This window comes from Chaetodon auriga, chromosome 18, assembly GCF_051107435.1.
Source record: "Chaetodon auriga isolate fChaAug3 chromosome 18, fChaAug3.hap1, whole genome shotgun sequence".
Classification (NCBI taxonomy): domain Eukaryota; kingdom Metazoa; phylum Chordata; class Actinopteri; order Chaetodontiformes; family Chaetodontidae; genus Chaetodon; species Chaetodon auriga.
Window position 1 is genome coordinate 5,493,968 of NC_135091.1, and position 140,807 is coordinate 5,634,774.

The 140,807-nt window shown below is 43.6% G+C and overlaps 9 protein-coding genes across 20 annotated transcripts in view; 3 read left to right on the top strand and 6 right to left on the bottom strand.

Annotated features, from left to right (window-relative positions):
• Positions 1-37,661: 37,661 nt before the first annotated feature.
• On the bottom strand, positions 37,662-51,894 carry gpr176 (G protein-coupled receptor 176). Its single transcript, XM_076755653.1, has 3 exons — positions 51,031-51,894; positions 43,182-43,434; positions 37,662-39,984 (listed from the first exon to the last, which is right to left on the bottom strand). The coding sequence occupies exons 1-3, from the start codon at positions 51,257-51,259 to the stop codon at positions 38,748-38,750; spliced, it is 1,719 nt and encodes a 572-aa protein (XP_076611768.1). The 5' UTR covers positions 51,260-51,894; the 3' UTR covers positions 37,662-38,747.
• A 1,218-nt stretch (positions 51,895-53,112) lies between these two features.
• On the bottom strand, positions 53,113-56,638 carry LOC143336394 (acyl-coenzyme A thioesterase 1-like). Its single transcript, XM_076756539.1, has 4 exons — positions 56,330-56,638; positions 55,236-55,734; positions 54,919-55,121; positions 53,113-54,478 (listed from the first exon to the last, which is right to left on the bottom strand). Exons 2-4 carry the CDS (start codon positions 55,690-55,692, stop codon positions 53,888-53,890), a joined length of 1,251 nt encoding a protein of 416 aa, XP_076612654.1. The 5' UTR covers positions 55,693-55,734; positions 56,330-56,638; the 3' UTR covers positions 53,113-53,887.
• A 920-nt stretch (positions 56,639-57,558) lies between these two features.
• On the bottom strand, positions 57,559-60,880 carry LOC143336428 (acyl-coenzyme A thioesterase 1-like). 2 transcript variants are annotated; one of them, XM_076756580.1, is made up of 4 exons: positions 60,751-60,880; positions 59,657-60,155; positions 59,340-59,542; positions 57,559-58,898 (listed from the first exon to the last, which is right to left on the bottom strand). In XM_076756580.1, the coding sequence occupies exons 2-4, from the start codon at positions 60,111-60,113 to the stop codon at positions 58,308-58,310; spliced, it is 1,251 nt and encodes a 416-aa protein (XP_076612695.1). In that variant the 5' UTR covers positions 60,114-60,155; positions 60,751-60,880; the 3' UTR covers positions 57,559-58,307. The 2 variants fall into 2 exon arrangements, with proteins under 2 accessions (XP_076612695.1, XP_076612696.1); XM_076756581.1 differs by lacking the exon at positions 60,751-60,880 and having other exon boundaries at positions 59,657-60,307.
• A 1,437-nt stretch (positions 60,881-62,317) lies between these two features.
• On the bottom strand, positions 62,318-65,217 carry acot20 (acyl-CoA thioesterase 20). Of its 2 annotated transcripts, none has more exons than XM_076755609.1 (4): positions 65,139-65,217; positions 64,125-64,591; positions 63,808-64,010; positions 62,318-63,657 (listed from the first exon to the last, which is right to left on the bottom strand). In XM_076755609.1, the coding sequence occupies exons 2-4, from the start codon at positions 64,579-64,581 to the stop codon at positions 63,067-63,069; spliced, it is 1,251 nt and encodes a 416-aa protein (XP_076611724.1). In that variant the 5' UTR covers positions 64,582-64,591; positions 65,139-65,217; the 3' UTR covers positions 62,318-63,066. The 2 variants fall into 2 exon arrangements, with proteins under 2 accessions (XP_076611724.1, XP_076611723.1); XM_076755608.1 differs by having other exon boundaries at positions 64,125-64,611; positions 65,139-65,207.
• Positions 65,218-68,253: 3,036 nt separating this feature from the next.
• Positions 68,254-99,129, top strand: susd6 (sushi domain containing 6). Its single transcript, XM_076755665.1, has 7 exons — positions 68,254-68,510; positions 74,800-74,985; positions 93,320-93,514; positions 94,048-94,242; positions 94,360-94,498; positions 95,703-96,181; positions 96,598-99,129. The coding sequence occupies exons 2-7, from the start codon at positions 74,841-74,843 to the stop codon at positions 96,621-96,623; spliced, it is 1,179 nt and encodes a 392-aa protein (XP_076611780.1). The 5' UTR covers positions 68,254-68,510; positions 74,800-74,840; the 3' UTR covers positions 96,624-99,129.
• Positions 99,130-100,522: 1,393 nt separating this feature from the next.
• Positions 100,523-107,162, top strand: srsf5b (serine and arginine rich splicing factor 5b). Of its 2 annotated transcripts, XM_076755923.1 has the most exons (8): positions 100,524-100,682; positions 100,971-101,106; positions 101,569-101,639; positions 101,736-101,849; positions 102,250-102,322; positions 103,656-103,729; positions 103,847-103,954; positions 104,429-107,162. In XM_076755923.1, exons 2-8 carry the CDS (start codon positions 100,981-100,983, stop codon positions 104,754-104,756), a joined length of 894 nt encoding a protein of 297 aa, XP_076612038.1. In that variant the 5' UTR covers positions 100,524-100,682; positions 100,971-100,980; the 3' UTR covers positions 104,757-107,162. The 2 variants fall into 2 exon arrangements, 1 of the variants encoding a protein (XP_076612038.1); XR_013078498.1 differs by lacking the exon at positions 104,429-107,162 and having other exon boundaries at positions 100,523-100,682; positions 102,672-103,729; positions 103,847-103,921.
• Positions 107,163-107,230: 68 nt separating this feature from the next.
• slc10a1 (solute carrier family 10 member 1) lies at positions 107,231-110,443 on the bottom strand. The gene is made up of 7 exons (XM_076755922.1): positions 110,237-110,443; positions 110,051-110,137; positions 109,515-109,627; positions 108,275-108,479; positions 107,892-108,070; positions 107,595-107,794; positions 107,231-107,364 (listed from the first exon to the last, which is right to left on the bottom strand). Exons 1-7 carry the CDS (start codon positions 110,441-110,443, stop codon positions 107,306-107,308), a joined length of 1,050 nt encoding a protein of 349 aa, XP_076612037.1. The 3' UTR covers positions 107,231-107,305.
• A 6,408-nt stretch (positions 110,444-116,851) lies between these two features.
• On the top strand, positions 116,852-127,530 carry max (myc associated factor X). 7 transcript variants are annotated; one of them, XM_076755930.1, is made up of 5 exons: positions 116,852-117,055; positions 117,348-117,374; positions 122,831-122,986; positions 124,695-124,833; positions 125,924-127,530. In XM_076755930.1, the coding sequence occupies exons 1-5, from the start codon at positions 117,020-117,022 to the stop codon at positions 126,109-126,111; spliced, it is 546 nt and encodes a 181-aa protein (XP_076612045.1). In that variant the 5' UTR covers positions 116,852-117,019; the 3' UTR covers positions 126,112-127,530. The 7 variants fall into 7 exon arrangements, with proteins under 7 accessions (XP_076612045.1, XP_076612046.1, XP_076612049.1 ...); XM_076755931.1 differs by having other exon boundaries at positions 124,710-124,833; XM_076755934.1 differs by having other exon boundaries at positions 122,831-122,938.
• Positions 127,531-128,377: 847 nt separating this feature from the next.
• The window catches only part of fntb (farnesyltransferase, CAAX box, subunit beta), a 16,147-nt gene continuing 3,717 nt past the window's right edge, over positions 128,378-140,807 (bottom strand). For 2 of the 3 annotated variants that reach the window (XM_076756108.1, XM_076756107.1), the window contains 10 exons: positions 139,190-139,262; positions 138,433-138,524; positions 135,945-136,091; positions 134,682-134,765; positions 133,353-133,439; positions 133,123-133,252; positions 131,400-131,532; positions 131,160-131,271; positions 130,949-131,063; positions 128,378-128,804 (listed from right to left, as the gene is read on the bottom strand). In XM_076756108.1, the coding sequence (XP_076612223.1) occupies positions 128,652-128,804; positions 130,949-131,063; positions 131,160-131,271; positions 131,400-131,532; positions 133,123-133,252; positions 133,353-133,439; positions 134,682-134,765; positions 135,945-136,091; positions 138,433-138,524; positions 139,190-139,262 (1,126 nt within the window). In that variant the 3' untranslated portion in view covers positions 128,378-128,651. The remainder of the gene's footprint in view (positions 128,805-130,948; positions 131,064-131,159; positions 131,272-131,399; positions 131,533-133,122; positions 133,253-133,352; positions 133,440-134,681; positions 134,766-135,944; positions 136,092-138,432; positions 138,525-139,189; positions 139,263-140,807) is intronic. The other variant, XR_013078504.1, reaches the window with a different exon arrangement.

The window sequence follows — 140,807 nt, forward strand, 5'->3', positions numbered from 1 at the left end:
GATTGTGTTAAGTTTAAAGTAACTACGGACAACAAACATTAGATATGACGGCATCTCACTCGGGTCAACTAGTTCGGCTTGGAGTCGGGCTGTTCCTCATGCCAACTCATGTTAGAGACCCACCTATCCACTAGAGGATAGCATGTCAGCGTGATGATTTGTCTTACCTATGCATGAATAGCGAATGTGTGTGAGGGTGCGCTGCCACTAGGGGGCGATTATATGAGAAAGGACAGATGTAGTATAAAGGGCAAGAAAGTCCATCTGGGGTTGGAGGTCAGGACAGGGTGGTGGATGAGGTGCTGGCTGACAATTTAAACAAATGCCTCACTCATTTGTCATGTGGCATTTGTAGCACCACCGCTCAATTTCCCTGAATTTTATCATTTCCTCTGACTTTAGCTGAGACGATCTTTATGTCAGACAAGGTGGAGAACCTCTATCATAAAACGCTGCATTTAGAGACACAAGCTATATTGCTTCTGCAGGTAGGTTTTGCAAAACTTAACTTGATTACAACAGAAACTTTGTGCATTAACTTAAGGTGACAGCAAAGAAGCTAAACACATTCTTAAAAAGTCACAAATCTGTAAACACCAGCCTGTCAGGAAACAGGAATCGATGCTGTTATCCAGCCACTTTCCCCAGTTTGTCAGATTGAGACAAAAATATCACATGTGTTTCAACAACATCCTTTGTGTGTCGTGTCTGAAAAAGGACCTTCAAGACCCTTTGTGGTATCCAAACCAACCTCAATGCCAAGAATTCCCATACAACACATGAAAACTCACAAATGTCAGCATATGGAGAAATCAGGCCACTAATCGTCCTTTGTCACCCGGTAACATTCCTGATGTTCACCCCTGGCAACCAGGACTTAGGGAAGCGCAGAGATTTTGTTTGACAGCCGTGTCACCGAGCTTAGTGCTTCTCAAGGCGGGGCTGACCGCCTCTCATGGGGGACCCCTATGGACTGTGTTTGGTGATGGGGGGGAGGCTGTGGCGAGCTAATATCACAACACAATGTAGTCCAGACAAGGACTGGAAAATGTTCATTCTGCAGAACATCAAAACAAGGTAACGAATTTGATTAACGACCCAGCCTTTTTTGTCCACTTTGAGCTGATGTTGACAGCTGAAAGACATATTTACGGGGTGGCGCCACAACACTAAAGCAGAATATATTATTCACTTGATCAATTCACTCTTTCAAAGTCTTGAAATTGAAAGTGAAATTGAGTCAGTCTACAAATGTGGATCAGTTAAAGGGGTTGAGGAAAATCTAATTGGTAATAACTTTTATTCTAAGTAATCTTGATCTGATGGTGCATTTTGGATTTTGCCCTAATTTACTTTATGTATTATGTCCTTTTAGATTTTGAATTAAATGTGAAATTGAATTTGAAGTTATGCAGATTTTAGCAGTAGCAGTAACTGATGCAGACTCACACAGGAACTTTACACTGGTATCAGTACAGAGAAGTAACCCTACAGCAGCTGTGAATGCTGCAAACTTGTCTGGAAAGATGGAGATGCATGCAGATGTTCAGGTTTTTGAGGATGCCACCTACAACTGAAACCAGCTGTGGTGGTGAATTTGTTTCCAAAATGAGTGGTGTACATTAAACATGTAAAAACTGACAATAAACAGAAAAAAGGCATTTGAATCTTGGCAGATTTGTCATCTTAGATCAAATGCTAATAAATACATGAATGTGGATTCCAAGAATAGCAACTCTAAAGTCATTCGAAGTGAAATTTCAACATTGCCACTTGACTAAATATGAAAAATATCTTGTCAGCATGTTTTAGTGAAAACCCGAGCAGCTGCGCTTAAAATCCCACCGTATCAACAACTCAGCAAAAACTAAGCTGCTGAGGTCTTTGATGCCATTTTTATGTAGTTGGTACTGCGATTGCCCATTTTCAGAATAATGCGGTTTTGATCCTTTGATTAGAGACAGGGCCAGTTGGAAAGGCTCTAAAATGAGCACAGAGGTTCCTGACCCAAAATAACCAAGTCTAAGTCAAGCTACGCTCTGGCCAGCAGAGGGCTGTTTCATGTTATACTGCCTTTGGCTATTCCTGTCACTTCTCCACAGGATTCAGATAAACACTTCCATACAACAATCCCAAAGACATAGTTAAGAGACCGCGATTATAGCCTAGGGAGTGTCATAAAAATATCTCCATTGGGAGGGAGGGCTGTCCTGACAGCCACAGTTTCTCTTCCTAGTTTCTATTTAGCGCGTTTCCAACAACTTTCCTCTCTCTGGCTTGTTGACCTGTAAGGTGAACCGTCTCTGCACGTGCCGAGGGTTTCCTGTCGACTAAAAGTAGGTCTACTCAGACAGCCTGGCTCCCTGACTCATAATTTTAAGAGGAAAGCAGCTATATTTCTTTGTCTAACTGAATGTGCCCCTTAAGCACACTGGCACTGCCACATGTGTTTGCATGACACTGCATGGCAAATTTATAGTTTGTGTGCACTGTGCACACAGCACGTTTCAATGTAAACATCATCCTTTATTTTGGCACAAGTACAATAAAACGTCCATTTTATATGCAACAACAGTCCCCGCAAAAATATGACCTACACTGCAGTCCTAACTTAAATCTTGACACATTAAAAGACGCTCTAAGAACACAAATCCAACATTACATGGTGTAACAGGGGACAAATTGTGAAAAGAAATACGACCGAAACCCTGACAGCAGTTGCTAGGTCCAAGTCTGCAGCTGCGACTGCCAGGTCCTGGAGGAAAAACAATGGGAAGCGGCTAAGCAGTGAATGTGGTTGGCGAGAGAGAAGCCGCCCATGTCCTTTAATGTGGCTTCTAGCTGTCTCATTGGCCGCCAGCTCTGTGCTGATTTACACCACAGCAGCAATTCACAACCCAAACAAACCCCAGACAACTAATTATGTCAGGTTGACTCTGTCAGCTTATCATGGAAGCAAAACAGAAAGAAAATGTTGACCACAAAGGCTGACATCTCTGGAGTGTAACTCCAGACGATATGATGATGGAGCCCTGGTGCTGTCTGTTGTGGCCTGGTTGTGGATTTACTGTACTACAGTGCATAAGCTCAGGGAGGTCTGTGGAGACTGAACTGTATATTTTACAAGCGAGGAAAAGGGATGCCTGCAGAAAAATTCATATCCCGACTCTAAGGGGTATGCAGTGTTTTAAATCAACATAGATGCATATTTGTGCACAGCTAACCACAACTCACAGCAGAAGCAATCACTGGTTATGAAGTCTGTGACCGTGTTGAACACAGGAGGCCCAGAGAAAACAAATCCTTCCTCCTGTCAAATTCATCTTAAGAATGAGCCTGAAAAGTTTATGTATAAAACAATAAAACAATAATTAAAATCTTAATTGTGTTTTTTATAAATAAGCCTCGTTATCTTTTAATTTGCAGTGATAACTTTGCAGGAAACGCGTTTAAAGTCCTCTTTATACATCCTCTGCTGTTTGTCTGCTGGCCCTATGCATGACACGACATAGGATGAGTTAACGTTACCAAGATTAATAAATTACAGAATGAAGTGATTCTGTTTTCTTTATTTTACGGTTAAGATGAACCCTCTAAAGTTATAAATATCACTGTAAATAACACCAAAACAAAGCTACGGTCAGGTAAAAAAAAACACCATTCACATTAAGAAGTGACACCCTATCATTACCAAAGTCTAGACATGTTGCAAATACAAGTTTGTGGCTTATACTTGCAATAATTCTGTTATTTTTTCAAACAAAATGATGCACTGACTACAAAGGAATGCTGTCTGTGGATGGAACTTATTTTAGTTCAGTCAGTTTAGTTCAGCGGTGCTGCAGTCAATACTGTGTCATGTCTGTTGAAGAACTGATAGAGGTTCAACTCAAAAGAAGAGGTCCAGCCTGGTAGAAAGCCCAGCCTGACATGCATGCAGCACATGCTGTTTAGCAGCCTGACTCCGTGAGTGCTCGTGTCTGGCTCTGTGTCCTCCCTGCATCAGTTTGGCCTTTGTTCAACCCACCTTTCGCCTGTTATACGGGCTCTTTTTACTGCATACTTTCCTATACACTCCTGGCCCTACGGTTTACAAGTTTCCCCGTCTTTATGGCACCAGTGAGGTATTTTTGGAGTGTCCAAATTTTTTTGCTTTTAAAATGCTCTAAATGAGAATAAAAAGGTATCATGCTAGATTTTGACCAGATCAGAAGGTAACTGTTTTTTCTTTCTTGAGAGAAGGCCATGCCTGTTTATCGTTATAGCCTCGAAAGACGTAAGACAATTTCATATCTACACTGGATAACGCTCACCTCAACATGCTTCTTTCCAAATGAAATCGGAAACGCAGATCCAGCACTGCAGCTTACCGATGCTCAACTACAAAGGGCACACAAGACATTTAATATGATGCAGAGCTCCTCTGCCTATCTGAAAAGGATGGGATCAGTCAGGCTTGGCTCTTAAGGGAACTTCGGGTATTTCCTTTCGTCTTTGCTCCCTTGGAGGCAAAAACAATGATATGTTCTCTCCTCTCCGAATCCAGAACAAGGATCGTTGGTCCAAGGTGGCCCGTTATCACACAAAACGAGAAAAAAAAAATTACATTCACTCATCCAAGGCAGGGATAATTATTGTTTTTCACTTTTTTTAAAGATCTAGACAGCAAAGGAAGATGATAAGACAGTTAAGTATTGTAATTACTAGTGACGCACAATTATTCATCGTTATGACAGAGAGAGAATAAACTGGCAGGGCTTTAATTCAAAGCAAGGTTTGCGTCACTGGAATAGTATTGGATGACAAGAACTGCTCTGAATTCAAACAGTGTGCCTTGTTTTTGAAAAACAATCTGATCACAAGCATAAACATATGTGCAAGAAATTCAGAGTTTCTGTCTGTGTGCAATATGTTGACGGTTCAAAAGCTTGACATATTTAATGATTCATAACTGTTTTGATGTGGCTTCTAGGGGGTCCTACTGAGCATATTCCAGCCTATTCTGACACACTGGCTTTGTTTAATCACAAATATTCTGCCCCAGTTTCCACAATGACCTATAAAATATAAACTGAAGAAGTATTTCTTGAATGTTTTCAGTGGAATTCTAAACTTTTTACAATTTGTTTGCTGAGAACAAACATCACAGAGGAAACTGTGTAACCTATCTATCTTCAAGGGAAATCCTGACACAGTGAACTTTGAAAAGGATGTGCTTTAATCATGCACATGGGCCAAAACAGAAGTTTTAACAAAACAGATCAAGGTAAAGCTGTTCAATTAAACAAAAGCAAACCAGAGAGTTGTCTGGGGAAACGTATTTAATCTTTGTTAGGACACAGGCAAACACAGGAGTACGGACCATAAACATTTCTTTCCGAAACTTGAGAACATTCCATGTTGGTTCTTCAAGTCCTAAACAACTGACACAAACAGTATCTTTCAAAGTCTTTTGTTTAGGCTGGAGACCTTTACTGTCTTCACAATCTAGAGGGCAGTAAAAAGAGATGTTTGCAATGTTTTGGATTATTTTTGGTTGACATCCATGCCATCGCTGAAAATAAACCCAGGCCTTACGTGTGTGCGTTGAACAGTCCTTTTTTTAGCAGTCTCACTGTGCTGATGGAGCTGAGACAAAAGGATGATAAGACAAAAAACTACAAAGAAAACACTGAGAATAGGCGAAATTAGAGTAATAATCCAGAATCTAATGCTATGTGAAACATGACAATGAATTAAACCATTTTTTGTTTTTAGATGAAAGGAAATTGTGGGAACAGTCTTGTAAATGGATGCAAAGGTGTATCAGGTTCAGTATGACTGTTTGTGGTTATTTTTAAATATCTGAAATCACAGGTCCATGCCAAATTTGCAAGAGGTGACATATTTCTTCTAAAAATTACAGTCACAGTCATAAATCCCCGGAGGGGCTAATTCAAGGAATCGCCTGCTGCTCATTCAAGTCTGACTTCCCTCTAAAAATACCAGCCTGCTTTGTAAACATCTGACGGTCCTGTTAAAAGTTGAGGAGTCCTGGGTTCTGAATCTGCTTTGCGCTGGGTAAGGCTGTAAATCTGAACATACAGTAAAGATGTGGACACGGTGTAAATCTTTCGCTCCTCTCTGCCCTGTGGCCGACTCCTCTGAATGGGGTTCAGTGTTCCCGTCACACCTGCTCACCTCTCCCAGCCTGAAGCCCAGGGCCATGGATGAGATGAGGCTGAGATGAGAGGAGAAGAGGGGAGGCCTCGGACAGCTTGGAAAGGGCAATGACCCTGCATACCCGAAGAAGTCACGGTAATGCCTCTGGCTCTGTACTTTGAGAACCGCTGGTTGTGGTTTTCGGTCATGTGCGAGGGCGTTGTCACGTGCTTAGGAAAGATTCATGACCGGTCGATTTCTGAGCAGCGAATGCTGGCACACTTTGTGCAGAAAGCCACTCTGCATGCAGTTTGACAAGGTTTAAATAAACACACTATATGGTCTCAAGTAGCCTTGCAGAGTGCCTCCACAAATGCACTGCCATGTGACTGGGGTGTCACTTATTCTGACTTCCAAGCGAAAGGAAAAAACTGGTGCCTCGTGTACTTACTCATTCTTAAAAACCACTAACAATCTCTCTTACTGTGCAGCTATATGTATACAGAACATGCTGTATTTGCCACAGCATGTCTAACATTAGCACGCAAAGATTTTGCAGACAATATCAAGTAAGCAAAATATAACTTCTGGAGTCCCTTTAGTCCAAGCATATAATTCTCTTGTAAATTTTGCCCTGCTGTCTCGACATTATAACCACAAAGGGTTTGATCCTTAGTCTGTTTGTGTTGAAACTTGCCTGCAAAATTATAATAATATATTGCAAATACTGAAGGTGGAAAAAAGATTTAAATGTTTTGAAATGTGCTCAGACTGGGAGAATATGGAAGTACCTTAAGAAGCACAGATGATTGGCTTAACTAATGCTAACCAGACAGTGTGAGCGGTAGGCAGAGGCCTGCTTTTCATTAGCACCAGCTTGCTAACTGGCAAGTGCAGCCAACTTAGACTTTCCAGATGTGCCTGTCCTTGTATGATCCTCAGCACTGCTTTGAGATCTCACCTCAGGGCTGCAAACCGAGACAAGGAAACACACGCAGCAAGGGAGCCTGCTTAGCCAGCCAGCCAGCCAGCCAGCCAGCCTCACAAAGAGTTGTATGTGTGCAGGAAGCTGGACAGACTGTGAGAAGGCTGCTGTACCGAGGGTATGCCACGTTAATACCACATCTCTGCAGTCAATGACTGGCAACCCTGCCTGAAAAGATGCCAGTCTCTTTTTTCACTCAGCATTTCAATGTCCCATTTTGTTGATGATGTTGTGCTTTCAAGCGTTGGGGAAAGAGTAGTCTACAATCAATAGAAAACACAGGTGTGTCCTGTCACCTGACAAACTCTGTGTTAATCACTTTTCTGAACAAACACAGAGGATTCAGTTACACTGCTCGCAAAAGCTTTTTGACCTACAGATAAGAACAAGAATTTCAGCTTTATTCCAAACAAAAGAATTAAACTCATTAAAATGTATTATCTGATTAGCTCAAATTTGGGTGGCCTGGATGCTAGAAAATGCCTCATGGCACTGAAGTCTATTAGAAGTAAATGTGCAGCTCTGAAAGCAGAGGTGATTGATTCCAGTGTGAGTCAGATCACTGCCTGTGGCTTAGCAGCTCACAAAATCAAACACTCTCAACAACAACGCTTGAGCCCAAGTACTCCCAGGCTTTTATTCTCCTGACAGTACTGTTTGGGATTTCAGGCTGACAGCAATGTGCAAAAGTTGCCAAAGGAATGCATCAACGACACAAAGACGCCAGCTGTTCTGTAATCTAGTGACACCAAAACTTCAGCAAATTATAACGGCACAATTAATGAAAATCACACATGTGTAATATATCAGTTTTGAACTTGAATGATTGAACTCAAACTGAACTTGACCTTTAGACATAATTTGTAAACTAAACATTAAAAACTGCTAAAAAAAATCCCAAATCATATCCTAACCAAATTCTACTCAAGCATCCAGACTGAGACTAGGAAACAGTGTACTGATGCATATTGTTAGAAGGCGTACTGACTCAAGAGTTCACCATGGGAGATGAGCTCTGATGGGCTCCTACCACCACACACTCACACCCAATTGTTCTTCAGCATCAGGTAAACTTGATTAGATTGTCTTTATAAGCCTAGGCATGTTAATCACCACAAACTAGACTGCTTGTCATTTAGATGACTCAACCTATCCTCTGCTGCCTTGGGTTATGAAACCTTACCGTGAGGTTAGAAGAGTCTCACGAGAGCAGATAGGATAACAGATATGTGAGAACACACAAGTCAAGCGCTCTATGACTGTAGAGCGTGCCTTTGGGCACCTCAAAGGCCAATGGAGATGTCACCTAAAGGTATTCACTGCACGTTCAGTCAAATCATATCAGCATGTTGTGTACTACACAACTTCTGTAAAGATTATGATGAACAATTCCAGACAGACAAGGTAATGAGAGAAGAAGACAAGGAGCACGATTTAAGATGCAAGCAGACCTCTCCAGAGTTCAAGTGGACACGACCGTCTCGAAGCGATGTCAGCCTACTTTTTGACTCGCATCCGAGTGTGACTGCTGTGTTCACATATGCCCAAACAAACCAAACCCGGGGGTGAACAGCTCCAGCTTTCAAAACAACTGCTCTAAACAAGCTAAGCTAACTGAATGAGTAACTAATGGATCTGCCAGGGAGAGAACACTGGCTCAACAACAAAGTCCAAAGCATCAAGATCACACTAATATTCATGCCATACAGCCATTTCTTGCAAGGACAAACACGCCTTTTATTGTCTACACTGTCCCATATTTAAGATCTTGGCCTAAGCTGAATTATATCGTCATGCTTCCTCTTCACTGCTGAGGCAGGCCAGGACAAAATGAAATTATTAGCGGGCAGAGGAAGAAAGCACAGAAGTTGCTCTGCACATTGGGCCAATCAGAGGGGATAAAGTGATGACATCACTTCCACACAAGCGATTAAAGTATTTGTGTTTATGGTAAAAACTTGAAGCCGGGTCTTTCAGGAGAGTATAAATCACAGGAAAGAAAGCGAGTATAGCTGCAGTTTTTCACCACAAAGTTTGGAATGCACGTGACAGATTAATCAACAGAAGATGACGGGTTCTTTGATTAAAAAAAAGGCAGAATTACAAACCTTTATGCATAACAACATAAGAAGAGAAGTTAAGTACAACTAAAAACAGTAAGAAACACCCAATTACAAAGCTTAAAATTCAGTTTTGAGGGCCATTAACGACTGGCATTAAATGAAGGTTACACTTTTTAGAAAACGTATGATACAATCTGCAGTTTAAATCAATTTGTTTTGGATTCTGGGTTAATCTTGGATAAATTCAGAAACTATGGCGGGGTGTTTTGTTCCCGAAGGCACAGACCAAGTGTTCTGAATTCACGACAGCTCTAATTTGATTTGATTTGCGCCTCTGACTGGCTTCTTCTCCATAATAACACTGGCCGACACTCACGGTTAGCGTAGTACTTGGAGCCATCTGTCATACCAAACTGACAGAGAAAACATGATTTCTCAGAAAGGAAGCTGGGATCATTTCAGTGACCATAAGACTCTGTAACACTCTGTTTTTATATTGAGAATATAATTTAAAGAAAAACTAGGATGAAACCCAGTTTTGAGTTGGCAAAAATACTAAATAACCCAACAGAATCTATTACTTCACATCTCTATTGTTTTTTTTTTTGTTTTTTTATTAGATGTGGATTTAGTTTCATGAAAGCATGTAATTCTAGCTTTGAATAACAGGCTAATCTACTTTATGCTCTAACTGCCCTCAGATGATCATACAGAACCACAGCAATTCTTTGGCACATAAACTAAGCAGATTTGACCTCATGTGACTTCAGGTCTCCCCTCAGTTCACTTTGTCACACTAAGCTTTCTGAACATGAGGAACCTCTGGCTATCAAATGTCAGCATCTGTTTCTGTACACCCGTAAACTGGGTTGCACTTACGAGTTGTTTTGTATCATGATCTCACGCCTGAGAAACAATGCAAACTGTTTGGTAGAAAGAGAGATGCTACCGAACGTATCTGGCATCGTCTGAGGTTGAACTGCATTGTTCACGCCTAGCGAAATGGACTGAAAGAACGAAGTACTGTAAGTGTGCTAGAATTTAAATGAACTTCTCCAACGCAATGTTTCCATGTTGAGAGCAACTGAGGAACACAATATAATTCCACGCGGGCAGTTTACTTGATCCTCACTCTAATTGTCAATAGCACATCAATTGGAAAGAGTGAGATCATAAAAAGAAAGACAGATTAACACATCAGATTTCTTATTTGACCTCAGTCCAGCCATGGCACTTCATAAAGAGACTGTTTCCTTTCCCACAAAGTTTCTGAGCTGCACCAGACACGGATGTTGCTGTCATGCACTCCCCACTTCTATTTAAGACTACACAAACCAACCGGCCATTATCAGATGATGTCTCCATGAAATCATATGCTGCTCGGATTTCTGATGAGCCTCATACCTCTTATTATTACACAGCACACAACCATGTGGGTCATAATTTCAAACCCAAATGGTTCAAAAAGGCTCTCAGTGATCCGCAATGGTCCCTGGTGTCACGGCTGCCAGTGACACACACAAACTGTGTTCATAAAAGACCACACAAACACAAACAGCAAGGGATCCTTTGAAATCTGCAGGGGAATGCCAAATTCATAGTGAAAGCAGATGGAAACTGATATCATATTGAAAACAATTACAGCATCACCTCATAAAGAGTGAGGTCAAAAACAGTACATTCACATTTACAATATAAAATAGTCAGAGTTTTTGGTAATTTTCTCAGTTTTTCCAAACCACAGTGAGACAAACATGATGCGTTTTTATGTCTTTGCATGCAGTTTAAATGCAAGATGAATTGTGAGATTAGTGCCACCCACTGAAAAACTATTTTTTCACTACTGTTGTTGATTTGTGTTCACTTTATTAACTAAATGACAGTTTTCCACCACCAGAGTGATGACCGAGCTGTCCACATAACTGCTTTCGCACAATGACAGCTAAGTGTAGATGAATAAGGATACAGCAGAGGAGTCGAAGAAACCCAAAGAGACACTTAGGACTTTTCTACCCAATAGCTCATGAAGAGTATGTTACAATGTATACTGTATACAGCATTATACAAGCAACTGGTTGAACCCGTGATCAGTACCAGGGACTCAGCTCTCACTTCACCAGGCTCTGCTGGATTTTGGAACTACATCCTGGTTCTTATTGGTTTGGTACAAAAATTACTTTCTTCCTTCCCTGCAGGATTTTTCAGCCCAAAAAGACTATAAGGCTTAATTTTCAAGCCCAAAAAACACAAGGCTTTCCTGTTGGATCTTTTGTGTCCTTTTCTTTATTGTGAAAGTATTTGACTCCAATACAGGCAACTGTACTGCTGCTCAAGGGTGGAGAGGGACTGGAGGTCAGACTGAAACAAATGATTGTTTTCACCGTTGATTAACTTTGCTTATTTTGTCTGACCCACAGTTCAAAACCCAAATATATCGAATTCCTGGAGATATAAACAGAGAAAGTCAACAAATCCCTTCATTTGAGAAGCTGGAAACAGAGACAGTTTGGATTTTCTACTAACCAAAAGATTTAAATGATAGATCCATTATCAAAATTAGAGCTGAAACAATTTGTCAATTAATTAATTAGTCTGTCAGCCAAAAATTAATCAGCAGCTAGCAAGCAAAAAAGGCCAAACATTCACAGGTTCAAGCTTCCCAAATGTGAGTTGATGCTTCTCTGTCATATATGGAAGTAAATTGGATATTAGTGATGTTTTGACTGATGCTAGTACAAAAACATACAATTTGTGTTCATAACTTTGGTCTCTGGGAAGTGAGAATGGACATTATTCACTGTTTCCAGACATTTTGTACACAATTGGAGAATATAATCAGCATCCTAAACAATAATGAAAATTAGTTTGCAGTACTAATCAAAATAGTTTTACTCATATCCCATGTTGTGCTACAGAATTGTGACGTTATGTTCATGCTGTCACAATTGTGCCCACCAACAGAGGTTGACACAAGTTATTATAGGTTAAGTTAACTTCTTCAAAAACAAACTGGATGTGAATGTTTCTGAAATGCATATGGGCATGTAAATTGTCAGTTGGTTCTAAACACAGCTGAGCCAAATGAGGGCTCTGCTGCTTATTATTAAACATTAGAACCAACACTTTGATGGTGTGCTGAGTTACTGTGAGGAGTGGTGAATAACAGGGCTTGCTGTCTATATGGGTCACCGTGGGGTTTGAATGTGGCTGAGAGAATGTGAGTGAATGAGTGGAAGTGGAGGGTTGCCTGTCGTTCCGTCAGCCAAACCACAGCTGGCCAGATTACAAGAGTCTGGATTAGAGGCCAGGGGTTGGGGTAGGGATGTGGATCCCATTGATGTACGAACCCAAACACACACGGAGGCCACACATTATTAAAGCATCAATGTCAGCAACAGAACACGCACAAGCTCCAAACTACGAAGGCGGTCACATTGTGTTAAGCTTCGAATCAAGCAGTTCATTTTAAGCAGCACTTTATTCTTTCAATTGTGTTTTGTGTGGCCACTTTGTTGAGACATCATCCACGCAAGTGACTTGTGATTTTGAGCAGGTGTGTTTCCTCATTTCCTCTTCATAAGAGGCCTCACAAACCACAAGGCCAGAAAATTAGGGAATATAGCCATAGCCTGACATCTTAATCACTGTGTAAAAAACAGCACATTTTTATCTTTGCAGTTGGCACAAGATTGTTTTCAGACAGATAATAGCTTCTCGTAAAACATAACCATTGTAAATGGGAGACTGAAAACAATCTGCAGAGCACACTGTGCCCGGGGCCACGGCTGGCAGGGCATGAAAGCTGCATTACACCAAACAAGATGAGCTTCACAATCTCTTTTGCATCTTGCTAAATCACTTACCCAAAACAAAAACAGTTATCCATGAGGAGCCACAAACCAAACCAGGACAGAATCACAACAGTGTCGCTGGTGCATGTTTAACATCAACGCCACACATCCTATGTCTTGTTCTAGTTCCTCTGAACTTAAAGAAAATGGACAAATCATTTCCACACAAAACAAATATTTTGCACAGAACATATGCTGTAAAGAAATTCAAAGGCAGATTTCTGGCATCCAACTCACATGGAACAGATTTATGTGCGTCAATGCCTCGGACACACTGAGTTCAGTGTTTCCCACAGGATTTTAGGAGACTGTGGTGGGAGGGTCTCTGACCCTCGGGGTTGGGTGTGTGTGTACGTTTTCAAGCCTGATGTATCTCTTTAGGGCATTTTGAGACCACTGAATGTAATATAAATTGCTGTATATGAACATAACAGGTTGGTATCATCCTTAAGAACATACAAAGGCATATCAGGAATATTTCAAATTTAATCTTGAAAAAAAAACCATGACACAAAGTCATTAATTCATTCACTCACTCATTCAATCAATTGTTCATTTGTTCATTCACTCACTCGTTCATTCATTTAAAGCATACAAAACTTAACATCAATCATGTGAACAATCTTCACTGTCAAACAAAACGATGAACAAAGAACACTTGCTGTCCATAACCTTGGCACATGTATGCTGCACCAATAGTCAGCTAAGACTCAGGCAGCTTGACACTGAGTGTCACACTATTGTGACACTACTGACACACTCTGCACCATGGTCAGCGCCGTGGATTTTACCAATAATTTGCTCAAACCTGGGTCAGACGCCCGCACTTCAATCAGATGTCACTTTCTGTCAGATGCACACACACGCACAGCGAGAGAGAGAGAGAGAGAGAGAGAGAGAGAGATCGCCAGACAGTGCAAGAGAGGTGGCATGTCCTCTTAATCTTCAGAAACGCTCTGATTCAGACTGTTTTCTCCCCGTTTTTTTTTTGTTGTTTTTTTTTTTTTTACACTTATATCTTTACAAATACAGCAGTAAGAGACCGACTTTCCCTTTTTGTTTTTTCGGCATCAGCCTTGCGATGGGCCCCCTCATAACCGTGGGCCCGGGGCAGCCGCACCCTCTGCCCCCCCACAGCTTTTAAGCCATAACCTCACCCCTCTTCACCGATAAGGCTGTGGCAGAGTCACTGACTCAGTGCTGTCGGATCCCTCTTTTCTTTTTCTTTTCTTTTTCTTTCTCGCCGACGAGAGATATTAAATAATTAATTTCATGTTAATTTTTATAAACGGGTAGAGAGAGAGCACAAACGTCAGAGGGATGAGAGAGAGAAATAGCGCGAGCGGGAGAGGGAGAAATAGCGGACAAGTAGCTAGCTACCGGGAAATCAGCACGAGGGATAGCGGAAAGTTAGACTCTGTTTGGTATGTTAGAAGTTGACTGGTGCAATGAGATCAGCAACATGGCCGACACTGCTCCGTTATCGAACTTGATACCTGCCCAAAAGGGAAGTTACACTTACCTCACACAATCTTGAAATGCCGTCCCGGCCTGCTGTCATGTATGGATCATAGACTGCATGGATGCGGATCGCGCCAAATGCAGCAGACAGTAGGACCGTCTATGAACGCGACCTGTTGGCGCGTGCGTGTGTGTTCACGCGCGCGCTCTCGCTCGCGGGCTATAGAGCAGAGTAGGCTACAGCTGTGTAATCGGCTGACTGACGGATCTGGTTATTATTATTATTTTTTAGGTGGGGAGGAGGGTGGAAAGCGGGGGGGTGGGGGGGGTGGGGACGAGACTGTGGCGGGCCCAAACGAGACTGTGGAGGGCCGCCACAGTCTCCTTAATTGGTGGGAAACACTGGAGTTAATATTTGGCATCTTGGCTCTGACCTTGTTACCCCCCTGTAAGCAAACACCATGCTGGGATGTGACAATAATACAACAGTAAGCAATAAGAAAAGTGCTATTTTATCATCTCCCACCAAAGGGCCTCCAACTAGCAGAGATTGATAAATATCAGACCAACGATCCACATGAGATACAGCAGCAGGTTATAAGCTCCAAGCAGTTTAGATGTAATCATGATAGGAAGAAAAGTAAAGCTGGAAGTCACATAAACTCATTTCTATGAATGTGAGAAATTCTCTAATGCTAGGTAAACAAAGTGTGGTGAGGAAATGTGAAACAAATGCCATGCTGAGCTTTCCTTGAAGTCAGTATCACAGGGAAGTCATAACCAATGGGTTGTGTGCTAGACAAGTTATGTTTACATCCTCAAAGCTAACATATCAAGAGATAAGTGAGGAGATAGCAAAACCTCCAAGACAACAGCAACAACCAAGAGGGTCAGACACAAACACAAATAATGCATGAGTGGATATAAGCAGCAAAAGTAGCAGCCAGAAGTACAATAAGCAAGTAGTGAGTCATCCACAACCAGCAACAGCATCAGCCAACAAGCAAACATTAACAGCAGTTAGCTAACGGCTAACTTTAGCAAGTTTGCTAGCATCATCTTAAACACAGCTCACAGCAACAATCGCACAAACAGCAAATACTTACCTTGTTGAAGAGCAGCAGTCATCCCTGTGTCTCAGCATCAAGGAGGCTATGTCCAGGAGAAAGAGTCCACAGCTGCACAGGAAAGCTCTTCAGCATTAGCTAAAATGCACCTTTTCAGCCTGACAATTGCTATCACCAACTGTTGAAAAGTGGTTCGTTCTTTAAGCCACGCCCCTTCGGTTATAGCAGCTGTAGCTAGCTAGCTAATTAGCTACTTAGCTAATTCAGAGGAAAATAAGTTAGCTACTTAGCTAGTTAGCCCTGTGGCTTGGTTAATAACTTGGCTTCAACTGCTCCATTTTAAACTGACATATCTGTGCAATGGTTTTGAGTGTGAACATACATGTTATTATGATGCTAAAAGACTGAGAATAAAAAGGCCAAGGCTAGCTGGCACCAGCATAACTTACGGCACTGACAGTTAATATTCATGTTGACTCATCAATGTGTGTGGCAGATGCAATGCTACCTTGGGTATTGCGTTTTACTAGTTAGGAGCAGGGTGGGAGTACGGAGATTAACCTTACCCAAATCCAGTCCAGAGCAGGATATAGCCTATACCCATAGCATTGCCCTAGACTCTGAAATAGTACAATGCAGTACTGAGTGAATCCTCCAGTCATAACCTGTGACCCCACAGAATAATGTTGTGGCATTGGCAGTAATGATGTTACTGCTATATGTCTCAAGCGAGTTAGCAGGCATGCTTTGGTTTGCAATATATGGAAGAGCAATAAACACACTTTCTGGGTTAGACTTTGTGTTAGTGCAGCAGCAAACTGGAGTTATCCACCTGAACGAGCTCGCCAGCCTGCTCCATAACTGTCCTATAAAGAATGAAAACTGAAATATGAAATTTTTTGTTGTCCAAGAAATCCCAATTTGAGCGTTTTAATAGAAACAGAATGTAGTATTTGGAAAACAACCATACTATGACGCAGTATTTGGCTGCCAGATTCTTCTGATCTCCTGGAGCACCTGACTCACGCACACTTCAGATCTGTGACCCTGACACCGGGGTGACCTGGACTTAGCCTTGGCTTAAAAAGAGCTTTTATTACACGTCAGCAAGCCACCATCTTATTTTTTTCCCCTAGTCCACGCAGGACTTTTAGTAGCAGGGTTCAGTGACAGGCAAGTGATTCTGAGCAGATGCTGTCTTCACTTAGCTCCTCCAAGAATCTGACACAGAAAATTAATTCATTTTCGCCGGCTGGCTGGATTCTAACTGGCCTTTCAACAGCAATTCAATTTGCACTTGACCAGGAATGCAATCATAGATCCACCAGACTGGGATATTGCATTTTTGTTTTGTTTTTTGCTTCAGAGTGAAAAATATGAATTACAATATATTAAGACAAAGGTTTCCAGTTATTATATTGGAGAGACAGGTGAAGCTTTTAGGACATACGTGTGTTTTTGTCTCTTTGAACTGGCTTACTATTCCATCAGCGGCTTTGTCCATGAATAATATTTTCCACAAAGTTTATATCAGACTGATGTTATTACCTGGACATAAGTGCTGTGTTGGCTGGTAAAAATCAAACCCTGGAATGATCAACTACTTCTCAGTTGACTCCAGATGATGGTGTTTCTTGTTGCCGATTGTGTTGATCTTGTTGTTGTCCAGAGCAGAAAAAACTCCATGCGGGGAAAGCTCATAAAGATAACTGAATCAAGACCAAAGCAGTTTTCAACTGTAGAAAATATCCCTTTGAAATTTCCAAAGTTTTTCTGGGGATGTATGCTGTAGTTGGGGTTCATGTTGGACAGACATGTACAATGACAAATAGACACCAGAAACAGAATTAATGTCAAGACTGTGAACTTTCCACAAAACTGTTTAATGCCATTCATGCAAGAGGAGCTCATATTGAAGAAATGTCAAGGTAATCCAATAACTTCGTACTGTTCTACATTTGTTGTGTTTCCATGAACATTTAAATTTCGGACCCATCATTATGGTCGGCTGGAGTCAGAACCGTTAATTGGATGCTGCCAAGCCGTGGCCTCCCCACACAACCCATACACTCAGCGGGTAACTGTGACTTCATAACCACATGTATGAATGCAGTCGGCAAAAAAGAAAACATCAACAAGGTTTCTACAGTACATAAATGCTTAATTGTTTATATGGAATTCCCGAAAGCTAGAGCGTGGTCATGATGCAGTTTATAAGTTAAAACGTGATCGCAGATGTGACTCAACCGCTGGTGTACGTTTACGACACGTGATGCCTGAGGTTACATAGAGCATTTAAGATCAAACACCCATCACATCAGCCCAATTTATGACACTGAACTGCAATATAGAAGAAGTCTTTCTCAAGCTCAGCATCATGGGGGCTGTAAAAGTGTTACTCCATGTGTACCTTGCAGTGGCCTATGTGAATCATGATCCTGAAAAAATGTAAAGCTGGCACAAATTGGGCTTTTCCTGGCATTCTGACATACATACTGTTTGTTCTCTCTGAGCTGCTATGTTTATTTTATTTTATTTTTGGCTAAATTTGACCAGTGTATGTACCTATCATAAACACTAGCATGGTGTGCAGCAGTTTCAGTATAATTAGGCCTGACTCTTACATTAATATGGACTGAATGGCTGCATCCTTCTGTGTATTAAGGTACGCCATCTTTAACTTTCTCACTTTTCGGGGCCTCCTTCATGAGGCGTTGCTCAGGTCTGGTCCTTGAGTTGTCTGAGGTGGTCCTGATTTTATCATGTCCATTAGTGGTTGATGCCGCCATGATAACTACACAAACTGAAGACCACAGCTAATAACTGCCAGTGCTTTGTAGCTCTACCCGTCATTATTCTCCTCTTTTACGTTCCTCTATTACTTTTTTCATCGCCAGAGAAGTTCCCATCTGGGCACAGCCAAGCTTTCCAAAATAGAAGCGTAAATGTAGCCGCGCACCACCCAAAACCAGCAGTCAGCCAGTCGTCTCAGTGTCTTTCCACATATTTTACAGATTGTGCCCCCTGGCTTGATGTGGCCCTTAACAAGAGGGTGGTGGCACAGCACACCAAGACCTTTCCTGACACTGTGCGTGTGTTTAACCATCAGAGGACAGGGCATGATACTTGTCAGTGGAGAGACTGGAGAAACATGGGCATCACCAGTGACACAGTGATGCATAAAAAAAGTCCACAACTGGTCCTAGTTTTCATTTTTGAAACAGTAACGATGTTCCAAAGGGAGCAGGAGCAACGTCACATCCCTGGAGCAGCGCAAAGACCTTGACTCAAGCAACGTGATTTGATTACGAACAAGTGGTGGCTCTGGAGTAGCAAATGTGGTTTCGCTGGTTTGCAGCATCATAACGTAGATGTGCCCTCTGCCTCAGACAGGTCTCTCTCTTTCTCAGGTTGCATATGATGACCATGAATCCCCCTCATTAACCTCCGTTCCAAGCTCCCCAAAGTAAGAAGCTTATTGAGAAAGACATCTGAAAGATTGATAATGGCATAAGACTGTTCTTCTGGACTGCTTCAAGAAATCCTGATATTATATTGCATGTCATAGTTCTTATTGTGCTGGAATGCAGAGACTGCTCCCTACATGCAGCCTCCCATTCAGGCTACATCAGGTGTGATAAAAGGCTTGGACAACTCTGTCCTTCCTCAGATGTCAGAGGTCACTGATTAAGTCTGCCAGGAGACGACTGCTCATCAGTACATCTCACAGTCTGCAGGGTGCATGTCGCTAATCAACAGCTGATGAATGCTCGCCTGGGGTCACTCTGCAAGCTGCCTAATAATGCCTGTCTGCTGGCTAGTAACCCTCGGAGATGAAAGGGCTCGCGTGGATGATGCTCCCAGTCTGGCTGCTGAGGTCAGACTCCCAAAAAGGTCCTTGGTCAGTAGTCTGGACCTCAAGGGGAGACTGTCTCAGTCAGCTGGTGATGTCCCGGAAAATGTCTTTTAGTAGGAGATACAATAAGAAATACCAATAAAAATGTGCTCATAAAAAACATTGCTGCTGAGTTCACTTGCTCTCATGGTGGAATGTGCAGCATCCCTGACCTGGCAATCACCTCATAGACAAATGAAAAACAAATGGCTATGCTAGCTAATTAGCTTTGAGAGTGAATTATGTTATTAAATTCCCTGATAATAAAATAGGAGGAAATTGAGTACCAGCATTTATATCTACAAACTGGCAGAAATGAACAACATGTGAAAGTGATGTTTCATCAGGCAGCCCAGAAATAATGAATTTGTAAAGACTGTGACCAATAAAGCTTGAAGTATACAGTATTTGGCATGCAGGGTTAACCCTTTCATTTCTGAATTATGATCACCTCAGTCAGGACAAGTGTAACAAAATATTGTTTTAGTTACAAAACTACAAAAAAGAAAAAGTTAGTGCAGATGAAGTAGAACAACAAAGTCGCAGCTGCATCAAATTCAGACTTAGCAAATATTCACAAAAATCAATAAAACTGATGAGGTAAAGCATTAAATATATTGTCTTTGTACTGTTTTCAGTTGAGTAGTCAAAAATGATCCCATTTTGTTTTATTTGTTTTACGCAGCTTCACATTTTTTATTGGAATCGGGTTATAGATTAAATCCAGTGTGAAAAAGGTGTAATACTGTGGAAAAAAAAAAAAAAAAGCTGACATGGATTTATCAGACAGCAGACAGCTACACCTTCAAACAAAACGTTTCTTTTTCATTTTCTACAGATCATCATCACAGACAGCTCCCACTTATGACCAGCACCACTTCCCTCCCATCGATGTGTTTTTGCAGTGCGAGCAGAAATGACAGCATTCCCATTAAACATCACAGCATGTACCTGTGGAGAAGCTCTCGGCAGGCTTGAAAAACAGTCGTGGCCCTGCACACGCTCCTGCAGAGCGGAGAGGCCACAGGCTGCGCCGTGTTGTTACTGCAGCTGCAGCCAGACGCTTCCTGGACGTCCTGCACGTGCCCTGGAAAAACACATCAGTCCCCGCTTCCAACGTGAAATCCACTGCCCTTTACCAATCCACAGAAGAATGTGAGTGACGCATTAAAATCACAAAATTAACAGACATTCCTGAAAATGAATGGAAAAGCAATAAAATATGGACATGAGAAAGTACAATCTGTAAGATGTTTTCAATTTGGACGGTTGGTCACATGATGGAAAAATAGCATTCAGCTTTGTGCCTTCACTTTGTATTGAAATGGAACACCTGGGCAACAAAGTAACATCATGGTACCATAAATTACACAGTGTATCACAGTGAACATGTTTGCACAAGTGTACAAAGTACCAGTGTACCCACTTACACCAGAGCAATTAACTGAATTATGTAAATGACCCTAATTATCTTAAGTCAGTTTATTCAAGAATCTGCCCCAAAAAATATGATGCTCTCTACATTTTAACACCCCAGCTCTAAACGGAGTGGTTGCAGGCCTAATGCTGATGTATAGATGTGTGTATTTGCCTACCTGCCTGTCACCTCTGCATCAGCCATATTGGATGTTAAGTAGATGAGAGATGATAGATGAGCCCTCCCTCCACCTTTCCTCAGACACAGCTGCAGCGCTGTAACCAGACGAGTGGCTCTAGAAGAAGATGATTCAACATCACACAGCAGGTCGTCAGCGCGCACACACTGATCAGACACACGGACAACCTGGCAGGTGAGTTAATCATGAAGGATCGGTAGCTGTTGTTTAAAGAAGATGGAGTTTAACTGGCATGTGGATGGTTTTTTTTAATCACCAGGTGTGGCTCAGGTCCAGGTTCATCACATCCAGTCACAACAATAATTCTACTCTGATGGTGGAGTTACTGTATAAATACATGCATACGGTATCTCTTTATAATAAACCAACAGAGAATTATCACCTTTCACTGCGGCTCTGTGGAGCATCTCCACATCTTTTGGCTCATTGTTTTGGTTTAAAAGCTCACAACTTTATGGTTTTGGTTCACTCTCACCACTTTCCTCAGCGTTTCCAGACACACCGGGAAGCTGTTTACAGGGATAGAACTCTCATAAATGCACATAGACTACCTGCTCAGCACCAAACAGCAGACAGAGAAAGTCGGCAACAAGCTGGTGAACATATTGGAGCATTTAACCATTAGAGACCACATATTGGGCTTATATTTGTCAGCTGGCCAGAAACACGAGTGTGAATGAATGCTACTGTTGCTCCATGTCTGCTGGATGTGTACATAGGCAACAGTTTGCCAACACAGTTCCCGCAACAACTTTAAAAGGTGATAATGTGCCACTGTTGTGGTTCAGCTTGTTCCGCTGCCCCTAAGTGGCCAAAAAAATCCAATAAAACTCCTTTAATCTGCTCTTGAAGATTAACAGCTGGTCAACAAAAAGAGATTTACTAGCTTTAAACTAAAGTGTTAATCATCAAGAAATAACAATGAGAGATGTATTATTCAAGGTTAATCATCATATCGTGGCATGGCAGGCGAGGTGTATGTGTATTTGCCAGCAACCCAAACTAATAGCATCAATCCAAGACCTGATTCTGTGTAGAGCTGGCTCAAGCATCTGGCCCTACACAGGCACACCGGGTAGATTTGTCTTTTGTCAGAAGTGCAGGGGCCGCCCAGTCGCAGCACCATGTCCCTGACCCCTGTTGGTGACGTGGTTGCAACCTAACGTGCCCCCATCCCCTGTTTTTGAAGGCTGTCCAAAAAAAACTCCTTGACCTTGAAGATACATCTTGAAACAGTTTCTGCACTGCAAGGCATTTCTCCTGAAACATAATCTCACAGAAAGCCTGGTGCATATGGAGGGCACTGCGAGGTGCCGTGTGGCACAGTGGCACAAATGAGTCTTTGTGTTGCCTTGTGGGTCTTACATCATTTCCAGACTCCAGGTCCAGGACTGCCTGCTGGACGGTTTGGTGGGAGATCCCCGTGGTACACTTGACCCTACACTGAACCCATCTGATTTGTACCTTTCTCACAGAAGCTGCTGTTAACTCCATCACAACCTTATATTGTTCCCATGGAAGGTTTTCCAGGTTCTGTCAGGCCTCTCGCCTAAAGTCTCACCTCCCTGTCTTGTGTCGGCCTCTGAGCCTCGCTGCTTTGGATCAGGGGCTGCAGGGAGCTGAGCCTGGCTAGCTGGCAGGTCAATGGCCTCAGTGTTGCTGCTCGACAGCAGGGCTGCTTCTGCTGCTTCCCCATCTCACCCTGCCTGCCTGAGCTCAGCTTTTCCAGTCGTAACTCATTCCTGTTAATTAGGACAAAGGCTCTTGCCGGTCCGCGAGGGAACCACTTTCACATGGGAAGCCCTCCGTCTGTTTCCACCCCCCTGTGCCCAGGCCCAAGTTAGCGGTGTTATGAGACAAGGCTCTGACTGAGAAAAACACACAGACGAGAATAATCCTCCAGCTCTTCTCTGAGGTCACCTTCGCTTGGCAAAAAAAAGTTCCCCTCACGTGAGCTCGGCTAAGCCAAATGCATAAACATAAACAATTGATGGAAACACTTATGAGCTGCTCATCCGTCATCCCATAGACATTTTTACATGATCTGCCTCAGCAGAGAAAAAGTACCATGTGAATTATTTTCCTAAACCACACAAACTTCAAAACAAGTTTCTATTGATCAAAAGCAAAAGTGTAACAACTCGCTGACATGCCGGCTGTGACATTAATGACTCATGAATTCCATATCTATACATCTAACAACTGCTGCCTGCTGCAGCTGCGCAGGCAAAGCAGTAAAGTACCAGGCAGTAACGCCAAAACAATGGGCTGAAAAACTGTAAAATGTTTGGCAGTGCAGAGATAGTCTGCAGAGTCTACAATGACAGTCAGCGTTCACATTGCAAAGTCAAAAAAACGAGATGACAGACATCACAGACTGCACTAATTCTCATGTGGATTGTCTCATTTTCCTCCAAACAACTTATAATAATGTTAAAATAACGTTGTTTTAAAGTCTAATGCAGTACTTCAACCTTCAAAATACCTGTATCAAATACACTTTATCTTGGCATACTAAAAGGAAGATAACTCACTAACATCAGCCGGTTACACTTTAATCTGATGTGCAGCTTTGACCAACCACCGATGTTAATGCCAACATCAACAAGTCTATAACCCTGTAGCCACCCCTCCCCCTTTTTTTTAACATGCCACAGAATGTGACTTTTCCAGCTGATAAAATTGCACCTCTGTAGCAACAACCCTCAGCCCAGAGAATGAGACTCTGAGAGCCATTGTGCATGTTTTTATATGAGACACAGTAAAGTATGTGGCAGAGTGAGGTGACTGGATGGAAATAACAAGAGGAACACACAGCCTGAGCCACTGCGGGGAAAAGAGAATGCTGGTAAACCAGAAAACCTCCCTTAAAATTACAAGAGGCCAAAGGAACAAGAGACGAAGATTGGAGGCCAGAACGGGAGAAACAGAAAAAGAAAGAGAAAGTAAGAAAACGAAAACACAAGGAGGAGGCAGTGGTCGAGGAGGGAGGTCATAAAAACTGGAATACACACTCTGAACAGCCAAACAAAGGGCTGTTCGCTTAAGAGAGCGTCAGTAAATGATTTTTAACGGGACACCCCTCTGAGCTGCCTGTTGTTAAAATGTATATTGCCCTGCAGGCTCCATAAGGTTTGAATACGGTTTGCAATATTATATCATAGTGATGTGAAAACAGCACAGGCTTTCCCCAGCTTGTCTGGTCAGAAACATCTTGCTATAATGGCTGGTATTTTTATGGTAATGATGATTTTATTACTTAACAATAAACACATGCACACACATACATACATGCATCTTAAAGGATAAAAGAAAAGGACATTTAAACTGGGTTTAAGGGTCCTCTAAAAACACATTTTTGTGCCTCTGCCACTGAACCAAAAGCTTGTCAGAAGTCTTATGTTGTGCTTGTTTTGTGGGACTCCCTTCCTAAAAACAAGTCCATTTGGCACCCAGGAGGTGTTTCTGGCACTGTGGTGAGACCCTGTTCCATGCTAGTGTCGACATTGCTCCGTGCCCCAGAATAACAAATTTTCTTAAACCAGATTTCTCTCCAAAGCAAAGCACCAGTAAATCTTTCATCAGGCTCATGCAACAAACCTATAAATCAGCATCATGCGGCCTCTGAGCCAGTGCAGGAACAGTGTCAAACAATCTGCATTCATATCTGACCTTTTTCTGCTCCTTCAGTGACATTTCTTCTCATCACCTTTGGCCTCCAGGCTTTGTCATAATGGCCTCTGTGCCTGAAACACATCGCTGGTGCATAAAGATGGCAGCACAGTTAAAAAGCTGAAATGCATGTGTCAGTCCACATATAAACCCACTCCCCGCAGTATGTAAATCAAGTGTTTTAACCTGTTTTATCCAGCAGATGGAGGTAGAAGTCTAACCAAACTGAAGTCCCAGATTAGGGCTAATTATGACTTAACTCTGACTGCTTTGAGTATAGAATTAGAGATCATTCAGAGCTGGGTTATTTAGGGATTCTTATCTCATCCAGTCATAGAAATCTAGAACTTTGACTCTGAAAAGGCCTGAAATATCAAGAGGAATTTCAAAGTATTCTTGCCAAACACAACAAAGCCCTCAAATCCTAATTAAACTTTGATGATTAATTCCTTTCAGCGGCACAATTTTCAACAACATTTTTGAACCAGAGCCCATCCAAAAACCTGAGAAATTTACCCAGAAAGACCTCGTGAAGCTCATCCAGTCTCACTGGGACCCACTGGACTGGTTGTTTTGGGCAGAGATGGGCCTTAACTGCACTCTGAAAGTCCTGCTTTAAGTGTGTTAAACAACATGACCTGGGAATGCATGAGCTTTTTGAATAGTATTTCATCAATAATGTAATAATCCAGATCTGGTTTTGTCACCACAAACAGCAGCGGTCTGCTGCTTGGCAGTCATCTCATCCAGCATCCATCTGTGGTTTGAAGAAACACGCGATGCCAACATCGACTGGGCTGCACGTGAATGTAGAAATGTGCATTGGTCTTAAAATTGAACAAATGAAATGACATTACATCAGCTGGGGATCATAGTACAAATCTGTTGCAAATTAAGGAAATATTATTCAGTAGTGGCTTTAGCACTGGAATACATCTAATTTAGTTCAGCATAAAATTCCTACTCATAAATTGCTGTTATTAATGAAACCAGGACTGCCATAATCAACATACTGAGAAACATGAGAAGCGTATTCATTTGTATTTTGTCTTATTTCCAGTTTCTATGTGCTCCATGTGATTTCTTAAAAGTAATTTAATATTAAAAAACAAATAAAAAGAATATTAACCGTTGGATTTACATGTCTCGTGTCGTGACAGGCTAAGAATGGCCCAAGCTGCTGCGTGACATTGTTTTTATGGTGTTGAGTGTGAAGTGCAACCATTTAAATCACTGTTTTACGTCGCCCTGTCTCAGACTGTCAGGTGGAGCAGCTTCCATCCACCGTTCAGCCCCAACATTAAAAACACTGACAGGCAGAGTGAATAACATAACTGGGAAATCCCGACATTCATATATTTTAGGGCGTGGCCGCCTGGTGATTGACAAGTCGTGGTCATGGTGTGTCCTCCAGCTCTCAGTCAGATCCAGTCAAGAAAGAGGTGCGGCGATGCTTAGAGAGCATCATTAGATACAGAATCACAGCAGGGTTTGGCAACCTGACAGTGCAACTGAAAAGCAGGTTTGCCAGCACGCAGAGCACAGCGGTGTCGGTAACATGGATGAAAGAATACGAGCCCATCCAGAGCCTTTATGAGAGGGCTGTCACGAAAGAAGCAACAAAAATCATTGTAGAGTCTCAACATCTCCTCTGCCAACAGGAAGAGGACTTTGTGTGCCAGAGTGCAAATAAACCACTTGAAACTATCTTTTGTTTCAGCCTCCATCAGGTCAAATGCCAATTATTAGTGCAACAGAGCAACGTGCAATAAATACACAAGCGCTTTAGCAATTTAATCCTTTTTCAGAAGCAGTGTCAAATTTACAGTCAAATGCCTCTTTTATGCTTTCAGATGTTTTAATGTGCAGCAATGGACTGCAGCACTCTGCCCAAGACCAGCTTCCCTTCAGGTACAGTCAAGTTTACTCTACTCTAGATCTACTCTAATGTGTGTCCTTTCCAGCTCCAGTTCGAAAAAACCAAGATGGCGACGGCTATAGTTTCAAAATCAAGGCTTAAAAACAGTAGTCCACAAACCAACGGGTGACGTCACGGTGACTTTCTACTTGTCTCCTGCCCCCAGCGGGATAATGCACTCCCCCACACCACAGGACTGCTTAGGAACAGCTCAAGAAACATGACAAAGAGCCTGCAGAGTTGACCTCCAAACTCTCCAGATCTCAATCTGATTGAGGATCCGCAGGGTGTGCCAGAACAAGCCTGATGGACAGAGGCCCCATCCCCAAATCAAAGCATCTGCTGCCAACATCCCAGTGCCAGACACCACAGGACATCCCCAGAGGTTCAGCGTCCATGCCTCAACGGGTCAGAGCTGTTTTGGCTGCACAAGGGGGGCCGACAATATTAGGCAGATGGTTTTAATGTTGTGGCTGATCGTTGTAGGTCAAAACAATAACAGATTAAAACTGGGGTCAGTGTCAGTCCCTTTCCTTTCCTCATGTCAAAGGCCATGTAAATCCACCGACTGTGCCCTTGACTATGTAGCTGTCAGTTGACCTCCATGGTGATATCGATCTAAGGAACTCTGTTAGGTATGTCAGCCACAGAGGACGTGCACAAGGTTCAGTTTCACAGTGGACTCTGAATCGCACATGAGTAAAATATGATTAATAAGATTCAGAGTCATTGCTTTTATATCTTCCACCTGAAGATTCTCGGGCTGCTAGTCCTGAAGTTACACTTGTTCTGGGTCTAATTTTAGTTTTTTTAAAAGTTCACACTTAACAACCCACCGTGGGGTTGTTTTGGTCCAGTAAAAATCACACTTCTATGTGTTCTCCTTCGCCGGTTGAGTAGGACACTTGATGAAAAGACTGCATTGTTAAGACGAGAACACTGAGACTCAGTGAAAAGGAAAGGGATAAAGGAAGAAGGAACGAGGCCACTTACTTACACTTATTTGTTTCCTTGCCAAGAGCTATGAGAAGATTGATGCTAAGAAACGGTCCAGCACAAAATCACCTGTGAAGCTAAAGCTCGTGCACATGCAAACACATAAAAGAAAGTATATTTCTGGCCTTGTGCTTCAGTTTTTGCACAGATGAAACAAAAAAATATAACGTGTTAATGAGTAAAATACAACACAAGAATGGGAAAAATAATGGCACACATTGCTCACATTCCTACATTAAACAACACGTAGCACCCATCTGTCAGACTGCTGCCATTGCAAAGGCTGCAGGCTCTCTGATTCCTATCAAAGCCTTTATATCTTCCTCTGATGTTGAAGATTCTGGGGTTGCGAGCCCTGAAGTCACACTTGGTCCGTCTCGAATTTCAGTTTTTTCACACCCTGACCTGTTTTAGAGTTCACTTGGCCACTTCTGCACGAGCTGATCCTTCAACCTGTTCATCTTCAAACAGCTCATACTGTCACATTACCAAGCCTCATGTGATACTGCAAATATTTCATTCTCGGTTGACTTGCTGAAGAACACACACATCATGTTTAACACACATCCGTCACACGCCTGTTAGGCTGTGTTTGTCGGACTGTTAGAAGAGATGGATGGGCCTCTGTCAGCATGTCAGCCCACCTCCCTGTACTGCTGCTGCTGCGGTGCACATTCCTCATGTGAATCTGCTTTAAATCCTCCCCAACGCTGAAGCTTTGATGGTCGCTGTCATAAGAACATGAAAAACATGAAAACGTGTCAGTCTCGTGAGTGAAAGCTCTTCTGTAATGTGTGTTTAATTGTCAGGAATGGAGAAAGCGCCTGGAGGATGGGACAGCCTGTTATCATGACAAGTCATCCCAGCCAGACGTCTCTCACTCCAGCATGAACTGGGAGCGTTACTGGTTTTCTCTGACCCAGTTTACATTCCTCAACACTTTGCAGTTTTGTAAATAAAAGGAAGCTTTAAGTAAATCAGATGTCAGTTCATTTAGAGTCTTTTGAGGATGAATATGTGAATGTGCTGCACGCTTTCATCTGTGTGCAGAGAGTATGCAGGACATGTCCATGCCTCTGGGCGCTGCTGTCAATAAAAGGAAAACGTCTGAGCGTTCAAAGTGCTTCCTAAAGGACACTACTGCCCCCTACTGGCAGGAGAGCCAGTGTTTTCATTTGTTTCTGCCCTCAGCTGTGCGTGCAGCTGCCTTTCCACGGTTATTTCCCTGACAGAGAGTGAGCTCAGTGCATTGTATTATTGCACCATGCATCTTTCAACATGCATGTCCTATTTCACTGTTGTTCTGAATTTCCCTGCGGGGATAATAAAGTCGACTCTGCACCTTGTAACAGGGACTTGTTTAAACAAAGGTCAGGTAAATTAAATAAAAAACTAACCAGCCATGTCACCTAATGGTTCTGCTCAAGCAGACAAATTCAGAAAATGAAATGTCACGCTGCGTCAGGGCCATGTGTGTTAAATGTCTGAGGAGCAGGCTCTCAGCTGAATTAGGAATTATGGTCATGTTCGGGACAAAATGTCAGCTGTCTGGTTTGGCACATAATGAGAAAGTAGAAATGTGAAGCCTTTTAAATCACCTTCATATGAAACTGTATGAAATATGGACTGTGATAAGCGGTGATGTAACCGAAAAGCAATTTATAGGCTTGCTTTGAACTCTTTGCGATACTTCTTAAAGCTGCCAGTGTCTCTGAATTAAAGCATGAATAGCATGAGTAAGCAGCCTTCTCAGTTAAGAGAGCAGCACTTGAGATCAACAGAGGGAACTGTATAATCAGAAGAGTCATAAAACAAACATTCGAAATGGAGGGCTGTGTCCACCCTACTGCTTGGCATTGAATTTGGTATTCAGATTAGATCCAGAGTGAATAAATCTTAATGTTTTAGTGTGAATGAGTAACAGATTTTGGAATTTGGAGATGACAATCTAAAATTAACCCACAAAAACCTGATATTTGGCCAGTTGAGGGGAGCAGAAACAAGCTGTGAACACGACACAGACAACATCATCTAATAAAGCTCAGATGATGATGGCAGATACAAACCATGATCAATAATAGCTGCTAAATGTCCACTGTGTTCACCAGCTAGTGCTTACCTTGTCCGTCTGTTGTTTGGTGCTGAGCAGGTGGTGCAGAGCGGGTTTATAAGAGCTTATTCTTCTTCTTCTGTTCTTTATTAACCTGTATTTGCACTGATTTTTGGATTCATAGCGTGGATGTACGAAGACTTTGCAACCATCCAGAACATCTCTGTTCATCAGATTGTTCCAATTTAAAAGAACTGCGGGCTGACGTTGATTGACAGGTGGTGTCTAGAAACTGTATTTCGGATATTATTGATTTAGAGGGGTCAGCACCACCTGACCTAAGTCCGCCGACACGACTGATTATTGATTCTGTTCACCCTCTAATTTATGAATTCATGACCTGAAGCAGACTTGCTGTCAGGCAGTGAGACCTTCAGACCTCCCGCTGACTTGTTGGACGTGTTGCGCTGTCGTCACTCCCTAAATAAACATCTGACACAAACCCTGCGTGAGTCTCAGAGAGCAGGAGATGCCCCCGGGCGAACGCCAGACTCCCAGAGAAATGATGCTGCGTCGCTTAAACATCTCTGACAGGCCGGGAAAAGCTTAGGTTAGGTCTTAAATGGCGTTCTCTGCCTGCCTCTGAAATACCGGCGACAAAGAGACATTTTTAACTGTGATTACCTGAACGACAGGATATCTGAGTGAGATCAGCAGGTCCCTCACAGAATTAAATTTGATTGGTTGAGATATAAAGAGCAGACTGTGAGAGACTAAAACTTGTGCTGTGGAACTTGAAAAAATAAGAACCTTTCGTGTATTTTTCCTGTGCACTCTTACAGTACAGATTATACAGATTATATAATGGGTTGGTCAATTCCCACTTTCACCATCATCACCCTTTTCCTGAGAAATGGGGAGAGGTTGCCATGGGGATATTTGCTGGTTGCCATTCACCAGTGCAGATAATTGTCCCTCTTCACTGTCTTTCTCTCTCTCTCTCGTGTCCTCCTCCCCACACTCATTCACCACTTTACTGACAGTCGAGGGTGTTCTTCAAAATAGACAAAAAGGTTCGCAGTTCGTTTAGTTTCAACAGCATTCACGACTCTAAAACTAAAGAAAAGTGTTTGCTGTGCTTTTTGTGATGTTTGTGGGGTGTTTTTACCTGATACTGAAGTTTAGAGAGAAACTCAGCTGTTGAGTGTGGTGTCAGGACGTCAAACCCACAAGACAAATACTGTGCAGAATATTCATGATGTCATAAAGATCCTGTGAATATAGTTTGGTTTTTTAATCAAAATTACTTTTTGGCTGCAAACTCTGAAGTCTCAGACATCAGAATTTTCCAGATGCATATTAACGTGCCTGCAGGTGCACTGTATGATTTTTCAAAACAGGCCGTGCTTGAATATCCATTACCGGCATCAACAAACTGTAACCTTGACAAACACTAAAGGTGAGGACTGCAGATGTTCACTGTGATGGATTCGCCATTTAAAGCAGATTTTAAGGCCCTGCACCAGGACTGCATTGAATGGTAAATGGACTGCATCTGTATGGAACCTTTATACTGAGCACAAAGGGTTTTACAATAGCTCACACACACACACACATGCGCATACACACGCACACACTTACTGCTGGCAGAGATCTGCTCATTAATTTATGGATGACACTGTCAGCAGGATGGGAAGTTCAGGAAAACCTTCTATTATTTTAACATGAAAAATATGCAAACAATTGTCAAAAGCAGCGCACAGCCAAAGAAGTTTACAACAAAAATCTATAGTTTTCTATATAAAACTAATATATAATATTATCCATTTATATGGTGGAGTGAGACCAAACTGTCCATGCAACAGGCATGGTGTCTACAACCACACTGTAGGCCAAAGTAGCCTATTATTGCCCAGAGTTATCCCCCATAGTCCGTCCAGTGTGCTGCTGACGGCTGCAGGGAATGACCAGCCTGGGAGCTGAGTGGTTTGACGGTGAGTCCACAGAGGAGACAGGATGGAGGTGGAGGACAATCCAAATTTGTAGAGCAGGTGAACAATGAATTGCAGACGCAGGGGCTGCCGTCGACGAACACTCAGGACAGACTGGGCCTCTTCCACTGGTGAGTAAATTTGCATGCACACATTGATATTCTGCAGGCTGGATGGGAGGCTTTGGCAGGCCGGATGTGGTCCACGGGCCACCATTTGACAATCACTCCTATAGAGCAATGTTGATCATAACGTCAGCACTGCACTTAAGTTGCGTTCATGTTGCCTGGCCGTTCATACACTCAGCACCACAAGCTCCATTATCCTCGCACAGCATGTACAGAACAGTATATTTGCTTTCAGTAGCTGTAATTTATACAGTCAGGTGGGAACAGGGTCTTTGTGGGGAGGAGACGGGAGTGTAGATGGATCTGCAGTACCAGCATCAGCTCTGCGAGGGCCTCGAGGGGAGCGCGATGACAGGCTTTTGTCTCCATGAAAATGCATACCTGATTAAAGAGGAGAGGCAGAGGTGGGGGCTGCCAGCTGAGCTCTGAGGCCATGCGCTCACTGACAGAAAGAAATGTGAATGTAAGAGTTAAACCACAGTCTGAGATCAGAGCTCTTCAGGAAAGTTTATTTTCAAAATGTCAAAGGAAGGCGAAAATTCAGTTTCTTTTTTTGGAAAGACTCAGGTGTGAATGTCACACTCTCACAGATGCGGATGAGTCAGGGTCAAGACGACCGGACACACACACAGCGATCACACCTGTATTCACACACACACACACACACACACACAGGACCAACTCTTAAGTCTTCAGTGCTGAATGTTACCATGCGAGCCAGCTTTATTTTTCTTCCTGGTGACTTCATCATGAGTTATTTTCTTAACTCATTTCATTCCTCCATTTAGTTCGTTTCATCAAATGACCGTTTTAGTCATCGTTCACAGCACTGTCCTCTTGGTCTTAGTAACAGAGCTGAGTGACGTGCTGCGGATGAGTTTCAGGCCAAGGAAACTGTTTGACTCACTCAGACTCAGAAATACAAAAACTCTGCAGAAGCACACGCCTGTGACTAACTACATTTTCTTTTCCGGGCTGTCAGACAATGTGAGCTGAACTGAGAAGAAAAGTTGGGTCTCTCTGCCCTCCGGCACTCAAACGTCTTCCTTCCACCTGTCAGATTGGGCTGCATTTATTTATTAAGGCGACAACAACAGCTGTGAAATCGGACAGAACGTCTCGCACCTGTAGGCATATATTCTTATTGTTTTGGCTCACTCTGAGACATGTGAGGGATTAACTAAAAGAAGTAGATTTTATTTAACCTAGATTAATTTAGTTTAACAAGTTAAACTGGCAGGAAGGCAAGCTGCCAGGTTAACTAAGATAAAACCAAATAAAGACAAAGTAACACAGTATGGAGCCAGGCATGAGGGAAACAAACAAAACTGAGGCAACTCACCCAATCCACAGTCTCACAGTAATCCAAGTAATTCAAACCAGTAAAATATTTAGTACAAAACAATATAATAATCCATGGAAGGCTGCTTTATCATTTCAAATTAGCCAGCAGACATGCTGCTAATCTCACATGTTTCTTGTTATTGCTCCAGTAAGCATGTACACATATGTTGGTGTCAAGATGGCTGCTGCACTCTGACCCTTCAGCTGACACCTCACTTCACCAATTAGGAGCTTCTTCATCATGGTCACACCAAACAGCAGCCCAGGAGACTCTCCACTGATGCCTGTTAAAAACTAACAGGTCTGTTGATAGCAAACTCATCCTCCTGCAGCCACGTGGCTGGCACTGACCTGCAGTTATAAAGATTCACCTATGCTCTGGCCAGCCGGGACAGGAGGACAGAAGACTGCACTCTGCAATTTCAAAAGCCTTTTCTCAAACAAGAGACCAGATTTATTTTGATTTACTCTTCAGAAAGTCTGTCAACAGTGCCACAATATTTCTACAGACATCTCTGTAGTAGCCAGCCAAAGCCAAAAACATATAACAAAGAAAGCAAGAAATGAACCTTGTACTCATAAAATGGGACATGGTAGAATGGAGCACCCACCAACCATATGACAGCAGGAGGAAGAGTGCATCTGGATAGAGAAATAGCATAACAGGGAAAAGGGAAAATATGTATTTTTGATTTTGAGGCAAACTTTAATTTTCCATAACTTTAATTATGGAGCTAAACCAGGAGGTGACTAGCCTAGCTTAGCATAAATCTCATGATCATATAGCATTGAAGAGTAGACTGATAAGTTACACGACAAGCTGAATTGAGGCATAAGAGATCTGACAAAACGATTTCTGAAGAAGCTCAGCCATGTCAAGGAGAAACTGCGAGGAATAAAATAACATTTTTGTTATTTTCCTTTCCTCTGGGATCCTCTTGAAAGGAATTTAAAGAACCTCGCCACCATCCGCCACAGCCAGCCACTGACTCATCCTGCATGAACACCGTCTTTCTACACCGCGTCCTTAGCCTCATGCTTGTGCTGACCTCAGACCTGTGTTTGAAGTCGGCGCTGTGTCTGCTATACAACCTGCTCTAAAGTATCTGGGTTACCTGTTGCCTGGCAACCATGCTAATTAAATCAGCCTTTCCTCGCAGTTATTACGAGTGATGGCAACCACAAAAAAATCAACTTGTTAGAAACTCTTCCATGCTGCATCTATCTGTGAGTCCGGTAAGTGGACTTGTTGTTAATGAATGTGTCCATGGTGCCAACAATGGCTCCGACGGCAGTTTGGTGATTGAGTTCCTCTAATCAAAGTAAGCTTTGACTCCTGCATCATAACAGGAGCCATGAATGAACCAATCACATGTGATGCTCCACTATTGTTTTCTACAATTCACTGTTAGCTTACGGCCTTCATCAGCAACAATTCACATTCATTTTAATGAACGTGAGCGAGGCTGCATGACATACCCGAAAGGTGTGGGGTTCACAATACCACCTTCTTAAGACTTCATCTTTAGCATGGGTGCAAACAGGAAGGCAATTATTATTCAAATGTTCTCATCACACTGAGTCTCTGCCTCCCAGTTACCATGTAAATCTCTCTGTTGTGTTTGCAGGCTTCTCTGTCAGCCAAGCCCAGTGGCTGATTGGTAGTTAAAGGGTCTGGTCACAGTCCTTCCTGTGAACATTTGTCTACTGGAACAACCAAAATACAATCCCCATAAATACTGTGTACAGTCAGGCCTGTGGGTTATCCACATGTAGGAGGACCTGCAAGGACAAGTGACCTCTGGTGACCTTGAAAGTAAGACTGAAGACAGCAGCAGTGTGACGTTGTTGTAGCCCATCAGTCTTTGACACAGGAGGCTGTGGTGTCCCGTCCAATGCCTGCTGTCTGTCCCTCACCTTAACCAAACCTGAGAGGGTGTTTATATGGATAAATTTAAATGTAATTATTCAGTTCACCAACAAAAATCCATTCACTTCCATTGTTTTGGAGCGGATGCAGTCATTCAGTACAGGTGCCTGTGTTTTATCAATGGTGTTTGTTTGTGTTGGATTTTATTTTACCCTTTGTTTTATGCTTGTATAATTACTGTATGGGTTGGACAATATCTGTCTGTGATGTGGCGATAAAGTATTGACTATTGAATCTTGAATGTGGTTTCCCAGTTGGTGATCTGACTCACATATTAATATTAAAAAGCATTTACTGTGTTGTTACTGATTAAACTGTTCTGTTCTGGGCAGGAACAATTGATTTCTCTGCTCCTGAAGTTAATGGATTTTGGTTTTAAATTGAATTTGTTGCTGTAAACTGATTAACATGAGGAGGCCCTGAATAAAAAATAACGTCTCCTCTAATTCGAATGAGACACCAACAAGAAGCATAAACAATTACAGTGAAAAGTAATTAAAGGGAACATAAAATACATTTACTGTCAAAAATGTAAGTGCTATTATCGAGGTTCTTTAAAGCCTTTTTGTTTGAAATTCCATCTCTTACCTCTTGTGAGCTAACTGCTTCTGCTCCTTAATAACATCACTGAACCGATTGTGTCTGCTGACTTTTACTGCACCAGTAACACAAAAGCATTTTCCATAGTGGACTCACCATGAAGATCATAACCGAGGAGGAAAAACCCCAACAATGACGATCCCGGTGACGACATGAGTAATGCCTCTGACGACAATGCCCGCTTAGGTTACAATAAACCAAAGCTGATAACAAACACAGACTTTGTTCCATTGCCTCTGCGACTCAAAAGCTCCTCATGTGCTCCTTCTTACACAGACTGCAAAGAAGATTAGACTCTGCTTCTACATACTTGTACAGTCTGAATTGCAGCTGCTATAATATGCTATAATTCAAAATTATGCAACCGTGACTGCGCCGCTGAATGAATCAGATGTTGTTCAATAAATAAAAAGCTAATAAAAGGTTTGAGATGACCTGGATTTGGGGTTTTATTGTTAACAGGCTGCTGGATGTCCAGACCCAGTGGTTGTGCTGCTGACAGAATACATTAGAGCTTTTGCGTGGGCAGTAAGCCTCTGATCTCTTATTAACATGTCTAGACGTTTACCACCCCATCAGTCGCAAGAGCAAAATCCTTGAAAACTGTTGCTTTCCCTGAAAAGTCACTGGAGGAAAATATATCCACTGGAGCTTTACTGCCCATGTGCTGTGGTAATGTAAGGAGTCTTTTATAGTTATGATGCATTATGTAGTAAAGGTTAAGTGGCACTTACTTAGTAGCTGTTCTGGAGCTTTCAGTCCTACCACACCATCTTTGTTGTAATGGTCATGGAATTGTACGCAGTTGCTCATATTTCCACCTTCCACTTTAATGGCTTCTCGTACATGTTGGCTTAAAAGCTTAAGTTAAAAGTTGATTCTTGACCTTGAAACTAGATGCTGATGAAGATCAAATGACCAAAAGCTCCAGAGCGGCTACTGAATGGTCATCACGGTGCTCAGCCAATAATCAAAATTTGAAGATCTATGTACGATTCAATGACAACTGGGCCAACGCCACCTGCTGATGAAGATCACATGATACGATTGAAAGCTCCAGAACAGCTGCTACGCTGACCTTAGGGTGAGATCTGCTTCCACATTTAAGGAAACTCAGTTATGGTTTTGTTCACCATTAGCATCTAATGATAACTCAATAAATTACAGCCTGTGTTAAAGAATTTCTCTAAACATTTAATATTCATAACTGAATATGAATGAATATTAAACAAAGTTAAAGTTTTGATTGACAGTGCTGGCAACAAATAACCAATCGTCATCACATTTTGCTGCTAAATTTTGATTGGTGCACAGAAACACATGACCCATCTTCTGTGTAAACCAATACCCAAAGATTTTTAAACTCACCTCTCTTCAGTTTGTATATTAACGAACTGTATCTCGGTTGTCAAGCTCTTAAAGGCTGCAGGAGTAACAGACTTGTTTGAATAAGCCTTCAGTCAAATCAGGTGGAAGATATGAGCCAAGGCCAGAATAGTCTTAAACGCTCACAGCAGAGAAAGTAATGATCTTCCTGTTTCGAGTGACGCTTTGAATTACCAACAGCGTTTTGGGCTCAGTATTCATTCAGTGCTCTTTATCTACGTAGAACAGCAGCTACTGTATTCTGCAATAACTGTCCGAATACACTCATTACCAAATCAGATGAGTAACAATAAACATATTACTCATATCTTTCCCACTTTAAGTAGTAGCACTGAATGCTGTTTCCAGTCAGGCGTGACTCAGTGTTGCCTGATAACAGCAGGGGTAGGATGCAGCATAGATTCAGGTTCTTTGTGGACATAGCAGGGGACTGTGGGTTGCCCCCGAAGGGAGTTACGGCTTGACAAATATTTGAAGTGCAGCCCAGCTCTGTTTACCTCAGCCAAAGCCTGAGGATGAGGCTGCTACAACTGAATTATGCATCAGAAAGACGACAGAGCCGACAGTCAGAGTCAGAAAAATTTAAAATTGAAAACATTTCACAGAACTTCTGATGATATAAAAATACTTTTGCTCTCATTTGCTTTATTTTACAGTCATTTAAATGAGCAATTGATTTTCAGGAAACCTGGGAGAAATCAATAAGATTGATCTAAGAGGACTACAAGATCACCAGTCTGGATGATTGCTTTTCTTTCTTACTTTTATCAAAACATCCTGGTAATATTCTTGTTTCTTTCCTTTCTGTTTCATGCACTTTGTGTTCCAGAAAACAAGTCTTAACACTCAGTAAAACTCTGAAGATTTCACACTTTTATAACATACAACACGTACTTGCACACTGTACATCTGCATTTTCCATCTTATCAAATCCACTTTTAACATTTAAAGTACAATTGACAAAAACACCTACCACATTAGAGGAAATGGGAATATTCCAAAGGTGAGGGGAAAAAAGGCCAGCAAAGGGTAAATCCCAAATATTGAAGTAAATCTTGTCAAACATGGTTACAAAAAACAGTCCCAGAAAGGGTTTAGTGAAAGGACTGACACTGAGACGTGTTCATTTACAGAGTGCAATCACAGCATAACCATCTTACAAAATGTTTTGTTAGGAGGTTTAATGTCCTCCCTTGATTATTTGCTATGGAAATATATTACTCCATATCAGTGCATCTCTCAAGATAATTGGATTTGTACAGGGTGTTCATTTACCGACTGATGCCGGCTCTAATCAGAAAAGGGAGATTCAAAATGTTATCTGCCTTCTCAATCATGGAGCCATTGCAGGAGTCCTTAATTATGGAACTGGATGTGTCCAAGTTGTAGTGCAGTTGGAATAAGCAGACATATTTCTCACAGCATTGTAAATATTTCATAACAAATTGATTTTAGGCCAGTGAGGAAGCTGCAGTGCCTCATGTGTTTGGCGTTTGTGCAGTAAAGTGGGAAACCTGAATACTGGAGCTACTACTTCATCTGAGAAGAAAAGCTTGACACATCAGTATCCTGCCAAAGCCTGGTCAACCCAAGAGACCTGCCCTGCACATGAGTTGTGTCCAGTGTTGCACATCGGTGGCCAGCAGGAATCCTTCATGGGTCCACAGTGGGGATGGTGCTGACTTTGTTGTTCCGGCTGATTCTCCGTTCAGGCCGCGGCCTGGGCAGCTTGGTCTGGATCAGCTCCTCAGGTGTGTTACCCAGCGGAGGCAGCAGCCTCTTCTTGCTGTTTCTGGTCTCTGGTAACCACTGAGGCGGCAGCTCGAAGGGTCCAAAACCAAACTGTGTGGAGTCTTCAGCTTCTGTAGGTGTAGCTGGTGCCACCTGAGACGAAGAGGCATAAGCACATGTGTGGACCGGAGAGGCCCGGGGCGCTACGATTGCAGGAGGGCCGTCCTTGGTGATGACCAGCCCTCCCCCAGTCACCTGCAGAGGGTCCTTTTTGGTGATCACTTCTGCTCTGAGGCTCCCCAGTCTTGACCCACCCTTGTGGTCCTCTTTGGGTCCAGAGCAGCCTCCCGATCCTTGAGAAGGGATCTCATTCTCTACATCCTCTTCTTCCTCTTCTTCCTCAGAGGGCCTGAAGATCTGCTGCTGGCCGATGTTAAACATCTCCAGAAGTTGGCTCCCAGACCGGCCGGCTGTCTCCAGTCCCACCGGCTCCCCGATCACTCCCTCTGCTCCTAAAGAGGCCAAACCCCCGGTGCTGACCACGTTACGGCGGCTGTAACGTCTGTGAATCCTGGCCAGCAGGTCCAGCCAGCTATGACGAGCTGAGCGGTTAACAGTTAGAAACAAAAGCGGATTGGTGAGCAGGGACACCTTGGGTAGCCAGAGGGCTGTCAGATACAGTGAGATGGGCAGCTCTTTAGCGTCCGCCAAAATGGTGCGATAAACCACCAAGGCCCCATAGGGGGCGCTGCAGGCTGAGAAAGCCAGCACCACAGCCAGCAGGGTGGCGTGTAGCTCAGCCTCTCTCTGGGACACATACGGGATGGAGATGCTGTTCTGGGGAGTTCGCAGCGCCGCTATTATCACCTTCTTCTTCTGGCTGGCACTGAGCGCTCTGCGGATCAGCAGCATGAAGAGGAAGACCAGAGCGAGAGGGAGGATCACCGTGGTGATGTTGTAGATCAGCACGTACACCATGTGGCCCAGGGAGCGGGCGTGGTCATCTGAGCAGGACGAGGTGACGTACACATCCGTCACGTTGGTCACAGCGAACACGGGGAGGCTCGCCACCGCCGCATGGACCCAGATATAGATGACAAGATCTCGGGATCTTGCATCTGAGATCTTCCTCTCTAACGGGTACAGCACAGAGTAGTATCTAGACACAAAAAGACAAATCATTTCTGCATGGACGTTTGCATTTTTCACAATAAGAAAATAACATTAATGATGTCTGAATTCCATTTATTCAGTTTCAGGGCCCTGCTATTGTTCACGCTGGCACACTGTCATGGCTTAATGGGACACTTGACTAAAACAGAGGAATTGTTAATGTTATTAGCAACTGTGCTTTACTTTTTATGACAAGTCAGAGTGTCTGCTCTTAGAGGGGCCTACTGGCTGGAAATAAAAAGTGAATGCGCCTAAAATAGCCACATCAGTAACAGAAGCTTTAGTATCTTTTTCTGAAAATACATTTCCACTATTTTCAGTAGGCGTATAGCTAATCAAGTGTGTTAAGTAAAACTGAAAGTATCACCCTCTCACAAGGGTAGACCTCCAAGTGGTTCTTCTGGAGAGACGGTACAAACCCGCATATTCATACATTCATTGTATAAGATGAAATACTGACAAAATGGAAATAGGTGTAGCTGTTTTTCAGGTTTCTTCTGCAGACACCAAATTCATCCTGCAGCCACTTAACACATTTATGGTGTTACTGTATTGCAGGGGATTAATTGGAGCTCGTCTGTGTGGTGTTCTTCTATAAAGACTGAAAATGTAATAATTTTTTAATTTTTAATTTTAATTTTAATTTTAATTTTTTATTTATTTTCACATTTTTGCAAATAGAAACTAATTTGAATGTGCCTACAAGAACCCAACTAATAATCAGTCAATTAAAAAAAATAATCTGCAACATAAAATCCTGTAAATCCCTGGGATGGAGGGATTTTCTTTCCATCTATCTGCAGTGTTTTGCCTTGTTGTTATACATACCTTATGCAGAACTTGACATTGTGTGGGTGTTTTTTAATGCACACAAACAAACACATAACTATATCTCCTTGTATCTGTATAGCAGATAATAGTATGTAGATTGTCTCGCTTCATATTCTGTTTCTTATTAATAAGCAAAACAAATTCTGTGAAGGCCTTGCTTATTTCCCTGGATTGTCTTTTCATCACCACAAGCAAGTGTATGAGTGTGTGTGTGCATGAGTCTGTCGCTGCTGCAGCCTGTACATTCACAACCTCGACTGCCCTCCTTGAGAATAAATAATTCATTGCTTTGATAGCATTCTGACTGTATTAGTTGCTATGGAGGCAATATAATCTTTGTAGCAGTGAAACTAAGGCTGAGATGAGGCTGCAAGAATGCAGGATCTGAATGCAATCATCATGGAAAAAATAAATTAAACACACACTTCAATTTGTTATACTGAACTCAGTGTGGCTATGCTGAAGTCCTTCATGGTAGCAATCATATGAGAAGCTTCCAATATTAGTTTCTTTGCACTGACATCATATCTAGTGTCTGATGCATTTTCATACATGCCAACTTTATGAATAAAACATTCAGAATGAGGCTTCTGTGCTCCAGACTTGTGCAGCAGGCAAACAGCAGGAATTTTATATGTGCTTCTGCTATTTTTTATGCTAAAGAATTGGAGCTAACGTTGTGTAGTGTTCTCACTGGTATTTGCTGCCAGAGCTGGCGGATTGTGGCATGTGTTAAGAACATTTTTGGAAATGCCACATATAAATTTAGGCTACATTTAGGCTAAACAGTAATTTTTGGTTGGCTTAAAGCAGGTTGCTTTATTTCTAAATACTGAAAATGAACATATATCTACCTTTAGTTAACCTCCTCTGTTGGAGCATAGACTGCTGACAAGGAGTGGTTTTAATAAATTTATTGTTACATTAGTAACTGAGCTAGCTTGACAATTAGCAAGCTTGCTAAATATACAGTAAAAGTGCTAGCATGTTTGGGATGGCTACCTTGCTAGCAGTTAGCTTGTGGCTACAGTCATAAGCTAGTTAGTCCGACCAGTAGTCAAGTTTCTAAAGCCAAATATTTGCAAATACTATACAGTAATGTAATGTAAGTGGCGATTCAGATTCCTTTTACCAAAAATAAACTTTTCCTTTTAAAAAATTTTTATTAAGATCTTTTGTATTTTGTAGATTAGTAGCAGAAGCAGCAACAGACATGGCAGTAAGTAAGCTAGTAGCAGGCAGGGGGTTAGCAACAATTAAGGACGTCATGTTCATCAGCAATGTTTTAATCACATAAGAAGGAGTTTTTATTGTGTGATTTTCAATTTTCTAGTCTGATCTTTTTTTAACTAAATATTAGTTTGAGATGAGAAACACATATTAAACTCAATTAGGGTTTAGTATCTGAAATTAGTTATTGGCAGTGTACAACAGGCTTGAAACATTTAGACAATTTCCCAGGGAGATACAATTTGCAGAAAATGAGTTTTTTAAGTACTGGTTGGCAGCTAAAAATTATTAATGTGTTTCTAAATGTCTGGTTAGCTCTGGTATTAAGGACAATAGAAGTAGCTACAGTAGGCTACTGGTAGGCTTACTATTTTTATTACTAGTAGTAAACAAAAATACTGTTTAAAAAGGTTGAAATTGAGAAAGCCACAAATAAAATAAAAAATGTTTCGTAGAGCTAAACCTTGTTTCCAGGTCACTAAGGGCATGATTAGTATTATGTTTAAAAAGCGTGTGTGTGTGTGTGTGTGTGTGTGTGTGTGTGTGTGAGATCGTCTGTGGGCAACAGCCTCCATCTCAGGCTGCTTTTTGCTGCAGCTTTCAGCCCCACAGGGAGGCTGCTCAGCACGGCGTGCACATGCTCCATCGACCCCCAACCCCTCTCGTCCACGCCACAGGGTGCAGATGGTGATTGAAAAAGACTTTCTCCCCTCCAAGAAACAATCTTCCAGAGTTTAGCCCCAGTTGTTGCTCCACTTGTGCACCATGAATGCTTGTACTCACAAGTCACCATTTTCAGCGAATTTCTCCCGCTGACTCAGCCAAGCAGCGTATTGATGAACTGATCAGAGAATTGATTTAGACCCTCCACCTCTCTGAAGTGGTACTTTCAAATCCTGTGAAGTGAGTGGGAGGTGCCCACTAGCCTCTTGCAAACACATATTTCAAAGTCACTGGTTTTTATTGCAGAAAAACAAAATATCACTCTCCACCTACTCAGGGACAAAGTGCTCTTTTGGTTTTTACCTGTTTTGAAGGAGGTGTTTTTTAATTATCTATGACTAAAAATGTATTATCTCTTTCTACTTTAACTGTGTGTATCAGCATGTTTTCTACACTGACCTGTCAAGTGCGATGGCACTGAAACTAAGCACAGTGACCGAGCAGAAGAGCTTATGGAGGAACTTGAGGGCCTTGCAGAGCAGCAGAGTGTGAAGCCACCAGCAGCAGCGAGGGCTGACTCCGAGCGCAACGTCGAAGGGAACGCAGACCAGGCCGACGCAGATACCCGAGCACGCCAGGTTCTTGATGAATCGGTTAGTCACAGATTTAAAGACGTTTGTGCAACAGGTGCACCACAACACCGTGGCATTTCCTGTGGGGGGAGGAAAGAGGTGCAGAGCTTTAGAATAAGATCAAATACATGTCATTATTTTTGCACCCTGAAGTCACTGGTGTCACCTTTCCAACCAAAGGTAGTTAAAGGAAGAAATCCTCCAATGTTGTTGGAAACCACTCCAAACACTGGTGTTAATCCATCCTTTAACAACTGAAATATTTACTAAGGTTGAGTCTCTGGATCATTCTGTATCCTCTTCACATGCTTGTTAAGCCCCCCCCCCCCCGCACTCCACTTTCCTCCCAGTCCAGATAGACAATAGTTAGGTAGCCTAGAGACTCTAAATTGCACATTGGTATGAAAGAAGGACGGCTGTCTGTCTAATCTATGTGAGTTAGCACAGACGGACGGATGATTTATCCACTTGGCTTTCAGGCTTCCATTAAGCACAGAGACTGTGATTGAATAAATTATGGAATAAAGGATTGCATGGAGGAAGAGGTTAAGCTTTAACCACATCATATATCTAATAATGTATTGCTTCCAATGCTTTTGGGAGGTACAACTTCTGAAGGAGCACTGAAAGGAGGGGTGTATTTGTTTGGCTGTTTAGTTCAAATATCAACAATCTTCAGAACTGTAGACCCCATGAAATGCTGACCCCACCTTTAAATAGCGCATACAAATGTTTTATCATTTTGATTTTTATCCATAAACTACTGCAGGTGGAAATCCTAAAGAGCTCTTTGCAGGGTGAAGAAATCAACTGAACCTTAACTGAGTGAGACAGCACACAATCAGGTGCAAGCGGGGAAACTGTGGCATTTTGAAGATCCCTCCATAATTTGGAGCAATGAGACAGCGATGATTGTTAATTAGGTTTAAAAAGGTGAAGTTTATTCTCCCTGTGGTGCACCGACTGATGTCAGGTCACACTGGGACATGTGTGACAGCAGCCTCTCCAAATGCAATTACCCCCAGAGTGCTAGCGGTGCTCTCATCACCAGACACAGAGAGAGATCTTCTTAAGGTTGTTTGTGCCTGATGTCTGTAAATGTTAAAAAACAGTCCAAAGTCAATCTGAGAAAAACACTCATCATCAATGTACTGAACTATAAAAGCAAGATTAGATAGAAAATTCAATTATCGTGGATTGGGTTGTTGAAGTTTGGCCTGTGAGCTTTTAGACAGAGCTGGAAGAAGCTGCTTTTAGGGGAACATGGTGTGCTTTACCGCTTGTTTCCAACTGTGCAGGATTTTGAGAACACTGTGTTACAGAGCAGCACATGGGAGGAGTATTTCGGGGAAACCCTTCTGTAGCATTAATCAATGATCGGCCTCTGCACTCTGTGAAGCTGACTCACATGGGATAATGAAACTTAGCTGTTTAGAATGCAGCATTACATGGAACACAAAAGGATGTTTACAGCAGAGATGGATTCAGACTCCTACATGTACAGAATCGACTATACTGACACTGTAACTTTCGTTTATTGTGGCTAATGAAGACAAGGGAAAAGAATAGGAACAATGAGAGGAGATGAGAAAAAGGCCTCCGCCTCCTCCAAACCAAATGACATGACACGTCCTTTGTTGCTGCCTTGAAAAAAAAATCCATTAGTGTTTTCTGATCTGGCGCCCCTATTGTCAGCACAACATCATTTGCCAGTGCTCTCACAAACGATTTGCATATGACTGTTACAGACAGAAAGCACTTGGCAAGAGGAAGGCGGTGATCATCACTAAAAGGTACCGACGTTGGCTGTTAATCGAAAACGGGACGCGAACGGCGATCAAATGTGTCAAACACACTTTGCATCTACCTTGATATTCTTCCAACAAGTTTCTGGTGTTATCACAATGTCATGCCAGTTCAATCTTTGCTTCTGTCCTTGTCAGGAAAATGCAAACATTAGTCATTTCAGACCTACAGACAGACAAGAGCGTCACTATCAGACCAACCTCAGATTATGTTCACTGCCAATGTGTTGAAAATTCCTGCTTTCGAGAATATCTGTATGGCTACAGTATGGTTAAAGTTTGAGAAATGTATGGTTAAGGTCTGGTGAGAGGAACTTAAAGACTTAATTAAGGTTGGGAAAGATAATGGATACGGTTAATAAACGAGACTTCGAGTCTACAGCCATGCTCGTAAACAGAGAGAAACAATTGAATTTTCCCAAAGAGGATTAATAATGTAATTCTTCTTATGGTTAATGTAATGTAAAGTTGAGAATGCTAACATGTTGATGCTAAGCAAGCACAGTGTTCACTGTCCTCATTAGCATGATAACATTTGCTAATTTGAACAAAACAAAAAGCACAGCTGCGGCTGATGGGAACGTCATTAATTCTGCAGGTATTTGTCACAAACCAAATTATTGGGCAAAATAAACTTTTGACCTGAAGATGGCGCTAGAGCTAACGTCAAGGGATCACCAAAGTTATTACAATTCATTCTCTGGGGGACATGAATGAGTGCTCTAAATTTCATAGCCACCATTCAATCAATCATGTGCTATTATGTTGTATTGTGATGAAACGTCCAAAACGTACGTACAAAACACAATTTCAGACATGGGAAGTTTATCCTGTATTCAATCCCTGATCATTCTCAGTGTTTGCAAATCACCGGAGGTAATATTAGTGCATGGAGGGCTCTTGACAGGAGCTATGAGAGTCTCACTTTAGCACAGCTGCAATGGTGCGATGTCACACTCTCCCTGTGCGTGCAATACCAGTGATGCATGTGGGATCACAGGTCCAACACAATATTTAAGATTAGAAAAACATGTTCTGTTACGCTAATTTTCAAGAATTTACCACATAAACAAAAAGAGGGAGTGTTCATCTCTTTCAGATGCTAATTAAGAAGTAACATTATGCATTTAGCACTTAGTGCGTAAGAGTGTGAGAGGTTATTTCGAGCATCTATGAGAATAAAAGTTTTTGAGCAGTCTTTATCACTAAAGTGTTATGAAGGTCTTTCATAACTGCATCTAACTATTGAAATATGTCCTCATAAGTGTCTTCACGCAGACAACATTGGGGCTTTCTTTCACGTCGGAGTTTCTTGCACTGTCTGAAAAATCACTTTGTCCTTTTGTGCCTGAAATACTCACCTGGCACTTCAGGGACACCTTGGCAACCACACTCACAGCAGCCAATGGGGAGAAAGAGCAAACACTAAACATGATTGCTTTTTCCACTTAACAAATGGCAGCCCACCTACAGGTAGCAACATGAAACACCCCAATACAACAGAGAGGCTACCTCTGTCTGCCTCACGTCACGCATGAAAGTAAGTTGTGCCATCTGTGGATTGGTGTTAATGAGCTGCTGTTATCAGTGAGGGCTTTCAGAAATAAGACTCATCCAGGAGTCTAAACATAGCAGCATGTGCTGTTAAAATTCAAAGTGTGAAACATTATTAGCACGCTTAACACCTTCTTACTTGTATCCCCGTGGTGTTATAATTACTTCAGTTTCAATGAAAGACTTTATGAATGGTAAGCAACAGAGAGCCAGATATGCACATGGACCACATACTGCAGTAATATTAGCCGGTGCCACACACATTGTGGCGAGTTAATTAGGTTTACAGTCAAACTCTGATCTGGAAAAACTGCTAATTGTCTCTGCTTATTAATTGGAATGTTCTACACTGAAAAGGATAGTTCAACATTTTGAGAAGTACATTTATTTGCTTTCTTGCTGAGCATTAGATGAGAAGATCGACATGACCTCCATGTCTGTGCACAGAGGAGGCTGTTAGCTTAGCTTAGCATAAAGACTGGGCAAGGGGGAACAGCTAGCCTAGCTTTCACCAGAGTTCAAAAGTCCTCCTGTCAACACCTCTGAAGCTCAATAACTAACCACCAACTCAAAGGTAAAAATAACTCTTCACGGTTTAAGGGGGAGTTGAGTGCTCTTTAAACAGTTTCTTGACAAATGGCTAATATAGGTCTCTGTCCAGGCACAATGCTATCACATCTGGCGACCTCAAAGTCATGACAAGACGTCAGAAAGTCTCCAAAAGCATTTTTGCTGCAGCGCAAACAAACAAGTTCCAACAGGTTAATTAGTGAGTTTTAGGGGTGCCAGTATGTGTAATTTTGAACTTTGAAGCACTGCTTGCAGTCATTATGCTAAGCTAAGCTAATCACCTGCTGGCTGCCGCTTTATATTTACTGTACAGATATGAGACTGGTATCAAACTTCTTATCTAATTCTCACATAGAAAGTAAATAAGTATATATATTTTGTAAATGATGTTTCACTCTTCATCCTGGAGGCTCATGGGTAAAGCTTGTTGGAAATTTAAATTGATAAATTATTAGGAGTTTTACTGTAATTATTGAAATTACACAGTTAGCAACAAGCTCTAACACCTGAGCAACGAAACAGGTTGTTTATCAGTGAGTTCCAAAACAACCCATATGAGCATTAATGTGTTTGTTATGGAATTACTGTCTCAAGCAGAAGAAACCAAACATACACGACTTAACCTTTTAAACACAGATGTGCAGCTTTGTTCAAAACCACAAAACTTTAAGATTCCAAAAGTTTTAAAGATACCAAATATGTGAGGCTGAATTTTGGGGAAATGTGCTGAATATAAAACCTCAGCCTTCAATTTGAATATGTGAATAAACCTCATATTACTTCAATGATCTGGAACAAGCCAGCACAGAATACACTGCATGATACTCTCAGACTGTGTGGAATAAGCTCCTTTTTGTGTAAAAGGTTATAAAACTTCATGAGGATAACACAAAGTGCACGCACTACCAACACTGCCAACCATCCGCATCATCGCTACAACTTGAATGAGCGCTGCTTGTCGTCAGAGTGAGACCTTTTATGGGAGTGTGTGGTTTAAATAACATGAGGTCACGTTTTCTTCTCACCTCTTCACACCTCTGTGCGTCACGGAAGATGAAGCCTTTATTTATAGCCGTGTTTTTCGTGTCCACGTGTCGTGGTTTTGTATGTTAGCCTGTTCATGCATCCTGGTTGTTTGTTTGTTCGTGTTCTGAGTCTGCTGTAATTTCAGACCCTGCCGCTCCCACCTGCCAGTCCTTCCACCAATACAATCGCCTCACCTGTTTCCCATTCCCTGATTAGCTGCCTCTGATATATACTGGCCCATCTCCACTATGCCTGGATTTTGCCTTAGCACGACCCTTTGCTCCTTTGATTTTTGTGTCATTGTACCTTTTTTCCAGCCTCCTGTCTTTTGTGTTTTTTGAACTGTGACGCCGTGCATCATGTATCTGATTTGTGAGCATGCATCATACATTACCTGATCTGCAGAGATGCTAACATAAGTGACCCCTGGCTGCATTCACCAAAGCTCTGTCTGAGATTTGGACAGCGCAAATACTTTGGCTATGGATTGCTGGCATGTTTCACTCATTCATACAGATTTCCTTTTGGAGATGAAAAGAAATTAAATCACACCCTCATCACGGTAACAAACGTGCCAACATGATGGAAACAAGAAGGGGCTCAGCTTGACATTTTTAGAAAATCTACACCTCAAAGATGAGCCATCGCCACTTTTATTATTCATTGTTTATTCTCTGGGTTATTTATAGTAATCGTGAGGGTTAACTGTTGATGACTTTGATTTTGATTTTTGTTTAAATGACTGCAGTCTCCAATCACCCTTGCAATGAGTGCTGGAATGGTGAATGTTCGTGAAACTGATTCAGATGTGTATTGAATGATGCTACTCTTGCTTTTCATAACCAGTGGTCTCACACTCTCACACACTTGGAAATATAAGGGCACCTTTTTCAGTTTACTCTCCTGAGAAGATTATTCATCAGCAAAGGGCAGCTCTTATTTTTATTTCCAATTTTTCTGTTTATATTTTGCAGATATTTGCAGATCCAGTGAGACTGTGTCTTGTTTGACACTAACACTAGGAGACGCCAAAATCAGACATTTTGAAATATAACATTTGCAACAAAACACTGAATTAACAGTTACAGTTTCTGCTGCAGCTTCAGTTCTAAAGCTGCTGCTTTCTTTACATCCCGTTGCATTCAAATACTGTGGGGAAATCTGCCTATTTCAAGCAAAATGTGCTGGACCCTGCCACACTGCACTGCACAGCAGGTGGTGGTCTGGAGTCAGAGCAATAGTCATTCATTTCTTGCCTGTTTTGGTTGCCAGTTTCACCATATTTCATCATTTTGAACTATTGGAGGAAGCTGCACAAAGTCCACCGTCTAATTAGGTCCATACTTTTCCAAACAGTAATCATGGCTGAGCGTGTTTTTTGCAGCGAGGAGACAGATGTTGGACGTTTCAGCCACATTTGTGACAAATAACACATTCATTTTAGGCAGGAGGATCGTGCTTCTGGCTGCCAATAAGATGGAGGGGATGTCAAAGCCAGGACTGTGTGAGACTAATGTGCTGGTGCGGTCCATCAATTCACACGGCTCCTTCCTCACTTCCATCGTCATCGGCAGCCTGTGTGTCTGCTGGCACAAGCATAGAGCCAGTACAGATTCAGCTTGAGAGAAGCTCAAAATGTGTGCGGTAAATCATTGCTACTATTATTTTCCAATTTCATGGTGAAACACGTAGCCGACACCTGTCAGGTTTGCCTCCAATGCCCGTACCAAAATGCAAATCCACTTTAATGAGAGAAGGCAAGCAAATACACATTCTAAGTTTTACTTAGATCTATATTTGCTTCTTGTATGTTATTGTTTTTGTGTTTGATTAACATATGAATCAAATAATCAATTAATCAAGTTAGCATCAAACTAACAAATGAGTGCCAAACACAGACACAGGACCAAACAGGTCTCCAGTTAATCATGCCCATGGACAGCAGCAGTGCTACAGGGACAGAGCTGCTGGTGCACGTCTCGACTTCCCCGTAATCTCAAAATAACAGAAGGAAGTGGGGTTCATTGTAATGAAAATATGGAGCATGTGCACAGTGAGTCTGAGCAGGTGCAGGCTGAATAAAGGGATTATTACCACCTGTCATGGGTAAAATCGTGCAACGCAGCATCCTTTAGGAAAAATACGTACATCCCATAGTGTCATGTGCAGTGAAGTCAAAATTTGGGGATGCTGACATGAGAGAGTTTGGAGAGGGGGGCTGTTGGGTGGTGTTACAATGTTTGCAATGTAACAAGGAGATGGAAACATTAATATGGTAACATGGCTAAAAGGGCACTGGCCTGTGGTTTGAATGCACAGCATGTGTTTCAGATGTTAGACCTTCAGGCTATTAAGGTGAGCAAAATTCTGTACAATTCAATTCCAGGTCTGTTTGACAGTAGCCATCTTTTCAGGTAGAGAAGACACAATACTGCTGCCTCCTGTTCACCCCAAGTCTTTAAAGCTCTGATGGTTAGGCTACTTTTATTAATTTCCTCTGATATTTTAATGATTTTGGCATGGAGGGCGTCCCTGTAGGAGACTCCCCCTGACCCAGATTCAGGAGTCAAACTGAGGCTCGTGAAAACATGATGCTGAAGTGAATGTTTTAATCCAGAAATTCAGTTTTATGATCCTGTTTTGCCTCATCTGATGGATTCTTTCGGCCTTTCTGTCAAGTATGCATAATTAGTAAAGCCAATCGATATTCAGATGACTTACCGAGTAGCGAACTTATGAGGATGAGAACCTGAACGGTGGTGGTGAAGTCCCGGTAGGCTTGCTCTCGGATGAGGCGCTGCTGCTCATCCAGCCCGGTCCCCTCGGCAGGTGGGCTGCTGTCCCACCGGGTCGGCGGGCTCGAAGCGTTCAGTAGATCCAGCCTGAGGTGGGCTGCTGTGAAATTGGCTGCACCGTCCCCGACCGTCGCAACCCGGCTCCCGCTATCCATGTCGGTTCACCCCGCGATCCTGACGGTTTTCTCTCTCTTTTAAGAAGGCTGGCGGGATGTGAGCAGCCAGTGCTGAAGAGGCATTTCTTACCACCGCTGGGCTACTAGTGGGGATGATGATGATGATGATAATGGTGGCTTGCAAGAAAAATTCTACAAAATGCTATGCAGAGATGTCAATGAAGATGTAAGACGGGCACAGGTAAGCAATGCGCGCAGCTGCCAGCGATGAGGTGATGATCTGCCGGTAAATATGTTGCATTAGGAAAAAACATGGTGCAATAATCATACATCAGAGCACAGAGAAATAACCAGCCGAGGATGCATGTCCCATCATTCCCCAATGCGGATGCATGGAAAGAAATCCGTGCGCAGGGAGCCTGACTGGATGCTGCTCTTTGACACCCGGTGCACCTAAAACCACGTCGGGTTGCCAAGTGTCCATTCCGGGAACGAAGCTTGCAGCAGCGGGAACACACCAGCATCACCTCTCGCCGTCCATTAAAGCAGATTGAGTCTGTCAGGCTGTTACTCCCGCTGCCAGTCGCACTGTCAGACGCTGTTTATTGGTAGACTGAGTGGTGTGGGGAGCCCGCGACTGAATATCTCACAGCGTGAGGTGCAAGACTGGAGAGGAGAGCCCCTCCTCTTCTCATGGCACCAAGAAACTCCACTGAATCTTATGAATGACAAAGAAGAGGGAGGAAGAGGAGTGTGAGCAAATGATGCACTGATCAGTGATAAGACGGGCACACCTCCCACAGAGGTCATCACCCAAACACACAGAAGTCTGCTTCTTCTCAGAAAAAAAATCTGTTCAACAATTTAGACAATTTTTACAATGAGGAGCGCTGCCAATCTGTGTTAACCCCAGAAGGTTGTTCTCAGCCACAGACAGGTAACCTACCATCGCTGCACATGAGGTTTCCCCTCAACAACAACCCTGCTGTTGTCTCGCTCAGTCTGTTCTCTCACAGGAGCTTGTGACATTCCTCTCTGGTTTGCTGAAAATGGCAAAATGGCAGAGGACACAGAGAGCCTAAAACAAAACAGCATCGTATAAATGATCCTGTTTTAATCCATCACAGTGGGTCCATAGTGGTCTGCTTGGAGCCATTGTTGAGAAACAGCTCAGGGTCAACATGTGAAGGTGTGAGAATGAAGGAATGACTTATTCCAAAGATGGATTTCTTTAACATGAGCAAGTCAACAGAAGCACTGTGAAAGAAACCTCTCTGGAACAGGACTATAATCATCATGTTTTAGAATAATGACTATTATAGTGCAAAATAAGAACATAAATTTAAAAAAAAAACAAACAAACAAACACACATTTTACTGAGCCTAAGACTTAACTTCCTGCATCGTGTGATGCACAACTGTGTTGATAAAGTTGGATGTGGTGGGAGGGGTCGTCTTTGTCTCCTTCTCCAGAATCAAACTCCTTTTTTGATGCAGGCTACATTGTTAATAAAACCCCAGAGAAAACACTTGCATCATCAAAGTAAATTCAGTTCCCTTCGAAACAGGCAACAGCACCTCCAAGGTTTTGAACTTTAATATGGGGCCAAAATGGTAACAGTGGGATTAACCCTATTAAAATGGATGTTTTAATTTCACAATCTTTCATCATGAAAGCTCTCTTTCCCGCCTGCTTCACATTATACTGTATCTGACAAAAAATATCTCATGTTTACTGTGTGTTGGAAACATCAGAGATAAATGCAGGAAGGCTGAGCTGCCACTCGATGCCAACATTTGCACAAACTGAATTCTGGGAGACAAATGAACCAGTGTTATGAAACACAGTTTGGTGTAAGAGGAGGCTCGATAATGACGGGCTGAAACATGCTGATGCAATCATTCTTCACTTTTATTAATGAGGATATTTTTAATATCAATCAATACAAATCAGGATGAGACAACTGCATACAGGATCCTATAGAAAACGGTCATATTAATGTTCACTGTAATCACCCGACACTCATTTAGTTTTTCAAGATCTGTTTGTACAGTAAAATATTTTTTTAACAGTAACAACATAATAACACCACTCTAAGTCAAGAAAACCCAAATTTAATTATTAGCCCTTTTCCAAGCTCAAACAAAACAATAAAAGTGTTATCAGCGACAGTGAGGATTCAGAATGACAGTACTGCATTTGACACTGAGGCGCACGATGAGCTTCATTTACACATGATTAGTTATCGTCACATTACGTTACGCAGGTCGTTGTCACAGCAGATATTTGTCATTGTAGTAATTAATAACAGTAATGATGGCTGCATTCCCTTTCAGTTCCAGGCGCCTGGTATAGTGCATGCTCCCTCGAATGAATTAGAAGTACTAACTTCACTTTGTGATCAAGAATATCTGCTGCCAAAGAGAATCTTATCTGAATACATGTGATCCATGGCACACTGAAGCTTATTCAGTTGGAAACAAGGCGAGCCGAGTTTGTTTCAGGTTTAGAAACGTCATTAAACCAAAGCTTCAACACCGGAATGCTTATACAGTGTCGTTTAATACCCCCTTTACAACTTCATTCATTAGAACCTAAAGGCAAAGCTAAGCATAGCTACGGACGGACATTCTGGGAGCTTGATGCACTTGATTCAGCATTGCTTGCTAAGAAGTGCTCTTGTTGCCCAAGTGGCTCTTGAAGAACTCCTGGACTTTTTCCCACAGGTCCAGCTGAGCCTCAGAGTGGGCTTTTGGCTCTCCACCAAACAAGACCTCCCTCTGTACTGCTGCATGATATGCGGACAGACAGAGCGGCGTGTGAGGGACATCCAAAAGGTGTCCAGCTTTAGGGTATGTTACCACCTTAAAAGACTCTTTGCCGTGATTTCTCAGAATTTCAGCAGCCCGCTTGGCAGAAAGTGCACTGTTCCAGTTGTGGTCATCTTCAGAAACGGCAAACAGGAACTGGCAACTTGCACGTTCAATTGGAAACAATGACGCCCTGTTCTCTTCCAAGATGGGGTCTGTTGTGGCATCGTGTATGTCCATAAGGCCGGAGTCTGAGATTTTAATATTCTTATAGACAGGAGTAAGTGAAGGTATAACAATGTCCTTGTAGCGTATGGGAAGAAAAGAATTTGCAACACAAGCATTAATGCAGACGGTCGCTGAGATGCCAGAGAGGAAAGAGGACATTGCCAAAGCCATACAGCCACTGTGTGAGATTGACATGATGCCAATCCCAGGACCTTGAACCTGCACAGAGAATTACTGTGTTAATGATCTTGTTTGGTATAGCTAAGCTTAAATAAACTGGGGTAATCCATCAATAGTTTCACTTTAAAACATGTCAGAAAATGCTCAAAATGTCCATTAAAAATTCCGAAAGCCCAACGAGTCATCTTCAGTTTCCCTGCCTTAGACAAACACTCTGACGCCTGAAGACATTGAATTTATTACCATAAATTTTCAGAAGCAGGAAGCAGGAACTTGAGAATATTTGGCTGCAGATCAATTATCTGTCCATTGACTAATGGATTAATTAACTGATCATTTCAGCTCTAGAAGTACCTTAAAGAAAAAAGTAGAAAGTAGACGGCAGATAGCAACATTAACACAGTAGATATAAATATGGGCTTTTATCTCCGACACACTGTCAACATCACATGTGGGGATAAAATAGATTCACTACTAACCTCTGGCTGTGTCCTGAGATATGTCACAGCCTCTTCAAAGTACTCCAAATCAAAGCTTTCTGGTTTTTTTGGTAAACCCTTGTAGCCTAAATAGGCCAGTGCCAGAACAACAAAGCCATTACTTGCCAGGAGGCTGGCTCTGGGCTCAGTAAGACCTCCACCAAGTGTGTACATATCCACTATTCCTGGGAATGGGCCCTTTCCTGGTGACAGAAAGAGAATAAAAAGGGAGAGTTGAATAGTTGAATAGAATACCGACATCTCTCAGACTTCTATGGATCTTCCTCAGTGCTCATTGCTCACAGTACACAACTAACCTGGTGGTACAAAGAGGACTCCTCGAATTCTTCCCTCTTCCACAGGTATTCTCTTCATCCCCTCTACCATGAACCCTCTCTCGTTGGTTTCAGAGGCTAACAGCTTGCCGGTCTCTCCACTCAGTGCTTCTATCTCCACCAGGGTTGGGCTGAGCACATTCTTCTTCAGGAGTTTACTGTGCGGGATCTCTGGTGCCAGGGACCAAAACAAACCCATAGGCTCCACTCCGGTGTAACTTCCTCCCAGAGAGGGCGCACAGCAGACGTCCACCTGGCCATTTTCATCCGCTTTGTACTGGGCCGAAGCCTTGAAAATCGTCCCTCTGTCATCCACCAGTCTGGACCTCAGTTCAACTGGTTTGTGAGGAGCAAGTCCCTCTACTTTTATCTGCACCTGATTATTGAAGAGACAACGAGCGCTGGGGAGAATTCTCAGGCGGATCTGTGAGGAGGCCATGTCCTTTCCCTTTACCGTGATACAGCTATGCTGTCAGTACGACTGTCAGAGAAATCAAGAATTACATGAATGTCAAGTGTTACTGAGAAGCTTTGCTGCAAGGATGTGCACCAATAACCAGTGATCTTTAGAGTGACGCATGCACCTGAGCTCATGCATGCATAATTTACCTGCACAACATTTGCACTCACCTATTTATAATTGGGGCAGAGACATTTACGAAAGTACTGAAATTCATAGAACTTAGAACAGTAGAATGCCTCAAATGCCACAAACCTTGTTTTCTATTTTTACAATTTGTTTTACACGTGCGCCATGAGGAGTGCCCGGAGCCTGGGCACAAAATATTCACAGTCAAGTCATGAACATGATGCATTCTGCAAAAAATATAGGAAGGCACTGAGAGTTATCCTGCACAGACATGCTGGGGCATTTCTTACCACTGCTGGGCTACTTGTGGAGATGATGATGATGATAATGATGGCATGCAAGAGAAATTCTACAAAATGCTATGCAGAGATGTCAATGAAGATGTAAGACGGGCACAGGTAGGCAATGCGTGCAGCTGCCAGCGATGAGGTGATGATCTGCCGGTAAATATGTTGCATTAGGAAAAAACATGGTGTAATAATCATACATCAGAGCACAGAGAAATAACCAGCCGAGGGTGCATGTCCCATCATTCCCCATGGCGGATGCATGGAAAGAAATCCGTGCGCAGGGAGCCTGACTGGATGCTGCTCTTTGATACCCGGTGCACCTAAAACCACACCGGGTTGCCAAGTGTCCATTCCGGGAACGAAGCTTGCAGCAGCGGGAACACACCAGCATCACCTCTCGCCGTCCATTAAAGCAGATTGAGTGTGTCAGGCTGTTACTCCCGCTGCCAGTCGCACTGTCAGACGCTGTTTATTGGTAGACTGAGTGGTGTGGGGAGCCCGCGACTGAATATCTCACAGCGTGAGGTGCAAGACTGGAGAGGAGAGCCCCTCCTCTTCTCATGGCACCAAGAAACTCCACTGAATCTTATGAATGACAAAGAAGAGGGAGGAAGAGGAGTGTGAGCAAATGATGCACTGATCAGTGATAAGACAGGCACACCTCCCACAGAGGTCATCACCCAAACACACAGAAGTCTGCTTCTTCTCAGAAAAAATCCTGTTAAACAATTTAGACAATTTTTACAATGAGGAGCACTGCCAATCTGTGTTAACCCCAGAAGGTTGTTCTCAGCCACAGACAGGTAACCTACCATCGCTGCACATGAGGTTTCCCCTCAACAACAACCCTGCTGTTGTCTCACTCAGTCTGTTCTCTCACAGGAGCTTGTGACATTCCTCTCTGGTTTGCTGAAAATGGCAAAATGGCAGAGGACACAGAGAGCCTAAAACAAAACAGCATCATATAAATGATCCTGTTTTAATCCATCACAGTGGGTCCATAGTGGTCTGCTTGGAGCCATTGTTGAGAAACAGCTCAGGGTCCACACGTGAAGGTGTGAGAATGAAAGAATGACTTATTCCAAAGATGGATTTCTTTAACATGAGCAAGTCAACAGAAGCACTTTTGAACTTTAATATGGGACCAAAACTGCAACAGTGGGATTAACTGTGTTAAAATGGATGTTTTAGTTTCACAATCTTTCATCATGAAAGCTCTCTTTCCTGTCTGCTTCACATTATACTGTATCTGACAAAAAATATCTCACGTTTACTGTGTGTAGGAAACATCAGAGATAAATGCAGGAAGGCTGAGCTGCCACTAGATGCCAACATTTGCACAAACTGAATTCTGGGAGACAAATGAACCAGTGTTATGAAACACAGTTTGGTGTAAGAGGAGGCTCGATAATGACGGGCTGAAACATGCTGATGCAATCATTCTTCACTTTTATTAATAAGGATATTTTTAATACCATCAGTACAAATCAGGATGAGACAAATGTATAAAGGATCACATAGAAAATGGTCATATTAATGTTCACTGTAATCACCCGACACTCATTTAGTTTTTAAAGATATGTTTGTACAGTGAAGTATTTTTTTAACAGTAACAAAACCCAAATTTAATTATTAGCCCTTTTCCAAGCTCAAACAAAACAATAAAAGTGTTATCAGCGACAGTGAGGATTCAGAATGACAGTACTGCATTTGACACTGAGGCGCACGATGAGCTTCATTTACACGATTAGTTATCGTCACATTATGTTACGCAGGTTGTTGTTACAGCAGATATTTATCATTGTAGTAATTAATAACAGTAATGATGGCTGCATTCCATTTCAGTTTCAGGCGCCTGGTATAGTGCATGCTCCCTTGAATGAACTAGAAGTATTAACTCCACTTTGTGATCAAGAATATCTGCTGCCAAAGAGAATCTTATCTGAATACATGTGACCCATGGCACACTGAAGCTTATTCAGTTGGAAACAAGGCGAGCCGAGTTTGTTTCAGGTTTAGAAACATCATTAAACCAAAGCTTCAACACAGGAATGCTTATACAGTGTCGTTTAATACCCCCTTTACAACTTCATTCATTAGAACCTAAAGGCAAAGCTAAGCATAGCTACGGACGGACATTCTGGGAGCTTGATGCACTTGATTCAGCTTTGCTTGCTAAGAAGTGCTCTTGTTGCCCAAGTGGCTCTTGAAGAACTCCTGGACTTTTTCCCACAGGTCCAGCTGAGCCTCAGAGTGGGCTTTTGGCTCTCCACCAAACAATACCTCACTCCCTACTGCTGCATGATATGCGGACAGACAGAACGGCGTGTGAGGGACATCCAAAAGGTGTCCAGCTTTAGGGTATGTTACCACCTTAAAAGTCTCTTTGCTGTGATTTCTCAGAATTTCAGCAGCCCGCTTGGCAGAAAGTGCACTGTTCCAGTTGTGGTCATCTTCAGAAACGGCAAACAGGAACTGGCAACTTGCACGTTCAATTGGAACCAATGACGCCCTGTTCTCTTCCAAGATGGGGTCTGTTGTGGCATCGCATATGTCTATAAGCCCGGAGTCTGAGTTTTTTATATTCTTATAGACAGGAGTAAGTGGTGGTATAACAATGTCCTTGTAGCGTATGGGAAGAAAAGAATTTGCAACATAAGCATTAATGCAGACGGTCGCTGAGATGCCAGAGAGGAAAGAGGACATTGCCAAAGCCATACAGCCACTGTGTGAGATTGACATGATGCCAATCCCAGGACCTTGAACCTGTACAGAGAATTACCGTGTTAATGATCTTGTTTGGTATAGCTAAGCTTAAATAAATTGGGGTAATCCATCAATAGTTTCACTTTAAAACATGTGAGAAAATGCTCAAAATGTCCATTAAAAATTCCTAAAAGCCCAACGAGTCATCTTCAGTTTCCCTGCCTTAGACAAACACTCTGACGCCTGAAGACATTGAATTTTTTACCATAAATTATCAGAAGCAGGAAGCAGGAACTTGAGAATATTTGGCTGCAGATCAATTATCTGTCCATTGACTAATGGATTAATTAACTGATCATTTCAGCTCTAGAAGTACCTTAAAGAAAAAAGTAGAAAGTAGACGGCAGATAGCAACATTAACACAGTAGATATAAATATGGGCTTTTATCTCCGACACACTGTCAACATCACATGTGGGGATAAAATAGATTCACTACTAACCTCTGGCTGTGTCCTGAGATATGTCACAGCCTCTTCAAAGTACTCCAAATCAAAGCTTTCTGGTTTTTTTGGTAAAACCTTGTAGCCTAAATAGGCCAGTGCCAGAACAACAAAGCCATTACTTGCCAGGAGGCTGGCTCTGGGCTCAGTAAGACCTCCACCAAGTGTGTACATATCCACTATTCCTGGGAATGGACCCTTTCCTGGTGACAGAAAGAGAATAAAAAGGGAGAGTTGAATAGTTGAATAGAATACCGACATCTCTCAGACTTCTATGGATCTTCCTCAGCGCTCATTGCTCACAGTACACAACTAACCTGGTGGTACAAAGAGGACTCCTCGAATTCTTCCCTCTTCCACAGGTATTCTCTTCATCCCCTCTACCATGAACCCTCTCTCGTTGGTTTCAGAGGCTAACAGCTTGCCGGTCTCTCCACTCAGTGCTTCTATCTCCACCAGGGTTGGGCTGAGCACATTCTTCTTCAGGAATTTACTGTGTGGGGTCTCTGGTGCCAGGGACCAAAACAAACCCATAGGCTCCACTCCGGTGTAACTTCCTCCCAGAGAGGGCGCACAGCAGACGTCCACCTGGCCATTTTCATCCGCTTTGTACTGGGCCGAAGCCTTGAAAATCGTCCCTCTGTCATCCACCAGTCTGGACCTCAGTTCAACTGGTTTGTGAGGAGCAAGTCCCTCTACTTTTATCTGCACCTGATTATTGAAGAGACAACGAGCGCTGGGGAGAATTTTCAGGCGGATCTGTGAGGAGGCCATGTCCTTTCCCTTTACCGTGATACAGCTATGCTGTCAGTACGACTGTCAGAGAAATCAAGAATTACATGAATGTCAAGTGTTACTGAGAAGCTTTGCTGCAAGGATGTGCACCAATAACCAGTGATCTTTAGAGTGACGCATGCACCTGAGCTCATGCATGCATAATTTACCTGCACAACATTTGCACTCACCTATTTTTAATTGGGGCAGAGACATTTACGAAAGTACTGAAATTCATAGAACTTAGAACAGTAGATTGCCTCAAATGCCACAAACCTTGTTTTCTATTTTTACAATTTGTTTTACACGTGCGCCATGAGGAGTGCCCGGAGCCTGGGCACAAAATATTCACAGTCAAGTCATGAACATGATGCATTCTGCAAAAAATATAGGAAGGCACTGAGAGTTATCCTGCACAGACATGCTGGGGCATTTCTTACCACTGCTGGGCTACTTGTGGAGATGATGATGATGATAATGATGGCATGCAAGAGAAATTCTACAAAATGCTATGCAGAGATGTCAATGAAGATGTAAGACGGGCACAGGTAGGCAATGCGTGCAGCTGCCAGCGATGAGGTGATGATCTGCCGGTAAATATGTTGCATTAGGAAAAAACATGGTGTAATAATCATACATCAGAGCACAGAGAAATAACCAGCCGAGGATGCATGTCCCATCATTCCCCATTGCGGATGCATGGAAAGAAATCCGTGCGCAGGGAGCCTGACTGGATGCTGCTCTTTGACACCCGGTGCACCTAAAACCACGTCGGGTTGCCAAGTGTCCATTCCGGGAACGAAGCTTGCAGCAGCGGGAACACACCAGCATCACCTCTCGCCGTCCATTAAAGCAGATTGAGTGTGTCAGGCTGTTACTCCCGCTGCCAGTCGCACTGTCAGACGCTGTTTATTGGTAGACTGAGTGGTGTGGGGAGCCCGCGACTGAATATCTCACAGCGTGAGGTGCAAGACTGGAGAGGAGAGCCCCTCCTCTTCTCATGGCACCAAGAAACTCCACTGAATCTTATGAATGACAAAGAAGAGGGAGGAAGAGGAGTGTGAGCAAATGATACACTGATCAGTGATAAGACAGGCACACCTCCCACAGAGGTCATCACCCAAACACACAGAAATCTGCTTCTTCTCAGAAAAAATCCTGTTAAACAATTTAGACAATTTTTACAATGAGGAGCGCTGCCAATCTGTGTTAACCCCAGAAGGTTGTTCTCAGCCACAGACAGGTAACCTACCATCGCTGCACATGAGGTTTCCCCTCAACAACAACCCTGCTGTTGTCTCGCTCAGTCTGTTCTCTCACAGGAGCTTGTGACATTCCTCTCTGGTTTGCTGAAAATGGCAAAATGGCAGAGGACACAGAGAGCCTAAAACAAAACAGCATCGTATAAATGATCCTGTTTTAATCCATCACAGTGGGTCCATAGTGGTCTGCTTGGAGCCATTGTTGAGAAACAGCTCAGGGTCCACACGTGAAGGTGTGAGAATGAAAGAATGACTTATTCCAAAGATGGATTTCTTTAACATGAGCAAGTCAACAGAAGCACTGTGAAAGAAACCTCTCTGGAACAGGACTATAATCATCATGTTTTAGAATAATGACTATTATAGTGCAAAATAAGAACATAAATTTTAAAAAAAAACAAACAAACAAACACACATTTTACTGAGCCTAAGACTTAACTTCCTGCATCGTGTGATGCACAACTGTGTTGATAAAGTTGGATGTGGTGGGAGGGGTCGTCTTTGTCTCCTTCTCCAGAATCAAACTCCTTTTTTGATGCAGGCTACATTGTTAATAAAACCCCAGAGAAAACACTTGCATCATCAAAGTAAATTCAGTTCCCTTCGAAACAGGCAACAGCACCTCCAAGGTTTTGAACTTTAATATGGGGCCAAAATGGTAACAGTGGGATTAACCCTATTAAAATGGATGTTTTAATTTCACAATCTTTCATCATGAAAGCTCTCTTTCCCGCCTGCTTCACATTATACTGTATCTGACAAAAAATATCTCACGTTTACTGTGTGTTGGAAACATCAGAGATAAATGCAGGAAGGCTGAGCTGCCACTAGATGCCAACATTTGCACAAACTGAATTCTGGGAGATGAATGAACCAGTGTTATGAAACACAGTTTGGTGTAAGAGGAGGCTCGATAATGACGGGCTGAAACATGCTGATGCAATCATTCTTCACTTTTATTAATAATGATATTTTTAATACCATCAGTACAAATCAGGATGAGAAAAATGTATAAAGGATCACATAGAAAACGGTCATATTAATGTTCACTGTAATCACCCGACACTCATTTAGTTTTTAAAGATCTGTTTGTACAGTAAAGTATTTTTTTAACAGTAACAAAACCCAAATTTAATTATTAGCCCTTTTCCAAGCTCAAACAAAACAATAAAAGTGTTATCAGCAACAGTGAGAATTCAGAATGACAGTACTGCATTTGACACTGAGGCGCACGATGAGCTTCATTTACGCGATTAGTTATCGTCACATTACGTTACGCAGGTTGTTGTTACAGCAGATATTTATCATTGTAGTAATTAATAACAGTAATGATGGCTGCATTCCATTTAGTGGCCTCAGTTCCAGATGTCTGGTATAGTGCATGCTCCCTTGAATGAATTAGAAGTATTAACTCCACTTTGTGATCAAGAATATCTGCTGCCAAAGACAATCTTATCTGAATACATGTGACCCATGGCACACTGAAGCTTATTCACAGTTGGAAACAAGGCGAGCCGAGTTTGTTTCAGGTTTAGAAACATCATTAAACCAAAGCTTCAACACCGGAATGCTTATACAGTGTCCTTTAATACCCCCTTTACAACTTCATTCATTAGAACCTAAAGGCAAAGCTAAGCATAGCTACGGACGGACATTCTGGGAGCTTGATGCACTTGATTCAGCTTTGCTTGCTAAGAAGTGCTCTTGTTGCCCAAGTGGCTCTTGAAGAACTCCTGGACTTTTTCCCACAGGTCCAGCTGAGCCTCAGAGTGGGCTTTTGGCTCTCCACCAAACAATACCTCACTCCCTACTGCTGCATGAAACGTGGACGGACAGAACGGCATGTGAGGGACTTCCAAAAAGTGTCCAGCTTTAGGGTATGTTACCACCTTAAAAGTCTCTTTGCCGTGATTTCTCAGAATTTCAGCAGCCCGCTTGGCAGAAAGTGCACTGTTCCAGTTGTGGTCATCTTCAGAAACGGCAAACAGGAACTGGCAACTTGCACGTTCAATTGGAAACAATGACGCCCTGTTCTCTTCCAAGATGGGGTCTGGTGTGGCATCGCATATGTCTATAAGCCCGGAGTCTGAGAATTTAATATTCTCAAGGACAGGGGTAAGTGGAGGTATAACAATGTCCTTGTAGCGCATGGGAAGCACAGTATTTGCAAGAAAAGCATTAATGCAGACGGTCGCTGAGATGCCAGAGAGGAAAGAGGACATTGCCAAAGCCATACAGCCACTGTGTGAGATTGATATGATGCCAATCCCAGGACCTTGAACCTGCACAGAGAATTACTGTGTTAATGATCTTGTTTGGTATAGCTAAGCTTAAATAAACTGGGGTAATCCATTAATAGTTTCACTTTAAAACATGTATCTCCGATACATTGTCAACATCACATGTGGGGATAAAATAGATTCACTACTAACCTCTGGCTGTGTCCTGAGATATGTCACAGCCTCTTCAAAGTACTCTAAATCCAAGCTTTCTGGTTTTTTTGGTAAACCCTTGTAGCCTAAATAGGCCAGTGCCAGAACAACAAAGCCATTACTTGCCAGGAGGCTGGCTCTGGGCTCAGTAAGACCTCCACCAAATGTGTACATATCCACTATTCCTGGAAATGGGCCCTTTCCTGGTGAAAAGAAGAGAATAAAAAGGGAGAGTTGAATAGTTGAGTAGAACACCGACATCCCTCAAACTTCTATGGATCTTCCTCAGCGCTCATTGCTCACAGTACACAACTAACCTGGTGGTACAAAGAGGACTCCTCGAATTCTTCCCTCTTCCACAGGTATTCTCTTCATCCCCTCTACCATGAACCCTCTCTCGTTGGTTTCAGAGGCTAACAGCTTGCCGGACTCTCCACTCAGTGCTTCTATCTCCACCAGGGTTGGGCTGAGCACATTCTTCTTCAGGAGTTTACTGTGCGGGGTCTCTGGTGCCAGGGACCAAAACAAACCCATAGGCTCCACTCCGGTGTAACTTCCTCCCAGAGAGGGCGCACGGCAGACGTCCACCTGGCCACTTTCATCCGCTTTGTACTGGGCCGAAGCCTTGAAAATCGTCCCTCTGTCATCCACCAGTCTGGACCTCAGTTCAACTGGTTTGTGAGGAGCAAGTCCCTCTACTTTTACCTGCACCCGATTATTGAAGAGACAACGAGCGCTGGGGAGAATTCTCAGGCGGATCTGTGAGGAGGCCATGTCCTTTCGACTGTCAGAGAAATACAAGAACTACATGGATGTCAATTACTGATACTGATCAACATTTTATAGACCACAAACTACTTGACTCACTGAGAAAATAACTACAACGAAAATGGTCTTTTGCAGCCCTACAATCGATGAACGTTTGGCACGCATGACCTGACATTGACAACGTGCCCGAGAGTAACTAACGGAAAGTGAGGGTGACGGAGAAGAGTGCATTCAAGGACACTCCATGTCTGACTGGGTGAAAGGTCATGTTGGGTTAACACAGCTCACAACTCTGCAAAAGCAACAACATGAGCAGCTAGCGAGCAAAACATGAAAGCTAACTTTACACCGTTGATGAGGTCCTCATTTGGATGTGAAGTTAGGTTAATTAACTAGCTAGTTAGCTAAAAGTAACGTTAGCATGGCAAATTTAAGCTTGATTGTCGCTTTTTCTTTTTCTTAGCGGCTTTGTTACGAACAAACTGTACACTAATTTGGGTCAACCTATAAATGTCCGACAATATATTATCTCCCATCAGCCAGAAAGGAGCAGGAAGACATACCTATACACGCCTGGATCTTTTATTTACAATGGAAAGTAAACACAGCCATGAAAGCAGCACATACAAGTCGGAAGCAATTGGACGCAACCACTTTGCCACTGAAGAGGGGGATCAGTTTTAAATCAGCCGCTTTTGGTGTTTGTTTGCTTGTTAGTTTGTTTGTCTTGTGAGTGTACCCCCATCATATAACAGCGCATTAATTTCAATTATGTGTATTAGAATTGCAATCCGAAGCTAAATTTCTGGTAGTTTGACAAGAACAGCACAGCATCAAACCCCTGTGTGTGGAATGAGCTGGTCCACATTTTAGCAGTTGGCCCGTGAAATCAGGTAGTGAGTAAGATAAAATAAACAAACATTGTATTTATTTATTTTTTTTAATGAACATGTTATTTAAATTTTTTAATAAATGAAAAATATTATTTGGTAACAAATACGATCCACTTAGGAGCCTGCACGTGTATGTAGGAAGGTGAAGCAGCCGCTAGATGTCAGCCTTGGCACACAGTGTTAAAATGTGTGAACGCTTGAAAGGTTGGCACGTCTTTTCTGCACAAGGGTAACATTTAATTTACACAGTATATTGTATTTGGGGTATGCCCTAGAGTTATCATCATGAGCACAGTAAGACAAGAAGAGCACATGACAGGAAACTCATTTACACCACATGTTCACCCAATGGAAGAGATAATCTGATAAGATGTTGGACCACCTTGCTGCACATGGCCTGTTTGAATTAATGAGGACAATGGTCGAAGACTGGCCTCAGATGCCTCTTTATCCCCAGGAAAGACCTGCATGTGTCCTGTCAGAGGTTCTTTACAGGACTCAATGACATGTCAAGGTGTTTAGCAGGAGTTTTATCCTCTTAATTAGTGGTTAGCCAGTGCCAGGACTTCCAAACCGTAGACGAAGTGGGAAATTAAGACAATATTGGGGCGGTAACAGAGATTAGGCAGGGAGCCACCCATGTAGAACTGAGAAACTTGTAATCATCTGACAGAGTTTGTGCCAATGAAATTAACTAAAGGCAATCTGCTTTTGGACGTTAAGGCACTGTGGCACCTTCCAACCTGCTCGATTTTACATTTACAGGAGCGCCTCTTAGTCACGGGCTATGAATTTCCCAGCTCAAATTTCCTTCCTGCTTACAACCATTGCATGAAAGGATTTATATGACTGGAGAGGACCTTTGCACCATTTGCTAAGTGCAATAACATCATTACGAGTACACAGACATATTACTTAGGCCAACATTTGAAGGATAGTACATGAAATACATAAAAGTAGAAGGACAACATAGGTAAAGCTGTAAATTAAATATACTGTACATGTCAAGAATAGCTTCATTAAACTCCATGAGCCATACAAATTCTTGTCAATAAAATATTACACCATAAAAAAGCTTGCTTCTGCTTGCTAAATATTAAGAGGAGCGTAGTTTCTTCCAGGCAGCATAAGCTCCATAAAATGTTCTAGACACTGTGTCTACAGTGAAAATGACTAAGAGGGTAAAGGACAGGTTACTGTACACTCAAGCCAGTTTATATCATCCTAGTTAGCATTTCTCTATCATAAATCCTGTTTGGATGTCATAGCTTCCCTATATAACCCATTCATTTTCTATAGAACAACTACTCGTCATGTGTGGATGACATGATTGATTAAATGTTTTCTGATCTCTGGCTTTAGGAGAGAGGGTATGGGCTAGGGATTTCAGAAATATGTGACTGCCTCTTTTGATATTTCTCTGCAATGACGCATTATGTTTTGCAAGGTCAAAGTACAGCATGAACTACGGTTCAGTACGATGAGAGATCTCACTTTTTCTCCCCTCTGAGTGAATGAAAGTAACATTTCCACCCACTTGTTCTCTTCTATCTTCCATCTGCAGGCACTTTGTGTAAATGCAGCGGAGAACTGTATATTACGTAATGAAATGTACCTATTCTGTATAAGCACATTTAGATCATGTGTCTATTCATTTATCACCTTTTGGTTTCAACAACTATTCATCTAAGTGTATATCTAATGCATATGCACACTGAGATGATGCCCTCTCCAGCGGCAACAGCTACAAATGAAAACCACATCAGAGGATGCAGTGAAACATCCTAGAGGCAACAAGCAAGACTTTGTGTGAACTGTCAGAGATTAAAGAGATATTGAAATCACAGTAAGAACCTTTCAGGTGCAGCTATAGGTGCTGGCAGATAAGCATTTTAGTTCGGTTTGGTTGACAACATTCTATTAAATTCATAAAATGCAGCATATCAGACTTTGTCAGGAATACAACAAAAAGTCTTGAATTTATTTCCCTCTTTGTCCCTGGTGTTTACACAGTCCATCAACCCCTATCAAGATGGAGACAGGCATCCGATGTCTGACATTAAAACACTTATTAAGAGGGACTAGAGAGCTAGAAAATTTGACTTACATGAGCAAACCCAGGAGCAAACAAATCCCTTTTCTTCAGGAAGCAGACAAAAAGCACATCATACAACATGAACTATTTTGTATTTTTGATTTTGAATTTCAGTGGTAAAACAGGTAAACAGGAATACATGACCTTTTTTTTTTATTCAAAGGTCTTTTTCACCATAATCTAAGTTAAATTATGCTCACCAATATTAAATGATGATGGAGTATGGTGACAAAATGAGAAAATCAAGAAAAATAAGTAGCTGTTTTTTGTCACTGTACAAGAGGTAATTTGATAAAGATAGTAATATTCTCTGCAAATTTGTTTTCTTTATATAAACAGTTGATTGTCTCAGAACGATCATCGACTGGAGGTCGTTTATCCTCTTCTTTCAATTTCAGTATTACATCTTGGCATCCCAGTCATTCAGCAGCTAAAATTCAGCAGATAATCACACAATATAACTATACATGTCTGGAAAATCCGCTATTACGGCGCATACACCATAATCCATGCAATTTTTAGTATCTGGGTTATTTATTGTTCTGAATTTTGGTGTATTTTTTCTTTTTCTTTTATTTTTTTCTTGTTTTCTGTACATTCTTTTGTCTCCCCCCGCTAAATTCTGTGCTTTTATTTTGAAGTCCAGCCTTGTGGTTGGCTTGACAGATTAGGATCCGCCCTTTTAACGGGGTAGCCATGGAGACCGCGCGAGAGCGAGGCAGCTGCTAGAGTTCTCACAGCGACTGTTTCCGCACACCTAGAATAAAGAGCTGGCGAGCCGAGGACGGGGAACAACACGGCAGTGCTGACGGAAGTAGACGACGAAGACATTAGATTTTTGTATTACCGTGCCACATTCTGCTTTGGGTGTAGCCATTTTAACGACCGTTAATGCCTCGAATGTGAAGCAGTGAGAGGAGGGCTCGCCGCTGGTAACCTTTACGTTGGTGAGTCTGTTTTTTTTTTTTTTTTTTTTTCGCAAGCTAAGCACACATAGGCCACTACGAGGTCTCCTGCTGTCTTTCTGTCTGCGTCCACCTCTATTTGTTGGCTTCCTAATTAAAAACAGGAAACAAGTGGCCCAAGCTAGAGCAATATTTAGAGCAACATTAAGAATAATGTCAGTTTTGTGTTTGTCAACTAACCTAGCGAAGTGTGTTAATTAGGCTAGTCATGATCAGCCACAAACGTTGATAACCGTTAACGTTGAGGTAACTAACCTAAATTATGACAGGTCTGCCGCATTCAGTTGGCTGGAAGTCTTTACCAGCTAACATCCCTTGCTTGACAAAGTGCTTAGAGATACAATAAGGTAGAAAACCGGCTCTAGAAGCTAGCTCGTTAACACTTAAAATCTGAATTACAGTTTGGTCATGGGAACAAATAATAAGTACAACGCAGCTGCTCTCACGGCTGAAAAACGTTGTCGCATAACGTCTGAATCACATACGGCGTATAAACATCAGACTAGCTGAAACAAAGCTCGAGCAATCGTATGTGTTTCTGTGTTAGAATGGGTTTGCTTTGGTTTTGTCTTTGTTTTTGTCCAACTGTGTGTGTGTGTGTGTGTGTGTGTGTGTGTGTGTGTGTGTGTGTCGTCCTGGCAGCCCACCACACTCTTTGTTTAAATGGCTCGCAGTACAGTTGTTGCACGTGTCGAAGCGTGTGACTCTGCTTTAGAGCTGCTACGAAGCCAGTTGTCCACGTTTCATGGAGTTGCAGGGGTGTATCAGTGTGGAGGGTCTCTCTCTGTGCTGAGAACAGCCCAACACTGTAATTTCCTACTGCCCTCGCTTCTGTTCCAGTAAAAGTTTTGAGTCGTTTCCTGTTAGCTGCGTAGGATAAGACATGACACTTCACGTAGCAAAGGGCAGGCAAGTCCAAATGTGAGCTGTTGCTTATCATCATAATGGAGAACAAAGATCAAAACATTGTGAGAGACCCTTAAAGTCAGGGAGAGGCAGGTATCGAGGCGTCTCATATAGGACTGACTAATGTTTTGATCGTATCTTGGTGCACCACATGTTGTTGGTGTGGAATATATAATGTATTCTGTGAGACAATATAGTTTTATTATTTCAGATTTTGCCACACAATCGTTCTGTGATCCCTGCTTGATGGGAACATTGGATTTTATGGATTTTAGAACTGCCTTGATGTGTCAGAGTTTACATTATTGTGTCAGGGTATTAACTGTATTATCACACAAAGGCACATTTACCATGTTGTAGGATTTTATCTATACTGCACCACACTGTGCCTGCTTCGGTTATTTCCTGACGTTTTATGCTGTTAAATTCTATATTTCTGTTCTACTTTATTTTTATCGTTCGCCAAACCCAGTAAATATTTAGACGCAGCTTGTTTTTGCTGCACACCATGAGTCCTTTTTTTATGGCTTGATTCAATCCAAAATATGTTTTCCTTTGCGGAACTGATTAAATTTTCTAAGTGTCACAATCACTCATTTGGCTCCCATTGTTTAGATTGGCGTGTTTTGTTTTGACACATTGTACACACCCCGGCTTTCACAGAGGAGCTAGCAGATATACAATGCGCAGCCTTAATGGTTCTCAATTTAAAACCCATTGTGTTGCTGCAGTGAGATTTTTATAACTCTCGGTCCAGCATTCAGAGGCTTTTTCTGTTTGACAACATAGTTTAGAGAAAACATCTTGTGAGTAAAGATAAGAACACTGCATTTGGCTTCAGTCCCATTCTCAGATTTCCCTACCTTTCACCACTGTCAACATAACATGACAGTGTTTCTCTCGTTTTTAGTGTGCTTCTCTCTCCTTGTGTTTTTACTTTCCACTCTGTTTCTTTCTCTTCTCCATCTTTCTGTCTGTTTCTGCCCCCCTTCCTTGCGGCAGTACAGAGGGATGCTCGGGTGCTGTGGGGCTTAACACTACATAATACTTCATAACAAAGGGTCCTTTCTGTGCTGCCATGCAGAGCCCCATCTCTGGGCTCCCTCCGCAGGCTCAGACGGGCTCTACCATCAGCAGTAGCATTGGGGCCTATCGGGTGGAAATCTCCTCCCGGCTGTTTCTTTGGCATACTGAGTGCTCTCTGTTCCCGGACCACATGCCTGTGCTGCTGCTCTCCTTGGCTCCCTTTGCATTCCAGGAGCCCCGGGCAGCTGAAAAACTGCAGTAGCAGCCTGCTGGCTGGCTGGTTGTCTCACTGGTGTCTGAAGTGGAGACTTGCATAGTTTTTTTCCCAAGGTAGTGGACTAACCAGACCAAGTATTTATGGTGTAAAAACCTCTACTGTCTTATTGCAGTGGGTTGAAGCATGACCTACACAACTGGAAAATAGCATTGCTATTTTTAGAAATGTCATTTAGGGCTGCAACTAACAATTATTTTCATTAGTGATTATATTTGTTGAGCCAACAGTTAAAACCCCAAATGTATTGAATTAATATAAAACAGGCAAAAACAACTGGCTGCAATTAGTAAATTTAGCATTGTTGCTTGATAAATGACTTTAACCATTATATTGATAACCAAAATAGGCCGCAACGCAACCCTGGATAAGCAGCATAAGATAGATGGATTATCAATCAATCACTTCATCTCTAGTTTTATTTGAGTGATACTGTTGATATTCACTTTCAGAAAAGAGACAGTGGCTCTGTAAAAATGATATATTGATATATATATATGCCACAAGTGCATGAAGAGGCAAGACGAGTCATCCAACGAAACTGGTGTTACTAGTTCTACTTTACAGATGAAGGACTGGAGTATGTTGTACAATACCCCAAATCTGCAGCTCACTGTCAGACAGTCAGATTAACAGGACAGTGTGAAATGACATTCTTAAGAAGGAAATACCACCACAACCAGAGCAAAGCTGCTCTGAAGATGTCCACTTTGAGAAGCTGTGTTGAAATCAAACATCATGCCAGGTCAAATCAGAACGATGATGTGCTGTTGTAATTTACAAATTTATGAAGAGCAACACATCTTTGTTATGCCTGAATTTACCCCCATTGGTGTACACTTATATTGAATAATTAGTACATTTGTTTTTCTTATTTAATATTTTGGTAGCTAACCTTCTAATTATTAATTTGTCCCAGCCACACAGAGCTTTATTTTGTATGAAACAAGGAACATGTCACTTTTTCTCTTGTGTGGTTCAAGGCAGTGTTTGCCCTTCTTGCAACATCTGTGCACACGGGCTGCTGTGCTTCATGCCATAACATGTTCTTTATCAAATCTGTGAAGTCAGTCTAGATGACCTTACCTTTAAGCCCTTTTTATATTCCTTTAATAGCCTCTTTGTTGGGTGCTTCAGGTCTGATAAGCATGATATTCTGTCATCTGTCCTGTTTCAGTGACACTAATATAACTGAGAGTAGTTGTAATGCAATAATGGCTTGAATGTCAATCATTTAAAATGACTTTGAAATGGTACTGATAGCTGTTTAAACTTGCACTGTTTGACTGTACACACACCAATGTCATTACAGGCCCTAAACTGTGATTTGGATACGCTAATGTTACCTGGCTGCATGCAGCTGCTGGCAGGAAGTGTTTGTTTATGTGGTTTTGAACAGAATTTGTTCCAGGAACCAAGGAAACTGAATCTAAATCTGTTGAAGTTTAAAATAGCTGCACAGTTTTTAATGTGATGTGTCCAGCTTTGCATTTTCAGTGCTGCCAAACAGGAAACATGCACACTGTTAGTTACAAAGTTGACGCCCAAACTTATAGTATTTCTTTTCTTTTATTTTCAAACTGCCTGCTGTGTGAGTAATCAATGAAATGCATGAACGGAGGGCATTAAAAGATCTGCAAAAAAAGCCTCCGAGCTAGCTTGTTCGAGCTGATTAGAATGCTGTATTTTGTGGGATACCTTAGCACAACGTTAATGACTTTCTCCTTTCACAGATGCTCTTGTGCGAAAGCAATTAAGCTAATTCTGCTTAAGTTTTCACTTTACAAACATACCGGCCGGTCAATACTCTGCCCTCCGCTCTCTCCGGAGGTCAGTCCTGCATTTTAAGTGCCGTCCCAAGTGGTTATTTACATCCCAACAAGCGCCTTTGAGCAAAACACGTGTTTGTTTTCCTGCCTTTGACTTTTATTTGCTGATATTTCTAAGACATTCATCTGGCACGAACATCATCTGAGTTAACATTGGGCCTCTCTATAACCCAGGCGTTAGCAGCAGTGTGTAGCAAATGAGAAAACGTCTATGAATCAAACGGCTGGCACAGGTCCCCTGCATGTGTTTTTGACTGTCTGCCCTTTGGCTCAATGCAGTGCCCAAACTGTTCTGCCAAAACCAACTTGCGTCACTCTCTCCCACTGACCTGCACTGCATGCAGGTATGCCTCTCCATCCTACACTTGTGGACACTGGAAAGGTGGCAAGCAGTAGGGGGCTCTGCTCTTGTGTGTGTTGGAAAATTTCGGTCATTTTTTCTTGATTGTTGGTAATTTAAAATGTAGCTTCCTTATTAATTTGCATACTATGTTTGGGTGGCTGCTTACATCTTTGGCTTTGTGACTTTGTGACTTTAAACAACAATTGGCTTTCAAAATAGTTGCTGTTTCCATTGATCGACTAATTATTTCAGCTTTCTGCAGTATATACACTGTCACGCAACCATATAGTGTATGCGCATGTGTGTCTACAGCTACTTCCCTCATTACAGCAGTTCCGGGTCGTCGGTGGCACTGCCAGTGGCCACGTAGCGGATCTGCAATCAAATTCACAGCGCTCTAAGTGCAGCCATGCCATTACTGTAGCCATTAGCTCAGCAGCCTTGTGTAACTGTAATGGGCCCTCTGCCCTCTCTTGAGGATATCTGCCTGCCAGCATGCTAGTTCCTTACAAAATGCAACTACTGCTACTTCTTCCCAGTCTCTGTGTAGCAATGTGACCGAGACAATGTGCACCTGCATCTCATTTATATAATGACAGTGTGCGTCTTGTCCTGTACCCCCAATCAACCAACAAATGCTTTTAGGAAGTTAGTCTTGTTGGTATCATGGAGAGGTATTTGTGAGGAGAGGATGAGGGTGTTATTGTCTGTGTGCATATGGATGTATTTTTCCTCGCTCTGATGCTGTTTAAAGGTGTCTCACAGTAACTCTTTATCTCCTCTCTGCTTTTCTCTGCTGTCGTCCAGCTGTTCTGGGAACACAGCGTTTGATTCCTGGTGCAAGGAACAAAACATAAGCATCTTAGGTTTATGGTTTGCATGTCATACAGTGTGTTGGCCATATTAGCAGCTAGAGAATATAGCAGATATTTCGGAAAGTAGCATGTGATGGAGTTTACATAATGTATCTATCAAACTCTGTCCCTTGTAACAATCTGCAGCATATGGCAGAGTAGCATCACAGCTGAGCACACGGCGGTATGACATCTGTTTATCATTCAGCTGTGAAGTACTCTACCCGCTTTATCATAACTCTTTTGTCGCTACATTTGAGGAAGCCCTGCTACAAAAGTTTTTGTTTGCATGCATTCATAAAAGCATGAACAAACTAATATTGAACAAACATCAAATACACACGTTTGGCTCATAGGCAGTGCTGCCCAGACACCAGGGAGCAGTCGGAGTCTTAAACCTGTTGAAATTTTCCTTATTTTAATAAGAAGCTGCAGTAAAATGCAGCTCCTCGGGGAAACTCCTCTCCTGGCTATCGGGACTTTTGCAAAAGTCGCAGTTATAATCGCTGTTTTGTTTAGCGCTGACTCTCTCGCACGCTTTTAGCCTCTCCTGCCCTAATGCTGCTACCTCATCAGCAGCAGGGATCCGTTTCCCTGTTACATCATCTACAGCAGAGTGTAATGGCTGGTTTATTTAGTTAGATCTTGTGGCAGAGCCAAATGTGGGGATCGAGGGGAAATCAGAGGAAGCCTCCTGCTACTGCTGCTGCTGCCACTGGAAATTGTCTGTCTGTCTGGGGGGCAGTTTAAGTAGCAGGATGCTGTTTAAGGAACTAAGCCACGAGAACACATAGTCATTCATGCCGTTGTTGTTATCAGTAAACCAATGGTTGCTTGATGACGTGCAAAGACGGCCCTTTCTCTGTCACTCTGTCATTCTCTCTGCTCTGTTTTTACGGTCTTTAAAGCTCTGTCACTTTATTCCCTCTTGTCTCTCTGTGTTGCTTTTGGTTACATAATCCTCGCTGAATGTTGATAGTAATCCACGTCCTCCCTCCCCCTCCCTCTCTATCCCTTCCTCCCTATGTGGCCTGGACAGGTTAAGCCGTAGAGGACTCTCGCTGGTCGCCGGAGGAAAAGATGTGCGATGGAATGGTAGCGTTTCAGACGAGAGCCCTGTCCTCCTCTTCCTCCTCTTCCTTCGCCTCCTCCTCTCTAGCCCACAGGCTGGCTGCCTCCGCGCTTCTCCTCCTCTTCACCCTGCTCCCTCATGGTCACGCATCAGGTAAGACGCAGACACACAAACCCACACGCATTTTTTCCCTCTCCGTCTCCGCTCCCACATGAGACACCTCGACTAAACCGCCATTTTCGCCCGTGTCTTGTGAATTGATTGAGGTTATTTTCCCCTTGTCTTGCAGGTCAGTTAGATTAAATTGGCTTCCTTTACCCTTGGCTTGATCAGGTTGCTCTGCCTCCGAGCGGCGGCTGAGAGCTCAATCCCACACACTCTGTGAATCCATTCACTGCCCTAATGAGTCACAACAGTTTTCCTCTGCTATTGAGTGAAACAGAGAGATGATGTTGTCTGCGGTCACATTGCTGTCATAAGGTTTTAATCAGCCATGACATTTACCGTCCTCTGAGAGCTTTTAGCACGGCTAGCCAGCTCTGGTTATTACTCCACAACAACCTTCAGATCAGGTTTTGTATTTCAGCCTTAGAGATCTTACATCATTATCTTTGAATGTGAAGTATCAGGTTTGCAAATGGAGCTGATTTTTGTGCAGTGGCGGCATTCACACTTGGAAGTCAAAGTAAACATAGGTAACGCTTGTATTTATCAAGCACCACAGGACCCATCGAGCCTCTGTCCTTTGTTTCTTCAAAAGGAATACAATGTTGACGGCATGTACTCGCTGAACCCCTTCACTTGTGCCAGCTTTCCTTTCACTTTAGACCTCCAATGTTCCAGTCCCCTCCCCCCCAAAACAAACACACACCACCTACAGACATGCACTAACCTCACACACACACACACACACACACACACACACACACACACACACACACTCCCCTCACATAGCCAGCTTGTGAAATGTGCCAGATGTCCTTGCCACAGAGAGGAGGCAGACTGTGTATGTGTGAATTAGTGAATGTGTGTGAGGGGTGGTTTCAGGCCCTGGGATGTTTTTAAAGCATTAATTAATTTCATTTCTTAAATGTCTTCAATAAATTAACGTGTGTGTACGTGTGTGTGTGTGTGTGAGAATCAGCAACAGAACGAATTGAGAGAGCAAGAGAGAGATGGACGGATGGGCAGGGGGAGGGCACTGCTGATCCCAAGTATATCCTCTCTCTCTCTTTCTCTCTCTCCCTCTCTCTCTCTTATGTAATACACATGATTCATGTTGAGCCCAGAGGGGCTGGTATCACGCTCACGTTCTGCGTTCAACACACTCACACACATGCACTGCCTACCGATGCCAAGGAAATGTGTCCTCAGATCCCCGGCCCATGTGCTCTGCTTATTGTGTTTGAGTGTACAATGTGTGTAAACCTGTATTTCCTTGTGCTCCACATACGGTGATTATTCATGGTTGTTATGCAGTACATAAACTTCATAAAATACAGTACAAGGTTGTACCCAAAAATTCTGCCAGTCTATGAAAATACCGACCCTGTGTGGACTGTGTTCGTGACAGTTGGTGCATTACGTGGGAACAAATGTCCTCCCAAGAATTTTTTTTCCAGTACCCATGATGCACCTGTGCCTTTAAGACTGCCAGTCAACTGATGGAAAAGGACAGATAGTTCTCTAGACTCCACCACTAGGACTATTTTCAACTGGCTTGTTTTAAGAGACGTTCATGAACTGCGTGGTCTAAGTCTTTCAAGAACTTCAGTCTCATGAGCTGCTTGAAGGAATCTGCGTGGACCTCACACCCAAACAGACTGACTCTTTATTTTTTTTACATAGCTCCTTTTGTTTTCGCATTGCCACTGGCAGTATTTTATGTCGTAATTAGCCCAGCTTTCAAGTGTGTCATGGAAAATTGTAGAGGGTGCTTTGAGTGAACTGGTTATTTGGAGGTGTTGTCATAGCTCTGTATTAATAGCATAATTACTGCCTTGTAGTACACAAGGCGCTATTTATGCTGACTCATGGTTCAAGAGTTATGGCTCTTCAAAATGGTGGATAAAACTTGATATTTGCTTTCTTGCATTAAATGAATATAAGCTAAAATATATATTAATACACCAGGGAATGGCTTATGCTCATGTTTCAATGCAAGCTGTATTGAAATCGCTTCCCTAACATGTTAACGATGAATGAGTACAGTATTTTTGGGGGTGTGGTGGCATTTTTCAGTTCAGGCAGAGTAGTATGAAGTATTAAATACTCCAGACTTAAATACATACGGACTTGAAAATTTAATCATGCATCACCACTAACTTATGTCAAGGAAGGAAAGAAGAAATGTCCTTGATAAGAGAAGTAACAGAAAAACCTGCAGCCCTTTTCTAATAGTTTTTTTCTGTTGATTTTTCTTCATGATGAAACTTTAATGCTTATTGATGAGAAATGGGTTCACGCCATTGCAGTAGAAAACAAGATAACAACCAAGAGAAGTGAATATAAATCAGAACAACACAAGCGGAGTGAATGACATAACAGCAATTACAGTACTTAAAAAACCAAGACATGAATTGCAGCATGAAAAGTATGAATTAAGCCTATAATTAGATGTATTAACATAAAGGTGGGACTCCTTCTAAAGCGTTAGAGTCCTCATGTTATTAGTTCTTCTGTTCACTGGCCTCCCTCTCTCTCCAGCTCACCATACATAATTCACATAGGTAATCCCTTGACGTGTTCCAGGGATGGAGATTGCTCTGGAAATTTTCATGAATATGAAATTTCATCACTGCTGACAGGCTTATTCCAGGCTCATACAAATAGCAGTGTGCAGTATGAATGGAAATTGATACTAAAAAAATATACTGTACAGAATTTGCATACTAGAGCCCAAGGTCTAAATGCTAGAGACCAGCATACAGTGCAGAGCAGCAGCAAATTTCTATTTTTGGTTGATGGGGGTTTGTGTTGCTTTTGGTCTTTTTGTGGGTATTACTCTTTCTGGAAATTTGGCCTTCAAGTGATGGGAAATAAGATGGAGAGACAGGACGATAGACAGCAATGGTTGAGGAAGTCTTTGCTCCCACCTTTGCTTACTTTAACAAAGAAAGGAAAAGCTTTAAGCTTCCTCTTTGGTTGCTTCATGTTCTCTGTTCAGAGGTCAGGACAACAATTTCTTGTATCTGTTAATACGCTCTGTTAGGAAGTAGTCACAAAGCCTTTTGGGGCCGAGGTATTTTTAGAACCAATCGCAGTCCAAGTCATGTCTTTTTTATCTGTCGTTCAGCTGTTCGTTGTAAACAAGATTACCAGCGGGGTATCTGCTGAGCTAATGTAAATGGCTCTATCAAATTTGTGTTTGTGATTATTGTGTGTGATTACATTCGTGTTTATGATTCAGGACATTCTTCCAAAAGTAGCAACATGCTAAGCAAAACATCCTCTGCATTCAAGCAGGGTGCCAGTAAACAAGCTCAGCAACAAAGCAGCACCTTGAGTTCTGTGTATGCACAAGATAAATGGCATCAGTCTGCAGGATTTTCAGGGCACAGTGCAAATATCGCTTGTTTCATGTCTTTTCTGAGTCTATTTGACATCCCACTAATGTTGGCTGCATAGAGCTCAGTTCCTAATATGGTGTCAGTTCCTTACAGTGAGCCTTTGTGGTTTGTTTCAGAGGAAGTGGACCTAGACAGTGAGTCAGAACTGAGAGAGCAAAGATGGGGACTCGGGCACCAAAGGGTCTATTCACATGATTGCATGCCTTGTTTTCTGTGCTAACGGTGTTACATCCCAGTGAGGCAAAAAGGCTCGGACCGTCCTTGTGGGTCCACTTACATAGATAAACGATTCCCCTCTAAAAACCCATTGTCTTCTGAAGTTGAGTTAAAGCTGTACAGGAAAGTGGCAGCGAGGACCAGAAGTCTCCCACAAACAAGCCTGCTGTGTGCTCTGTGTGGTGGTGACTTTTATGTATGTTCATGTGTGAGAACTGGAAATGGTTTTCCCCCGGCCTGGAAGAAAAGTGGAGTCACAGGGTAAAGAAACGAGCGAGGTGAAAGGAGAGGAGAGCAAGAGAAGGAGCAGGGAGGTGCCTTTCTAATTTCCTCTGAGATTTGTGTTTGTTTTGACAATCGATTGTTCTCCATTGTCGGCTTGGATTGAATGCTTTTCTCTCCACCTGATGAAGGCCTGTTGCATAGACTCATCCCTTTGTTTTGGCAGGCCTCGCATCAGTGTGTGGGACCTACCCGAGGATATGAGGAAGTTTTCTCGACAGTCAAGTTGCTCAAGGAAAGGCTTGACAACTCCCTTTTTCTCTTTAATAACAGAGTAGACTCCAGTGGCTAGCATAGCGTCATTGCTCTGACCACAGAGGAAAATATCTGAATGAGCCATGCCCTACTTCTGGCGTCTTCAAACAGCTGTAGTCTTTGAAACTTGTTGCTTTCTCTAGCCAGACAAAATTTTGAGTGTGTGTCTGTACAAAAAAACCCACAGTGCGAGAGCCTGTCTGCGCACTGTTGGTTTCCCCTCACAGAACGTTTGCTCGACAGGCCGGGTTTACAAACAGTGCAGCCCGAGGGGAGGGGGGGAACAAAGGGTCCCGTGCAATTAACTCTTCAGAATAGTCCCCTGTAGTCCTGTTAGCAAGGCGGTTTGCAGGCAGGCAGGAGTAAAGCAATACGTTGGCTACTGGCTCCTTTCTGAAATGTGAGAACAAAGGGGGCTTTTAGGAGGGGGGGGGGGGGGTGTTGGAAGCCACAGGCCAAACCATAGCAGGCGGCTGCTCCACTAGATCACCAGTCTGCAATTAGGACTGCTAACTCAGTGTGTGTGTGTGTGTGTGTGTGTGTGTGTGTGTGTGTGTGTGTGTGTGTGTGTGTGTGTGTGGGGCTGAGTATATTGAGCACAGCACAGCCCCCTTTCTATGATGTCTCAGTTCTTCTTTCTCTCCTTCTCTTTAAGGCTCCAGCCATTAGCCAGGTGAGACCAGAGCCCATTAGAGGCAGTCTGGTCGAATCCATCAGCCTTTCTCTTTCATTACCTGTGTGTTTATCACTTGAGCCATCACTCTCTGCTCTCACCCTGTGTCATTTAACAGCTCTCCCACCCAATCAAGCCCTAAAGGGAAACTTTAAACGCCTCACCAGACACACACACACACATAGAAAAAAAACCTCCATGGAAACAGAAACTGCAGTGTGGACAGGCGATGCAAGACCATTTCATTCACTTTAAACAGTTGACCAGACAGTTCCATTACTTAGGGAAGGTCCCAGATGGCCAGGATTATTGTTAGCCACACAGCACTGCCACTTCCCCTGCGAACACTAAGCTCATCATAGGATGTGATTTTCGTTTTTTTTTTTTTTTTTTTTTTGTTTCGTCATAGTTTTGGGTGTTTTTCCACTGATACAAAAATTTTTCAGCTGAGGTTTGACAGACTGCTACCTTGTCATTTCTCCACTGGTGACAGGTGCTGTATGGGGAAGGTTGATGAACGTTGAATCAAGGGAGTGGTGGCACTGGCAGCACCAAGCACATCAACGGTCAAATCTGATAACTTTATGGAGGTGCACGTATGACCAAGCTCCTGCTGGTTATTTTTCATGCTAGTGCAGTGGATGCAATGTGAAAACCCACGCAGTTACTATTAAAATCACCATGCTACTTTGCGTTGTTCAAAGCTTTGTTTTTGGGCCTCTCTCCAGAACTTGAGGATTATTTTGAAGCTACATTAGGGCTGGGGAGAGGAGAGGCAGTTTGTAAATTGTTTTCCAGTGAAATGTGTGTGGTTGTCTGAAGCAGCAGGCAGTCATAATGATTTCCAAAGGGCCTCATCCGAGGGACCAGCCTGCTGAGTAGAGGACATCTCTGACTAATGAGCTGCTAAATATATCCCCCAGTCTCTCCTGTCTTCTGTTGCTTCTGCTTCTGTTCGTTCTTTCAGTCTTTTATTCATTCTTTTTCTTTAGTTCTTTTCTTTGCTTTCACTCTGTGTTTTTGACCATCATTGTACTTCTGTGTGTGCGTACTGGTGTGTTTTGTACTTTTGGATTTGCTTTGTCAAGCTGTCTCCTCAAAATCTTGCCCAAGTACATATTCATGATAATCTCTTTTTTTTGACTTTTTAATCTCTGTTCTGTCTCTTGTTTTCTTCATCTGTCTTGTCTTTTTTTCCCTCCTCTTTCACCTCCTCTTTGATGTGTGTTTTTCAGGCCTGCCGAAACAGTGTGGGCTGATTTTCATTATACCGTTAGTCAACAGCAGCATCCTGTTCGAGCAAGTTCATCATCTTACACATAAGGCGCTGAGCATCCTACACACATGCTGAATTTGCCAATGGTTGAGACATCGACGGCACGCCAGACTGTGAGCAACCATGTTAGAGCTCATGACGTGGGTGCAGCATGAATGGTTTGCCACACAACAGTGCGGAAGGGGAGAAGATGATATCTCGATGAGAAATTTAAGGCTTGAGGTAGAAAAGCGGGGAGATAGCAGCTGTTCACTAACCTTGGTAAACAATAATGCTGCACATCCTGTAGCTGCTTCACACTAAAGCTTTCTAGCGGTTTCTAGGCTCAAGCAGCAGCAGTGGTAAATGTTTGACTTGCATTAACACTATCTTAACACAGCAATTACAACACCAAGCCACAGAAATTCTTAGGTTAGACGGCAGCTACTAAATTACTGGCAGCTGAATATAACAACTTTTTCTGCGGTTTCTATTTAGCAACACGCATGACCGTCAGTTTAGCACAACAGCTCGGCTAGCTCGGAGAGCGGAGACTGTCATGTTTGAACCGAAATATCTGCGGTCAGCGTGGTTATCACCTGCTGGGAGTCCACACTGGAGTACAGAGCGGAAATGCATACAGTCATGCCTCAACGTGCCACAGCTGTAGCGAGACAGTGGAAATGGGGCAGTGCTGTACTGCATCAGGCACAAGCCCTTAATCTGTTGATTCAGCTTTTAGCTTTAGTCCAAGTTTAGCTTTGTCAGAAGCGCTCTGCTAGTTTACTCGCTAAATAAATTATCCAAAGTGCACAGAGGCTACTCAAACACAGCCAGTCTTAGGCAGAAAAATAAAGCAAACCACTAGGTATGGCAGACTCGCTGCTACTGAGCTGAGGGGAAGGGCTGGGCTATGCATGTGCTATCCTGCCACATTTGCGTGTTGCTTGTTGTCATGGGTGGATGTGGTGTACAGCTGTTTCTCCTTAACTGACTGCATTTCAGCAAAAACAGCTCTATCATTGCTGTCTTTATTTTTCAGCCATTTCTGCTTTAGTGGATGTTTAATTGAGATTGTAAATAATGGAAGGAGAGGGGGATGACACTCCGCAATTCGTGATTCTTTGCTGAGCTCAGAGCTCCGAGTTAAGTAAGGGCAGAGAGTTTGATTCAGAACAGCACCAGAGGAGCTGTTTGGGATTAAATACCTTTCTTAAAGACACTTCAGTTTTGTGCAAAATTGCTGACTCAAAGCCCTGACTCTGGGTCCTCACGTATAGCACGACCTCCCAAGGTCCTACACCACCCTTTTGACACAGCTAGAAGTCAGTTTTTACTGTGACTACATGGTTCATGCCTTGGTCTCGTTTTTTGCCAGAAGGTTGTGCTAATTGTCATTCAGTATTTCCCGTCTACTTCTCATTATTTCCTGTTTTTTGTTTTGTTCTGTCTAGTCTCATCTCTCAAACTAACCAGTCCATTAGATGGAGTGTTGAGATGTGTAGTGGCCAGTTGGCTTAGCTCCACTCTAATGCCCTCTGTCCTTATTACATCATCTGTAAACAGCTCTCTGCAACAAACAACAGCCAAATGGTGAAGGCCTTTGTATCGGCTGCACTGGAATCCATTTGGATAATTGCATCAGGATTTATGAGAAGCATGCATGTGTCTGTATGTCTTATCTATATGTTTTTGTATAGGTCACTTCATGTATGAATTATTCTTTGAATTTATGTTCAGTTGAAAAATAATGACAAATGAACCATCACAAGCTATCAGAGTCCAAAGACATCGCTGCCTTAGTCTGGCCAACAGCCAGAAAGCTCAAATAATCAGTTTATAATGAGAAATGTGAGCAACTCTTAGCGTTTGAGAAGCTGCAACCTGTAAATATTTGGTGCTTTTAATTGATAAATGGCTGAAACAATTATCAAAACTAATTTTCTCTGATAGGCTAATCCTATCAGCACTATAAATGACAGCCTTTTTAGACATGTTATCTTTAACAGGTGGTGTTTGTATGTGTAGGCCGAAGTCATCGTCATTAGCTGTAGATTTCTATTTGACTTGACTCATAAATGTAGTTATTTATGATTTACTTGGCACATTCGAAAATAACATGAGACGTGTGACTTTGCTGTGACGTATTTGGTGACTAAAGGCTTGACAACTTCTAAGTTTCAACATTTATGTCAGTTTTTTCTAGGATGTTGGCTGTTGTTTGTTGTGTGTTTACTTCCACTCTCTCAGTTGCTCACTCAGGTACATGTTACATGAGGAGTGTGGGTGACGTACCTGTGTTCTTTACGCTGGCGTCAGGCCCATTCAGGCTTTGGATGAGTTTCTATCTGTGTTTTTGCGTCCTCAAACTGTTTGCTGTGTTGGAGGTCTAGCCAGCAACATAAACAATACTTTGCATCTCCCTCATGATGATAAACAGTAGTTTCTTGGTAACTCTCTCACTGGACTCCCTACTGACAAAATATCAGTCATATAGTATTTTTGTCATGAGTCAGGTTTACCTACCAGAATGTGTACACTTTATTATATTGTCACGTCTCAGTTTGATTTCAGTGTTTTCCAGCAGTGATTATTGTCTAGAAGAAAATGCTCATACTTAAAAATATAAGTTGACTAGGATGGAAACTTTCTCCAACTTGTCCTGACATGGTTTGCTTGGCTTTTTCTTGAGGCTAATGGATCGTTGCCTGGGAGTTCATTGTTTTTTTCGTGGGAATGTTTTGTTATTGCTGCCAAATACAGGTAGGCTGCTAATCCCAGTTTTTCTACTTTTTACAATAGAACTGGCATAGAGGTACCAGTGAGTGGGGATATGCAGTTTTTGGCCCTGATTCAGATCCAAGCCCTTATTCTAATATTTTGCATTGAACAGACACTGAACAGTTCATAGTTGGCTAATGAGTGCTGATGTATGCATTTAAATTGCTGGCTGCTGTACTTGTTGGCTCAACTGTTCATATGCTCACAATGGCATTCAGTAGGAACAGCAGTTGCTATATCCAGAGCATACAAAGATTCAGAAATGCAGCAGGCCTGAATGTGTATAGCCGATACGATCTATCAAAAGAAATGCCTGGATTGTCCCCAGGGTAACCTCAGTAGCAAGATTAACTGATAGTTACAACAAATGTATGCAGACTTGTGGTATCTGCACTTGCTTTTACAGCCTTAGATCGGCTTCCGCATCTGATTGAGGTGCTTGGTGAACATAGTATATTAGCATGTATGAACCCACTGTTGTGAAAAACATGGGACACGCTGACAATGAACGGCATACCACGAGCATGTGTTAAGAGGTTGTACACTTGGTGCCATTTGATCACCTTCTTGGGGGCTTGCTAGAGCAGTTGCTTCAGTTCGGTCTGCAGACTGAGCTTTGTCTTACTGCAGTTAGAAAAAAACCCATAGTATATCAGCTCTCAACAGACTTAAACTGCCCTCACCTCAGGAGTACTTCAACGTATCAGCGTGCCAGCTCTGGTAAGCAGGGTTGGGATTATCTCTGTGACTTTCACCTTCAACAAATGTCCCAGCCTCAGCACTCATACCTCTGCTGGCTAGCAAGCACAGGCTGCTGAAATATGATCAGCCCACAGTTGCATTGACAGTTTTTTGGGGGTAGGCTGTGTGTGTGTGTGTCTGAACACATGCACGTGTGTGTGGGAGGGGTTCCACACACTCTTTTGTTTTCCTCTGAAAGCTGAGAAGAAGGAATGTCTGCCTCCCAGCTGTCCTCAGCAGTGAGGGCGATAGAAGAGGGAAGGGGGAGCTCACTGTTCGCATTCGCTAACATCCTCCCATCTGTTACTCGAGGGCAGAGTGTGCGTGCATGTGTGTGTGTGCTTGTGTCTTGGGGTTGGAAAGAGGGTCACACAATGGTACTCCCCCTTGCCCTCACCCTCTTTGGCCTCTCATGCATATTTAACCCTTCAAATGCAAAGTTGTCTGTTGTCCTTTTCAGAGGCACGCTGCTTAAATCTGTCACTGTGCCCCATCCCTCAGTGAGCGGGGACAATGCGGTGTAATGGCAGCACACGTGGCTTGCTAAATGCATTGCAACAGCAGGGGAGGAATGGGTGGGGAGATGGAGGATGCGCCTGTCTGTTAAGAGACTTCCTTCACCCTGGGTGTATGCAGCATGTGTGTTTGTTTCTGTGCTTTGCAGCTGCAGGAAGTGATGTGACGAGTGGACCGCTAAGTTCTCTAGAAACGCCGTTCTGGAAGCCCATGACTCGTGTTTTCTGCCGAGTTTCCTGTTGACTGTAGAAATGACACTGTTGGCTTTGGCGTGAGTGTAATATAGAGACACTGGTTGGCTCTTTTAGGAGTGTGTGGTGATGGAATGAGTGCCCACCTCTCTGCCTGACCGTCAGATTCATACCCTGAACCATTCACACACACATTCACAACACAGATAGGATGTCAGTGAGCAGCACAAACCTGCTGTTTACAAAGGTGCCTTGGGACACTTGCAGCCTACACTTGCATAGTGAGTAAACTGTACGCCTGTATCTGTGTGTAGTCAGGCTTTTGTATAAATGAGCCGGCACCTCCCTCATACTGCTTCCCTGTTCTTCATCCTCCTCCTCCTCCGCCCCCCTTTCTCCTCAGTTAGGTCCCTCCACCTTCCCCCAGAGGCCGTGGAAATGGAAAAATGTCTCTTTTTTTGGGAAAAAAATGGGTTTCATGCTTTAAGATTTCAGCTTTGCTCTGCATTCTTTCTGCCCCACAGTAATTCAAGTTCACCTTTATAAGCTTTTTTCACATTTTCTTTCCCTTAAACTTTCCCCTTGTTCAACACAATGTGCTTCAGTTCTCTTTGAGTGAAGGCCCGGTTGTTATGAGGGGACAAAGTATGAAAGCAGAAATAGGTTGGAGTGTGTGTGTGCGTGTGTGTGTGTGCCTGTGTATGTGTGTGTGAGACGACTTCTCACTCACTCACTGCAGAACATGACACTGCTAGTATCGCTCACCCAGACATTAAGCTTTCCGTGTTGCGGTCCCGTGTCACCCACCCAGGTCAGAGTACAGTTTCGTGTCATTTCATACTGTGTGAAGCGTCTCCCTCTGAAAGCTCATCTGTGATGTTTGTGTATGTGTGAAAGAATGAAAGGGGGCACAGGAAGCTTAGTCTTTACACATTTAGACACACCGTAGAACATTTTGAAGTGACACGGTGACTAGCTGAATTTTTTTTAGTGACCAGTTGATGTTTGAAAACTTGACTGTCATTGTACAAGTTATGAGTTGACAAATGCAGTTTAGCTTATAAGTGCAAAAAACAGTCAAGTGCAGTGAAACATATATATGTGTAGAGTTAAATATAAATTAACAGTAAGGGGTAGATATGAATATATAGTATGATACATGCACTCAGCATAACAGCCCTGCAGTAAATTCAGTCTTTAATGAAGTTTCAGTTTGTGTTGAAACTGTTTTAGAGATTCAACCATACGATTGAATGACAGGTGTTTCTATTATTTTGTCCAACCGATTGATGCCACTTATGAAATAGTGAAAAATGGCCGTTCCATGTTTCCAGAGCCCATGGTGATGTATTTAAATGCGTTGTTTTGTCCATCTAGCAGTACTTAACTCAAATGTATTGAGTTTAATATCATGAAAGCCTAAGAAAGAGAAAAAAAACCTGGGGCTGGAACCACTTAATTTTTGCCATGTCTGTTCAAAAAATGTCCTAATGAATATTAAAACTTGACTTATTATTTCAGTAATTCTGCACCTGGAGTTAACAAGATGAGCGTCCTGGGACCTTTGTTACATGTTATTCCTCTCTGTCTCCATCTCCCCATTTTTAAAGCTATAAAATGCCCCCAAAAATTTTTGACCAACTACAGTCCATGAATGGCAGAAATGATTTGGGAGCCCGCCTATTCTTTTCAGCATTTCCCCACAGTGGGCTCTGCTGCACTGTACTGCACTCTAATAACAACAGCTTGCCTAAAAATCCCTTGGATTAGCGAGAGAGACGGGGAACGTGGCAAAAAACAAAAACACCCTCAGCCCAATAATGACAGCAACATCATCAAAAACAACAAAAACAGGCCAACAAAGGAACAAAAACATATACCAGGCCAAAGAGAGCATCATCATCCTCTGTGTCTTTAGCTTAATCCAGCCCACAACCCCCCCTTAATATACATTCATACACACACAGATTCCCCTGCTTTTGGACACACTTGAACATGTGCGCACACACACACACACACGCACACACACACTGGGAAACACACCCTCTTTTATGGCCTATTGTTCTATAGAGCGACCAAACAGCTGGTTGCAGAAGTCATCAGTATCTGATCTGCTTTAGAGCGCTCCCAGCTTGTAATAGAGGATAATTAGAATTTTAATTTGCCTGTGCAAAGGGGGCTAAAACCCTTGTCTTCCCCCCACTCGTGTTTTCCGCAATCCACCTACCAGCTCTTAGCGGGTGAGTGCCATCAGTAACAGATGGTGAAAGGGAGATATTCACAGCCAGGCAGGCACTTCAGAGCATGGCAGGGGATTTTAACGCCCCCCATGGCCTGAGTCTCCTCCGGCACTGCCTTAAGGCGCTGGATGTTGGGATTAGCAATCCGCCTCATGGGCACTCTGTCCTGGCCCAGTCCCCCCACTGCATGAAGTGGGGACCTTTTCAGCAATTAAGCTCTTTGATCAGCTTACGGTTGTGTGCCCAGAAGATTTGGAATAGTTTAACCTTTTTGTATGTGCATTTTATTTAACTCAACACGGCGAATGTCAAAGCTTAAGCACTGTTAGTCTTCAGTGGATATCGAAAGCAAACAGGATCTGAGACACACCTTTAAACGCAAACGTACGGGACATTTCTAACATTTTGTAATTCATGTCAGTATGTTTTTGTTACACGCTCCTTCCAGTAGCTTTCGCAAGGCGCTCGTGACACTGTGTTAGTCATTATTGTTTTCGACATTTCTCAAAAGCCTGTTCTCTTGAGCAAACTCTTAACATCAGACCAGTGGGAGAACAGCTTGTGTTTAACTGTGACTCATTCCCTTCCTCATAAGCACAAAACATGGCGTGCTGAAATCCACTCTGGCGTCGCTCAGTGCTTTAATCAGTTTTTTTTTTTTTTCCATGTGTGTGTTTTCAAAGCCAATATTCAATCTAGGCCGCGAGAGCGACGGAAAAGGGAGAGACAGCAAGGTTATATATCTTAACCACTCTACCATCCCTGGATACTGAACCAGCATTCATTCTTTGCTTTAACAGAGTCTCAGTTTGTGCTAGCCCAACCCACAGTGTGGTATGTACTGTAGCTGCCTCCTCTTCCCATTGTTGCTGCACAGAGCCTCTCCCTCACACACAGAGCCATTGGTCGACCTGCCACGACATGTCTCTTTTTGGCTTGTAATTGCTCAGGGCCACAGCGCTCCACGATGCCGACGTTTTTCTGCGCTTCCTTCCCTTCCGTCTCCACCCCCCCCCCCCATTTCTGCCCATTTATCTGATGATGAGCACCTTTTCCCGTCAGTGTTTTCTTTCTTTCTTTTGACTATTTTTTCCGTTCCTCCCTCCTTCCTAACCTCACCTTTCTCTTTCGTGGTAATTTGCAAATGCAGCACCAAGTTTTTGATGTTGAATACATTTCTGTGTCTCTAAGGTAGGCTCTGACTTCTTTTGACAAGTGTAATCCCAAGGGAGAGTGAGTTTTAAGTCAAAATTCTTCACTGCTCCAAGTTTAACAACCACTTTTTTTGACATTTCTTTATCTTTCCATATTTTGTCTTCATTTCTTTTTTAAGCTGACATGGGTATGAGTTGATCTATTCTCAGGGGATGTAGTGTGATAGGAAAATGTCTGTGTGCATTTATGCATACCTGGTCTATATTTGGGGTCCGTGTAGGTACTTGCTGCCAATATGCAGTATAAAGTGTAGGGCTGCAACTAAAGATTATTTTCATTATCAGTTAGTCTGCCAATTAGTTTCTTGATGTAGATTGTTTTGTCCATAAAATAATAAAAACAAAAAGCCCATTATAACCTCCCAGAGCCCGAGGTGATATATTCAGATGACTTGTTTTGTCCAGACAACTCAAATACGTTCAGTTTACATGTGCATGCGGCAAAGAAAAATGAGCAAATTCTCATATTTGAGAAGCTGGAATCCTAAAAAAAAAAAAAAGCCATCTTTGTGGACAAAATGAAAAACAATAAAAATAATTACCAATTACTTTCCTGTTGATCTATAAATACTGAATAATTGTTTCAGCTCTAATACAATGAAACATGACATCAGGATTGGCACAGTAACAGTAACCCAGAGGTGCTCTGATACATATTGGTGTCCTGTCTGTCAGCTAATGTCATCTTTTAAAAGTAATTTCAGTATCAGTCCTGTTAGTGTTGTTGTTTCAGTTAAAACAGTCTAATTAGCAGCACTGTGATGCCGGTGCCTTTTGTTCTTCAGCATACCGTCATAATGTACCTGGCTGAGTGTGTTCCATGGCAGGTAAAGGCTTGTAGCACATCTTTTAAATGCCATCTAACCACACAGCCAATATATGTACTTGTGCAAGTGCAGTAGATGCCAAATGACATTTGGGAAAACTCAGATGATGGAGCCGGCTGCTTTGTACAGGCAGGCAGCACAAGGCTTTCCTGGCACCAGAGGGAGAGTGTGGTTTGCTGCGCTTCTGAAAGGGCCGCGAGTTTCAAAATGGACATTTTCCTGGCTTTATGGTTCGTTTACAGTGACCTGACTTCACTGACTGCTGTGACCTGATCTTTCAAGAATTAACCCTCAATTGTATCAAGTGGATTTGCTTAAAGCTACCAGAAAAACTAGCTTGTCTCATTCTGTATTTAAATCTTGCAGCTGATGAGGACCATGGCTTTCTTTGACTTTAAGCCAGATTATGTTTATGTTCCTCCTGCTAGAGCTCTGGCCTCATCAGTGTTTCCCTCCTCATTATTTTCACCGAGCTGTTTAAATGCAGTTTGCGCTCTGATTTGATCACTGAAGACCTTTGTGTGGAAGAAGCCTTTTCTGGTATTGGAAAGACCCCGTGTTTAAACTACAAGGCAGATGTTTGGTATTTAAAAATACTACTGTATGCCTTTTTATATGAAAATGAAGCCTTTATATCCGAGACAATCCTCCTGATACGAAAGCAGTTCAAAATAAAAAGATGATGAATGACGTTAACACTCATCTGCCCTCTGCAGTGGTATTGACTGCCTTGCAGCACACCACAAAAGATCATAACAGTGACTGTTGGCTACAGGCTATTGTCTAAACTGCCCCCCGTAGCCTTTGTGTCCCCTGCTGCCTCCCAGCCTGGGGTCATCAATTCATCACCTTTAGCACCTCCATTAGCACCATCTCCTCCTTGGAGAGCCTTTAGTCGCCCTGAAGCAGCTCAGTGAACAACTGCTCAGGTCACGGTGTCAAATGGCATCCAGAAATATGTGTGTGTGCAGATAGTGTTTCTGCATGTGAGAGAAAGAGCTCTGGTGTGTTTGGGTGCGAAAGATTAATGCTTCTTTGGCACACAAACCATATGTTTGTCGTATCATATTACCCAAACCTTCAGCTTGTGTTTGAGACGTTAAGCTGAGACGGTTTGTTGTGGTTCAGTCCTGCGTAATCAACGTCAGTACTTTGTTCTGCATGTGTGAAATATGGCTCTCCACATAGCAATGCTCAACCACTGAATCATACAAACCACAATTCTGCACTTTACAGGCTTTTTGCATTAGGATTTTAATCAAAATAATTGCTGTAATTTTGTGATTTAAGTAGTAGTTTTAAGCAGAAATAGCAAACAGTCTCTGGTTTCAGCTTTTCAAATGTGAATAGTTTCTGCTTTTCTTCTGTGATAGTTAACTGGTAGATCAAACGATAAATTGAGTGATTAAGAACATAATCGGCAGATTGAGTAGCACTGAAAATAAGAATAACTGTAGTTGATGCCGTAAAACAAAGTCTTGTCATGGAGAAGGATGGAGTTTGAGTAGACCTGAACCAACCTTGAGCATCTTCAGTGGTTGAATCACAACGGTGGTTTTATAGTGTACCTGCATTACCAGCAGTGTTGGCACTTCTTGAGCACACACACTAAATCTGTCCCCAGCTGAATTCAATAACACACCCTTTGGTATCACACGACTTAGTCCTGGGAGTGTCTTTGTTTATGGGTGTTGACTTTGTGTGTGTGTGTGTGTGTGTGTGTGTGTGTGTGTGTGCGTGCGCGCATGTTGCTGAGTAGGCGCTCGCACATTTGAGTGTTTGCATTTAATCTTGTGCTGCCAGCTTAGAGCGACGTTTCTCCCCGGAGATTAGAGGATGTTAGAGGCACTGCTGTGGAAATAGTCTCTTTTTCAATCTCTACACACACAGAGGCAAGACAAAGTGGCTGTTTGCAATGTCGGTGTGTTTGTTTATGTCAAGCAAGTGATAAGGCCCTGCAATAGACCATGGCTAATATGTTTTATAAATACTCAGACCAAGGATTAAATAATGAGTCATATGGTCATTAGTGTTAGTGGTGTTATTAATGTCCTTTATTGTGGGGAGCTTTTTAAATTTGCTTATGTCTTGCTGCTGAGAGAAATCACTGTGCATTGTGTGATTCCACTTAATAAATCAAATGGTTAAGATGTACAGATGAAAGACTGAAATGCTTTCACTTGTTATGACAGACGTGATTTATGTATAATGGCCCAGATGGGTTTTAGGTATTCAGAGTTAGCACTGAACACATTTCCAATGAAGCCAAACCCATATTCTTGCGAAACCACGGCACGGATAAGCCAGATCAGTGGTAATAAAATTGCTATGTCGTTATCTGTGGTTTCCATCTCTTCCATCTTCTGCTCTTCTTGAAGATCAATAAAACCGAAAGTAAAGTCAACCTCCTGCTGTTATGTCTCAGTTTACACAGGTGTTGCAATGTTGTGTCAGACCGACTGGATTTAGATGCTCTGCTCTCTCCAGATTGCAGCTCCTTATGTGTGTGTATATTAACATGAGCGTGTGTGTGTGTGTGTGTGTGTGTGTGTGTGTGTGTAGACAGTGTTTGGAGCTCTGGGAGTGCATCACAAATTCAGATAATTTACTCTCGTACTGCGATGAAGCACACTGAAGCACAAGGAGCTGGTGTGACACTGCAACATCATAGATGGAGCATGGGAAGATGGATCAGAGCACAATTAACTTCAGGTCTCCTGCCTCATCGCGTCCTTATTGGCTGGCTTAGAGCTTGAAGTGTGTCATTAGAGCCAAGTAAATGAGCCTCGCTCATGATCCTGTCTCACCGCCAGACAGATGGACAAAATGCTGGCATGGGACGGAGACAGTTTAATGAGCAGCAGATAATCGAGCGAAATTAGATCTATATGAAGCTCCTTGTGACATTTTAATTCACTGCAGGCGCTTCAGGTATTCTCTATACTGCACAGCACGGCTGTCTCCTCCTAACTTGTCGTGTTGATGCAGTGCCTCTCCCTTGCCTGTGTAAAATGCAGCCTAGTTTCAAGTAACAATACCTCTGAGCTTTAATTATCAGCTCAACCTGTCAACTTGACAGAGTTTCCCTGTGAAAAGTTGTTTGACCCAGTGGCAGCTGCCTGCAGAGGAGACCAGCCGACAGTTTATGTCAGCTTAATGATAGAACAGCGCAATATTCCAGCAGCACCGCATTACTGTAATAGAGTCACTAGAAAACTATTATCAGTGTTCTCTATTAGACTGTGATGGAGCCAGTTATAATGGGCACCATTAGTGATAAACTCATGGAAATGCTATGTTTATTTGACAGAATATTGGTACATTATTCTTCAATGAATCAGGTCACATGTGAGACAAATTGTCCTTGTTTCCCCAGCAGGCCTGTAATACTTGGTAATCCCTTCACAAATTGAAAATTAAGATGCTACATATTGTATCCTGTCTACAGGCAGTTCTAACCCTACTGAGTTTACTGACATCCCTTGTAATTACCTTGTTGCCTTACACTATTAAAACATGGTTCAGGATTCCAATGTGGCTGCTGGCCTGAAGCTGGTTGCTCCTTATGTAAGCAGTAAATGATCATAGATCCAGCCTCGAGCCAGAGGAAGAGGCTTCATTTCTTCATATCTTGTCCTGCTCGGAAAGCGAAACATGAAGGGCTTCTATCATCTACGCCTTCGAGCAGCAAATGATTCTTACTGTCTTCGCTTGTTTCTGTCTTCAGGTTGTGCGCGGCCACCCGGCGTGCAGCACGGAGACCTGCTGAACCAGACCGAAGCTAACCGGGGCTCTTTCCCTCCGGGCACCCTGCTGACTTATGGCTGCGAGCCTGGCTACACGGCAGATGGACCCACCAGCATCATTTGTACCAGCTCTGGAGCCTGGTCCCATCAGCCTCCACGCTGCATCAGGAGCAATGGTGAGCGAGACCCCAAAACATCACGTACATGAGACGGCGCACTAAAGAACATAATGTTTGACTGCATGAAAACTTGTTTTACTTCTTTCGGTAATAAAACTTGAAGTAGTCTTGGCTCAGATGCAGGCCTAATGTGGCTGTCTGAGTAGAAATTTTTCTGGACTGGAATGATTCATTTTCATTGCTTTTTTTTTTTTAAAGAAAAAAAACATCAAGGTCAAGTTCATGGGATGATTGACTTCATGACTTCTCACTTCCTGAAAAGCCAGTTTATAAACTACTGCATATGAGCATGTGTACTTCACATGCAGGACTGCATCAAAACTGAAATATGGTATCAGTTCAATACCACACAGCATCATAACACCAATAGCGAGATTGTCCTTGAGAACCAGCAGGGAGCACTGGGAAATTTCACATTTAAACCGCAGGAATCAAACCTGACCACAGGTAGAAATAATGCCGAACACACTTTCAGTTCACAACAAAAAGCCACAATTTTTACAATCAGTGTTTGCTCTGCCTCCTCGCAGTGTGCTCGCCCCCCACTGAGCCAGAGAACGGGGGCTACCGCTGTCATCCATCTCCCTGCCACCGCCTCACCCAGAAGACCGTCATCGAGTATTTCTGCGACGAGGGCTACGCTCTGAAGGGCGACTACAAGTTCCTCACCTGCCAGAACGGCGAGTGGGACGGTCCCATGCAGATTAGCTGCCGACTCACACAAGGTCTGTCACCTCAGCTAACTTTCACCTCGGCGTGTTCTGTCACAGCCTCACGCAGGAAATGGAAATCAAAATCTGAACCGCATTTTCACTTCCTCTCCGTCTTTTTGTGTCACTCAGACAAAGAGCCAAATTCTCCTCTGGGTATACCAGCTCTGTCTATTGTGGCGTCCACGGCTAGTTCTGTGGCACTCATCCTGCTTTTAGTGGTGCTGTTTGTTCTCGTACAGCCCAAACTCAAGTCCTTCCATCACAGCAGGTAAGATCCACACACACACACACACACACACACACGCACACGCACACACACACACACACTGTCAAATTAATTGCTGTTCCTTGGGTATAATAACTGTTCAGTGCAGACACGATTGGACTCTCTCACGCCAACAGTTATTAGTGCTGCTGTCTGTGAAAACTAAAGAGATTCTAGTTTCTGAGATCCCAGATCTTATTTTTGTTTTTGTGGCTTAACAGTTTCTTTATAATATATCACAAATGAATTATTTTAGGTGCCTTACATATCATAGAACTGCACAGCATGTTTTGACCTCAATTGATTTGAAGTGTAAAGCTTTGAGTTGCAGTTTTGTGCATGAAATTCAAGCTGTGAAGTGACTGATCTACAGAAAGAGCATTTTTAAAGAGTAAGAGTTTTCTATGAGTTGCTCTGTTCCTTTGACATCTTGTGTTTCTTGCCTTAATGGCATCCATTGATGAAATTAATAAAATAGGTCAATAAAATACTCTTTGAGACCACATGTCCCCTTAGTTTTGCGTCAGTCTCCGTGTCGCTCTGTGTACGTTTTGTTTTCTTCTTGGCTTTGCTGAAGAGGAGGAACGTGTTGAAGAGGGTTTTTTAATCAGCCTTTCACTTCTTACTCAAGCTGCGGTTGAAACGTTTGAAAGCTTTAGTTGTGTTTGCTTTGGAAAAACACTGCCCTTTTATGTTTGGTGCTGTAAAACCACCTCCCAGTATGTCACAACGTAACAAAGCAGATTGTTCTATCAATTCTTCCTGTGGACGTACCTGTTTTTCAGCTTCGCCTGAAACTAATTACATAAACAAGTTGTCCACGTAAGATGCACAAGACCTGGCAACTAGTTTTCCTAGTTTGCATTTCTTAAATGCTTCAGAAATGAAAGTGAAAGTCTGAAAAGGAGTTCATTTTATCACAGGCACCAGCTCCTCTGCTGTGGCTCTGTGATAAAAAGGCCAGAATGATTTGATCTAATGCTCATTGGCACTCTTGTTGATTGTGTAGTGGCCTGAGGGCTTAGTGCAGCCTGCTATAAAGGGATTGTACAGTCAATGCTAATCACCTCTTCTCAGAGGTTCTGCTGCAGCACGCAACACACATGACTGCATCGTGCCCATCAACCTGCACTCGGTGTCCTCGTCCACCTCGTGCACGCTTGTCTTTCTGTCCGCCTCACTCTGTCTTCGCCTCTCTTCCCGTCAGGAGGGAGCAGGGGGTCTCAGGCCAGCCCAGCTCCATCATGGTGGAGGGCGTCCAGGTGACGCTGCCCTCCTACGAAGAGGCCGTATACGGAAGCAGCGGACCCTGCAGCGCTTCCGGCCCTCCTCCTTCCCCACCACCTCCTCCGGCTCCTCCAGAGTCTCGAGTCCCGATCGTGCTCTCTGAGGGCCTTCCTCAGGGAGCCACGGGAGGCCAAGGCCCCGGCAGAACCCGCCACCACAGAGACTTAGACTTCTGTCTCCCATCCACGTCCTCCTCATCATCCTTCTCCTCCCGCCGTCATGCAGAGACGGTGCTGGTTCATCAGGCCCCCTCTTCCTCCTCCTCCTCTTCTTCTTCATCATGGGCTAGAGAGCACCCTGGGGGTGCATGCGCAGGCCCCCTACCGCTCCGCAGAGACTCTGAGAGTAGCGACCAGCACAGTCTGCTTTCTGTTACCTCTGCGGACGACTTTTCTGACGGTAAGAAGAGACGTCCATGTTATTCCACACATTTACGTTATAACAAGGACTTGACCAACATGTGGGTTGCCGAACGCCCGTCAAGAGTAGTTTAATCCATCAACATAATCAATACTTTTTAATAGAAATGTCACCACATTTCCAATATTACTGTATTTATTGTATAGAGCGCAAGACATTAAGTAAAGATCCAAAGCAGGTTTAATTAAAACTTTGCACTGTCTGCGTTAGATTAAGTTCATGAAAAATGAAATTTGAGAATAGGCCAAAACAATGACTTGCCATGACTTAAACACAGGAAATCCAGTATCATTGAAGTGTTTTTTGTGATGTAATGCTGACTGACGTATGGAGGGTAGACTGCAGACTCTGGAGCCACTGCTCTATTCTGATATATTTGTTCTGCTCCCCTGCAGATATTCCCCTGTTGAAGGAAGCATGAAGCCTGCCAGCCTGCTATCAGCATCAGCAGCAGAGCCCCTATTTCCCTATCTCTCACTGCTGACCAGGACTGACTGTGGCTGTCAACCTACTTCACCCGACTCCCCTCAGCAGCCGGCAGAGAAAAGACTAGAACTACGCCCATTCCCCATGCAACCTCTTCTGCCATTGCTACCCATGCAGAGCAAAGCCAACAACCAATACTCACTGCATCATAAGCGATGATGGAGCACCACTGGACCCAGCCACTGGATCAAGCTGAAGACAAGCCGGACAAACAGAGTGGTGCCAGCTCAACATAAATCCTGTAGATCCAATGTATATGAGTAAAACATACATACTGAGTCAAGGTTGTGTACTATAGGCTATGTATTACTATACACTTGCCTCCTCCCAGGTGTAGTTCTCTATATTAACGTGGCTCACAGAGGCTTCATCGGAGAAGGCTATAGCAATCGAGACACGTCGACTCTGTCTGGGATTACTTCAGATTAAAAAAAGAAAAAAGAGAAAAAAAAAACTTGTGATGTTTGCTCCTGACGCTGCGGCGCTCAGAATCAGAATCGTCTTCCCGCTGTACTTGAAAAGTTGTGAGTGGCGGCTGGGTTCTTGCAGCCCGCTTTGTGAATGTTGCATGTTGTTTTTAGTTATTGCTGTCACAGCACGGTGGCCCACTCTGAATGAAGCATGAAGCCTCCTCTGTCTGTCTGTCTGTCTGTCTGTCTCTCTCGCTCTCGCTCTCGCTCTCTCTCTCTCTCTCTCTCTCTCTCTCTCTCTCTCTCTCTCTCTCTCTCGCTCTCTCTCTCTCTCTCTCTCTGGCTGTCTGTGTTTCCGGGTGGCGTCTAGCATGTGGATTAGTGGGACTGAGAACCACTTCACAAGAGCTAAAAGCAGGGTGCAGCGTTTAACGAAGCACCATATCACAACTATGAAAAGACCCTTCTCGCTCCTCTCTTTTCTGTTGCCAGCTGCACTGGGTATCTGGAAGGTGCTTCTTCTGTTGCATGAGTGGGCTTGATTGGTGTTTTGGTCCCAGGACTGTGCTGCACAGCTTACCTGTATGAGGAGAGGGAGCCGTAATGTCACATTCTGTCTGAAAGCTGAGGAGAGGGCCGTCTTTCAAGGCGGTGATCGGGCACATGACTGAACTTTAAGCTTGTTTAATTTTCCTCCCGCTGTATTTATTGTTTGGTTTGCGGCTCGGGTTGCTTTGAGTTGCTGAATCTGAGTGCATGTATGTTTGCGTGTGTGCATGTTTGCGTGTCAGCTACGGAGGAGATGACATGTCCTCGTATGGTAGAACTCAACACAGCCATTGTCTGGTTTGCCTCTCTTCAGATCAGAGACTGGCTGCACAGTGTCCCTGACCAGCGTCACTTCAGGCAACGAGTCCACCGCACAATGTGTGTATTATCCATCTACTCTCAAGCTAGAATATTTATCATTTTCTGCTGAATGGCTGGAAAACACAAGTCTCCTTAGAGGAACCGGCTCCCGCCCACCCTCACACTGTACCGAAGTCTCTCCACTTTTGTGCATTACTGACACAACTGCAACGGGTTGCAGTGAAATGCTAAAGTTTTGTTATATAGCACCCCACCCCCGCCACACACACACACACACACACACACACACACACACACGCTCCCTCCTAATGCCAAGTGCAAATTTAAGAGAGAATCGTGTTATTCTGTTGGAAATCATCCTGTGTTTTCATTGCCACTTGAAAAGCTTTGGTGGTTGAGCTGGTCACCCTGGAAACAGCATGACTCTGAAGGATCCTGAGAATTACTTTTCAAGCTTAACTGCTCAGAAAAAACCCCCCCAGAGCAGCCCGTCTGGATTTCTGTTCTCAGTTTTATTTGGCATTTGTGGCTGTGTGTCAGTGTCAGCGGCTACATTATTAATGCAAACAGGATGTTGCCTTAGACTTGTATATTTTCTTTCTTTTTCTTTTTCTTTTTTTTTTTTCGGACGTGTAATCTTAAGCCTCCGCGTTGGTTGCTTCACAGTACTGCAACGTGTTCTGTTTTCCCAATGGCCTTACTCTGTTCTTTTCTATTCTATGCATAAAACTGTCTTTGTGTATTTATCAACGAGTTTACTTCTGTTGCGGACACGACTAAACGAATGTCCATCCTTCTCTGTCCTCCCCTAGCTTTTCCAGCTACTGTGATGATGATGACGATGAACCTATAAGCACCTATATTTCACTATTCCTTTTGCTTCTCTTTTGCTACAAGGCATTAAGATATTATGGGATTGAAAAGAAAGAAGTGAAATTAACTTTGCGTTCAGAAGCACTGTTGTACGGTGTGGCTTCCCTGAAAATAACTGGTTAAAAAAAGTACACATCTTGAATCTTAGTTTCAATGCTTTCAGCTTTGGTTTTTCCTCTGTACATGGCAGTGGGTGTGAAGATAGTAATTTAATATTTGTATAAAGTTTAATTTAATTTTACAGTGTGTATATAACTTTCTAATTAAAGCTTTCTTTTGAATGTGGAAGGCGATGTGTCATTATTTAATTATCTGTGTTGCTGTGTCATTCCTGACTGACGTAACATCAAATGTGAAGACTACTTCTGATCCGTGGTGATGTGTATCTGCTTGTATTAGTCAGAACAATATGATTCCATTTTCCTTTGGATTGGATTGTGGAAGATCTTAACCTCGTATGCACATGGAAAGTCCTGCTAATGTTCAAAATCAGCTTGAACGGCTGCACGAGCCCACTTCCTGTCGCTCTGTAGCCAGTAATCTATTTAGCATTTTGAGAGCTATTTCTAGAGTACCTAAAGTATATGGCAGTACATTTGTCACATTACAGTTCCTCGTAATACTCTTTGAACATCACTTTAAAACCTCTTGTGTAGGGTGGTGCGCCATCTGCTCCGTCGATTTACGCTCAAGTCAATCATTTGCTGATCTGAGGTTTTATGTGCTCCAGGTCAGAGGTTGTTGTAATTTATTGTTCTTTTTTTTTTTTTTTTTTTACAGCTCATTCATAGCTACTTCCTGAATTATGCTGCTGTGTTTGATTAGACTGCAGAATAACCTGCATGAGGAGCTGAGCTCTATTTGAAGCCATCATATCTTTTAAATTACATCTCCAAACCAATTTTCTGTGCTTGAAATCGTCAAGTATTGCGTCTTTCTGCCTCAACTCGTGGTTCATTATCATGTTCTTTGTCATGCTGTTCTACTATTTTTGCTGCTGAGTCCTATTAAGTCACAGCTCCTGTACAGTATGTGATCTTATTCCTCCCCGTTGTACAGTATTATTGTGTCTGTGTGACACCTAGTGGCCAGAATCAGTAACTGCACCAATAACCACACAAAATACACGCATACACTGTTCGGAAACCCAACATGTATATCTAGTTTTTAGGTTTTTAAAACACCTTTTTCTAATTTGAAATGCATTCTCTTTCATTTTGGCTTATTATGAACGCAAAATATAACCCCACAAACATTTGATATGGAAATATCAAAACATAAATTGAGAATAAGTTTAATCTTCTATGACAAATGGGCCCAAAATAATATTTTCCTGATATCACAGTTGATTACTGAAAAGGGTCACTTGCTTACACATGCTGAATTCTTAAATTCATTTGGTCTCCTAATTCCTGTACAAGAGTACAGCACAGTATTTGATGCAATACCTGCATGTTTTGTAAGATTGTTGCAGGGCATGAATGGGTCAGTCAGTGTTTAAGATAGATGTCTTGTTAAAAAAAGCAACTGTGACAACACATAATAGAAGCAAATAAAAAACAAGAATAAATAAGAGTCACTGCAGGTTTTCAGAAAGGTCGACGTTCATTGCACTGTAGGAGTTCACTAACTCCACCAGGGGGCAGTAATGCAGTCAGGATACAAGCTGCCGTTAGATTTCGAAGAAGAAGAAAAGGAGGCGGAAGAGGCGGCTCCATCCGCGCCGTTAGTGGTTTTTTCATACCTCCTCCCCAAACAGCAGAGGCTCCATTTTGTTTGATTTAGGAGTTTGCGGTCACTGTTGACGGCCCGCAACGAAATACCGCGAGGACCAGTTGAAAGTACGTGTACAGCTGTTAACATGCATCACAATGCCGACATGTAGTTGTCGTTTTGTTAAAGTAAACGTTATCTGTCGTGTCGTTAGCTTAGTTTAGCTCGCAGCCGCTTGGTAACATTGGGTAGCTAGTTAGCTAGGCCCCACGGTTGACTAGCTAGCTACAAAAAGAGGGCATTTGTGAACTCGATAGTGCCGGTCATTAATTATTACTCACAGGCTGTGTTAGCTAAATACTGTAGAATAACCCAGATGCATTAAGTCCTGTTTTCGTTTAACGTTACGTTCACAGCATCGTGAACATGAGCGGGTGTCGTATCTTCATCGGTCGTCTGAGCCCATCAGCCAGAGAGAAGGATGTGGAGAGGTTCTTCAAAGGATACGGCCGCATCCGAGATATTGACCTCAAGAAAGGCTTTGGCTTTGTGGTGAGTCACGTACATGGAAACCGGTTTTCCTATTCGAATCTCAAATATAAGACACCCCAATCTCTAATTTATCTTATCGTAAGTCCACAGTAGATGTTAAGTCATTTTTGATATGCGGTCTCTTTGTTCCGTATCCGGTTCGTTGACAGTGCCACAGAGCCAAACGACAAGTGTAATATCTGTGGACCTTTTTCATCTCTTCATTGTTCAACATGTGACTTTAATGTAAAAACAGAAAGTGCTTGGGCATCTTAACGAAGGGGACGTGAACATAGCAGACATGGCTCCACTGTCCGTGGGACGGTACATATAAAATGGCAAAATTAAAAAAAATAAAATTACATAACATAATTATACTGAAGGTATGCAGTGAATCAGATTTCTTTAAACAAATCATTTTGTAGGAAAGGCACAAACATGCAGGAGCGTAGTCATAAATGTTGTTTGTTCGGTTTATTGTAGGAGTTTGACGACCCCAGAGATGCTGAAGATGCTGTTTATGAGCTTGATGGCAAAGAGTTGTGCAATGAAAGGTAGGAATTTCTATTGTGATAAATCAAAAACTTGGATCAACCAAGTTTGTATGTTGGCTATTTTCATGGTGTTTAAATCCTTTCCGGTAATTTCAGGGTGACCATCGAGCACGCCCGTGTGCGTCTGCGAGGTGGCCGCGGCAGAGGAGCCGGCGGCGGTGGGGGACGTTTCTCTGATCGTTATGGCCGAGGCTCCCAGAGCAGTCGGAGGTGAGGTTTTCACATCACCCACAGTTCACCTGCTTTATGGTGGCAGAGACGCTTTAGTTCGTGTCATTCAAATGAGGAGGGAGTGAGGAACAGCTCTGCAAGTATGTCGTGTAACCGGCCCAGCTGTTCGGTGAAAGGCCAGTAATGTTTGTAATAGCTACTGTGAGCGTTTGTTTCTTTCTTTCCTCTCTTTATTAGGACGTCATAAATTACCTGCACACTGAAAATGTTCAACGGCTTGCTTAAAATGCAACACGAGCCCTGTGCTCGCTGAATTTTAAAGATCCGTGACATGAATTAGCCTTGCCATTGACAAGTAATGAGAGCTCTTAGGCTCTGTGCCAAAGGCTGTATTGTTCAGTTGATTGAGTCTTCTTTATGTTTTCCCTTTTGTTTTCAGTCGAAACCCTCCTCCGATGCGCACTGAGAACCGTCTGATTGTGGAGAACTTGTCCTCTCGCGTCAGCTGGCAGGTTAGCATTGTCACGTTTGTTACGCACAGCCAGCCTAAGCTAACAGCTGCAGCTACACACATGTTATCACCTCCAACAGTCGGCCTCCAACAATATACATATACCATTGTAGAATTTGCCATGCTGCTAAAAACATAGAAACTCTGAAATAAAATCAGCTGCTAATATATGAACAGTCAGAATGTTTTGTTGTGATGAGGCCCAAATTGTTCTTTAAGAAGCACAGCTCTAATTAATCTGCATCTCATGCAGTTAAGTAATGAATCGTAGAGCAGTAACAGCAACAAGACACTTAATTTGTTCCTTTTTTTTCAAATTTTAACCAATTCTTCACCCCTTTATTTGCCAGCCTGACTGTTGTGTCATATGGAAGAGCTCGCTTATGGTGGAGTTAACCCCTTCTGGGTCCTTCTGTCTGGGTTGAGCCTGTGGTGTCAGCCAGTCTGTCCTACTCCTAGTTGACGCCTGCTGGTCATGTGAGCGCTCGCTCCACACTAGAGGCGCTGGCGGCCCCTTCGCTCGCAACACCCCCTGTCGAAGGCAGGGGGCGCCTGGTGTGAGGCTGAGAGCGAGAGAGAGGAAACAGAGAGTTGGCAGAGAGAAAGGAGAGGAAAGAGCGAGACTCGATGGTGATGGTGGTGGCGTATTGATCGATGGTTCGTTAATTTGAGGGGCTTCGATCGATCGATATCCCCCCTCCCTTCCCCCCTGTGGTGTTCCCGCACATCGCGAGCGAGAGAGAGTGTGAATTCCTCCCAGGTGCCCATGGATATAATCTGCTGTTATCCCGAGGTTATGGTGGGCTCGGAGAGCCTGCGGCCCACCCCAAAGGGTTTCGCTCTCAGGTAGTAGTTTCCTCTCTTCCACCCTGTTCACTCTCTTTACTGAGGCAGGGTGCCGAGACAGGGGCGGTCCCGGCCCGGAGCCCTGTGCCCTCCTTGCCAGGGAAAATGGGGCTCTTAGTGCCAAACGCTGCCCAAGCGGCGCCACTGCAGTTCAGTTCATGCAGATGGTGTTCATGCCTCTTTAGTTTTAATGAGCAGTGGGTCCAAGAACCTCGATGCTGGTGCAAACACTTGGCCTTAAAGCATTCAAAATTTATTGATCAGTAAACACACTACGTTGTTTTTTTAGGTTTTGTATTTGTTGTGACACACACTGGCTGATTAAACAGCGACTGAGGTTCTTGGACTCCTCCTCCTTATCTGCAGTAGCCTGTGTAGTCCTCACAGAATCTAACCATTCTCTCTTTTTGGGTAAATCAGTCCTATTTTATGTCTCAGGCTGTGTGTCCTCAGCCTCTCCGTAAGTTGACTGATGTTTACATGTGTAGGACCTGAAAGATTTCATGAGACAAGCTGGAGAGGTGACATTTGCAGATGCGCATCGCCCCAAGGTCAACGAAGGGTAAGAGCACAGCTTCTGTTTTCATTGGTGTGAGTCATGTGTGTAGTACGATCCAATTTCTGACAAAAACAGCATATTTAAAACGGTAACTAATATTGGCTCATGTCGTTTTTGCAGGGTTGTTGAGTTTGCTTCTTACAGTGATCTGAAAAACGCCCTGGAGAAACTGTCTGGAAAGGAAATGAATGGCAGGAAAATCAAGCTCATTGAGGCAGCCAAGAAGAGGTGAGCTGTCTGCTTTCAGTTACATCAATACACAGAAAAAAGTCAGCTGGTTCCCTTTCACCCGCGAGTGGCTCTGCACAGATGATGACCTTGATAATTTGGATGAGAGATGTATGATGAAGATGACAAGAAATAAAAAAAATCACCATATTTAGTTCGAAAATGGGCTGAACTGCTTCAGATATGTCACTCCAACATAACTCTATTTTTATTTTATTACTGTGCCACTAAGACACTTCTCAGACGAGCACTTCACTGTCCTTTAACTCCTTGACTGGGACTGTTTGACTTATTTATTTTACAGTTAGGAGGCTCAGTGTCAACCCTGCTTGCTTACTTACTTACTTAATGTACTCTCTGAGCGATACGATAATTGCTGTCACAGCAGCACACGACACATTGAAACACATGATACATCCTATGAAAACAGCTGAGCCTCATGCTGACGTCACTCTTCCCCTCTTTCTGTTTCAGGTCAAGAAGTCGTTCCCGGTCTGAGAGCTCCTCTCGCTCACGGTCCCGTTCTCGTGGTCGCTCTCCATCCCGCTCCCCCAGACGCTCCCGCAGCCCCGCAAAGGCCCACAACCGCTCTCGCTCGCGCTCCCGCTCCGGCTCCCCCGCCGGCGGCACCTCCTCCCCGACCCCCAAATCAAAGGAGCCCACAAAACGGTCCTCCAAGGCGAGCAAGTCCGCCACTCCTCCCTCCCCTCTGCCGGCTCAGCGAGCCTCCGTCTCTCGTTCCCGCTCTCGCTCTCGGTCACGGTCCCGCTCTCGGTCTCCATCCACTGACAGCCAGCGCTAAAGGCTGCGTTAGAGCTTAACCAGTCGTCAGTAGGAACAGCTCGTTTCAGCAGTAGAATCAGCTTGGATGAGTTGGCACACTGGAGCTCCCATGATCCCTTCTGAAAGCCGAGACGAGACTTCTCCTCAAGTAAAGTTTGGTTTTTCCTGTCTGGATTGTTGTCATCGCCGTTCCCAAGTTTTTCCATATTTAAAACACGATAAGTTTGTCAAACACAAACGACGACGCCGAGTCAAATATTTTACTGTCGTAACGGGCATTTTTAAACTGAGTCACTGATTGTTGTTTGTGTTCCACCTCATTACCCATCCAGCTTCGACCCATATGTATGTTTACACACGGTGACTCCTCACCTCCGGATTCACTCATGCAACTAGACGGTGGGTCCTGCACTGGTCCAGCACCAGGGTATGAAATTAGCATCTGCCAAATGTGAGTAAATTGTTGGCAATGCAGGTAAAATCATCAGGCTTTAGACAGAAAACACCACAGACAGACACGTGTAGTAAGGTTAGCGTGTGTTTAGGTCGAGCTACGTGTTTGTAAGTCGTTCACAGCTGTCGTATAAAAACATGGGAAAGAGGATTTGCTTTGCTCTCTTTATCATCACACGCCTAGTCCATCATTACATTCCTCGGCCGTCAGTCATGTGATCCACTGCCTCGATACGGATTGGGTTGTTGCACAAAGTGTTTGTTAGAGGGAGAGACCACCGCCCATGACTAGATTACATCACAACACAGACCCTCAGATATGCACGTCAGCCTGGTTACTTGCAGGTTTTAAGCTGGAGGTCGGGATTGATCCGGTATCGACCCTCAAAGCAGCCCGAGTCAAATGATAAGCACACACACATACGGCCTCAAAGTTTTGCTGTTGTTGTGGGGACATTTCCACCACGATGTCTTCACTTCCTCACATGGTGGCAGAAGGTGAAGACTCGTGCTGATTCTTGCAGCCAACAACGGAGAAACTGGTGAGTTTGCTCTAAATCTTACCTCCATTATTTTTAATATGCTAACGGTTTTATCACGGCGGTGCCAGTATTGCAAACTCTGTGTTGTGGCAGAACATGACAGCACCCACCCCTCCCTCCTCACTGATGAAGAGAAACATGGCGTAGAGGGTCTGTTTCCATCTCATGGATCATTAGCTCTCTGCCAAACCTTCATTGCCAGATCTATTTTATAATGGAGAGCTTTAACCAGATTGCACATCCTGCTGTACAAACTGGCTCACTGGTGTCTGTTACTTGGATTCTGTCGGTATAAGGACAAGGAATACAATGATGGACTAATACATGTGATGATAAAAAGAAAAAAATGAAGCAAATCCTCTTTCCCATCACGAATGCACGTGTACACAGCCTGTATCCAGTACGAAAACACCAGTTTTACCGTAAGTTTCCGCTTTTTGAGGAGGTGCCGCTCCACAGGAAAACAGTCAAAACGATGTAAATGTTATTCCTTCATGAGAGAAAAGATCCCTGAACCCTGTCCAGCATCTTTGTCTCTTCTCACAAAACCACCAAAATGCCCTGATCCCGTCTCACTGTTGTTAAACTCGCTGACGTCTTCGCTTTGCAAAACTTCAAAGAGGGAATCTCTTTTTTTCAGCAGCGCTCGGGTGCTTTTGATAAGTCATGTGACCGCTTTCGTCCCCTTCTTTTGCGATACTTTAGCTCGTCGGTGGGAGAATTTTCAAAACACTTTTTCCATTTGTGTCCTTACAGCTCACGTTTGCCCTTCGACCTCCTCTGTTTTCTGACCCCAGCAGCCACCACAGCTGCTCTGTGTGATATCTGTGAGGTAGAACGCTCGCATGTGCTTCTGTTTGATCCAACTTCACACTCCTCTTATTACTGAAAATGTTTTCCTTCGTTCTTCAACACAAACCCACCGTCATAACTGGCATTGGCAGCTTCAGCATCAACGACACTGTACACTTGTGCACATTGTTCCAGCGGTTAAACAGCTGTACAGTAAATTACGTGTCAGTTCACGGACCTTTTCTTGCAGTTGACTGTTACCTTATTTTGTTGGGAGATGTGAAACTACTCTGAGGGTAAAGTCAGCGTTCAAATTTCAGCACTTCAGATGGTGTTACCTACAGAATGCAGTTTATTCTAGTATTGTAAGTTTCTTTTTTCTTTGTGGATGTGTAGGGTTTTTGTGTACAGCATTTGCAGACTTTTTTTTTTGTTTGTTTGTTTTAGCGTGTGAAGTAATTCCAAGAGTACTTGCTGGTACTGTGACTGTGGTTCAAATGAACACAACAAGAGTTTGGAAAATTCAACGTTTTTGTACATAAGGATTTTATTTTCAGTGGAAAAAATATGATGGATGTTTGTATGGTGTAGGAAGAAAACGGACTTAAACAATAAAACGGTTTTAAATAAGTCGTGAATTTCGTGTTCACCAGTTTCTTTATAATGAAACGCTTGCAAAAAAAAAAAAAAAAACGGCGTTGTGCTGCATGATCTTTCCATCTCTGGTAGTTTCACACATGCTTTTTAGCAGTCTGGTCAGTTGGCGTTGGGGGTGCATCCATCACGTCTCGTCTGGGGCCTCGTCCATCTTCTCCTCAGGGTTTCCTGGCCGGTACGTCTCTGCAGGCCACACAGAAGAGTGATTTACAGAATAAACTTTTATGAAACAGCTTTCAGTCAATGCAACAGAATCAGGATCATAACTGAAACAACAAATTCCATCCTTCCTCAATTTCCAATGATTTCAAACAGGTGTCTACAGGTGATTTTCTGTTAATCAGCCGATCATCTCTGCAGCACTCATAAGATGAACTGCACGTAGTCCATGTAGAACCCGGTTCCAGTCTCACCTCTCGCTTTGAGCGCAAACCTCCTGTAACACCTGAACGCCACGATGAGCACCAGCACCTCAATCAACTGGATCATCAGGTAGATGATGGGGAACAGGAAGAGCGGGCCGGTCGTCTCTGGAGGGAAGGCTATCTTCACAATGGTGGTGCACAGCTGGATGTTCTGGCATCCCGCTTCTATCGCAACAGTCCTCCGCTGCCTGAGTCAAGGATGCATGAAGGACAGCTCGTGACTGTTTGTCCCCTACCTGCGCACCAGAGCTCCAGTTTAACCCAACGGCCCTGCGCCGGACTTACGATTGGTTGTATTTGAAGAGAGCAGAGATGATGTATCCGAAAGCGTAGCCTACGAAGGGCATGAGGGCAGCGATGGCCATCAGGGATGGAGACAGCACTTGCAAGATGGTGCCTCCACTTCCAGCGATGAAAAGGATGACGATCAACGTAACACCGACCACCGTTATAGTGAGGCCTACCTGAGAACAGCAGCAAACAGCCTTTTATTTCATTGCTCTCTTATTATTTGTGAATCTGGCGATATTCCATATACTTTATCTAAAGCTTCTCATCTTAAGTGCCGTGTTCCTTTATAACATCACAAAGACAGTATGTGATGTTTGAGCTCATCAGCTTCATTGATCTTTGTTAGACTCAAGCTCACTCTCACTTTGTGAACTCACATTTTTGATGGTCTTGGCCCACTGCGGCGACCGGTGGTTGATGAGGATGCCGGCCGTGCAGGGAATGAGGAGCAGGAAGAGCGATGCAACGATGTTGAGGTAGGGCACGTGTTCCTGCAGGTTAGGGTAGGCCTGACAGTAGATGAAGAGCAGCAGAGGCATCATGCCCAGCGCCAGCAGCGTGGAGCAGCAAGTCATCACGATGCTGAGGGGAAGCAAAAACACACCTTTCCAGCTAGTAAACAAGTGCTGCTGCGCTAGAAATTACTCCTGAACAGAATACTGTTACTTCAGTCAGCAGTTGCAGGATGTGCTCCTGTCCCAACGTGTCTGCAACGTGTTGCTGCATCAACTTCAGGATAAGCAGATATTTACAAAAATCAATGAAATTCATGAGGTAAAACGTTAAATATATTGTCTTTGTGCTGTTTTCAATAAAGTGTCTGTCAAAATCTTGCACACACAAAGAGGACTGTCCCATTTGTGAGGTGTAATGGACACTGTAGCCTGCAGGGGGCGCAGGTGGGACTTGTGATTTGCAGGGTGACGCTCCAGCAAATAGTACTGCGAGTGAGAAATCATTGGGAATGTGCTGAGAAATAATCTATAGTAGTATTTGGATTGTGGAGCCAAACGTCCAGAGACAGCACGAGTTTGCAGTCGCCATTTTCCAGAACTTTCAGCTTTGTTCTGAAGATTTCACACAAAAAAATAAATGACCACAACACGAGGCCCGAAGCCGCTCCGTCAGTTTGACCTGGTGACGGGGTGAGTGATAACTGATGAATTTATTCTTCTTTTAATCTGCTGACTGTGCTCAAACAAACCTGCAGCATGAACAATATTTTATAATATTGGTTTTTCAAATATTGTGCTGTAAGCTAAGCAGCTCTAAGCACTTTTACTGAAGTACTACCAAAAGTAAATACTCATTATGCAGATTGACATATTTCAGAATAATGTACATTGAATTATTTAATTATAACATGTTCATTACTTCAATGCTGACGGCAGTGAAAGTGGCTTAACGACTTTATATGTAGTTCATCTGCTGGGCAGCTCTGGGATTTCTCCTCAGAGATCAGTAATTTATCTCAATTGCTACGAGTACAAATAAGTACGAACAAGTACAAATACCTCAGAATTGTACTTAGATACGGTACTTATGTAAATGTAGTAAATAGCTGCTTTCCACTGCTGGTTTCAGTGCAGTTTCAGCAGGTTGTGTGTGGGTGTGCACCTGAGGTTAATGTCTCCCTGCAGAGGCAGGATTAGGACATTGGACAGGCATCCTCCAGGACAGCAGCCGCAGATCAGAACCACCACAGCCGTGATATCAGACAGCTGGAACGCCTGCAGCAGGAAACAATGATGTGTTCACACAGAGTGCTGCCAGTTACCTGATAACAGAGTCTGACGGTGATACCAGCACTGATCTGATGTTGGCTGTGAAGATGGAATATATGGAAATGAATGACAGGGAGGGTCTGGTGTGGAGTATAAAAACACCACGTAAACAACATTATGGACATACCTCAGGACTCATCCATGAAATAATTTAGCCAGATTTTGATCTGCAAAGAGCTTCTCACGCTGTCTGTGAGCGTTACTGTTTGCTCTGGTCATGTTTTCAAACGTCTTTCTTTGTCCGACCAGCAGTCGAACATCCAAAGATATCCAATGAATGAATGAAATGCTGAGACATAGGCTGGCTATGTGTTTTCTTTTTTAAAATGTTAATTATCTTACATACAGGAACTTCACAGCAGTACCAACCTTAGTAAAGCAAAAGGCTGTAAAGGGCATGACACCGTACTGGGCCAGACATGCTACCGTCATCCCCTTCGGGTCCATTATGTGATGCTGCAAAGAAGTAAGAAGAGCAGATGGTACAGGGATCTTAATGTGCTCGTTTTCACAAACATAGTAGATAATAATGTGCTTTAAACAGGTGAATATCACCTTGATCTTGGACACGTCCATGCTGCATCCCAGAGCAACCATGGTGATGGTTAAGACGACGATCAGAAGTATGTCACTGGCCTTGTCCATCGTTGGTGACATCACAGCCGGGTAAGCGGAGGTGCTGTTTGCTGCCGTCTTGTTGAACAAGAAGCTTTCATTGTGCCACGAATCTGGATCGGAGAACAGATCCGCTGTGGCGTTCATGGCGCCTTCCATGCTGGAGCAGCTGGTACTGAGTCGTAATGCTGAAACACAAAAAGGCACAAACGTGGACAGAAATACGATGATGCAACTCTGCAAGTTAGGACGGAGTCACATGCAGCGCTGGGATGCAACGAAGGGTTTGTGTTAGGGTGAGATGATGAAGAGATGAAGGAAAACCTGAGGCGTAAGGACGGTGATTGCAAGCGTCTGTGTGATTTGGCCTTCATGGTGGACGTCACCAAGAACCTCTCAGAGCTGAACCTCGAGCTCCAGCAGCTTCTCAGCTCTCCGCTTTCAAATGTGAAATCATTCAAAGTGGAAAGAGGAAACACTGCATTTTCCTTCTCTGTGAGAACGAAAGCCCGTCGTGACATCTGAATATGCTGGTGAGTGTGAAAACTCCTTCAGGCTTTTGGTTCAGAATATGAAAATTAAACAAAAGCAACTGAAAATATTTGCTGTACTTTTGCTGCAAAACAACGACCTGCTGCTGCGAGCAGGGCCACCCGCTCAGCGGTGTTCAAGCACCGGCTCTCCACCCAGTATCCATCGAATCATCCAAACACTCTGACTCCAGAGATTGTTCTGTTTGTTCTGCTGCTCAGCTCTCTTCCTGATACCTGCATGTCCACCTGCTCCAGAGTCTCCCTGTTGTTCATCGGCCGTGAGTACGCAGCCCCGGATTCTCCACCCGCCTGCCTGCTCTGCTTCATTAAAGCTATTGCTCTTCACTCTCTCTCAGTCTCAGCATCTGAGTGCAACCTTTTGGGTCCTAAACACTGATAAAACACGACATAAAGTGATAAACAGTGCTTAACTAATTTATTAGACCACCTGTCATAAAGCTGGACTTTGACTTGGCCAGTCCATCAGTTTGAAGTGTGCTTGGGGTCTTTGTCTTGTTGGTATATGAACCCTCACCCAGATTCAGTCCAGAAGGGATTCCATGATGCACTAAGATGTTGTGGTAGACGGTCTTGTTCATGATACCGTTGATTTTCACTAATTTGCCCACGCCGTTTCCACAAATTGAACCCCTTATCATAATGGAATCTCCTCCGTGTTTCACTGTGGGTGCAGTGCATCTGCCATCAAAACGTTCTCCAGCCTTTCTGTGGACATAAACACGACGATGCTGACCAAAGAGTTCAAACTTCTTCTTCCAGTCAACGACAGTGTTTGTGCTCCCTGGCAAATCTGAGGCGTTTCTGGATGTTTGCAGGCCTCAATACTGGCTTCTTAGCAGCTATTCTTCCCTTTAAGCCTTGTTCTGCCAGTCGTCTGCTTATGGTCACACTCTTTCTCAGACTCTGATCTAGAAGCATTCATCTCTGGCTGAAGATCAGCAGTGGTCTTCCTTCTGTCTCTAGTACTTAAAGTCTTGAGGTGTCTGACATCTGCTTCAGTGAACTGTCCTTTCCTGCCTCTTCCTTGCTGCATTTTGTAAGCACCAGTATCGGCAATTGACTCCAAAGCATACTTGACCACACTGTGAGAACACTTCATGTCTTTCCCTGTTTGTCTCAGAGACAAGTTCATGGATAACAATAATAATTATATTTTAGCATTAAAAATATCATTTCGGTTAAAGAGCTTCTACATATTGGTGTATTAACCATTACAGAAACATTAAAACTGATTTTGGTAATTACCAATGCTGTTCATTTAGGGCTGACACTGTATTTGTGCGTATTTCTGCAGCAGCTCACTTAAATCTGGCTCATCTGTTAAAGACTAGGGAAAAGAAAACGCAGCATTTTGCCTTTTTCAGACCTCACTCTGCTTTGCACTCCGATGCCAAGTGAACCTGCATCTCCAGAGCTGACGAACGCATCCTCCTCACTGGCGTGCTCACATGCTGTGTGCAAACAAATCTCCCTCAACAGAATCTCTCACATCTGCTCTGTACACCTGAAAGGAAACACGCGTATTGTTGACTGCTCTGAAGGTGAGAATTGCACACCTATTCTTGGAGATCTGTTTTTTGTGATATAGGAGAAACCCCACGAGTGGATTCCACAGAAGAAACAACAACAAAACACTTATCCCTGCTTGAAGTGTAAAAATGAGTTTGCAGCTATATTTCGCATGTTCTGTTACCTGCTGTGTCAAAGCTTCCTCCACTCCTCTCTCCTCTTCTCTCTCAAACACAATCTCCTCCTTGTGTACTGTCACTCTGTTTTTGTCAGTCACAAATGGCACATGAGGCCCATCGGTTGTGCAGAGGTGCCACCTAGTGCTCGTTGACTTCTGCATGAGCGCAGGAGAAATCCTCAGATCTGATTCAGCTGAAGGGACAAACCAGACCAGAGCGCATCCTTTGTGCTGCTGCTGACTCCTCGCTCCTCTTACCTTAAATGAGGAACAAGTACTTCAGTTTGGAATCCTTTCACTTGTTTTCTTCTTGTTTCACTATTTGTTTCTGAGAATCCATAATATCCGTTAAATATTAGAACATCAGAATAAGACAAATGTCAAACAAGGCAACAGCAGAATCTTAAGAGCTGCTGGCAGCTGTAAGTTCTCAATCTTCATTAAGTTTCACATAAGGAAAAGCTTAAATGCTAGTTTTTTGGCTGCTATTTACACACATATCCTCTGCTTTTATGAAAGAAATACTGCACACAAAGCAGCCATTTGCTGCCAAAAACGGCGTCCGATGTTGGAGGGGGACAGCATTAAAAACACAAATGGACGATTTGCTTGTTGTAAATCTGCCGTGTTGCTTTACTGCTTTGTGAACTTGTGATGTTATCATGACGCTTGTTGGTGACAGCGTTCTGGCGAGCGAGCAGACGAGCTTTTGCCAGGAACAAACTCTGCACATGATCACAAATTGCGTACAGTTCACAGATTGTTACCCTCACGCCAAGATTCCTGAGAGCTTTCACTTGCAATTCTGCTGCCGCTGAGGAGGCTGCAAAACCCCTCTGCAGGAGAAACTCCTGGTGCATGTATGTAGCTCTGGAGAAGCTCCTCCTTAATGCATTATACATAGTTATGGGACATAGCTAAGACAGAGGTAAATCCATTAACCAGAAATACTTTAACGTGTATGAAAAGATTGTGGAGTAGCTCAGCTAATCTAAAAGGAGGAAAATAATCTCAAAAATAGGGTTATAAATAAAAATGAGGCTGATCTTTAGTATATTTATTTCCACAATAACCAATAGACTATCAGTTAAAACAGGCCAAACTCTGCAGAAAACTCTAAAAAAAACTCTGAAAAGACATGGATACATAGTGGAAACTAAACCTGGTAAGAAAACAGATCTTCTCAAACAGGAAACAAGCACATATCGCCTTGATTTAAGATATTTCATCTTGGGTAAACTTTGTTTCTTGTAGTGCGGTACGCCAAGGTCGTGTATGTCCTGCAAAGAGAAAGAAAGCTGAGGACTGACATGGCTGGAAGATTGGAAAAAGAGTGTGCCTCCATGCAACAAGATGGACAGGATGTAGGAGGCAGGAGGAGCGTTGTGAGGGAGGAGGACCAGTGATCGACATCATCTGAACAAAGACACCACCACTTACAGTTAATCTCTAAATGGACTTTATGGTAGAAATCCCAAACTGACTATTTCTGACTAATCACAATTAGTCAGGAAGTTAAACGTGGAAATGAGTCAATAAACGTTGGGTTTGTCATCCTCCACTGCAACAATGGAGTGAAGATTAGTTGGAGTAAACTAGTCCGGCGGTGTTGCACCAACACGCCATCAGTAGCGCTCTTGAAGCGTGTATCACCAGGAAAAAGCTTGACACATCAAAGCACCACAGAATTACAGCTTTTTATGATCCAGTCGCTTTAATTCTGGGCTTATCCGAATCTCACGCGGCGCACAAAATGACATCAGATTCATGTATTTATCACAAACCCTAACTCACTCATCCACGGCCATTTCCTCAAAGATCATTCAAACGTCAAGAAGAACAACTGTAGAACACACACGAGTAAATATTTGAAATCATGTACAGCAACCAAGCACTTAATTCAAGACCTCAAACGTCAGATATTAACTACTCGTACGTTACATCAGTGTGAATTCTTCTGCTGGTGGAAGACTTCATGTGTTTTCAAATGTTAATGCTGCACATTTAGTGCGTTTGAAAGGACATTATGTTCATTCTGGCTGCTTTATGTGGAGAGAAACCACTCAACCCTTAATCTGATGGTATCTGACAGTGCACCCCTCCCCTCCCTTTCATAAGTCATGCACTGACAACAATGGCAAGAACAAAAAAAAAAAAATCTCTTATGGTGACTGCATACTGGGAGCCTTCCAGTGTAGCCTGCAATATGCTGGAAGGGGACAAAAGGAGGACATTTTAATGGTTTAACAGGCCGGTCCTGTAAGGGCATAGGGGGAGGGGAGGGAGGCTCTGCCTGCACTGATGAGCCTCTCTGGCTATAATTGCAGCCCAGTGCTTCACATACCTGGATTTTTACTACTTTTCCCTCCTCCAACCGCAGCCATTGCTAATCAATTTCCGAGCTCCCCGCAGTCTGAATATTATGGCTGAAATGGTGCTAAAACACTTCATAACTCAGCCCAGGCCTGGGGGGAATTGCATCAGGGGTGTGGCGAAAAGGCAGAAGAGAAAACTCTGCCTCATTATCATATTTTTTCTGTAACGTTACACATCCCTAGAGGTAATTTAAATGCGATTGTGGTGCACAAATATAGCCGGATGCTTTCTTGCTGTCATGCATGAAGACGACGGCTTCACTGCAGCAGATGCATTATTAAAGCCTGGCCTTATTCTGTTGTCAGCCTTTACATAGGCTATACTGTTACGCGCCATATTCCTGGGTGACCCTGTTTGGCTCTGGCGCTGCGGGACATGCAGTGTAATTCTTTAAAATGGTAGATGGGCGTAAAATCGACAAAATATAGATGTAAGACAGAAAGGGGGATGATGCCGCCTCGCTAGAAGGTGGAGTAAAAGACGGTAGGATCAAGGTCAATGCAGGTCTAAAGTCCTGTGTCTGCAGGGAAGGCGATGGAGGGCAGGGTGTCGCCTGCAGCTGCTGTGGCCTCTTGACCTGCTGAATGAATGGATGAGGCTTCTCCCAGCTTGTTTTTTTACACATCCACTGACCCACTGTGGCAGCGCAATATAATCCACAGTGTAAGCTCCTTATCTACAGCACAATTTTGAGAAAAAGGAAGCACCAGAGCAGATTATTCGCAATTTGTCCTGAGACCAGCCCCCACGCGACATAACACATTTTTTTCCCACCATTACATGTGTATAGATAATCTTTAAGGTATGTGTTGTGGAGAATGGAGTGTGAATTCTGCACCATAATGGCTGGATGTGAGACAACCAGCAATAAATCTGTGATAATTTTCTGAATTAATTGTTCTGTCAATGAAACATTATATATAGTAAAACATTTACATAAAAATATCCAAGAGTGTTTGTTTTGTTCAGCCAACAGTCCAAAACCCAAAGATATTCAGTTTACTATCATAGAAGATGAAGAAAACCACAAAATGTTCACATTGTAGTAGCTGGAAGTAATGATTTTTTTTTTTTGCCATTTAGCTTGATAAATTCCTTAAACAATTAATCAATAAATTAAATTATTTGCAAATTAGTTTTCTTTTCCTGAACTCAATTAATTAACTAAGATAAGATAAGATAGGACTTTATTGATCATACACCAGGGAAATTTAGTCGTTACAGCAAGCAGGTCACAAAAAGCAAGCACAGTGGCATAAAAGGTCAAAAAATAAAAAATATAAAAGTTTACAAGATACAGAAAACCGTTCCATCTTAACAAATATTATTACAGAAGTAGAGTTATGTGGATTTAGACCGTGACTGAAGAAGAAAAATTTGAACGAAGAAGGAAAGAAAGAGGAAAATGACTTTTCAGTAAACAAGGCTGCATTTTAACTGATTAAAAGAAGGAATCAGCTGATTAGTGCATATTTGTACACTGTTGTAACCGGACCTGTATGTGTGTGTGTGTGTGTGTGTGTGTGTGTGTGTGTGTGTGTGTGTGTGTGTTTGTTTGTGTTACTTGAGTGTGTTCTCAAAATCCACGTGTCTCAGCCATGGCCCCGTTGAGCACCTCTGACATACAAACATGATTCCAACTACACTTCCCATAATGCCTCTGAAGAGAAAGGCAGTATAACGTCGCGAGCAAGCTAAACGACTGCTGGTGATTGTAGTTTACGAGAGGATATTGCTTCCTAATTTGCTCATATTAACCGAATAACTGATGTTTCCACAGCTCACCGTTTGCCAGATATTAACTTTAAAATGCGTCTACGTTAAAAACCTTCCAACAATCTCAGTGTTTTTGATCGATACACGGGAAAAACTGCCTGAGGAACTACAGTTCCCACAGGACCCGGATGTTGCGCATGCGTACTGCGCCGCGGCAGCTGTGTGCGAGTGTGCTGGAGTCACGTGGAGACGGTAGAGTCCACCTCAGTCCTGTCCAAACAGAACGTGAGCGTTTAGCAGTCTGTCTGTCGGAGCGCCGCTTGGTGCTAAACTGATTCATGTTGTTTTTTTAGCCACACGTCCCTTTAAACTAGACTATTTTATCGAAGAATGAGTGATAACGATGATATCGAAGTCGATAGTGACGTGAGTATTGCCACTTTTCGCTTTTTAAGGATGTTATTCTGCTAGCTGGCGATTTAGCTGAACTAGCGGCTCAGCTAGCGTTAGCTGCCAATAAGCTGGCTAGTTTTGCTTTTCTGTCTGATAAGTATTTCTTGTCGGGATTCTTGTTAATTGATATGCGACACTAGCCTTTCTTGCCTCAGAGCTTTGCTAATCTGCTAAATTATTTTACTTTCTAGTGACCTCAGCGGAACAGTAAGATTTGCTGAACAGTTATGGCTACAATTGTACTTTTTGTTCTGTTTCTTTGCAGGAAGACTCACCGAGATATCACTCTGTGGTGCGTAATGCTGGGGGGATTTGTCCAATGTCGAAAAATTGTGTCACTGTTGTTGCAAAAGTTGATTTATTCATCACATTCTGCTTCTGTGTTTGGTATTTAATCGATTTGGTAAGGTTAAACTGTGGAGGTTATTTCAAAGGGAATGTAAAAGTGCTGCTTTGTGCTTTGTGGAAAAACTGCAGTTCTGTTTTAAACTCATATATTTGTACACGGTAGCCCCGCGTCGTTTTCTGCAGCTTTGAGCTGGAGTGCGTTTCTAATAGTGCCGCGATTGTTCCACCTCGGCATCCGCGTTAGCAGTGCACTGCAGGGTATCCCCCATCCTGTGCGTACGCGGCCATAGGGAGACGGTGACACGACGTCTATATTTAGACCAGAGCTTTATCCCGCTACAATGGCTTTTTTTTGTTGCATGTTTGTTATTTTTCCCGGTGAATATAAAAGCTTTCTGTGCTCAGTGACAGCCAGCCAGCCCGTCCGAGCCGTTTCCCCCCGGCGGTTCACTCCACACCGCGGGGATTCCGCTCGTGATCGGGTTCGGAAATCATACATCTAGGTCATATCGGGAGCGAGAGACGGTTTTACGTTTGCACCGCGTTCGTGTCGATGCGGAGGGCACACGGTGCGGAGGCTGCTGCGTGTGTGCAGGAGCGGCAGCCGCGCCTGCATCGATGACAAGCCTTCGTGTCAGGAAGGGGTGCTGCGGGATGTTTTCCTGTGTTGCAGCCGGTGATTAGAGCCATCTTCTCTCTACAGGCCACTGAAGGGCTGGCAGCCTAAATGAATGACGTATAGCTGCATCGCACACCGGCGAGAAAAACACCCTGCACGACTTGGTCGATGCACGGGGGCTGCACAACACGACGACTTAACCTCCAGCCAGAATTGAACCAGAATTTGAACGCATAAAGCCATTAAGGAGACATTAGTGTTCAATTTTACAGCATGCATTAAGATAAGCTGGTGCCCTCCAACAGACCTCAGTTTCTCTTGATTACGGTTACTTGCCTCAGTGCAGTCAGTCATGAGCTCAATTGCAGAGCCTCATGAGAACCTCAAACCTGATTTCAGTTCACTTAGTATTATCTGATTTGATTACCCAAGCTGTAAGCATAAATATGTATGTCCTGATAGCCGTTTGTGTCCCTCAGAGTCAAGACGGTCGCCTCCATCTGTGCATATCTTGCTCTGAGTGAACGAGAGCGTAGACTTAAAGTCTGCACGTACGACCAGGGACGATTTGAGGACATATCTAATTGCATCAACAGCTGCCAGCTTAAACCTTGACTTGCTGCCGCTTGTGAGGACATCGTCAATTATGTAACTTATAGCTGAAATTGCAGCTCTTGCAATTTCGAAAAAATGCACTTTTTCAAATTGCTATTTTAATCCCGAAGTGATGCATTATGCAGCTCGTACAGGCAGAGAAATACAATCTTAAATCTTTAACTAATGGTGGGCGACTGTGCAGAATGGAAACAGGCTTCCCGACCTCGATAGAGAGCCTGTTGTCTGCAGATACGTCTTAGTCGTGCGATAAGAGACTGGCTGTCTAGTCACAAGCTGAGCACCAAAGACTTGACGTGTAGTGTGCATTATGTCATAGAGCAAATGGTTGATTGACAGCATGCAATTGCAGAAAAGCAAAAAAAAAGTCTCAGGTTTAGATTCTCAAATGTGATGTTTGGCTGTTCAGTAAACAAGACGTTCTTCAGTATTTGCTGACTTTGCATGGACCGCTCTCTGGAGGCTCTGGTGTATCCACTGTTATTAGTGCATGAAGGTTGTCCACGTCGTCCACCAGCCCGACAGACGTGTAGGCTTTCACGCAGAGAATGTGAGACGGCCATCGGCGGCCGACAAGCGGCAGCTACCAGCTCTTCCACTCGGCACCTGGAGCAGTTATGTAATGTGTCATGGTCAGGTATGAATAGAATGGAGGGAGCCGCTCAGCTGGTGCGTCCTCTCAGGCAGCCGGCGAAAGGTATCGGTTTTACGATGAACTGATAAAGGCTGCACGTAGGTAATTGGACTCCTGTTTTCCGTGGTGCCTGATGTGCTTAACAACTCAGATAGCGTTCACAAAGTCGCCATTAATGCACGAGAACGTATCTGAGTAGGGTTAGCTGTACTTGTAAACACAGTTTGATATCAGTGACCCCGAACAGTGTCGGTCATCAGCGAGTGTAATTTACATGGCATGCAGCTCAGCCTGGTCTTCATCACCTGATCAGATGCTCATAAAATTCCCATGTAATAAAATGTTGCTACACCTGCCTGGAATATATGCACAACAGTTATTCTCAGGGTGTGTCAGATCATTGGACACAATGTGGAAAATCATTGATCAATCAGACATTTCCGGCTGCATATTCGATCTGTCCAGCAGCGTTTAAATTTATTTTCCCAGAATTTTTATCATAGCATGTATGAAATTGCATAGAGCTTTTGTTCATATCAACCCGTTAAAAACAAAAGAACAAAAAGATTAAACGCGGTTTGGTTAACCGCCCACATGCTGGTGCATCTCGTCTTGTGATCCTCACAGTTGTGGTTGACGGACTAAACAGCCATGTGACGTTTTGGTGTGTGAAACAGAACATCTGCTCTCTTCTCTGAAAAACTTTTATTTCACAGAAGTACATCCACGTGGCCCGCTTCCACTGTGGCAAACCTTGTAATGGGATTACAGTATTTCACTGAGTACAGACGCTCAGAGAGAGCAGAAACAGCTGAATTCTGTGAAAACAAAACTGAAAGATGTCAAGCACGTCTTTCTTTGTGGGTTCATTTTCTTCCACATCAGTGGGTGATTAGGTTTCAGACAGCGTAATGTGGAGTGATATGTAGAAATAACCAGTTCCAAAGTGTTGGTTTGAATCAGCCAAACACTTGATGGCCATAATTGCTGAGTAGCTGTATATGGAGCAGCTCCAGAGAGTGCAGCTTGAATACATTTTTTAATTAACTTTCAAACGTTAATGATGTGAAGCATCTTATCCGGTGAGCTAAAAATAAGTCGCAGTTTAATGCAGATGCTAATACAGCACAAACGAGGTGTTAAGGTGTAAAAATGAAGCGTAGCGCCGGATTAAGAGCACACAAAGTTAAATAAGTGTAAATATTCTCAGTAGGACACAGTCTGACCTGTATTCTGTGTTGTAATTCAGTGTCTGCAGTCCCGGTTGGACGCAGGAAGTCAGCCACGTGTGCTCTGTAAACCTCCCGTCTATTGGCTGCGTATGAAAGCGGCCGTCAGACTTGTAATTGCACATGCCATCCGGACCAGTCACATGTTTGTTTACGCCGGGGCTAATGCAGGGAGTGGAGTCTCGTCTCGCCGCGGCTCTGCGTGTGATGCGAGGAGGCACATGGTCCTGCTGGATGTGTCTCCTGGATGGTTTGTGGCTCTTGTGCAACAGGCCGCGGGCGCAGCTGTTGCCTCGCCAGCCGGGCTCGTCACAGGTCGCGTTATGGTGATTAATAGGCTGTGAGTTTGAATAAACTGTCTTTTGTGACGGTTGTGACATTTAGAGTTAACCTCGCAGTGCATTTCCTGTCTTGTAGCGTTAAATTGCTAACCGATAGCTTGCATTTGCTGCAGATGTTTGCGGCTGACTCACGCTTTGCTCGTCCTTCCTCCCACCGAGCATACGACAGGCTGAGGACTTGTCCTGACCTGTGTGGTGTCTCACTTGTGGCTACTTTGGTTTTTCTGTCGAGAACTGAGGACCAAATGAGTCAGATGACACCGGGTCATGTGACTTCTACCTCGTCTGCCCTCTGCCTGAGGCCATGTTGCAACCACATCAGTCTTGAGAGGTCACAGAGGTCTTGCTTGGTTGGGGGTGCACACGGCCTGTCCAGGTGTGCAGGCCTACGATTGGATGCTGGACTTAATGTCTCAGCCGGGTGACACACAGATTAGGCTGGAGTCAGATGCGATTGGAGGCTGGGATGGTTTGGCCTAAAAACAGGTTGAACAGCAAGTCAGCAAACTGATCTGCTGCCTGGATGTGGTCATGTGATCATGGCAGCCATCTTGTGCCTTTGGAGTCTAATTTGAATACAAATGTGTGGTTGAAATTGGGAGCCTGTTGGAAGCTGCTGCACGAGCCTCTGCGTGTGAATTGGAGCTTTATGGGTTGTTATGATTAAGCCAGTTATTTAAGTTGGCAGAAGATGTGAGAAACGTGTTTTGATGCGGTGCAGCAGCCCGAAATTCACCGTGAATTTGACAGAGTTCAGTGAAATGATATAATTAAAGCTGAGTAATGTGGAAAGCACAGGGCGTAATGAAGAAGGCAAATATCCCACTACCCAAAAACAACAGTTTAACATCATCAGACTAAATTCTGCCTCTGGACCTTGAATCTTAAGCGAGCGCCCTCATAAATCTACATTTCACGGGCCTTTGTTTCTCGTCCGCCCGCCTCTCACCCCGTCTGAATGACTTGAGCTTCTTGACTTTGACCCCGGTCATGAATTTGAAGACGGCCACTCCTGTGCGCTCCCGCAGAGAGGGGAGGGGGCGGAGTGGCTCATATGGAGGAGGGGGATGGCAGCTCAGGAGGAGGCCACAGAAAGCAGCAACTTCAGGGATGAGAAGTTAAAACGAGCCTTTTTTACACAGTTTGTTGGACTTTTTATCATCAGGCGGTGACACCAGACCGTTGATTATCTGTCTTTTGTTCTTTTTGACTGTTAGTTTAACCCCGATTCCAGAAAAGTTTGGACGCTGTGTAAAGCAAATAAAAACAGAATGCAATCATTCGCACAAGCTGGTGAATCAATCATGATCCTCTCACCTGTTTCCAATCAGCCTGTTTACCTGTGGAATGTTCCAAACAGGTGTTTTTGGAGCGTTGCACATCTTTCCCAGTCTTTAGTTGATCCTGTCCCAACGTGTGTGAAACGTGTTGCTGCATCAGATTCAGAATAAGCAGATATTTACAAGCTGAAGCATTAAATATGTTGAGTTTGTGCTGTTTTAAACTGCAGCAGCAAAGTTATTTCTATAGCACTTTTGTTCACAGGGGCAGTTAAATGTGCTTTAGATTAAAAAACAGTAACATCCATAAATAAAACATCATAAGGAGAGCGCACAACACATGAAATAATTAATTATGAAGGGAATCAAAAGATAAAAGAAGAACAAAGTACATAGACTAGAATCAAGGTAAACCATTAAACATATCGTCTTTGTGCTGTTTTCAGTTGAGACTATGTCAAAAAGTGACGTCGCTCTGTTTTATTTATGTCTTACGCAGCGTCCTCACCTCTCCAGAGTCGGGCTGTGATCGCTCTGAATCACTGCTCGTTGTAAAGGCAGAGCAGGACTTGGCAGCAGAGCGGTTTGCGTATGTTTGACCGGGGACGGTCGGACGCCCGCCGTCCTCTACCCACGCTGCTCTGCTGCCAGGCTGAAGGCCTTGTGACTCTTCTCATTGCAGGCAGACAAACGGGCACACCACAATGCGCTGGAGCGCAAGCGTAGGGACCACATCAAAGACAGCTTTCACAGCCTCCGGGACTCGGTACCCGCCCTGCAGGGAGAAAAGGTTGGTAAAGCTCAGCCTGCAGGTCCCTCCAGGCACATGATGGCTCATGTAAGAAAGTTTTGAACTCGTATTTGCATTGTGTTTGCTAAAAGGATAAGTATGATGTCTGTTCATTATGTTCACTGTGACTGAAAGGGACATGGAAGGGCATTTCTAGCACGTGAGGCGACTTTGCTGATTCTAGTGAGCAGGCAGAGATGCAGATGTCCTCGCTTGTTTAATGTGTGTGTGTCAGTGAAGTAGTTGAAGGGACTGGGAGGAGGGCAGATGGTGGGAGAGCGCCGATTGGCAGCAGCGAGACAGTGATGCAGTCTAAATACTTGGACCAGCGTCAGGAAGTTATTATGAGGAAATGTTGTTGCTCTCTTCCTGTTTTGACATCCATGACATTGAGAGCGTTTGGAGCCGGTTCAGTAACCGGGCACACTGTTTTATTTTCCCCTAAAAGACCCGTCCACGCCTGTGACGCAGCGCGAAGGGCGGGGGGTTTACGACATGATGTGAGGGATGTTTGGTGATCATTTGGAAGACGCGTTCGCTCGCAGCTGCCTCAGCGCTCGACCCCCACCTCTCTCCCAGGACCATGCTGCAATTATAGCTCCGTTTAAGGGCCAACATGCAGTTTTTTTTCCTGGTGAGAGGAAGCAGAACATGTAGAGAATATTAGGGCTGGGCACCAAACCTCAGTGCTTTCTTGAGCCAGGCTGAAATGTAGTTTTACAAGACTGCCAAGTCCTGAAGCTGGCGATGAAGATCTGCTCATGTTGTCTCCTTATTCTTTAATCAGGCTGTTCCCTGTGAGAATCAACATTTTGCAGATTTCCCACCATTTTATTACCTTAAACAGCGCTTGTGTTGAGACGAAATTCATACTTTGACGACTTTTTTTCAGATGAAAAATGATTTTGTGGAATAATATGTTCATATTTTTCAAGCGAGGTATCAAAAAGTACTGTTATGTGTCATATTGTCTCACGTTCAGTGGTAGATGGTGCTCTAAACAGCACATTAAGTATAATGGCGAGAGCTGAGACGATAAATCAATGAACACATTACTGGAAGTAATAAGCAATGATTTGGATCATTTATTAATAACCTTTTAACAAAAAAAAAGCCCAGAATTCACCTGTGTAGTGGTCCTGGTTCTGGTTTTCTCAGTCCTCAGTGATGCTAAACTGAATATCTTTAGTTTTCGGGCTGGGCAACATTTGTCACTCTTGTATTTTATAGCCCAAACCAATTAATTGAGAGAATAATCAGCAGATTTATCAATTAGATCAACGTCTCAGCTCCTGAAAGTTGATGCCTTACCTCCTTAAAGATTGACTAATGTTTCACTACACATCAGGAGGTGGACTTAGTGAGGAAGGATCTGACTGCTGCTGCTCATATTAAGCCGGTGAACGGCCGTTAATGGCCGCATTGATCAAAGATGTAGCTAATATCTGTCTGCGGCGGCTCTTTTGTTTACTGTAATGGAGGCGACCGCTCTGACAGCGATGTGTCAGGGCTGTGACCTCGCCTGCGGATGTCAGACTGAAGTGCTAGAGGATTTGGAGAGGTTAAGAGGAGGCAAATTGTGCAGAAACAGCCAGCGTTGTCCCAGATTTCCCCGCAGCCTCCTGCAGTAGTTCGAGTGTGTGTCATTGTGTAGCATTGTGACAGGGCCAGAAGTTTTTGTGTGTCAAGAAATGTGACTGAAAAGAACTCTGAATACTTGCGTCATTGCTTCAATTTCTGCATGTGTCACTAACAGCAGTCTACCAAACAGGCGTCTCGAGCTCAAATCCTAGACAAAGCCACAGAGTACATCCAGTACATGAGGCGAAAAAACCACACGCACCAGCAGGATATCGACGACCTGAAGAGGCAGAACGCACTGCTGGAGCAGCAAGGTATGTCGCACGGCCTCGCCATGGTGGCGCTCTGCAGGCTGGGGACGCTCAGGATTCAGTCATTTCTGCCTGCTGATGGAAGCCGTGAGCATCAGATTTGACCCGCTGCAGCCAGTGAGAGTGGAGAGCGAGAAGGGAGGGCCAGGAAGCACGAATGCTTCACCGCCATGTTTGTTTTGGTTGGCTGTTGTCGTGAGATGAAAGAGAGTGTGGATGAATGCTTTGAGAACACGTCGTCCTAATCTCAGAATCAAAGCGTTTGTGCCACCACAGCAGAGAAAAGCCAAAGTTTAGTCCCGTCTCAGAGCGTAGACCGCCGTCTGTAAACCAGCTCTCCTCTGATGTTTTCTCTCATGGGCCTCGTTGAAAACCTGAAACATGTTCCTGGAGTTTACCGTCTCTCAGATAAACCAAACTGCTGTTGAAATGGACTGCAAGATTTGATCTCTGTGTGGAACATTTTCCCATTTTCTCATTAATTTCAGCCCAATTTTGGTGAGAAAATCTTTAACTCACAGCATAATCATTGAATTTAAATGCATTATCCAGAGTGTAATCTGCACTTCGGCACCAAAACTCCCAAATTCACAGGAAGAACCAAACAGAGCACGACCTCGGTGTCCTCGGTGGTATTTATAGCCGCGATCAGCGTGAATCAGCTTCATTGTGTCTTTAAACAGGAGTGTTTGCACTCCATTTCATTCACCAGCAGTAGATGTGGCCTGGCTCTCGTCGACGTGTCCGCTCACAGCAGACGGTATCACAGCTCAGTGAAGCTGCTCATTTAAGGTGGTGCTGCTGCTTTTTGTTTACGACAAACTGGACGCGAAGAGGAAATCTCTGTTTAGGCTGCGTTCCACTCAGCAGAGCAGGCTCGTGTAAAAACGGATGGTGCAGCGCAGATTATATTTGGCTTCCTGCTGTTCAGGTTCTCTGGTTTTCTGCGTTTCCTCAGAGATAATTTCATCCTCTGCACTCGTGTAACGTGTCCCCAGCCTGAGTCTGCCTCCTCTGAGTGTGCAACTTTGAAATCCTTGTTGTTGTTTTGTCTTCCTCACCTTCGTCCTCCTGTCGTGTTTGTGTTGTGCAGTCCGTGCTCTGGAGAAGGTGAAGGGCTCCGCCCAGCTCCAGGCCAGCTACTCGTCGTCTGACAGCAGCCTGTACACCAATCCCAAAGGCAGCGCCGTGTCGGCGTTCGACGGCGGCTCCGACTCCAGCTCCGAGTCGGAGGCGGAGGAGCTGCCCAACAGGAAGAAGCTGCGCGTGGAGGCCACTTAGAGAGCCGAGCGGGTAAAACCTCGCCAAGGTCGAGGCGGCGGGGCGCGAGGGTACGTGGCCTTCAAAGCTCTCGAGGCTCAACCACCCCTCCTCCCTTCACAACCACCACCACCCCCGGCCTCCCTCGCCGTCCTCCTCCTCTCCCCTCCATCTCTGGGTGGGCTCGCTCTGGAGACTCATGACCCCTCGAACTTCCACACACCACCGCCACAATCGTCTCTCGTCCCGCCCCGCCCGATCTCCAGGACCAGCCGGGAGGACGTCAGCAGGGTGGAAGACGACCGCCTCGGCCCGTCTCGAGAGCTTCAGGTTTCTCCCCCTCCCCTCCCCGCCCCTCCTCACCCCTCTCCTCCTCTCTATTCTTTGGTTCTCCATCATTGGTGTTTCCCCCCCTGAGCAACGTCAACAATCCAGAACCCAAAAAGAGGCAGCTTGGCTACTTAAGGACTTGATGCTTTTTTTGTACCCTCAATAAAGCCCCTCCTCCTCCCCGGGTTGTTTTTGGGGGGGGCGGGCGCGCCAGGCGTACTCCTCCAAGCACTGCTATATTATATATTTTCTCTTTTTTTGTTTATTTTGTTATTCTTGATAAAAACCTGTTTAGAATTTACACACACACACCTAGATAAGTCGTCCTGGAGAAGTTTACCTTTTTAAAATATGAGAATCAAACATTTGTAGCTTACTTTTTCCACTCAAGAATGTGAAGACGCTTTGAAGCAAATGTTAAAGTGATACCCACCTCAGGCCCACTGGATCGCAGATGTTTTCTGCCCGACACGTTTGTTAACACAAGACTAAGAGGAAAAAAAAAAAGAAAGAAGAAAAGTCGACTCCTTTGTTGAAATCGATGTTTTGAAGGAGAATATTCCTAAACTCGTATCGTATTTTGTCCTTTAGCTTGAAGTAGTGAATGACTTTAGGTGGCTGAATACATTAGGCATCTCGTTTTATATATTATAAAAAGCATTGATTGGATGTTTTCAAGTTCAAAAAGTATGTTATGCATTTTGTAGTAATCTTCACAAGTTATGGGGAAAATGCCAATTTGTCACATGTAGTTTTCCTTAAGGGTATGAAATAGGTATTGAATGTCAAAGGTAGCTCCCGTCTTTTGCAGTACAAGGAAGCGGAGGAAGTCCTTGTCGATGTGTTGTGCTTTACACGGTAAAAATCAATGTTGCTGAATCCCCCAAGGAAAAAAAGGAAGCATTTTGCGTGTCTAGGAAACGTGTGTGTATGTATATTGTTTCCATTTTATTTCCATCTAGGAGGATATAATTAGTGTAATAGGTCTTTGTTTGTCCGATTCCATTCCATGGAAATTACAAGTATGTTGTACATACTGCCAACAATTGTCTTGCAAGTTGAGGCCTACCTTTACTATGAGACTATAAAATAAACTATTTTATCCTTTAACACGCTCCCTGTGATTCATTCAGCTGCCAGGCAGGTTTCTCCCATTATTATCTTCCCTCCAACGTCTGCAGGAAAACAAACCTTCAGGTTTTTCTGGTTTCCAGTGATGCAGGCAGGTGTCCAGAATAAAGACTGAGGGCAGAATGTGCTTTTATGTCTGATTATGCAACAATTCTCCCCTCACAGTGGTGTGTTTTCAGACTGCTGAGGGAAAAAATGGGCCAGCTGATGTTTTCATCTGTGAGCAGCAGCCCGTCTACGAAGTCTTCTCACTTCAGGGACGGGGTTTTATTTCCTGTAATTTTCTGCTCTTATGCAGGAACAGTGTGGATTTTAGAAATGCTGGAGGTTAAAGTTTCCTTGTAACGGCCCATTTCTGACGCCAAGAAGGAAGAAGTTTGAATTATTTTGATGTTTGCTGTTTTACTTACTTATTTTTTTGGGGGAAACTGGAATGGGCTGATTTAAAAAAGCAATTATCTGTCATTTACATCCCTAAATGAACTAAACGCACAGACTCCTGCAGTTAAAACCACAATCAACAGTTCTGTGCTGGAAATAATTAGGAAATGAACATCTAATAAACTTCCCGATGGAGATGAACTGAATCCTTTATTATAAAAATGATCAAATGTTAATAAATTCAGTCTAAAAATGCACCAGGTGTAAGTTTTACCTGCTGACTGCATGAATCTAATCTAATGCTGCTCAGATTGGACTGTGCAGGTGTTTGTTTTAATTGCTTTTTTAAGTAATGATTAGTCTGAAATGTGTCGTTTAACAGCTGTAAAGCATTTTAAAACACGATTGTACAAAGTGCTATAGAAAGTTTTATTAACTTGGGTCATACTGAAACCACAGAAAGTTTCACTTTTATTTCAGAGAATGAAAACAATAGGCATTGCAAGCAAAAAACTCAGCTGAATGCGAAGCTGCCCACACACAACCGTTAACCTTTATTCAGCCGGACGCTCCGAAACTCCAGCCCTCGCTTCCGCCGAGGGTCGACCGTCCGGCCGGTTCTTGGGCTCGTCTCCATCAGGCCTGACCCGTTTGCTGGTTCGAGTCCATCCCCTGGAGGTGGCCGGTTCACACGCAGCGACGTCTCCGCCGAGGACCGACTAGGACTGACGGTCGGCTGATTCTGAGGCGGCATCGGCGGCAGCGGTGGCGTCTGGCTGCTTGTTGACCTCGGGGACAGGCAGCTGGTGAAAGTGCTGCAGGGCCTGAGCCACCTTCTCTGGACAGATGTTATAAACCGGATGAGTTGGAGCCTAAAAAAGGAGAACAAGAGGAAATAATATTATTTCTTTTCTATTTCAGGACGATCGATTTCTTCACAGTGAAACTGTTCAGCTGAACGAGAATCAATCTCCTGAAACACTTCTGCGCTGTGTTAAATTGCTCCTAAATGGCATTTTCAATCTTTATGAAACAACATTTCTGTAACCTGCCGGGGGCACCTGTCAATACACAGCGCAGTGCAGTACAGTACAGAGCTGAGTAACACTTCACATTAAGGTACACCTATTCACCATTAACTGGTTACTTATTAGCAGCATGTTGGCTCTTTATTTGTCACGATCAATGTCTTATTCTGTTGTTCTATTAGTTCTGCTGATAAGCGACCAGCAGGCCTGCAGGAGATACTGCTATCACCTCACTCCAGGACACTCTGCAGCTTCTACAGGTGCACAGGTCAGAGGATCCTGATTGGCTGCAGCACCGCCTGGTATGACAGCTGAACCTCTGTCATGCATAATCAGGCTCGACAGGGTGGTGGCAGCTGCTCAGCACATCACATTTAGCTGCATGGTTTTCTTTTTATACATATTGAACTAGAACTGCTTCAGTGTGACTGACCTGCACATGACAAAGACAGTAAAACTTATATTCCTGTACTATAACCAAAAGCATAATGTCCAGGTTTCCTACAGATGAAAGACTGTTGGGCGACTGGTTGGCTGCTGAATTATGTATTATAGCCCCAGAGGTGAGGTGCATATGCATATGTCAGGGGCAAACTTACTGTAACCAGCTATAAGTGCCAGTAATACGACAGGAAACAGGAAAATAAACCCGACAGCACTGCTGCTGCCATCGACATGTCTAAGTTTAACCACATTTGATTGCTTTGCTAACTGACTCCACCCCACAGCCAGTGCTTCTCCATTTGTATTTGCATCAAAATGTAACGAGATCAGGAAATAAGCCCCCGAGACGATCACTGAAACATGAGGCACGCAGTGCATTTAAAGCAGCAGCGACATGCTCTCTTGACCGTTCACGCAGGTGCACGCGACTAAACTCATCCACAAATGAGTGTGCATGTTTCAAAAGTGGCAAATAAAAACCCCCAGTTGACTGCATGGTGGGAAACTGAAAGGGTTCGAGGGCCCCAGAGGCCAAGCGATGGTTTAAAAAGGCGCTTGGTAAATTTAAACATTCCTCTTCAGATGAACATCACGGCTGTCGACTCTTATTCCAGAGATTAAAGCATCAAAAGTGATCACGCCGTGCTGTTTGCTAATAAATAAATGAACCCCCCGAGGACGAATGCTTGTCTATTTTTGTGGCCACTGCTGACACTTCACGAGTCTAACCACAGTTTTTTTGTTGTTTTTTTTTCTTTTAAGACAGAAACCCTCCTCTTTGCCGATCAGACAGATGTGACAAAGATCTGCTGGATTCAGGCCATTTTCCACTATCTGCTCAGCTGTGAGAGCTGCTCTTCTCACAGCTTCAGCAGCAGAGAGGAATAAACTCGTCCCACCAGGGGTGCATGTACCCCAGAGGATACACAGACAGACTGTGGAGTAGCTCATCTAATTAAAAAAAAAAAAAATGAAATTCTGAGTGAAAACACCTCCACAGAGCTGCGTCCTGCAGCCCTGACGTGGCTGATCTTTTGTATAGTTTAGTGAGTTTTAGAGGTGCTGGAGGAACACTTCTGTCACCTTCAGACAGAGCCAGGCTCGCTGTTTCCAGTCTTTACACCACGCTAAGCTAACCGGCTGCTGGCTGTAGCTTCATATTAAGCGGACACACACACACAAGCGCACACACACACGAGAGTGGAAGAAATGTTGTCATCCAGCTCTCAGCAGGACAGAGAATATTTTCCAAAATGTCCAACGGTTCCTTTGAGCGCCGCTCGCTGTGATTGACAGCGCATGAAAAGCAGCTTGCGAGCTAGCAGGGACGAAACATAACGAGGTTTCTAAATGACTTCAGCTGCATTAATCTGCATTTTGCATATTATCCAGACTACGCGCCAACACTGTGAAACCTCCAAAGCACTGACTGAACTCTTAACCAGCTCCGTCCAGGGTCTCACTCGCTCCCACCAAAACAAATCATCAGGAAATGATCCGTTCCTGAATGAACCCTGGCCCTCCCAGCCCCGCTGCAGCCTCACCAGTCTGTTCTCCTCCCTGCCGAGGATCATCTCATGATGGAGGTCCATGTTTCCAAAGTGCTGTGCGATGGAGAGGCCGCTCAGGCAGTAACACGTGTGGTAGAAATCTCTGGATCTGGACACACGAAGACAAAACAGGACAATGATTAGCATGAGTAAAACCACGTGTGCGTGTGTGTGTGTGTGTGTGTCCAGATGGTGTGGGACTGACTTGCCAGGCTTATCCAGGAGGCCCCCTGTTGGGTTCTGACAGCAGAGGAGGATGTACTCCTGCAAGGCCTGCTGCTCGAACATCCACCGCTGCCGACTCAGCTCCGACTCTCCTGCACAGACGCAAAACTCTCACTTCAGACTCATTCAATCCACTTTTTGCTTTACAAATCTTTTAGACGTGCATAAAATTATACTGGATAATTAAAATGCCGTCTCGGGTGCAAACATGCTGTAGTACCTTCTTTGAATAAGGCTCTGTGGAGTAGAGGCAGGAGTCCAGCCTGCCAGAAAGAGTAGCAGCCGTCCACCAGTTTGTTGCAGCGGCCCTGGAAGCCTCCTTCGAAGCGCATCTGTCTGCTGACCACCCACCGCTGAGGAGGACACACGACAAACTCACATCAAACACGACCACAGCCCCGACGGAGCAGAGCTGTCATTAACAGCCGGGTCGCTCTCCTGCACAGCATACATCACATTTGTTTCCAAATATCTGTGAAGAAACACTTAACACCTGTTTGAGAAGAGAAGCATGTTCACTGAGGAGGTTAAGTGAAGTGGTCAGAACTTTACAGACTAAAGTGACCGAGCAGGCGTTGGCAGGATGATGGCGAGTTCACTCATTCATTCAAACTGTAACGGTACATCAGAGACTAGACTGCTCACAAACAGGCGTGTTCTCCACGTCTCCAGATCACATTAATATGAACTTCTAGTGCGATATCCACCTGTTTGATGATTAGGCTAAAAATTTGGTCTATTAAGTGACAAAGCAGAGAAAAATACCCAAAAACTTATATACAAATAATAAAAAAAAAAGCCAGAGGAAATGCCTGCAGATGGCTCATTTTGTCCAAAAACCCAAAGATGTTTGATTTCTAATAAAATACAGAAAGAGAGCAAATCCTCACAGTTCAAAAGCTGGAACCAGCAAATGTCTCACGGTGTTAAAAAAGGCTGTAGATGAACCGACACACATCAGCTGTGGACCAGTGACAGTGTGTGTGCAGTAGTCACGCAGACGTTCTCGACCTGGTGTCCACTTCCAACCTCTGCTGAACCACCCAGGAGCGTCTCCGCCCCCCCGGCTGTCATCTCCAGCTCCACTGACGCTCAGATTAAACCGCCGAGACAGAAGTCCATATCGGTGAAGGGTTTCCACGCAGTGACACACGACACCTCTGCTGGCATGCTCCTGAGTGGATTTTACTACAGAGCAAGTGAGGTTGTTTAAAGGGGATGCTGGGGAACAGCCACATGCACATTCAACTTTATGAGCGAATACAAGCTGAATGAGTGACAGCAGGATGGTATGTGCTGGAGAAGAATTTGAGTTTCATGTGGTGATTTCTCCTGAACGATGACACGTCGCATAAAAGCAACCAAAAGCTAAAAAAGGGCCTCGAACACGAGCTGTTATTTGCAGGCTGCCGTCCTGCTGACGCACGCCATCTCCTCCAGATCACCTTAAGCTCCGTGTCATCAAGCATCTGCCCTGCTGCAGAGTCCCTGAACGCAACTCAGAAGCTCCACCCGCACTGAAGCTGCAGGGCTGCTGCTCTGACCGGAGGGGACGGGAGAAATCCCTCAAGGAGACTGATCTAAGATGCACGACGGAAGCACACCTTAAATAACAAAAACCAAAAAAAAACACCAAAGCTGTGCAGTGTTTCATACTGAGTGTGTCTTCAGCAGACATTATCAGTCGTTTAACTTCACATCCTGCTCTGGGTTACAGCGTTTTTATTCGTATTGTATCACAGCTGTGCGTTTCTGCCTCCTGCACAAAGGCTCTATTGTGACTGACACTGATAACATCTTTTTTTTGTGTGTGTGTGTGTTTTTAGACTCGGGCCAAGTCGTACCACAGGTTACTCTGAGCAGAGGGCGTTTTATGTAATTCTTCTACTTTTTTTTGGTTTGGTCGAATAACCGAGAAAAGTCCGTTGACGGGAGCTCCTCACCAGCAAGGCTTTGAGATCCAGCATGTGTTCTTTTCCCAGGATGACGAGGGCGGCGGTCCCGCAGAAGGTGTAGCCACCGTGGGCCTCCAAACCCGGCACTCCGCTCAGACCGCCCTCCCAGTTCTGACAGCTGGACACAGAGGAAGCAAACACAATAAAACACTGCTCTATGGAGGAACAGGGCTCTTTAATAATTCATCAACGGAGCGCTGTGGAGGTGGCGGCTGTACCTGAGGATCCAGTTGGTCGTGTCTTCAAACAGCTTTGGTGTGAGGATGTTTGTGAGCGATGCTACAGAAGCTGCACAATATGCGCTCCTATAAAAGGAAGAAACACGGATGTGGGTGAGCAGGAAGTCTCCTCCTACACTATCTTCCAAAGCCAAATATAAACATCCAGTTTGTTCTTCGCTGGGAGTCATCTTGGCTTTTACTTGTTCGCATTTCCTGTGCTGTGAAGAGACCAGGAAGCCTTGAACTTACCAAGAACCGAAAGATAATCCTCAATAATTTGGTAGAAGAGCTGAGCACTGCGGCAAACGTCACTGAAACGGGGGGAAATCGAGCATTTGTTGGGGACTACTTTCAGCTGCGGATTGATACGCATTCAGTGCCCGAGCGAGTGCTGACCGTGCACGCAGTGTGACTGACTCAAACCAGAGGCCGCGCTCATGTTAATGAAGGAACATGTGTTTCTGATGTGTTTTTGGATAATGGAACAGAGGGATACGGTTTTCGTCTTTTGGTGGGATTTGTTGACAAAAAGAAAAATATTGAATATTATCCTCAAATGAAAAGAGGGTTTGAGCAAATCCCTCTGCTTCTTAGGCCAATAAACCTCCAGAAATCCACCGGATTACCTCGGAAATTAAAGCAAGGCTGCTTTTTCTTAGCTCGTGAAAAGTTGACATCCTGCAGATTGGTGGCTGTCACGGGACGCGGGCAGATAAGCGGACGCGTCTGAGAGGACAAGAGTTCGAGCAATGCGCAACGGCAGCGGAGCAATAATTGGCTGGCAACAGATAACGGCGTCCTCCGAGGGCGAAAAAGTTCCGCCGACTTTTGAGGCTCTTTGTTGAAGCAGAAGACGATACCTCAAAGCTGCTTATTAAAACCCCACTGCTCCACACAGCACGTTCAAAGAGAGAACACACACACGCACACACACGCACACACACACTCAGCGACTCAAATAACACAAATCCACTGTTACGCAAGAGAGATGTGGGTATTTCTCCTCTTTTCTATCAACACCAAAGAGGAACAAAAAGAGCATAAAGAATACAGAGCAGAGGGAGACGGAGAGAGACGGCCTTTTTAAAAATGTCCTACTTACTTGGTGAAAAGACTAAATGTGCAAATTTATCTGCCTGTCGCACAACAAAAAAGTACTGCTGGTACCAAACATGCACTTAATTGTGACGGTGACGCGGTGTGTTTTTCATGCTGGTGATTTATGGATGTTCCTGCGTGGTGCCGGTGAAGCACATCCAGCAGCGGAGGAGACGAGGAGCGAGGACAAACAGGTGGAGCGGGTTGTGTTATCTTCTGGGCGCTCACCTGACATCCACCTCCCCTCCGATGTGCATCACGAACGAGCCATCTGGCTGCTTCACTGACCACAGGAAATCTAGCAGCTTCTCCCTGGAGAGGAGAGGGGGGTGAGTAGGTAGAAGAGGAGGAGATGAGTGGTGACAAGAGGAGCAGGAGGGGGGGTGGGGGTGGAGGTATGGATGGAGAGAGGCGAACAGAACAGAGGGAGGGGGTGCAAGTTGACTGGAACGGGGTAATTTAATAAAGCACTAATGAAAAGTCAGCTGTAAACATGAGCATCTTCACACAGAAAGGCAGAAAACGTGGAATAAATCATGTAAACATGAGCTCTAAATGCTCTCATAATTAGCTACTGGTTAAACAGCAACAAAAAGATAATGTTCTCCTACAGCTGGAATAATGCCACAGCTATTAAAGCGAGCGGGAAAAATTCAATTACGGCGAAGAGACGGGATTCAAAGGCACGAATCAATAAATGAACTCCAAATAGCCTTAAACAGCCGCTGATTAAAAGGCTTTAAAATGTGATCGTGGTGATCATTACACATCCCATCAAGCTGATATAATCCAAATGAAAAGAGCCTCTCTAATAATCTGAAGCCCTTTCATTCAGGCTGCATGAGACTTCAGTACAAACACCCCGATGGCCTGAAGGTGCTTTCATATACAAAGTGTTGCTCTCACTCTGCTATCTATAGCACATCGTGTAACTCCGACAAAGTCGCCGTGACAAACTGCTGATCTTGGCATCTGAAGTGATTTTTTATGTGGATTAAAGGCTCCGTTTTCGGCGACCTAAAGCCGCTTTGTTTGGACAGAAGGCCAAAACACATTGAAAAAAGCTGTGTTTTAAACAGCACCCGCGTGCGTGTGGATGTCAAATAACTCCTCGTCAAAGCTGCCGAGCTGCTCCCACTTTCCTAAAGACTGAAAGGCTCCATCAGGCAGAAAGCACTGAAGGAGACGTCAGTGAATGTCAGAGATACAATACATATCCTCCTCTCGACTTCAGCTTTTTACACACAGAAGTGTCTGAGTCTCCGTCAATTTGGCCGGAATGCTTTTTGTCTTCCTGCCGCCCACGTGACGCGTCACTCGGCTGCGTTTTAACATCTCGAGTGCAGCATTAGAAAGAGACGTCCAGCCTCATTAGCATGAAGGAGAAGTGTAATGAAACGATCAGTGTAAGAAAACCAGTAAGTCTGTCTGAAACTCTCCTGTGTTTTTAACCAGCGTGGTAACACCTGCAGCGTGCGACTCTGGCGGTACCTGTCTATGACATTATAGGCCTCCTCTGTCCCGATGATGCAGAGGGCGTTGACAGCAGCGTAGGTCGGTGCGAGGTGGGCGTGTTGTCCTGGTCCTCCAGCAAAACCCCCCGTTGGGCTCTGACAGCGAGCCAGAAACTGACAAACACTGGAGAGAAAAAGATGAAAAAGTCACCCAGGAGAAGACACAAGAAAACAAAAAAAAGGGCGTTCAAGGGTTTCTGGTATATTTGTTCCTGCATCTGCACTGATTATGTAACCGTAGCCAATAGATATTTACGGTCTGAAGCTGGGAGGGCTGCACAATTCTGCTCAGTTTATACAAAAAGTGCCACAACACAGATAAGAAACACTGATTTTGTTGAGTTAAATGTGGGAAAAAAATGCCCCTTCTTTTATAACAAAAGGCAACTGCTGAATATTGTTGTGGCGTATTGTTCGAGGGATCATCTCTGCTCTTTAACTTTCTACCAGAGGCTGCACAGGACAGATTCCAGTGTAACTTCGCATAAAGTCAGTGATGCTGAAAACGAACAGACTGAAACATCCCAGCTGCAAACACCTCACTTGGATAAACTTGTTTAGCAGCAGCTGAACTCTGCGTCTCTGGCCCGCAGAGCCTCGGCAGACTCTCAAACGAGCGCCGTTGCCTCCAGCTGATGTGGCGCAGACCACCTCAACCACAGCTTCTCTGCAGCCTCCGTGCTCAAAGCTGCTTCTCTCAGGCGTCCTCTTCATCCTCCGCCATGGAGAGAAATCACAAAACTGCGACTATGCCTGGAGCCAACTGAGTTGGAAGGGAAACCTACATTAACTTTGGCCAACCAGTCGGCTGCCAGCGCTGACCTGGGAACAGTGTACGTTTCATGGGACACAGAAAGCAATCTGTTGTAGGTTGCATTGTTAGAAAACCTTGAACAGGGCCCGAGTGTTTGTGTGTGTGTGTGTGTGTGTGTGTGAGCACGAGGGCGTCACACTGGCGCTGGGCAGTGCCAGCCGGTGTGCTGGCACGCCTCGCTGTAATAATGAGAGAGTGGGCTGGCAGCCTGGCATCGCGACTCGCCGCGGGGTTTGCTGTGTTGCTTTCGACTGGCGGTAATTTAATGGAATGGAGTTTGAGCGGCGATAACAGCGAAGTTACAGCTGCGCAAACACGAGGCACCTTCCTCTCCTGCTCAGTACTGTCATTAGACCTGCCGATCGGAACTGACAGTCGTGACGATGCAAGGAAGAACGTTCGTTTCGCCGCCTCTAACATCAGCACCATGATTATTAATCACTGTGGGCGTTTTCTAGGACAAAGATTAATTAATGGGGAAGAAGTGATTTAACGACACGACCCCGACTCGAGCCAGCGCCGCACTGGAAAACAGACTGGAAAAATAACCCAGAAATGTTTGTATCTTTTATGGCTCATTTTATGATCATTTATTCTTCAGTCAAACGTCCTCTCGTCATGATTTCCTCGGCTTGGATGATTATAAAAAAGTCCTTCTTTAAGTCTGGGAGAGAAGCTCTGAATTTGTAATATTACTTTCAGTGATCAAATCAGAGCTTTGTACAAAATATGGTTATCTGGTCTATTTTTACTCACTTACTCACACTTTTACTCACAAAGGTGTATCTATTTCACTGTATGTTTTGGATTTAAGGTTCCACTGCTCAGCTTATATTTTGTGTCTGTCTTTCAACATGTTAGCACCATGCTGGAAATAAATGTCATCAGTTTCACGTAATCCTCTGGATTAAATAATTCAAGTAAAGCAAACACGTCGTGGCTCCAGACCCTGGAACAACAGGAATAAGCTGCATATCCTTGCATATAAATCTCAAAATCTTATCGACGGTGGCATTTTTACGAGCTTCTGGCAGGCTGGAGCTGGGCGTGCCTCCGCTGCCTCACTCGGGTTTCAAGCTAGCAGGTGATGTCACTGCCTGATCTGAACCAGAAACCTTCTTCCACACGTGTGTGAAAATGCAGCTCTTGAGCAGAACTTGTTGTGGAACGGAGAAGAACCCATCGCTCAGGCGTTACGACCTGACCGCTGCAGAACCCAAAACCCTTCCACACTCTGCTGCTCAGGTGCTTTGGAGGCGTGACTGTCCTCCATTTTTGTAGCAAACAGGATAGCGTTACTAGCTCCTGATAGGCCAATAAGGCATGCAACAGGTCCGGCTGGTTTTTAGAGCGCCCTCTGCTGGATCACCAGGCAAACTACTTCAAATGGTCCTGAGTGCTTACAGTTCAAATACTTTCAACAATAAACAACTTCAGCATACAATATTGTTGCCTTTAGACCACTTGGCTGCTGCAGTTAATTCTCTATCAACATTTGCACTGCAGCTTTATTTACTCTACTACAATAATTACAAGAATATGCAATAATACATAAAAAGCCTCTGGCAGTGCACAGGCTTTATTTGGCTCCACTCGTGCCCCTTGGTAGAAGTCTAGTTGTGGAGTGTGAGTGTGTGTGTGCGTGACTCACTCTGAGGCGACGGCAGCAGGAATGGGCTCCTCGAGTAACTCCAGACTGTGAAGAATCCAGAAGCAAAGCCACGGTCTGCTGGCATCCAGACACTGCCAGCACAGAGACGGACAGCACCACGCATCACATGATCAGATGACCAATTATAGCAATAAAGGAGATCGTGAGATCAGTCAGTCAGTCAGTCAGTCAGTCAGTCAGTCAGTCAGTCACACGAGTAAACAAGCCTGAGAGGACGGGCTGACGAACATCACACCGCTTCGCTTTCAGTGGTTGGTAAATGTGTGATGGTGTTTGTGATAAAAGCTTTGCAGTGGTGTGATGTCTTTTGTGCTGTCGTTATTACATAATATCGTGACTCAGCTTCTAATCTCCAATTCTTTGCGACATTGCTGCCATGTTGAACACTGCAGCGTGTCAATCCGGCGTCAGAGGAGACACCGAAATGATCGAGTCTGAGTCAAATCAGCATGAATCTGAGCGGAAGGCCGAGTGGAAAACACCTCTTTTCTGGCCAGAGTAGAGAGCAGCCAACACAAAAAGTGAGGTGACCTTCCCGGGAGCAGACGAGCGTGTTTTTTGTGAGGTGAACACAATGGTATTTCTATTTAAAGCAGAGCTCAGACTCATCCAGAGGCAGTGAGTGCTGCTGTCCTTCAGGTCTGCTAATTCAACCCCTGAGTGAACTTCAGTACTCGGTCGTACTCTATGAGTATTTAAAATACACTTAAACAGACGGCTGGAAGCGGTACTGTACCTCATAAGCATCTGATAGGTGACGTAAGCCCTTCTTGAGATATTGGTAGTGTTGTTCCCGCAACAACGTTGGCCTGAGGAACAAACACAGGACAGAGGGATCGATTACAAACAGCCTGGATGGAACAGAAAATGTCAACACAGACATGTGAGAAACAGTAAAAGAAGTGTCTGTAGATACGCTCGCTCTCCGCCTCACGTCGAACATCGAGTCATAACACAGCATGAAAAATGGTTTTCAGTTTCAAACAGTCTGCGGACCACCAGGTCGTCTCTCTGCTCGCTTCACACTCCATCATGGCACAATCATTTTTTAGGGTACAAAAAAAATCCAGAATTTTATCTGTAAATATTTTTTAAAATGAAAAAAACACATAACAAAAAACTAAAATCTCAGATAAACAGATCAGTCAGTGGTATTTCTTTTATTTATTTACTTGGATATTTTTAGGTATTTGGGCTCCTCTGCAGCCCTAATTAGTGTCTCTTTTGCATTTTTTCTACCACTGTTTTGCTCATTTTCTATCAGCAGGAGATTATTTTGGCCTCAGAGAGCATAAAAGATAAAAGGGACATAAAAACCAGGTGCACAAACACAAGTTTGACACGAAGGTATTTCTGGAGTAAGACTCATTCTAGTGCTGCTTCATCGTTTTGTGCATCATTTCTGTGGTTTTATGTGTATTTTTTGGTGAGTTTTGTGAGATTCTCGGGACGAGCGTTGCGAAAACCAGCTGCAGTTATTAATGCTGCGGCATGTTGCATTAGCCCACATATACTCGACTCTATAAAAATAAACATTACATTGAAATTACACTCTACTGATCCTCAGGGGAGAGCTAAACATCACAACAGTGAAAGTCACACACTGTTCGCCTCCATCGTTTTAATGTCAGCGTGCGCCACAGGAACACCGATGCAACTTTCATCTGCTTGTGTAGCTTCTACTCTCACACACACACACACACAGAGTCAAAGACAGCTGACAATCCCCCCACCCCCTCACCCCGTCGTATTCGCTGCCTGCCCTTTTCACGCAGAGTTTGCTTCGATTTTAATTACACTCTACCTACACAGGGTTAGTCACAGATCGCTGCAGCAATTCTACAACACAACAACAATCAGAAGGGGGATCAGGACCAATGCTAAGCAGCTACAAGCCGGCCCACCCACCACAGTTTCGCCCATCAAACGAGGATTCAGCTGGGCTGTTTAAATGTCGAGGGCAGACCCGGCTACAGAGTGTGCGAGTGCGTGAAACCTGTAATCTTTTTCGCACTGACACAGGCATCAGCTTTAAAAGTCCTTATTTTTATCTGTCTCATGTTCGTTTTAGTGGCACATTTTTCTAGTCTTTTATGTGGCGCACACAGGGGCGTTACTGACTACAGCAAGGTCGTGTCCTCAGGTGCGTTTGTGGTTATTTGGGGGTTTTAACAACCCGAGGAGGACGGTGATCTACAATCACACACACACGTTAACGACGGTGTGTTTTAAAGGTCTGACTCTGACAGTCAGTGTGTTCAACAGTGGCTGCTTTAAGGTTTTAAAAAAGGTCACACTAGAATAAAACGGAGGGATTTTCTCCACTTTAAATTGTAGAATTATATCTATGGCAG

Excerpts from the sequence above, each read along its gene's own strand:
- susd6 (XM_076755665.1), top strand. The coding sequence starts at position 74,841 with ATGTGCGATGGAATGGTAGCGTTTCAGACGAGAGCCCTGTCCTCCTCT. Across the intron at positions 93,515-94,047 it reads ACGCTGCATCAGGAGCAATG|TGTGCTCGCCCCCCACTGAG; the intron begins GTGAGCGAGACC and ends GCCTCCTCGCAG. Across the intron at positions 94,499-95,702 it reads AAGTCCTTCCATCACAGCAG|GAGGGAGCAGGGGGTCTCAG; the intron begins GTAAGATCCACA and ends TCTTCCCGTCAG.
- max (XM_076755930.1), top strand. The coding sequence starts at position 117,020 with ATGAGTGATAACGATGATATCGAAGTCGATAGTGAC. Across the intron at positions 117,375-122,830 it reads CACCGAGATATCACTCTGTG|GCAGACAAACGGGCACACCA; the intron begins GTGCGTAATGCT and ends TTCTCATTGCAG. Across the intron at positions 124,834-125,923 it reads CGCACTGCTGGAGCAGCAAG|TCCGTGCTCTGGAGAAGGTG; the intron begins GTATGTCGCACG and ends TGTGTTGTGCAG.
- gpr176 (XM_076755653.1), bottom strand. The coding sequence starts at position 51,259 with ATGGATAGCGGGAGCCGGGTTGCGACGGTCGGGGACGGTGCAGCCAAT. Across the intron at positions 43,435-51,030 it reads CCTCATAAGTTCGCTACTCG|GAAATGCCACGGTGTTGTGG; the intron begins GTAAGTCATCTG and ends CTCCCCCCACAG. Across the intron at positions 39,985-43,181 it reads AGTGCCATCGCACTTGACAG|ATACTACTCTGTGCTGTACC; the intron begins GTCAGTGTAGAA and ends TTTTGTGTCTAG.
- srsf5b (XM_076755923.1), top strand. The coding sequence starts at position 100,981 with ATGAGCGGGTGTCGTATCTTCATCGGTCGTCTGAGCCCATCAGCCAGA. Across the intron at positions 101,850-102,249 it reads GGCTCCCAGAGCAGTCGGAG|TCGAAACCCTCCTCCGATGC; the intron begins GTGAGGTTTTCA and ends TTTTGTTTTCAG. Across the intron at positions 102,323-103,655 it reads CCTCTCGCGTCAGCTGGCAG|GACCTGAAAGATTTCATGAG; the intron begins GTTAGCATTGTC and ends TTACATGTGTAG.
- LOC143336428 (XM_076756580.1), bottom strand. The coding sequence starts at position 60,113 with ATGGCCTCCTCACAGATCCGCCTGAAAATTCTCCCCAGCGCTCGTTGT. Across the intron at positions 59,543-59,656 it reads AGTCCTCTTTGTACCACCAG|GAAAGGGTCCATTCCCAGGA; the intron begins GTTAGTTGTGTA and ends TTCTGTCACCAG. Across the intron at positions 58,899-59,339 it reads ATCTCAGGACACAGCCAGAG|GTTCAAGGTCCTGGGATTGG; the intron begins GTTAGTAGTGAA and ends TTCTCTGTACAG.
- LOC143336394 (XM_076756539.1), bottom strand. The coding sequence starts at position 55,692 with ATGGCCTCCTCACAGATCCGCCTGAGAATTCTCCCCAGCGCTCGTTGT. Across the intron at positions 55,122-55,235 it reads AGTCCTCTTTGTACCACCAG|GAAAGGGCCCATTCCCAGGA; the intron begins GTTAGTTGTGTA and ends TTCTGTCACCAG. Across the intron at positions 54,479-54,918 it reads ATCTCAGGACACAGCCAGAG|GTTCAAGGTCCTGGGATTGG; the intron begins GTTAGTAGTGAA and ends TTCTCTGTGCAG.
- acot20 (XM_076755609.1), bottom strand. The coding sequence starts at position 64,581 with ATGGCCTCCTCACAGATCCGCCTGAGAATTCTCCCCAGCGCTCGTTGT. Across the intron at positions 64,011-64,124 it reads AGTCCTCTTTGTACCACCAG|GAAAGGGCCCATTTCCAGGA; the intron begins GTTAGTTGTGTA and ends TCTTTTCACCAG. Across the intron at positions 63,658-63,807 it reads ATCTCAGGACACAGCCAGAG|GTTCAAGGTCCTGGGATTGG; the intron begins GTTAGTAGTGAA and ends TTCTCTGTGCAG.
- slc10a1 (XM_076755922.1), bottom strand. The coding sequence starts at position 110,443 with ATGAACGCCACAGCGGATCTGTTCTCCGATCCAGATTCGTGGCACAAT. Across the intron at positions 109,628-110,050 it reads CAGCCTTTTGCTTTACTAAG|GCGTTCCAGCTGTCTGATAT; the intron begins GTTGGTACTGCT and ends TTCCTGCTGCAG. Across the intron at positions 108,071-108,274 it reads GGGCCAAGACCATCAAAAAT|GTAGGCCTCACTATAACGGT; the intron begins GTGAGTTCACAA and ends TGCTGTTCTCAG.